Source organism: Phascolarctos cinereus, unplaced genomic scaffold (genome assembly GCF_003287225.1).
Source record: "Phascolarctos cinereus isolate Bilbo 61053 unplaced genomic scaffold, phaCin_HiC Scaffold_9;HRSCAF=440, whole genome shotgun sequence".
In the NCBI taxonomy this organism is placed as follows: domain Eukaryota; kingdom Metazoa; phylum Chordata; class Mammalia; order Diprotodontia; family Phascolarctidae; genus Phascolarctos; species Phascolarctos cinereus.
The window spans coordinates 181,233,650-181,377,828 of NW_027556402.1; the positions used below are offsets into that span (position 1 = coordinate 181,233,650).

The 144,179-nt window shown below is 36.6% G+C and overlaps 1 protein-coding gene and 1 pseudogene across 1 annotated transcript; one reads left to right on the plus strand and one right to left on the minus strand.

Annotated features, from left to right (window-relative positions):
* Positions 1-17,335: 17,335 nt before the first annotated feature.
* On the plus strand, positions 17,336-107,824 carry TAPT1 (transmembrane anterior posterior transformation 1). Its single transcript, XM_020992882.2, has 15 exons — positions 17,336-17,641; positions 17,830-18,106; positions 33,713-33,843; positions 58,324-58,442; positions 77,916-78,078; positions 79,878-80,013; positions 81,809-81,906; positions 82,139-82,208; positions 86,718-86,798; positions 90,479-90,588; positions 92,301-92,360; positions 93,036-93,104; positions 95,948-96,024; positions 103,368-103,528; positions 107,020-107,824. The coding sequence occupies exons 1-15, from the start codon at positions 17,537-17,539 to the stop codon at positions 107,247-107,249; spliced, it is 1,887 nt and encodes a 628-aa protein (XP_020848541.2). The 5' UTR covers positions 17,336-17,536; the 3' UTR covers positions 107,250-107,824.
* A 13,418-nt stretch (positions 107,825-121,242) lies between these two features.
* LOC110213314 (pyruvate kinase PKM pseudogene) lies at positions 121,243-122,864 on the minus strand (annotated as a pseudogene).
* Between the last annotated feature and the right edge of the window lie 21,315 nt (positions 122,865-144,179).

Genomic DNA, 144,179 nt, shown 5'->3' on the forward strand with positions numbered 1-144,179 from the left:
TAAAAATATTTTCACTAAAACCTACAGATTCAAAAACCTAGCTCAAAATTAGTATAAAGGGTTGCTCTAGACCAGAAATGTCAAACATGCTGTCCAAAGGCCATATGTGGCTTACAACAGTGCCAAGTGCAGCAAGAACCAGATTAAAATGTGATTGGGAAATAGTTCACTAAAAAATACAGAAATAAATAATATTACATTTTAAAACTAACTCAAGATGTGGCTCACAAGGATCTTTATGTGTGGATCAGTGGCCCCTATTTCTATTTGAGTTTCACACCAGTGCTTTGAACTAGGCAGTATATTTTAGTTACTTGTAGATCATCAATAGTAGATACTCCAAGATTTAAATTCTGCTCTTACTTTATTCCTTAAAGTTTTAATGGCAATGGAATTAGTTTTTGGACTAGGTTCTCATACTCAGATTTGGCATTTCTGTTACATACTAAGAAACAGAGAATCATAGAGCTGGAAAATACTTTAGATATCCAATCTTCTCTCTTCCTGTTTAACTGAAATTTCTGAGTAGAAAATGTTATTTTAATTTTAAATTCAAGTTTTATTTATGGATTTTTCCCCATCATAGTTACTTCCAGATATGTTCCCACCCACCTATTCATAATGAGCCTGCCTTTATAACACAGAAAAAAATGGAATAATTAACAGATTTATGTGTAATTTCCTTGTACAAAGCCATGCTAATCTTTTTACTTTATTCTCATTTTGGTATATGTGTTGCTAGTGAATGCTGAATATAAATTTAAGGATAAGGAACATAAAATATGATTTAAAAAATCATAATTAAACTATACTCTACCCTATGGCTAGATATATAGACTTTGAAAATCATATGAAGGTACTTAATAGTCTCTGAATATTTCACGGAGATATGAAATAGTTAATATGTTTCCTAAAACACTGTTCTCTCACATGGAGGCATGGAAGTGTTTGAAGAATAAATCATAAGAAAAATACATACAAAACTTCCATATGGCCTTATGATATGTTACTACTAAAGTCATGTGCTTGAATTGCTAGCAGGTATTTTTAGGACAAATAAAAAGTAATTCCATTTAATTAAATAATTTCTATTTTTATAAAACATGACACTGTTGGTGGCTATAGTTATTTTTAACTGAAAAGACCAATAATATGCAAAGGTACTGAGAAGGAATTTTTTAAAAAGATTTATCTCAAGAAGTAATGTTCAATATTCAGTTTGGATTCAGTCAAAGAGCCACACTTGAGAACTTAGAGGGCCACCTGTGGCCTCGAGACCACAGGTTCCCCACTCCTGATAAAGGTCATTTAGTTCAAATCCTTCATTATATGAATAAAGAAATGAAGTCCAGGAAGGATAAGCAACATGCTCAAGGTCATATGGATATCATGTAGTAGCACATTGGAGACTACAACACAGATCTTGGGATTTCTAGTTTGTTATACTTAATTTTTCAATATCCAACATCACCATATTTAAATCTGACATGAATACTAGAGTCATGCTAAGAGGTACACAACTCCACAGTTGAAAACTGATAAGTACATATTGTAAGGATAAAGTAAAATATGAAGCTATAGGAATATGAAGCTTTATTGTATGTGTTTTTTTTTACAAGACCTGTAATTTTTGTCAGTATAGCCATCTTCCAGTGAAAGGCTATGCCTGCTTCCTCTATCAGTGCAGACAGGTACCTTTTCTATGACTTACTGTTTTAGAAAATTTTCTGGTGCACTGGGGTTATGACTCGCCCAGGGTCACACAACCAGGGTCTTGAACTTGAGTCTTCCTCACTCCAAGGCCAGCTTTCTATTGCTGCAAAATATTATAACACTACAATTCCTGTAAACATGTGCGTATACAATTACTACTAAGAAAAATGCATATTCATGAACCAGGAGGACTATTTAACTTTATCTTGAAGTTGTTTCATTTGATGCTGCATTTCAATGATTTTGTTTACATTAGAATATAAGCTCCTTGAGGGTAGGGACTATTTTCATTTTTTTCTTTACATGTTCAGTGCTAGTCCAGTGCCTGGTATATAGCAAGGGTTTAATAAAATACTTCTTGATTACGTTCAATTTATGTGATAGAGAAATCTAATGGTTTCCTTGACATCCTATTTTCCAGTGTTTTATTTTGCTTTATATTGTATATATTTATATTATATATATACTCACATATGTGTATATAGATAAATAGTTATATGTCTATATATATGCATGGGGGTAGGAGTTGCTTGATTATAATGTCACAATTTATTAAAGCTTTCCATTATTAAAACATGAAAATGTACAATTTACGGGGGAAATCTATTTTGGTACAAATATAATTTTTTTAAATTATGCTTTAAAAATACAATAGAGTGGTAGATTTTAAAATGTTTATAGATATAAGGAAAAAATACTAATGTAGACATAATTATACTTAGTTCTATTAACCTTCTTGATTATAGCTGATATATAATCATAACTGTTAACATGTAATATAGTTACTGTTTTAACATTGGATTACTTCATTTGTTAGTAAGTAATTTCTCTGTTCAAAAATTTCTGTTCTGTATTGTACCTCCAAAATATTTCTCAACTTAAGATGAACCTAACATTCATTCTTTTATATATTGTTCAGTTTATTTTCCACTGGTGGAGTGTCTTTTTATCATTTGTACCTAGGACAGATTCTTGCACATAGTAGGCATTCAATAAATATTTGTTGAAGGAACGTTGAATTTGTTTTCCATAATCTTCTAATGGAATTTGTTATCAATGCTCATTAGCATATAAATTGAATTTGTGCCTTGTAATATAATTCCATAAACATACCATCCAAAATGTTACATGATGCCTCTTTAGTAGATGGAATTCTCTTACTTTTTGAAAGGTTCTCATTCTTCAAAAATAGTGACAAATCAAAAGGTTGGAAAGCTTTCCTCTTTATAAGTGTTTTACAGGACATTGAAATATTTTAGCTAATATTTAAACTTTATTTTTCAGTTGGAGATAGGTAACTGGCAACAGTATTTCCACATACAACAAATCTTTTAAATCTTTACTGTTTAAATTAGCAAAGCAGATGTTAGCTCAAACACTCAAATAGATTTATATCACCAATTTGAGAGGAAATGCTCCCCCCCAATCTGCACAGCCTGTCCATGTCTACTTACTCCATGTGACACTTGTTTATGTCCTTCCATAAGTTTGCCAAAGGGAGATCACCCAACATCCTGGAAACTTTCCTCCCTTTTCCTGGCAACTCAAGGACACCAGTGGAACACTTAGGCTATCCACCTATCTCCTCTTATTCTCAAAAAATTACCAGATTATCTTTTTCTGTCATAGATTTTCATGATGACATCCTTAACTCCTGTTTTTCAAAGTTGCTTATTTGTTATATGTATCAGTCTTTTCAAACATACAGTGCCCCTCTCCACTGCCACTTGTATGAAATTAATTTTTTTTAATTCTTTGGAAATTATTGTATTTTCCATGTTTCATAGCCATATAGAGATACCAGAGAATATTGGCAGCAGAATGCTGGGGCCAGCTCAAACCAGCTCACAAGAGCTCATTGTTAAATTTTCAATGTAAACATTTATATCTCAAAATGTATGCTATGAATCTGAGCATGATTTATTGTTTTGTTGGTCATCTAGACTTAAGAAAGTGATAGAGAAAATGGTAACAATGGAGAGCTTTACCATCATATCACTGACACTAGTATCAAAAAGATAGGATAGGCCTTTGTTTCTGGGAGAAGTTTGGATTATTAAAGGAACTTTTCAGTTTCCTAAAGGCAATCTTGTCTTGTTCCCTATTAATATGCCCTTAGTTCATATATAGATAACTCATAAAGATTTTGTACAGAGGAGAGAACTGATATATAGTTCCTATGTTATCTCAATCACATTTTTTGATATTAACTAGATCTGCTGATATTTCCATGCTTTTGGTAGCTTCTTCAAACATCTTGCAGTGCCCTCTCAATTGTATTACCTTTGGCATGGATCTCCTTTATATATGAGATCTAATCAATCTAACCACTTCTCCTTTGTTCTCTTTGGTACCATTTCTATTCCTTCTATAAATACCTCATTACTATAATGTTAGGGGCAGAAGGTGGTGGTTCCACTATCCTAGATAAAGAAAACAGTTTGTTAGAAGGTTTTTTTTTCAAATCTTTCTTCTGTCTGAGAAGCCTTTGCTTAGCTGTGTATCTTTCTTTAAACTATTTTTATATCTTCCACTACTTTTCCATCCCTACTTTATGAAATGAATGGCTGTTCTTTGGGTTCAGCTAGTTCTGCATCCATGTAAATGTACTATTTCTTACCTTTCCCAAAAGCTTCCATCTTTTCTTTAAGAATAGTATGAGAGAATTTACAAAATCATAAATCTAAAACTTTCTTAAATGATTTACTAAAACCTAGGTAAATTATTTATAACGCACTCTCCTCGGATCTATCAATCTAGTAACTTAGTCCCCCCAAAAAAATTATAACTGAGAATCACAGAATATTAGAGCTGGAAGGTACCTAAAAGATTGGGCAACTGAGGCTCAGGGAAGTGACTTGCCATACATAATAATATAAGTTTAAAGAAACCAAATTTCTTACATAGTAAATTCTTTTTTAACCCCATGAGGCAGAGTCAAAAGCAGCAGGTATAATAGCAAGAACAATGAGTCAGGAGATTTGGATCATAGGACCAAAGTATTTAAAGTTAGAAGGGACCTTTTCATTCATTCATTATACAAACATTTATTAAGCAACTACTATGTGATTATTCAATGAAATATAGGCTCAGAAAAATTAAGTGACTTACTCAAGTCACACACGCATATATAAATCCAAGTCTTCTGACTTCCACATCCATTTTTCTTTCCAGTTGTCCTACTTAGCTTCGGTAAATTCTTTAATCTGTGTGAATATCAGCATCCCCATTTCTACAATGCCCATCTCACAAAATTGGGAGAATTTACTAACATAAAGGATATGCAAGGTACTCATTATGTGAGGATCCTAATTGAGTAAGTTTAATCATAAATGCCATATTGTAAGAAAAGCCTGGAAGCTGCCTTTAGTTTAGACACAAACCCTCTGCATTGTTCATAGTATCATAGATTTAGAGTTGGAAGAGAGCTTGGATGCCATTGAGGCCACATCCTTCATTTTACACTTCAGAAACTGTGGAATTCAGTCTTGCTTATTAGGTAACTTGCCCAGGGTCACAGTAAGTAGAACTAGAAAGAATAATTGATATGGAAGTCAGATTCAAAGAGATTCAAAACATTTTGGGTCTTCCTAACGTTTTAACCACTTGTGACACTTAATTGCTCTAGACTATAGTGTTTTGTCTTTAGCAGAACTAAAACAAAAGTAGTATTAACAGAAATTCAGTCTATTAGATAATCCTCTTGTTCCTGGTATATTGAAACAATTCCATTGATGGTCCCATCAGACTGTGAGATCTTTGAGGGCAGAGACTATTGTTGCTTTTCTCTGTATCCCTAGGGCTTAGCACAATACTTTGCACATAGTAGGCTTTTAAGAAATGCTTACTGGTTTGATGATCATTAAGTTCACAATAAAAAAAAAGTTAAGGACTGTAATATAACTTTGGAAATATTTTAAATATCACAACTTTTAAAATAATGCTCTTTTGATTACTAATTCTAACATTTTAACTTATATTTGAATTCCAAAATGTAAATTATATTTTAAGCCTGAAGTAAGCAATTAATACTATTTTAATTTTGAAAACATTACATAACTGGATTCAGAAAATATAAAAATTATGCATGTTGTAACTTTAAACTATCTTAATTTCATTGTTTGTGATATTTGGTTCTCATCAGTGCTCACTGTCTTCCAAATTTCTTCTTAAAGAAAATCTTTATGATATACAGGTGTCAAGTTTCTGAGTCACTTGGACTTGTGAATTCTTAATTTTAAACCATAATTTTTGCTACTCTCTTTTGTGCCCCTACTTGCATTGAAGTTACTGGGTATCAACACCAATGTCAACTAAGGTTGGAGGATCTTTTCAACTTCTTCATAGGATTTCTATACCTTTTTACTCTCTTCAACTGATGTTGGCACTAAGAAGCAATTAGCTTTATGGTGATCTTTGCCCTGATGGCCAAATATCCCATAAAGTAATGTTTCTTATTCCAGCTGGCTGCATAATATAACTACCTCTGCCAACTCCTTTTTTTTCCTCTCCAAGGAGTTGTGAGCCATCTTTTCATTTAGCTGCAACTTCTTTTATGATTTCTGATTTCATTTGTAGTGAGAAAATAATAAAATCAAAGACCTAGAGCTGAAAGGGATCTCAGCAAATATCTTACCCCCTCATTTTACAGATGAAAAATCTGAAACTTATGGGTATTAAATGACATAGCCAAATCACACAGAAAGCATTAGAAGTAAGATTTGAACCCAGATCCTCTGACACCAGCATCACTGCTCTTTTCTCTGACATATGAGATCCTCATAAGTAGGGATTGTTTCATTCTTTGTATTTGTGTTCCTAGTGCTTAGCATATAAGAGGTACTTTTAAAATCTCGTTGGTGATTTTGTTGGTAACATGTTGCAATATTAATATGATTCAGTTCCTTTAGAAACATATAAACTTGTTCATTGACCAAATATCTCAAATTCTATCAACAGTTAAATTCATGTGTATAAATAGTTTAAAAACTGTGTCTTATCCCTGTCTATTCTCCTTTCCAACACTCTGCCACCATTACCAAAGACGTAAAAGGAGATTGCATGGAATCAAGAACCATTTTGTATTGTTTTTTCATGTGAAAAAGTTCATCACCTATTGGTCACCCTAAATATGTTTACAAGAAGATTGTATACATAGAGCTGGATGAGAGCTTAGCAAAATAGACCACTTAATCTTTCTGAGTATTTTACAGATGAAAAAGGCTCAGAAAACTGAAATGATTTGTCCAAGATCACACATGTAGTATAAGGCAGAATTTGAATTTTAACCTAGGTCCCCTGATTCTGTATCCATTACTCCTCAGTTTGGGGAACCTGGAGAGGTATTTTAATAGAAAATTAAAACACAACTAAAGAATTTTTAAAATTGAATCTTATATTAATTCCCAAAGGTAAAAAATAAAACATATGCTCTACTTATTAACTAAACTAGGTAGAAATGTTAATGTATGACTCTTACATTAATATTAAGTATATTCATAAAGAAACAGCATTTATTTAGATTGCTCTGTGGGTATGGTATTAATATTGAAACATTTTGACTGATTAAAGTTATACTACTGATAATACAATATTTTGTACTCATATACTTATCACCTGCATACTCTATACTATGATGCCCTTTACTCTATTATAAATTCCTGAAGGGATTAGCACATTTCCTGGAATATAGTAGGTACTTAATAAATGTTTACTGACTGACTAGCTGCCTGAATGGTCTCATCATTTATTCTCTGATATAGGCATTCTAAACTACCATATTTCCCAACAATATTTAAAAATTTCTTTTATCTTCCTTTTTATCCTCCCTTGATCTACTCTCAAAGGATCAAAAATATAGAGAAACTTTCCTCCTTGCCAGTGTTATCTTCTTTTTCTTTTTTATCTTAACCTATTTCCTCCATGATTTTGCTTCATTAATCTCAATTTTAACTTCATTCTCATCTTCAATGATGATCTTCTTTGCTGGCTCCTTTTCTGCCTACAAATATGCACAGGTCTCCCCTCTCATAAAAATATTTGTTCCCTTGATTCTGTTGGTATCTCAGTCTCTAATCTTATCTCTACCCTCTCCTGACTGCCTTCACTTTACCAGTCACTTCACTTCTCCATCTTCCCTAATCTGGCTTTCCTCCTCATAACCCAATTAAAATGACCCTTTCCAAATTTACCAGTAACCTCCCAATTGTCAAATCAAATGACCTCTTTCTTAATGCTTCTGTCATACTCTTCTTTCCAGTTCTTCTTTTACCTAAATTCTCTTTCTTAGTCTCTCATTCTTGATCTTCTTTTCCCTTCCACCCCTAAGTGCACATATCCCACAAGGCTCCATTTCACAGTGTACACTTCCTTGGAAATCTCATCCACTTTCACAGCTTAAATTATCAGCTCTATGCACATGATTCATAAATTTCTATCTCCAGGATGACCTCTCCCAAGTTCTAGCTTTACATTTGTCAGTAGGACATCTCCATCTAAATGTACATCTCCAACTCAAACTCAATATGTTTAAAATATATCATCACTTACCCTCCAAAGCATGCCCTTCCTCTTAACTTCCCTATTTCCTTGACGGCACCATCATCCTCCAGTCACCTAAGCTCAAAACTTTAGTCATCTTTACTTCTTCCTTCTTTCATCCTCGACATTCAGTCAGTTGTCATTTCTAATGAATTCTGCCTTGATAGTATCTCCTGTATCTGTTCACTCCCCTGTAGTGTCACTGTCACCACCCTAGTTCAGGTTCTCATTATCTCCAGTCACACTGGCTGTCTGGCTGTTCCACGAGTAAGACACTCCATAGACCTTAAAGTGCTAAATAGTATTATTATTGATGATGATGACTATTTAAAAATCTTAAAGTACTAAATAAATGCAAATTATGTCTTTTTTTCAACAACTCTGATGCCACCTCTTACATAGCATCTTCTTTGATCTCCCCCTCCCTCCTGAAAATGATCTTTCTTTCCTCAAAGAAGAAAATCATTTAATACTGTTGCACTGAATTGAGCCAGGCATCAATCATATAAATGGAGCACATTTATAAGTACCTTGATGTGTAAAATACTTTGTTAGTTTAAAAAAATCTGAGGCAGAGAAGCAAACCAAAACATCTGGAAAATGATGTTTACAGAAAAGCCTTCCATAACTACTCCATGCCACTTTGATTTTTGACTTCTACAGATATCTATAGAATTTGTAAATTTATAATATAATTTAGCAATTGCACATAAACTGTTTTGTATTCTGACATTCTAATGTTGGCCTATTCTTCCTGGTGTTTGTCCTCAGTTCTTTCTACTCCAGACTGTAAATTCCTTGGGGGAACAAATCACGTATTTTAAAAACTCTTTTTTTTTCCTTTTGCTGAACAACCAATCAAAAAGCACTTATTAGGTGCCTACCATGTGCTAGGCATTACTTGGGGATAGAAAGACAAAAACCAGAATGCTTATAATGTGTTATCCCACATCTAAGAGACAGTAGGATGCATCATCAAATTACTGATTTTATGTACCTATTCAGGAAATTTGTCATTTTGGAAGGGACAGGGGTTGAATGAGGCCAGGAGTCAGACCAGTGGTTTCACAGATGTAGGAAATTCCCAATGAAGAAACTTCTATTAGATTTGCAACTATTCTTCTGCCTGTAGTCTTTAAAGAGTTTCCTAGACCACTGAAAGGCCAAATGATTTGCTCAGGGTCCCACAGTCAGTAAATGCCAGAAGCTGGACTTGAACCTAATTCTTCTCCACTCTGAAGACAGCTTTCTATCCACCATACCATATTGCCTCTTTTTAGGTTATCATGACCCATTAATCCAATGTTTTGAATCTGATCTCATCAATATGGGTATTCAATCGGCCAATGCAAATCTCAAGCCATTGATGCCTACCATGTGAAACTCTTGTTCATGTTCTCCTATGAGTCAAAATGCTAAGGACTTCCTCTAGCTCTCTGAACATCATGTATCTGCATGTGGACGGTCTAACAGTTATCCTTTGCTTTTTCTATATCATCATCTTTTCTGGGGCATTATGGTGACATTATGATACTTGTTTCACATTATTCATTGGTAACATTCGTAACAAAGCAAAAAACTGCTACTGGCTCCCTTGTCTTGAGCACTCATTCTCTCCCCCTCTACTGGTGGGTCTCTCTCAGCTCTGGACTTACGGACAAAGACCAAATTAATTGGGGGATGGGCGGGTGAGCAGGAGAGTAGTGTCCCTGGTCCCCTAGAGAGAGACATCAGGCTCTCTTTCTCTCACATCCTAACTCTTTGAGCTCTCTACCCTGGAACTTGAGGAAAACATCACTTAAAGCTTAGGTTTTGCTAATGTTGCCAAACTGGGTGGTAGTTGGTAGTGGAGGTAGAGAGTAGAAAAGTATCCAATGCAGAATGTAAATCAGATATAGGACATCTATTCATATCTAACATACAAAAGAAATGCATACAAAAAATTCACAAGTGTGTATTAACAAAGACTTAAGCAGTAGTAATAAGTTATTGTTATACCCCTGAAGATTGAGACAGAAAATACTAAACTATTTTCACCTCTGTTTTGCACTGCAAATTCCTCCAGATCCACATCTTCTAGGAAGCTGAGCCAAGAGTTGCTCTCATCCCCTGCTGGTGGTCATCCTCTCTAACACAGAAACTCTTCCAGCTATAAATCAATTCTGAATGAGTGACCCAATAATTGAAAACAACACATGATTTCCCAAGGGCACTCTGGTCAAGGACACTTTGGGGTCCAGCTCATTGTCCATAGAAAATTCTATGGGTCATCCATCCAAATGCAAATCACATTACCATAGCTTTGAAAGAAGAAGGAATCTTAATGGCTACCTAGTTAAACCCCCTCATTTTACAGATGAGGAAACTGAGGCAAAAGGGTGCCAAGTGACATGCCTAGAGTAAGCTAATTAGTGTTTGAGGCAAGATGTGGTGTCTTCCTGACTCCAGGTCCAGTAAACAACCATGCTCTTTCTCACATAGTATAGATAATGAATATTCTCCATTTATTTAGATTTTTCCCATGTGAATTATTAAGTAAAACTATTTTGAATAATTTGAGTCTCATTTAGGAGTCTTCAAACTGTAGGGTTTGATGCAATCCAAATGATGTCAAATAGGAATATCTAAAGGAGGCAGTATGGTATGGTAGGAATAGTACTGGCTCTAGTTAGAAGATCTGGGTTCAAATCCTATCTCTGATGCTTGGTTTGACTTTGGGCAAATACATTTCCCTGAGTCTGTTTCCTCATGTGAAAAATGAGGGGGCTGACCCCTGAAACCTCTTCAAACTCTAGTGGTGTAATCGTATTAGGATCTCACTAATTATAGGGAATCTTCTTTCCCAGACATCCTCAACAACAGGAACAAACATATTTGGTGAGCTGTGTCTCTCTGTTAGTTTGTCTCCTGATATTAGTCAGAGTTATCATTTATTTTTAATCTACAGTGGCTCCTCTTTGCCTTATTTTAAGAAATAAATTTGGTTCATATTTTGTTTTTATATCACCTACACTTCCCAATCTTTTTCATCTTCCTCTCTTCTTAGAAACTCATCTCTTACAACAAATAATAAAGGGGAGGGGCAGTTCTTTAAAACCAACATGTAGAAAAAATATACCACTAAACATAACACTCCATATACCCAACCCCTAGAAAGAAGGTGGTGAAGTACCTTCTCATATTTCTTCTTGGGGGACAAGTTGAGTCATTATAATTTCACAGCATTCATTTTCAATCATTTTGTTGTTCTTTCCATTTATATTTAGTTATTGAATATGTTGTTTTTTCAGGCTCTGCTTATTTCACTTGGCATTAGTTTGTCTTCCCATGCTTCTCTGTAATCAAAATTTCTTCAAAATGTATTCCCTTACATTCACATAAAAAAATTGTTTTTGCCATTCCCCAAACTATGGGCATCTACTTTGTTTCCAATTCTTTGCTATCCCATATTTTGGTATAGAGAAGTCTTTCTTTTTATCATTATCCTCCTTGGTGTATATGCCTAAGCAGTAAGATTTTTGGATCAAAGGGTATGGGCATTTTATTCACTTTCTTTAATTCAAAAATAGCATTCCAGAATGATTGAACCAATTCACAGTTCCACGAACAATCCATTACATCAGTGTTCCTGTCTTTCCACACATCGTACAATAGTGACTCCCATCTTTTGTTAATTTCATCAATTTGCTGAGTAATAAGTGAAATCTCAGAGTTGTTTTGATTTGCATTTCTCTTATCGGTATTTCATACAGTTGTTAATTCCTAGCAATTCTTCTTTTGATAACTATTTGTTCACATACATTTTCCACTTACATCTATGTGGAAATAGATTTTGGTTTTATATGTGTTAGTTGCCTGGATATCTTGGATATCTTTTCAGAAATATGACAGATTAATTCCCAAATGACCAATTCCATTTTTATTCCGTTGTTGCTCAGTTATTTTTTTTTCAGTTGTGTCTGACTCTTCATGACCCCATTTGGGTTTTCTTGGCAAAGATAGTGGTTTGCCATTTCCTCCTCCAGCTTGTTTTACAGATGAGGAAACTGAGGCAAACAGGGTAAAGTGACTTGCTTAGGGTCACACAGCTAGGAGGTGTCTGAGGCTAGACTTAAAATTCAGAAAGATGACTTCCCAGCTCTAAGCCTGGTGTCCTATCCACTGTGCCTCCTAGCTGCCCTATTCTTATCCTAATTGCAGTAATTTGTTTGTGTAAAGCTTTTCTATTTTATGTAATCAAGATTATGAATGAATGAAAAAGTATTTTAATAAGCCAGGAACTTGGCTAATTCTTGCAGATAAATATATAAAAAGTTAAACAACCTCTGTCTTCTAGGAGCTTACATTTTAAAGAGGAAGAAAACACAGATGAATAGGTCTTTTGGTCTGGGCCGTCACAAGGATGGTCAATGAAGGTTTGAACAAGTGACTGACATTTCTTTGAATGCAAAAGCAGAGTTGGTTTCTGTTCCCAGAGAAAGACACAGAATATTTGTGTCAGGGAAGGATACATGTGTAGCAGCATGACAGACAGTGGGAGTACAGGATGGTATGTCTGGGAGGTAAAGAGATTCCAGGGAAGTTATTTTGAATGAATGAAGAATTTATTAAGCACTTACTATTATTATCAAATTTAGTTTTGTGATTACCTCAGTTAACTTGTTTTGTTAATCCTCAAGCCATAACTGTGAAAAGTATCTAATCTGGGTCTCTTCTAATTTTTTTATAATATGATGTTTAATACCCAGGTAACATGTCCATTTGGAATCTACTATATTTTACGGTATAAGTTGTCGTAAACCTAATTTTCACCAGATAGCTTTCCAATTTTCTAAGTAATTCTTGTCAAATAGGGAGTTCTCCAGGTAATTTGTTTTCAGGTTTATGGAACACTGAGATCAACTGTTTCTGATTCTTTGTTGCCTAACGTATTTTTAAAAACTTACTTCTGTTGTTTCATCTTTCAAGGAACTTTTATGGCTTTGGCATGTGCCTGGGAGGAAGAACCTTTAATCAAGGTAATATGTCACATCTCTTTGTAGAGGCGCTAAAAATAAGCTGCTTTTGCCTCTCTAAAACATGGCATAATTGTGATAAACACTGGATTTGAAGTTAGAAGACCTGATGACAAATCCTTGTTCTATTTACTGGATTATGACCTCGAGCAAGTCACAACTTCTAGGGAGTAGCCATATCTACAAGTGATCGATTAGCTTTGAATCTGTGTTCCTATCATCCTAAAATGGAGTTCACTTGTGGTTCTCTCAGTCTCCTGTGCAGTGTGAAAGCGTAATCTTATTCTGGGTACCAAAAGGATAGACGTTTTAGGGCCTTTAAGGACCAGCAACTTTTAATAGCTAGCATTTATACAGTGCTTTCAAGTTTGCAAAGCACTATGTATACATTCATGAATTTGACCCTCACAACAATCCTGTGAGGTAGGTGCTACTGCCTCATTTTACAGATGAGAAAACTGAGACATACAGAAGGTAAGTGACTTATCTAGGGCCACAGCAAATATATGTTTGAGGTAGAATTGTAACTCAGGTTTTCTCGGCTCCAAGTTCCACATTATCCATCCACATCATCCTAGCTGCCTGTATACAAATGGAAAGAGCTGACTAGAAAGAAGACAACCTCACCAATTATTTCAGTTCTATACTTAGCCCTGTGATCTACAGGAAATCTCTTCACCTCTTAACCAATTTCACAACATTTCAGAATTGGAAGGTGCTGAGTAGTCCTACAGGCCAAATCATGAAACTACAACAAGTAGTTATTCAGCCTATCTGAAAAACTCCAAGGAGGAGGAATCCACTACCTCCAGGAAAAGCAATTCCACTTTTGGACAGCTCTGAGTGTTAGGAAGCATCAAGACTTAATTGTTCTCTTTTTTATTCCATCTATTGCTCCTGCTTCTCTAGGGCCAAACAAAACTAGCCTTTCCTTCCACCACATGATGGTCCTTCAAATACCTGAATACAGCTACCATGTCCCTCAGTCTTTTTTTCAAGCTGCCCAGTTATTTCAACCAATCCTTATGTCATAAACTCAAGGTCTTTTACCTTACTCCCAAACTCACACTTCTTCAGTACCCCGGCCCCTGGGACCTCTCTCTCCCTCCCACTGGAGAAGATGGATAGGTACAGGAGAGCTCCTCCCACATCTTCCACCACTTAAGGAGGGCACCTAGGGAATCCACTTCGTCATTTCCCATTCAGTTGTTTCCTGAGCTTCATGACCTCCAGAAATTCAACATTCTACAAGATGGAATCAGTTCAGAAACTTTCACCTCCTCAGATGTTTCCCATCCCAGGTGAAGGCCTTCTTCATGCCCTGGAGCTGAGTAATCTCCCTCTACATCCCCCCCATCTTCTTTTTTGTATTGTCTTCATGGATTAAACTATGATCTCCTAGAAAGCAGGAACTATTATATGCCTTTCTCTGTATCCCCAGCACTTAGTAGGCACTTAATGTTCATTGATTGATTGCCCTCTTCTGGACACTATCAAGCTTATCAATATTCCTACTAAACCATAGCACTCAGAACTAAAAATATTCCAGATGACATCTGACAAGGGCAGAATACAATGCAATTATCACCTCTCTGTTCCTGGAAGTGAAGCTCCAAGATCACAATTTTTTTTGGCTGCCATATTACACTGCTGACTCACTTCAGCTTGCAGTCCACTTAAACCCCCAGATGCCTTTCAGAATTGTTCTCCATGCTTCCATCTTATGTTTATGGAGCTGATTTTTTTTTGTATTCAAGTGTGTCTTCCATTTATCCCTTTAAAGTTGATTTTATTAGATGTGACTCAATGCTCTAACATGTTCAGTGTTTTCCTATGTAAAATAAAGGAATTGCTCTGGATGACCTCTAATTTCCCTACAAGCTCTAAATAAACTATCTAATTCTAAAAATACGCAAGAAGCTAGTCATTGAAGGTACTGTGTAGTCTTAAAAAAAATTCTTCCCATTATTCTGAATATAAAAATGTAGTACATTTAGAATGATTGGAGACCAAGAAATTCTTAAGTTTTCTGAATAGGTAAGGACTTACCCTACCCTTCCAAAATAACCTTTTTTTTTCTTTTTAACCATTTTGGATGGAAATTGCTCTAAACCACTGCATACTTTCCTACTTAAAGACTATAATGGGCATTATTTATCTCTTACTGAACTTATCATTTCAAGTATGTTTCTATGTTTTGCTGTATGTGCAGCGAGGCCTAATAAGGTATGTAAGGCTTTTTGCCCCTGCTACAAATGGCTCCAGAATACTATACCTTTTTATTTGCTTCCTTTCTAGGCTAACTAACATTCTTCAATTTTACTTATGAGGTACATAATCTTTAATATCTACAACTTCAGGCTATCCTTCATATTTGCTTGTACCCTTATAGTTCTTTATGTGTTGGTTAAAACACAACTTATTGTTGATGTATTGGCAAGTACGGAACTTCCAAAGACTGTGACTTAAGAAATACTTCCAATCCCTATCCTATACTGGTAGACGGTGTCATTTCTGGATAAAGTTGCTGGGTAATTCTAAGAAGGTGAGGTCGTGACTGTGCTTTGTCAACCCACTCCTCAAAAAGTTAGATAGTACAGGTAACCTACAGTGAGACTTCCTGACAGCTTGTGCACTTTACCATGACTTGTCCTTGGATGAGGGAACTGAACTACAGCAAATAATCCACCAGCACCCTAATCGTGATACAGTGTAAAGTGCTTTAGCCTTGAATTAGAAAACTTCAGACTGAGACCTCAGCTTTGTCACTATAACCTTGAACAAGTTCCTTCTCTTGTCTAGGCGTGTTTCCTCATATAAAATGAAAAGGCTTGTGATTACAGCTATAGTATTGTGATACAAAAGCCTAAACCCATTCCTGACCTCAAGAAGCTGACTTTTTTATATAGATCAGACACATAGATGCGTAACTAAATGCAATGTAGATACCCCGGCAGATCTAAAGTGATCTGAGTTAAGATTCCAGTCTTTTCTGTGATATGGGGTTGGGTCTTGCTATGTTTTCAAAGGGCAGTGTGCTGTAGCATAATAGCTAAAATATATATAGTGCTTCCTGTGTGCCAAGCACTGTAAGTGCTTTACAATTATAATCTCATTTTAATCAACCCTGGTGGGTGGGTACTTTGCAATTGAAAAAACTGAGGCAAACAGAAGTTAAGTGACTTAAGTGGTTAAAGTCACACAGCTAGGAAGTCTAGGCTGGATTTAAAGTCTATCTACTTCAGCTAGCTGTCTCTAAGAAATCAAAGGGTTTCAAGTCTTGGCTAAAATAATAGCTAACATTTATATAGTGCCTACTAATGGCCAGCTACCTTGCAAAGTGCTTTATAAATATTATCTCAGTTGATCTTCACAATCGTTGAAAGATAGGTCTATCACTATCCCCATTTTACAGACGAGGAAACTAAGGCAGAGGTTAAATGACTTGCCCAAGGTCACACAGCTAGTGTCTGGAGGTCATATTTGAACTCGGGTCTTCCTAAGGCCAGCCCCACTACTCTATCCACCAAGCTGCCTAGGCAGCAGTGCTGTGCAGTTGGGAGTTGAAAGGGTAGAAACATCAAAACTTAACAATATTTCTAAGAAATCAAGAAAATCCTAAATTTAATTTAAAGATATCTCCAAGAACGCTCCTGGTCATTCTAGTGTTTAAAAGACCAAACTTAAATCCAGTATCTGTTACTTTCTACGTGGTTGGCCTTTAGATAAAGTCACTTCACCTCTTGGGAAACCTCTTTCCTTATCTGTAAAGTAAATAGGCTCCTGTAAGGCAGGGGCTGTTTTATGTTTGTATCCTAGCGCGCCTAGCCGAGCCAGTCACTTAGCCTATGTAATGTGTTTGTTGACTGACTGACAGATTGATGATGTCCAAGATCCCTTTCCAACTCTAAACGGACCTGCATCATCAGGCAAGGTGGCACCTGCAGCAGGGAGCCGGGGCTCTGGGGGCGGGGACCTCGATGGAGGTCTGACAGAGGCACGAGCCACCCTCGAGAGCTGACCAGGCGCTCAGCCGGGCGTGGGATCTGTCAGGTTCGGATCTGTCGGGACGAGGCTCCTCGCCTGCCCCGGGGTCGCGCTTTGCTCACGTCCCCCTCAGGGGCCAACGACCCAAAGCCTGAGCTCCTCCCTCGACTCCATTTCCACAAACTTCAGATCTTCTTTCTAATCCTCTAGGGAGGCTTTCGAAAGAAGAGAAGCCCGGCCGCAAGACAGCTCTACGGAACACGCGACGCTCCCGGAACAAAATGGCGGCGGCGGCGACCAAGGCTTCCTACGCGCAGGCGTTGGGTCGCGCGGCAGTTGACGCCAAAGGCTCGCGCCCGCGGCGCCCGAAGGGGAAGGCTCCTCGGGTGAGGGCGGGGGGACTCGGGCAGGAGTGAAGGGCGGGGGGAGGAGGAGGAGGGGAGAAGAGGGAGGGGGAGGAGAAGAGGGAGGGGAAGGAGGAGAAGGAGGGAGAGAGAGGAAGAGGAGAGGAGAGGAGAGGGAGGAGGAGGAGGAGGAGGAGGAGGAGGTGTCGGGGACAGTTTGTTGTGTTCAGGCGGCGAACATGGCGGGTGTCGGCGACACGGCCGCCGGCGCCGCAGCCATCCCGGGCGGCGGCAGGGACAGCAAGGACCGGGACAATCGCGGCGAGGTGGAGCAGCTGCCGGCCGGAGGCGGCCCCGGCCCCGGCGGCGGCAGCAGCCTCCGCTTTTCCTCGGGGCCCGGCGGCGGCGGCAGCGGCGGCGTCAACGGGCCCCCGCCGCCCCAGCTTACCGAGACCCTGGGCTTCTACGAGAGTGACCGGCACCGGCAGAAGCGCAGGAGCCGCTCAGGTGAGAGGCGACAGCCGCGGGCCTCGCGAGGCAGGGCGGGCGGGCGGCCGGGACTGGGCCGGGGACTGGGGCAGAGGTCACGCACGGCCCGGGGCTGGAACCCGGGAGAGTGGGGAGACTGGCGAGACTGGCGGGCCGAGTAGCTCCGGGCGCTCCCAAAGCTCCGCAGGGCATCGCTGCTGTTACTGTTGTTATTGTTATGATTGCAACTGTTACATTTAAGTGACCTCGGAGCCCCTTTCCGGGGTATCGCCCTTTGAGTGGCTACTATGTTGCAGCTGCAGGTTCTTTTCCTTTCCGTGCCCTGCACTTGACGGTTGACAGCTACTTTGTTAGAAGTAACTAACCCCGAGGAGTTAGTTCACATCTGTGATACGCATAACGGCTAAAACCAGAAGAATTTTGGTGGATTTTGTAAGCTGTTGTTAGCTATTTTAAAGAAGTATTTAAATTCTAGAAGTTGTCATCTAGGTTAGCATTGGGCAAGTCGTGAGTGCCTCAGCCAGACAGATATTGGTCATTTCGAGGGTAAACGAGAACATATGTGATCGTTATTATGATCTTGATGGCAGTGACAATCTTTTAAGCCTTAAAGTTCTGTGAAATTGAGAATTATCATTGTAATCCAACAATTAGACTAGCTAATTTTGGAGAGGGTCATCACCAGACGTTTAGTCATCAACTAATGACTTTAAAACCACCACAACTCAGGGAGAACATCCACTACACTGTGGATCCATTGGTAAAAGGTAGAGGGAGATTTGGAGTGAACTCATATTTTTGAATTATTGAAGTGATATGATTTTGTTATTTTGATATTTGGGAAAATCGGGAAGGGGCTAATAGAGGAACAGAAAGGTATTGGCAGAGAATTGGGGAAAAGCAATAGAGCTTAGTTTTTCTCCACGTTCTCAGAAATGTTAATGTAGAATTTAGTCTTCCTCAGATTTTCACTAGACCGTAACTTAAGCTTCTTGGGGGGTGGGGAGGCAGTATAAGGAAATGGACATGTACCATTTGGTTTACCATTTAGTATTGTTTTCATGTAGTCTTATAATAATCTCTTGTTTATGTGGATTTTGTTTATCTTTGTAAAGGGTTTTATATGTATTACCTCATTTCGTCCTCATGATAACCCCATTAGAGAGACAGTACAAATATTATATCCATTTTACAACTAACTAAAAAGAGGCTTACAGAGGTTAAGTTGCTTGCCCAGAGTCATCCAGCTAGTAAGTAGCAGGGAGAATTCGAACCAAGGTCTATTGAATTCCAGTCCAGTGTTTGTATATATTATATATATTTAAATTAAACTAAGCTGCTGCCCTTAAAACAATTCTTTTAAGTTATGGAATTTCAGAATCATAAAACTTTAGATTTGGAAGGCGTGTTAGTTGTAGGATTTCAGCTTTTTCCTTTTCCATCTTCAGCAAGTTTAAGTGACTTATTCAAAGTTGTTCTGCCAGTAAGTGACTGAACTAGAACCACTACCCAGGTTTCTAGAATCTTAGACCAGTGCTTTTAATACACTGGCTGCCATTTGTGTATTCTAAATCTGATTTAATTGTTGCCTCCAGAGAGTGGGACTGGATCTGAATGTGCGATTTCATTCAAAGAATAAATAAACCTTAATAAAAGGATTTGTTCTGTGAAGTATGGACTCTGTCAAAGGGCCACACTTCAGGACCTAGAAGGCCACAGGTTACCCACCCCTGGAAGGACCAACCCCATATACCAATACCAATCAGCACTTTCTGCACATTACATGTAGTAGAGAGGTATTAAGAGACTTGCCTAGCACCTACTATATGTCAGAGGCCAGACTTGAACCCAAGTTCTCTTTCCACTACCCTCACTTCCCCCAGAGTAAGTGGGATGAAATACTGTTATTCTATATGTCATCTGAGAGAACTGAAATTGTTAGTCTGCTATTTCACTGACTATGACTAACTGAACCATTTTTTTATTCTTGCACATCAGTTCATCCAAAGGCACACAAGTTCTTTTTTCCCTTATTGTTGAAAAGTTGCTTAACAGTCCAGTCACCTTTAAATCTGCTGCATTATTATTAATTCATGAAATAATTCATAAAAGTGACCATAATTTAGCATTGAAATTGAACTAGTATTTGAATTACCATGACTTTAATAATTTGAGAGCCAGATATAATAGAGAATGGTATGTAGTATATAATAATAGATATGTTAAGTCCTAGGGAAATCTACAGCCTTAGCATTTTTGCTTTGAGTGTGCAGGAAGTTGAAAATTTTAAATTGTTCATTTTTTTCCCCTGAACTTTTTTATGTTCTTATTTTGTTGTCAGATTCCTGCTTGAAAGGAGTATTTACTCTCTGAATTGGCAGGAGCTAAGTAAGACAAAGGTATTAAATGTTCCTTTTGGCTGACTGTTTTGTTTGCCTGGACTTAAAGATTAAAAGCACTCAGACTGAGATGCTGCCAATCTTCACTCTAATTTCTTTAAAATTATATATGAATTTTAGGAAATTTGACATTTCAAAAGTTGCTACTGTGCCTGTACCACTTGTCAAGACAAATAATGTAAGTCTTTAGAACTTTAAATATAATATGCCACTATCTTTACTTAGTGAGCACTGTTCTTAGGTACCCCACATTTCTCCATAGTTCTATCTTTGTCTCCCCAAATCAAGATGCTTTGTTTACCACAGCCTTAAACACACATACCATATTCAACTTTATCAGCATCATTAAGCCATTGAACTATGAAGTTTAACATTTGGTCTTGTATTTTAAAGTACAGTTAATAGAAAAAATGTCAAAGCAGTTACCTTTTGGGGAGGAAAGGAGAATATTTGCCTCTTATATTAGGGTGTGTGTGTGTGTGACTAGTAGTGACAGTCAAAGAAATGGTGTTAAAGCAAAGATTGTTATTTTAGCCAGTACAATTTTTTGTTTTGCATTTTTGGATTATACCCTTGTTCATCTATACAACAACATTTCATTCCAGTGTATGAGGCTATGGAGGAAGGGAAGAGGATATAGGGCAGTAATTCTTAAACTTTAAAAAAAAAAAGAAAATATGACTGAAGAGGTAATCTTCCTTTTTAAGTTTTTTTTATGGTTTTTTTTTAATACAAAAGCTATTCATTTTTGATCTTCTGTGAATCTTTCCAGAGGTACTTGTGACTTTGGAAATGGATACAACACTAGTTCTCTTGTGGTATCTGTGTTTCTTGCTTTTATTATCTTGCAGATAGTCCTCATTGATCATATCAAAAGCCTTGTAGCTTTTTTCTCTGCTTAAGTGGCCAGGAACTTAGGGGCACAGTGTCAAAGGCAGGCCTCGTAATAGGTAGGGGCTTGTAACTCAGAAGAGTTGATCAACAGGTTACTTGAACTATTATCTTTAGGTCTTGTAATTCTTCTCTTTCCCACTCTTATGCCAATAACTACCAGTCTTTTCATTTCTCTTTGCTAAAACAGAATAAGTGTAAGAGGATAGTAAACGTAAGAGGATAATAATACAGTTCCCGATCTGATGATTGCATCCCACTTACTCTCATCTCCCTGCATATAGTAGCATTTAATTAATATTTCATTGAATTTGGCAACTTACCTTCTCATCTTTGTTCGGTTACTAGAACTTGATTTAAAAAATCCTTACATTGCTTGCTCAATATTTCTGTCCCACTTTTGAGGCTCAGAACATAAAATACAATGGAAAACAAACAATTATCTATAAATAGAAAATGTCTAAGGGAGAATTTTTAAGGATGAATAGATAAGAATTAATTTGTAAGGAGCTTAGAGTAAGGTTTGATTGTCATATTTGCTAAGAGTGCTATGGGTATTTGGACTCAATGAAAATTTTAATGACTATTCATATCATAACAATATTCTAGATATGCATTTTTTGAATCATTTGTCAGTCTTTCTATTTTCCTTCAGACTGACCATTTAATTTAGTTATTATTGGGAGGGTGGGGAAGGAGATGAGCAGTGAGAGTTGAAAAAAGTCAAATAAGTTAATTGCTACTTGTCAGCAAAAGATTTAGTAGAAATGACTGAAACTAATAACTAAACAGAAAGTTTGGGATATTTTGTGGATTTTGATTGCTCATATATCCTGTTAAATATTATGTAAGCAAAAGATGAATATAGCACTAGATTTGAACTTAGTTCAATCAAACCTGGGAGTTTGAATCTTGCCTCTGAATATTACCTAGCTGTGTGAACATGGGCACAAAATATAAACTTACTGATTCAGTTTCCTTGACTGTAAAATAGGGATAGTACTTGTAGTACCTATCTGTTGCATTGTTGTTGAGAGACTTAAATAAAATCATTTATGTAAAATGCTTCACAAGCTTAACAGTACTATCTAAATGCCAGTTATGATTCTTTATGCAAGTTTATTTTTAACAACTGTACATTGTTTCAATTTTCACTTTGGTAGTAAAATTTAAATAATTTTCTTTCAAAAGAAAGAGACATAAAGAAGAGACCGAGAGGAGAGGAGAAGGAGCATTCATTGTTGAGGAATGGGTTAGAGTACTATTAGACTTAGAGTTCAGGAAGACCTGTCCTTTCCAGATGCTTAGCAGTGTGTCATGTGCTTTTGGAGCATCCGATTCCTTATATGTAAAATGAGCATAATATTTGTCAATAACATAATTGTTAAGAGGCAGTGTGGTATAGTGACTAGAGAGGGTACCTCATAGTCAGGAATTCCAGGGTTCAAGTACTTGTCCCTTGACACATACTGGACATGTGACCATGTGATCACGTCTGTAAGACTGATCTGCATTGGTAAAGGAAGTTTTCTCCATGAGAGTTCCCTGAACCAATAAAACCATAGGTCTGGTCATGCATACATAGGTATGTACATACGTACACATACATACAACATAGATTGTTAGATATATGACTTTAAACTTCTCCTGAACTCATGAATTGCTGAAGGCTAACCTTGATTCTGAAACAAAGATCTAACTTCTGACGTTTACTACTTGTGAAATCTTGGACAAGTCACTTAACCTTTCAACAATTCCCTTTCTTAATCTGTAAAATGATGAGATTTGATTAGATGGTTTGTGAGGTTTTGTGCAGCTCTAGATCTGTGATCCCAGAGCTTGTTAGTGAAGTAGCCCTTGGACTACTTTGTAGATCATTTGCAAAGGAAGGTGAGCCCATTCATAACACTGGCTAATAAATCCAGTATCTTTTTACCTAATAGCCTGGAGTAACCACAAGTCTTATCTAGACAAATGAAATGGGTTACTACTACATTGATAAGCTAATCTACATTTTAAATTCTCAGATTCTTTAGTCAACAAGTAAATTTAAACTGATGTTGCAAATGTAAAATATTATTCAGATGTTTTTGACATGACATAGCATTTAAATCTCAACCAGTTGAGAATATTTGATTTTTAAGAATATTTTTATACAAGCTCCCTCTTTTTATGTTTAGCCCCTCTTCCCCACTTCAGTACTGCCAGTGACATACTTGCCCTGAGCTATGCCATAAAGCCTAAAATGGTCAAGAAGAGAGCCCAAAAGTTCATCTAACAGCAATCAGATTAATATAGCAAAATCAAGAGAAATTGTTGTAAACCACAAGGCATTGGCAAAAGGCATTGTGCAAAGAACATCCCAGTGATAGATCTTGATGTCAATATTGTTTGTAGAAGTGATAAGAAAACAGAATTATGTGCTACTTAATAGATTCCAGAAATTCATGGTACGCAGCATCAGAGCTAGAAGTGGTCCTGATGTGCAACAAATCTTACTATATAGAGATTGCTAACAATGTTTCTTTTTTTTTAAATCATAAAGTGGAGACCGTAGTTCATCAGGCCACCAACATTTTATCTCCCAAGTATTTAACATCTATTCCTTCCCACTACCACCACCTAATATAGGTTTAGCCACCCATTTAGACCATTACAGTGACCTCCTAGCAGGTCTTCCCACCTCTGTTGTCTGCTAGTTCATTTTCTAGCCCACTGTCAGTCTCCTCTTTGTCATACATAGATCTGGTCAAATCACTTTTCTACTAAAAAAAAATCTTGGATGACTTTTTTTCCCCCTTTTTGTTTACTGAGGAAATTTCAGATTCCTTTTCCTGGAACTCAAGGAATACTATGGTCTGATGCTATTTTATTTTTCCGTGCTCATCTTTTACTCCTGCCCTCCACATTGTCTTTATTATCCCCAGGATACACATTCTGCATTTTCCATCCAAGTTGATAAGACATAAACTAGTTTAAGATGCAAAAGAACTACATTAGCTTTTATAGTTAATGTGACTGTATCTTGGGTAAAATTATCAAACTTAGGAAGCCATGCTGTTTACAAAATATGGAAGAATGTTCTAGTAATTAAAAATGAAAAAGACATCGTAATTGGTAGTATCTTTAGTTCTTGGTGAGAAATATATCAATTATATATTTTATTAACTTAAAGTGAAAACAGTAAAAGTATACTAAGTAATACACAGTCTAAATAATAAAAAGATAAGGATGCAACTGACAAGAAAAATTATTGAAATAAATTTTTCCCTCTTGTAAAGAAAGTTGAGCAAAAACAAATTATTAGCTGGGTTACTCTGTCCAAAAATATAGGACAAAATCACTTTAGAGAATTTAGATATATGTATAAGAATATTTACAGTAATACTATGTAAAACAAAATTAAGCACATATACTTAGGAGGGAATCAATTTAACATTTATTTAGCACTTAGCATGTGCCTCAGGCACTTGAGACACAAAGATAAAAATTAAACAACCTTTACCCACAAATAGCTTCTAAGTTCCGTAGGAAACACCATGTACACATATAAGTAGATACAAAATACATGCAAGGTAATTTCAAGTGGAAGCACTGGCCTTTGGACGAGGAAGGAGTGGACTAGGTCTCCTTTGGAAATGATCTTTAAGTGTCAGAGAAAACTTGGGATTCTAAGAGGTAGGTATGTGGAGTGAGTATATTTCAGACAGGGGACAGCTTGTACAAAGGCATGAATGATGGGTGAGAAATAGTGTGTCATGGCTGAATCACAGTGTAACTGGATTTAAGAGTACCTGAAGGGGGCTAAAGCATAATAAGGCTGGAAAGGTATATTGCAGCCAGGCTCTGAAGGGCTTTAAAATACCTAATTAAATTTTATATTTGATCTTAGACATAATAGGGAACCACTGGATTTTACTAAGCAGGAAAATGAAATGATCAAACCGATGTATAGTTTAGAAATAGTACTTCCAAAGCAAGGGCAGAAATTTAAGTTAGGAAGAACAATTACAACCTAAGGTTAGAAGGCATGATCTGAAGGAGGATAAAGGAGATTGAGAAGGAAGGGTCAGATAGGTAGGAGGAAAACCAGGAGAAAATGGTGTCCTGAAAACCTAGAGAGAAGAGAGAATCAAGGAGTATTTTCTTAACAACCTCTCCCTATGCCCACTTGTTTACTTGATGAGTTTGATGTATTTCTACCCCAAACTGTACATGTGTGTTCAACACTTCTTTGATCGTTTCAGATAAGTTCATCTTATGCTACTCCCTCTATCCCTTCCTTGTATGTTTGTATTGTATATTATACTCATCATGCCCAACAATTATAAAAAATAGCAAGTTCAAGCCCTTTCTTATTTTTTTCCTACATTAATATATTTTCTTACCCTCCCTCTCTTTTTTCTTTCTCTTTCCTCCTCTCTTTCTCCTTCCCCTCTTAAAACTCTTAAAACAGCATTAGTCTACCCTTATAGCCTTTGTTTTTCTTATTTAACTCCACCTGCAGTATGCTTTGAGGACATTAAGGTTCTGCAGAAGTACTTGTTTCTTCTCCCCTTATTAAAATTTTAGCACTACATCATCTTACAGATCGTTCCAGTTAAATTTACCTTTCTAGATTTCTTTGGACTCTTATGTTTGTATTTAAAAGCTCCTGCTCAGCTCTAGCTTTTTCATCGGAAATGCTTGAAAGGCTTCTATACCATTAAAGGTCCATTTTTTCCTCTGCCATAGAATGATATTCAGCTTTGCAAGCTATTCTTGCTTGTAAGCTTTTGTCTTTTGGACTGTAGTATTCCAGGATCTCTTTTCATTTTGGTAAGAGTTGCTAGGTTTTGAATTATCCTGACTCTAGTTCCTTGGTACTTGAACTGCTTCGTTCTGGTTGCTTGCAGTATTTGGGGGTGGGGCAATGTGGGTGTTCTGGATTTTGGCTCTGATATTCCTGGAACTTTTCCTTTTAGAGCTTCTTCCAGGTGGTGGTTAATGGAGTCTTTTTTAGCTTTACTTTGCCCTCTGGTTCTAATAGATCTAAACATTTCCCTTTTTTTTTTTAAACTAAATCATGGGGGGCAGTTAGGTGGCGCAGTGGATAGAGGAGCGGCCCTGAAGTCAGGAGGACCTGAGTTCAAATCCGGCCTCAGACCAAACATTTGACACTTATTAGCTGTGTGACCCTGAGCAAATCACTTAACCCCAATTGCCTAAAAGCAAAAAAAATAAAAATAAACTAAATCATGGTTTTCAGAGAGGCTAATGATTTTTAAATTTTCTCTCCTTGACCTCTTTTCCTGGTCATTGTTTATGTTACAGTTACACTTTATCCTGTTTTCTTCAAACTTATGATTTTGTTCTAATATCTCTTGTTCTCTCAGGTACTCTGATTTCTTTTTGGTCTATGCTAGTTTTTAGAGTTTACATTTCTTGGGTAGAGTTTGTCATCTTCTCTTTTGAACTACTTATTCTCTTCATACTTTCCTCTAGAGTTTTTATTTCATTTTTTATCTCTTCATTTTTTAAAAAGATTCTCTCTGCAGTCATTATGGAGTTACTTGTTCCTTCTTTTGGGAATCCCTAGATCTATAATAATTTTTATACTTTTCATGATTTTTATTTACTCACCGCTACAGCATTATTTCTTAAATTGGGTCTTTGTTCCACAGCCAGGCTCTGCCCCCTGGTACCACTCTTGCTCTTCCTGCATTAACCGTCTCCTAGTTTTAGGCTTTCTGCATCTTTGAGGACCTGAGTGCTGGATCTTCAGGGCCCTCTCTGGCATGTCAGGAAAGAGTTTCCTAGCTCTTACAGCCTCTAGTCTTGGAATGTCTTTTTGTCTGAGTTCTTCAATACCCTCTCCACTGAGCACTGCCCACTTATGTTCCAATGACTTCCAAGTTCCCTACCCTGGAGCTTTCTGACCTCTCTGAGACCTTCTCAAGGGAGCTCTTTGTTCTTGCTACCTCTAGACACAGAGCCTTGTAGACTACATATTTCCATTGCTAGTTTCTGGTCTTTCTACAAGGTTACCCAGTGTTAGAACTGGTAGACTCTTTTTCCTGTTGCCCTCAGGATTCTACCTGACCTCTTGTTCAATTCTGGGTTGGAGCAAGGCACTTATTGTAGTTTCTCATGGGTAAGTTTAGAAGAACTGCGTTTAGAGTAAAAGATAATGAGATCATGTTTTGAAATGTTGATTTTGAGGTATCTATGGGACATCCAGTTGGAAATGTTTAGTAAGCAGTTGGTGATTGGGACTGGAACACAGGAGAAAGATCAAATCTAGATATATAGATGTGAAAGTCATCTCCATAGAGATGCTAGTTGAACCCAAGAGAGCTGATGAGATTACCAAGTAGGAGTGTGCCGGCAAATGTTTAATAACTGATTCTCTAGGAAAACAACAAAAAAAAGAGGGAATTGTACTATGACCGTTAACTTTAATCTGCATTATTAACCTTTTCTGCAGTCAGTCAGTAAACATTTATCAAGTGTCTGCTATGTTCCAGGCACTTAGCTAATCCCTGGGGATACAAAGAAAGGCAAGAGATAGTTCTCCCCAAGGAGCTCACAATCTAATGGGGGATGCAACATACAAACAACCATGTACAGACAAGCAATATATAGGATAACTAGGAACTAATCAACGTAGGGAAGATACCAGGATTAAAAAGAATTTTGACAGGTTTTTTCAGAAAGGATTTTAGCTGGGACTTGAGGAAAGCCAGGAAAGCACGGAGGTGCTGATGTGGAGGGAGAACATTGCGTGCATGAAGGACAGCCAGTGAAACTTCCCAGAGTCCAGAGGTGGGGATGGAGTTATCTTGTTCAAAGAATAGCAAAGAGTCCTACAAGGAGGCCCATGTTACTGGATATGATTAAGTGATGGAGTGTAAGGTGTAAACAGACTGAAAAGGTAAGGGGATCTGTGCAGGTAGGTTTTGAGGGGTTTTGAAGTTTGAACCAAACAGAGGAATTTACATTTGATCCTGTAGGTGACAAGGAGTCATGGGAATTTATTGAGTAGGAGGGTGACTGGTTGGACCTTTATTCCTAACATATAGACAAGTTAAGCCCTAATTTGTAGTATTTTCCAATTTCTGAGCTTACACTGAAAATTAATAGTCAACTCTCTCAAGCCTGTTCAAACTAGCTCCAGCCACACCCTTGTGACCAAGCGAGAGAATGTAGAGAAAGAAGAGGGCTCAAGCTAGGACCTTGAGATACACAATTGAGACATGACACAATCCAGCAAAGAAGACTGAGAAAGAGCATTTAGACAGGTAGGAGAAGATCCAGGAGAGAACAGTGTCACAAAAAAATCTAGAGAGGAGAGAGCATACAGAAGGAAGAAGAGAGTCAACTGTGTTAAATGCTGTAGGACAGTAAAGAAGGGTGAGGATTAACAAAAAGCCATCAGATCTGATGAGATCATTGGTAAATTGGGAAAGAGCAGTTTCAGTTGAATGATAGAGTTGGAAGCCTGATTACAGGAGGTTTAGAAGAGAGTAGAGGGAGGGTTGGAGACAACCAGTGTAAACAGCTTTTTCAAGGAGTTTGTATAAGAAAGGAAGAAACAGATATAATAGCTAGAGGGGATAGAAGGATCTAGTAAGTTTTTGTCTTCTTTTTAGGATGAGGGAAATGGATTTGTAGGTGTCAGAGAAGCAACTAATAGATAAGAGACTGAAGATTAGAGAGACCTAAGAAATGATAGTAGAAACCAGAGGGCCTTCTCTTCTTCAGACTAAATAAAGGAGGGGCTAAAGGGTAGAGTTGTGAAGTGGTTATCAGTGAGAATAAGAGGAAGTTCACAGTTAATGACCTCAATTTTCTTGGTAAAATGTGCTGTATGATCCTTAACTGGAAGACTTTGGAGAGAAGAGTGCTTTGAGAGTTTTGAGGAGATGTGAGAAGGTTTGGAACTGCCAGTATGGTGAATGAGATAATGAATCAATTATGGAGGAGTAAAATTATTGTGTCACTGCAGGGAGGATAAAGTTGAGATTAAAAAATTTGAATTTCTAGGAGACCTAGACCACATAGTTGAGTGAATTTCTTTAGCTATTTCAATAACACTTAGGATTGGAGGGACATAGTAATAATTCACTCTATAGGAGATTATTAACCTGCCTACATAGATATTGACAAGGAAAGGTCATAAGCAAATAAAGTAGAAACAAGGATCCAGTGGGGAAAAAGGAGAAAGGAAACCAGATTTACTCTGATCCCTGTAGTAAAGAAAACATTAATTGGAATTTTAACCTTAGGTTCCAAGACAAATAAAGGAAATAACTTTGCATTCCTCTCTTTTCTCAGGATGGGTCAGAGGGGATGTCTACTATGATACTACAAGGACCTGGCCTTGGATTATTGGATTGATTTTGGAATAGGTGCAGAGATTTAAGTTTATGCCAGGGCAGATTTGGGGATTTTACCTAAAGCAAATTCAGATTTGTTCTTGACTGCCAAGCTGACCCAAGAGATAATCAGATAGCCAGGATGTGCTGGTAAATGTTTTACAAGGGGCTGTCTGAAAAGCATCTCAATTATTAGCATTTTCTTTGTAACTTTCTTAAGTCTAGACAGTCAACAAAACTATTAATCAAGCTAAGATGTTAATGCTCACACTGAAAAGTTAACAGTCTATTAGGTTACAAGCTGGCTCCACCGTACTCCCAATATTGGGTCACAGAATCTTTGGATTGGAAAGACCTTCAGTAGCCTTCTAGTGAACTATACCAGAACAAGACTCCACTCTTTAGCATGCTCAACAAATGATCATTCAGCCTTTGATTCTGAGTGATAAGCTTTATGAATATATTTGCTCCATTATTTTTCCTAACCTTCAGGGTTTAGTCTGTTTTAGGTGTGGGTAGTAATGAGATGAAATATATGCTTTTATTTGAAACATATTTTAAGTCCTGAAGTTGGCAACTCAATACAATTTTATTATTTTATTATACAAATTTAATCTGTCATTTTGGCAGTGAATTGATGAAGTTTGTTATGAATGAGTATGCCCATCTTTCTGTCTTTAGAGAACTGAAGTGACATAATAAGTCTACAGATAGTCCTCAAAACAAACATTAGGCAATACCGTAGAGCTCTGTTATGGTGTACCTTGTTATAATAGTCATCAATTCAGAAACTTTAGTGTACGGTTTTTATGGTAAAGCTTTAAATGTTAACTGGTTGTTATTTGTAGAGAAAAGCTTCTAAAATAAAATTGCTTCCTTGCCTTCTCAAAGTATTGAGGTGCAAGTGGTTGTTTACCACTTACTTACCCTCTCTTTTTGTTGCCAAATCTATTCTCTACTATCAGACTAACTACTGCTTACTACTCTAATGTGATAATAATTTACTTCTAGAACACTTGATATTTAACTAAGGATTTTATTTACACCAATCCTATGACATAGGTAATGCAAATAATATTATTCCCATTTTTTAAACATCAGATTGAAGCTGAGGTAAAATGACTTTCAAGCAAGGAACAATTAGTAATTGTTAAAATCTGGATTTGAACCCAAGTCTTATGATTCTAGGCCTACAAATTTCAGCAGCTTTCTCATTCATTGCTCCCTTCTCTCTTCTCTCTCTACATTTCTGTTTGTTATAACCACCTGTCAGAGTACTTATGTTCTTTTGGTTCATTCCAGTAGAACTGAAGCTCCTTAAGGGCAGGACCTGTGGCATTTTTGTCTTTATTTCCTCTTTATCTTTCACAGTATGTTGGACGTAAGAGTAGGCCTTTAAAAAGGTTTGAATGGAATTGAAATCTCTTATCTAACTGAAAGGTCTAAATGTATCAGATACAGTCTTAGACTCAAAAACTGTCAGCGGTGGGAGAGACTTTAGAGATTAAGGTGGTCAGCCCTCTCCTTTTAGAAATGAGGAAACTGAAATCCAGAGCCGTTGCAGACACTTGGACATGGTTCTATGACCTCATCTGTGTGGTGGGAGATGGGAATTTAACTTTAGACTTCCTGATGTCTGTGTTCTAAAGGCATCCTACTGTGATTAATATTTGGTACTTTAATCATTCAGAAGTAGCATGGCAGAGTGTGGAAAGCTACCTTAAAATCAGGAAGACCTGGGTTCAAGGTCCTCACAAGCTGTGAGTCCTTGGGCAAGTCACCTCATCTCTTTATCTGTAAAAATAAGGAAGTTGAGCTCTAAAACCTCCAGCTCTAGATTACTGCTCTAAAGCTGTAATCCTGTGATAAGAATTGTTTTTTGTTTTTTGCTTACACCTTTAGAAGAGACATATGATATCTAGTAAAATGTCCCCAAAGCCAGCAGCACAAAGGAAAGCAATGGCATGTGGATAGTTTTTTATAGCTGGTCTGTCTAGAACTCAGGGAGTAGAATTGGGATTTCCTGATTGTTGAAAGGAAGAAGGTGAGTTAGGTTCAATGAATTCTGAGGAGCAACTGAAACTTTTTTAGTAATATTTTATCTTGCAGAAAGTCTAATCTTTTTATTTTAAAGTCTTGAAGGTGAGGGTATATTACAAGAAAATTGGGTTTTCTTTCCAATTTTGTGTCTTGATTATGTGACCTTGAACAAGTCAGTTCCCTTCTTTGGGTTTTAGTTTCCTCATCTGTAAAATGAGGATGTTGACTGGAGGATGTCTTCCATTTCTAAAATTCTATTTATAACATGAGTGAATTTTCTTAGGAGAAACAGAAGAGACAAGAAAGGAAGTAGAATAATGCAAAGGAGGGGAGGGGAGGTGTTATGTAGAACTTGATAAAAGAATTTGGTTCTGCTCCTGAAGGCAAAGGAAGAATCCTTATAAGTGTACAAGTGAAGCCTTATGATAAGGCAAGCAGTCTATGAAGCATTTTATCAGCAACTTTGTGGACCACCTGGAAAAGAATTTGTAAAACGTCAGGTGAGAATTGCTCAAGACCTGGATTTAAAAATAGTTAAGTGAAATTCTCTCTCTTTAGATTTAGCATACTTCCTTGATGTTTTAAATTATATACGTTCTTTCCCTCTCCATGTTTCTGTCATCAAAGTCTTGCCCTGCCTTGGAGGTTAAGCTAATTTCACTTTTTTCACAAAGCCTTTTCTGACTTCCCTAGCCCATGGTGTTTATATGCTAAATAATCTTCTGCCATATAATAATGCCCTAACCCTAACCATGGTTTTCCCTCATGGTTCTGTCTTGGGTCCTCTTCATCAACTTCCATGGCTTCAATTACTGTCTCTTTCTAGATGACTCCCAAATCTATATATCTAGCCCTGATCTCTCTCCTAAGCTCTAGACCTTCACTACCAACAGCTTGACTGATATTTCTACCTGGAACCTTCATGGGCATGTCAGATTCTACATGTCTAAAATATACCTCATTATCTTGCTCCTGAAATATGTCCCTCCTCCAGACTTCACTATTTCTGTTGTGGCCATAGTTGCCCAGATTCTCAGCCCTGGAGTCATCTTTGATTCTTCATTCTTTCCCATATCTACTCAATTACTTTATAGCATTTCTCACAATTGCCCCCTATCACTGCTTTTATCACCAACATCCTAATTCAGATTTTCAACCCTTCTTGTTTGGACTATTTCAGTAATTTGCTAATTGGTCTGTCTACTTCTAGTCCCTCCCCTTTCCAATCTATCATTGACATGTCTGCCAAAGTAATCTTTCTAAAGCTTGAGTATTACCGTATTTTAATTCTGTTCAGAATGTTTCTGGGACTCTCTCTTGCCTCCAGATAAAATGCAAGCATTTTACATTGACATTTAAAACCCTTCACAATTAGACTCTAGTCTACCTTTCCAAAATTATTCACCTTACTCCCATTCACACATTCTGCTCAAGGTCTGGCCTCCTCACTGACCCTAGAACTGGACATGCCATTTTCCATTTGCTTTTGTACAGGCCACCCCCATCCCTGAAATGCATTTACCTCACCTCTGCCTCTTAGAGCCCTTAACTGCTTTCAAGGCATGACTCAGATGCTAACTCCTGGGGAAATCTCTGATCTCCAAGTTATTAGTGCTGCCTCCTTCCTCAAATTAAATTATTTGTACTTTATCTGTTTACATGTTGTATTCACCCAGTACCTAGCACACTGTGCCTTGCACATAATAGGTGCTTTCATAAATGTCTGTTAAATTGAATCTAGCACTTCATTCACCATGTATCTAGAAACATTCAACTATGTGCATAATAATACTGTGCTAAGTGCTCAGTCATATATTGCCTTATATTGTTCTCTAGTTGCTTCATGGGTGTACTACGTGTCTTCTAATTAAAGTGTTAGTTACTCTGTAAGAGCTTGTTGACTGTTCTTTCTGTTTTGTCACTTTATTTTTCTATAGAGCTTTCATTGTTGAGGTTCCTCAGTGCTGAACTAACAAGAGGGTACTTCCTTGAACATAATGAGGCAAAATATACAGAAAGAAGAGAGAGAGTATACACATGTATGCGAATACCAAGAGAACTGGAAAAGGTATCGTATTGTTTTTTCATTAAAAACAGACTTATTTTTGAAATGTTAGTCATGTCAAAGTGTTAGTCATATAAAAGTTCTTCAGAACAAACTTGACGTGTGTAAAAGATACTAGACATAATGTTATCTCAAAAGTCAAAGGAGCATGAATTCTAGAATAAAGAGAAAATATTGAAGTTATATTTTTAGTATAATCAGAGTTCTAGTGATAGAATACTGATAGATTTAATCAAAGATTGTTCTCAAATTAAAAAAAAAATTATCCCATTTGACCTTACCTCCCATTAAGTTTTTCAAAGGTATTCATCCCTTTTTGTGTTTTCTTTTTAGCTCTCCATTTTGGTTTGCTAAAGGAGACATTTTATTAAGTAGCTCAGTTTTCCACCATTCAGAATTTGTAACTTGTAGTCTATAAGGAAGTAATTATAGAACATGAATTATCTATTTCAAAATTGTCAATACACATTTATTAAGCACTTAATGTGTCCCAGATACTGTGTTGTGCTGTGCTGGGCTAAGTGCTGAGGATACAAAGCAAAGCAAAAGACAGTCCCTGCCCTCAAAGGAGCTTACAGTCTATTGAGATATCCAGCATACAAAAAGAAGCTGAAAATTAGGTGGGGGAGGGGGGAGATGAAGAGAGGAAAAGTAACTGGCCCAGGGGCTGATGAAGTTTTGTAACTAGGTGGGAAATATTGGGATGTTTGCCCTGGGCTGTCTCCTAAAATAGACAGTCTAGGTAAAAATCTCTGATATCTGCCCTCTACCTTCTCTTGTGCAAGGTAAGGAAATATTTGAAATATTTTATTTACAGCCCCCACCTATCAAGAAACCTGTATATTGAAAAAAAAATTTCTATCTGTTCATCTGGGGTAATGGAGTCTAATAGAAAAAGAATGGATTTTGGCTGGCCTTCTTAAGAGAAAACACCAACCTCAAATCTGGAGGGAAATCCTATCATCTATCCTTTGCTTCCTCTATCTCCAGCAGGCTTAGCATCCTTTAATACTTTATTCCTTTTCACATATTTTATTCTCCTGATCACTTTTTTGTTGTAACCTAATGGAACCAAATCAGATCTGGTAGGAAAGCAGTTGTCATTTCTGTAGTTACTAGCTAAGGTAATAGGTGCTAAGCTATAGGTACCTTATAAATCCCTGCAGCTAGGCCTCATCTTCTTAGATTCCTTGTTAGAGTGAAGAGATAAAGAAGTAACAAATTTGATTTCTGATTTGAAGTTAGTGGATTTGAAAACTTCCAATTAAAAATTGCTAGATTGAAAAGTTACCCTTCAATATTTTTGTTTTGATGGTGAACTTCAAAATGTTTAACTTTTTACTTTAGTTATTTAAAATATAAAAATATTGTCTTAATAGACTAGGAATCACAAAGCAATTTTATTTTACTTTCTGGAAGTTTTATAGTGAAAAAGCCATGATTCATAAGGATACATTGCCTTATTCCTATCCGTATACTTTAACTGGGCTAATGATCCTATACTTCTGAGAGAAAGTAGTTTTGGGAAAATGAAGACCAAAACTTACTGTTGTTTTGTATTATGTTTGTAGTGACAGTCTTTTTGAAGGATTGCTCAGAAATATGCTTACAAATGGACTGAAGAAGGGGCTATCAGAGAATAGAGCATTTCAGATAATACTGAAGGGCATGAAGACATTTTCATTTGAATGAGATTTTTAAATTTTTTTAGGAGCTAGCAAATAAGCAAGGCAGTTAGATGGTTCAGGGGATAAAGTGCTGCGCCTGGAATCAGGAAGACCTGCAGATACTCGTCAAGCTGTGTGACCCTGAGCAAGTAACTTAACCTCAGTTTGCCTTAATACACTGGAGAAGGAAATGGCAAACCACTCCAGTATCTTTGCCAAGCATAGCCCATTTGGGATCATGAAGAGTCTGAAACTACTGAACTGCAATCAGACACAACTGAAACAACTGAACTATAATCAAAAGCAAATAAGCAAGTAGTTGAGTGAAGAGTAATATGAAAGAATATGTGATCTAACAAGATTTTTATCAACGTCATAGAGAGCTAACTCAATCACTATTGATAAGCCTCATAGGCTATTGTGTCAACTGCTTAAAAGACAGATACATACTACAAATCATATTTGTTTAAGATACATAAAAAGAGTTCTTTCTTTTAAACTACAATACAACATTTCCTTTGGAGTTTCATTTAAAAAAATTTTAATCTTGTACTCCAAGAAAAGCAGAAGCTCAGGATCTTATGGCACAGCATTGTGGATTTAGTTAAAGCTTTTGTTTCACAGTGGTGTGGTTTTAGTTTCAGAAACTTTTGATACAATGACCTGGAAATCAATATTGCATATATTGTTTTAGGATTTTTTTTCTTCACCGTACCATATTTAAATTTGCAATTTTAATATAGTAATAGTTTTTTTGCATGTGACAAAATGCTAACCTTGATCTTTTTAAAGAAAATAAGACTTTATGTGAAAACTTAAAAGGAAAAACTTTGCTGTTGCAGATCTCTCACTCTACATCACTAGCATGTTTGTAACACTGTACAAACCATAAGAAAAGGGCAGTTGAGTGACTTACCAATCCAGTTTATTAATTGTCACATTTTTAGAGCTTTCTTCCAGTGTAATAATTGGATAATACCTAATGCCAACATAAACATTTAGCAAAATCAACTGAAAATAGTATTTTTAATATTGTACTTATTTTTATTTCAATCTCCATAGCACTTTGCTCTAATATTTTAATTTCCTTTTTTTTTGTTGTGAAAAACTAACTCTATTTCTCTTAATCCTATCCTGCCTCTCATTTATTCTATTCTCTCTTTTGACCCTGTCCCTCCATAGAAATGTTTGCTTCTGACTACCCGCTCCCCCAATCTGCCCTCCACTGTATCATCCTCCTCCTCTCTTGTCCTCTTCACCTCCCCAATTCCATGCCCAATTGAGTGTGTGTGTTATTCTGTCCTTAAGCCAAATCCTATGAGAGTAAGATTCACTCATTCCTTCTCACCTTCCTCCATTTCCCCTACACTGTAAAAGCCTTTTCTTGTCTGTTTTATGTGAGCTAAATTACCCCATTCTATCTCTCCCTTTCTCCTTCTCTCCATATAATCTTCTCTCATCCCTTAATTTTATTCTCCAGATATCACACCCCTTCATCTTCAGCTCACCCTGTGCCCTCTATTTATCTATCTATCTATCTATCTATCTATCTATCTATCTATCTATCTACATATAATTTTTCTCTCCAATTACTCTAATACTGACAAAGCACTCATGAGTTACAAATATCATCTTTCCATGCAGAATGTAAACAGTTCAGCCTTAATAGTTCTCTTATGATTTCTCTTTCCTGTTTACCTCTTCATGTTTCTCTTGAGTCTTGTATCTGAAAATCAAATTTTCTATTCAGCTCTGGTCTTTTCATCAAGAATGCTTGAAAGTCCTCTATTTCACTGAATTACCATTTTTTTTCCCCTGAAGGATTATACTTCAGTTTTGCTGGGTATTCTAGGTTGTAATCCTATCTCCTTTGCCCTTAGGAATATTATATTCCAAGCCCTGAAGTCCCTTAATGTAGAAGCTGCTAAATCTTGTGTTATCCTGATTGTGTTTCCACAATACTTGAATTATTTCTTTCTGGCTGCTTGCAATATTTTCTCCTTGACCTGAGAACTCTGGAATTTGGCTACAATATTCCTAGGAGTTTTCCTTTGGGGATCTCTTTCAGGAGGTGATCAGTGGATTCTTTCCATTTCTATTTTACTCTCTGGTTCTAGAATATCAGGGCAGTTTTCCTTGATGATTTCTTGAAAGATGATGTCTAGGCTCTTTTTTTGATCATGGCTTTCAGATAGTCCAATAATTTTTAAATTCTCTCTCCTGGATCTATATTCCAGGTCAGTTGTTTTTCCAATGAGCTATTTTACATTGTTTTCTATTTTTTCATTCTTTTGAATTTGTTTTACAGTGTCTTGATTTCTTATAAAGTCATTAGCTTCCAATTGCTCCATTCTAATTTTTAAGGAAGTATTTTCTTCAGTAATCTTTTGGGCTTCTTTTTCCATTTGGCCAGTTTTTCTTTTTAAGGCATTCTTCTCCTCATTGGCTTTTTGGACCTCTTTTGCCATTTGGGTTAGGCTATTTTTTTAAGGTGTTATTTTCTTTAGTATTTTTTGGGGTCTCCTAATAATATTTTAATTTTCCATACTAATTTGATGATAGTTCCCCCTTTCCCCCCCACTAAAATCAGTGAGGCAAGGGGGAAAGTGTCTGGGATCAACGTTCTGGAGACCTGCTTTCTAGTTTTGGTCCTACCATTGAGTAGTTGTATGACCTAAGGATTTCTTCATTTGTGAAAATGAGTGAATTGGATTTTATGATCTCCAAGGTTTCTTTTAGCTATTGCTCAGTTGTTTTTCAGTCATGTCAAATTCTTCATGATCTCATTTGGGGTTTTCTTTGTAAAGATACTGGAGTGGTTTGCCATTTCCTTCTCCAGCTCATTTTACAGATGAGGAAACTGGGGCAAACAAGGGTAAGTGATTTGCCCAGCGTCACACAGCTTGGCAGTATCCGAGGCCAGATTTGAATTCAGGAGATGAGTCTTCCTGATTCCAGGACTGATACTGTATCCACTGCACCACCATAATCCTCTACTGGCAGTTCAAGGAGAGAATAGTTGCTCTATAAGGAGTTGTATATTTTTAAATGCTGGGATTTGAGACATATTTCACAACTACTCCATGTTCTTCACCTGTATGTTTTGGACATGTCTCTCCTTCTGAAAGTTATGGAGATGAAGCAAAGAAAAAAAAAGGAATAGAAGGTGCAGATAAAGATTTAATACCTTCTAACCTGAAGTAACTAAAATACTTTGTTTTTGTTGATTCTTAAGAAAGTTTTGCACAAAACTTATACTTGATTTTTTTCATTTGTAACCTAAGGGCTGGCCTGGGTCAGCTCTGTGTATTTATTCCTATATGTATTTACCTCAATAGCTGGTCCTTTCTTTCCTTAGTAAACTTGGCCCTCTCTTCTTTGACATCCCTTTCCCCAAAATATCTTATTGCCCAAGTGGCACATTTGCCCTGACTTTCAACATGTGGTACTCATTCTACTTTCTGTACTATTTTGTCTGTCCCCAATCTCTTATGCCTGCTGTTTTAGGCTTCAATCTTTGCCCACTGATTCAATCTAAATCTTAAGACCAATTTCTCCTTCTCATCACACCAGATATCACAGTGCCAACTCTGTGTCCTCCAATTAGTCCTATTCCCTATGGGCCTGAAGCAGCATTCTTGAGACCACTAGACATTTCATCTGCCCTGCAGCTGAATGCTACTGTATGTGGTATTTCTCCAAATTAGAATGTGAGCTTCTTTGAGCACTGGGACTGTCTCCCTCTTCAGTTTGTATTCATAGCACAGTGATTGGCACATAATAAGCACTTAATAAATGTTTCTTTTGTTCATTCATTCACTCACTTATTCATTCATGGACAACCTTTCCCTTGTATCTGTTGACTGGGTGCCCTTCTTAAATGGAGGCTCTGGGAAGAGAGGTTCCTGCCCTCCAGAGAGGGGGAAGGAGGGTAATCAAGGTCAAAGAATACTGACAAAATGTGAGTTTGAAGGCTAATGTGATCTTGAAGGATGAAGACCATGGTGGAAAAGTCCAAAGGGTGACAGGCAGCTGGGAAATGACCAGTAAAGGGACACCCACCCTGTGCTTGAATGCCTCTAGTGAAGAGAAACCCATTATCTCGAGGTAGTGCATTGCAATTTTATTAGCTATAAATATTAGGAATGTTTCTTCTTATATTGATCTGAAATCTGCCACTTTATGATTTTTTTTCCTCTCTGGGGCTTGGCAGAAAAAGTCTGGTTTATCTTCCATATGACAGTCCTTCAGATACTTGAAGAGAGATGCCATATCCCCCCCTAAGTTTTCTCTTCACCACTTCCTTTGCCTGATTCTCATATAACATGTTCTCAGAGCCTTTTGCCATCTTGGTCACTTTCATGCTTTTCAGCTTGTTTGTGCCATTCCTAAAATGTAGTACCTAGAATTGGAAACTGCATTCCAGATATAGTTTGTCAAGGACAGACCATAGCAGGAACTCTCACCTTTCTCATTCAGGAAACTATGCCTCTTAATAAGATTAAGAGTACATTCATTCTTTTAGTTGCCACATTACAAACCCCCATCAAAAAAAATCTTACCACCCCTGTCTTGTACCTATAAAGTTGACATTTTGAATGGATTTCACATTCATGCCTATTAAGTTTAATCTTAAAACATTTGGTGAAATGCTCATAACATAGTATTTTCTTGTTGTAAGGTTGTGTTGAACAATTAACATTTAAGTTGGCAACAGTACAGGAGAGTTTAAAGACTCATATATAGCTTTCTTTGAGTAAGAGCAGCTCTTTTGTGGAGTCCTTTGCAAGTTCAGTGTCTACTATATTTTGAGATTAATATAGATGGGATAGGATAGGACAGGACTAAGTGCTTAGTGCATGCCAGGCACTGCTAAATTCTGGGGATGCAGATACAAGCAACAAGACAGTCTCTGCTCTAGATGAGCTTGTGTCCTAATGGAAGAGGGCAACACATAATAAGTAAGAGAGAATAAAGGAGGTAATGCAGGCTCCTGCTGGGAAGTGGTGAGGATGGATTCCAGGCAAGATGAGAGGAGCACTGACCTTTCAGAGCCCAAGATTCTGATGGGCACTGAAGAGAATAGTGACTGCAGCCTGTTGGAAGTCAGTTAGGAAGTTACTGTAATAGGTAAGTTTTGCTTATTTCATGAATACTATGCTACATATACTGGGTAAGTAAAATGTATATTAAAATTATTTATACTTTTAACTGTAATAACATCCAGAATTTACTGGCACACATAATGAAACTTGGGGCACACCGTTTGAGAACCACTGTTGTAGCCTGTCAAGAAGATCTTTTTGGATCCTGACAATTCAGTGTATTACTTATCCCTCCCAGCTGTGTCATCTGCAAATTTAATAATCCTCATTTATGGAAATTCACACCTGTGGGGAGTCTTTCACCTTCAAAAAGTATTCCTTTAACTGGTAACTTTGCTTTATGGATGATATTTAAAGGAGTTTCTTCGGTATGGATTTCCTTATATGCATTGAAGATTTGCTCTGCCTAAGAGTTTTCTGTATTCATTACATTTCTGTACTTTTCTAATATGAATTCTTTGATGTTCGTTAGTGATTATCCTCTGGTTGAAAACTTGGTGTTCATTGCACAGACAGGGTTTCCCTAGGGGTATAGATTACCTGATATTCAGTAAAGTATCTTTTTTAGGCTGAAAGTTTTCCCCCTCCTCTTGTTGTTTCACTCCTCTCCAGTTCATACCCCACAGAGCTACCAAAATCATCTTCCTAAAGCACAGATCTGATCGTGTCTCTCTCCTACTCAATCCTCTCTGGCTCTATAGATAAAATACTAACTCCACACCTTGACATTTAAAGCCCTTCACAAACTGACTCCAGCCTTCCTTTCCTTTGTTTTTTCTTTTTTTAAAATTAATGAATTTATGTTTAGTTTGCAACGTTCACTTCCATAAGATTCTGAGTTCTAAATTTTCTCCCCCTTTTTCTCCTCCCCCCCTCCTCAAGTATATCAGATATACTATCTGATATAAGCTCTACCTATACATTCATATTAAACATTTTCACATTAGTCATGTTGTAAAGAAGAATTAGAACCAATGGGAGGAACCATGAGAAAGAAGAAACAAGAGAGAGAAGAGAGAGAGAGAGAGAGAGAGAGAGAGAGAGAGAGAGAAAATAGTATGCTTCGATCTGCATTTAGACTCCATAATTCTTTTTCTGGATGTCGATATCATTTTCCATTATGAGTCTTTTGGAGTTATCTTAAATTCCTGCATTGCTAAGAAGAGCTAAGTCTATCAAAGTTAGTCATTGCACAATGTTGCTTTTAATGTGTACAATGTTCTCCTGGTTCTGCTCAGTTTACTCAGTATCAGTTCATGTAAGTCCAGATTTTTCTAGAGTCCGCCTGCTCATCATTTCTTATAGCACAATAGTATTCCATTACATTCATATACCACAACTTGTTCAGTCATTCCTCAGTTGATGAGCATCCCCTCAATTTCCTATCTTGGTCACCACAAAAAGAGCTGCTATAAGTATTTTTATACATGTGGGTCCTTTTCCCATTTGTATGATCTCTTTGGGATATAGACCTAGAAGTGGTATTGCTGGGTCAAAGGGTTTGCACAGTTTTATAGCCCTCTGGGCATAGTTTGAAATTGTTCTTCAGTTGGTTGGATCAGTTTACAACTCCACCAACAATGCATTAGTGTTCCAATTTTCCCATCTCTAACATTTCCCAGTTTTGTCATGTTAGCCAGTCTGATAGGGGTGATGTGGTACATGAAAGTTGTTTTGATTTGGGGCAGCTAGGTGGCCTTGTGGATAGAGCACCGGCCCTGAAGTCAGGAGGACCTGAGTTCAAATGTGGCCTCAGGGCAAACACTTGACACTTACTAGCTGTGTGACCCTGGGCAAGTCACTTAACCTCAATTGCCTAAAAAAACAAACAAACAAAAGACCCAAAACTATAATCCTAAAAAAAAGTTGTTTTGATTTATATTTCTCTAATCAATAGTGATTTAGAGCATTTTTTCATATGACTGTAGATAGCTTTAATTTCTTCATCTATTCATATCCTTTGACCATTTATCAATTGGGAAATGACTTATATTCTTATAAATTTGACTCAGTTGTCTATATATTTGAGAAATGACAGCCTACCTTTCCAGACTTATTTCACATTATCTTTCTGCGTATTTTATATTTCAGGCAAAATGGCCTACTTACTATTCCCAGAATTATTATTCCATTCCGTACCTTGGTTACTTTACTCAATCAAGGTTGTTCCTTGGGCCTTGCAGGTACTTCTGTCTCAGGTTTGTGCTCTTTAGAATCTTTAGTTTCTTCCAGGCCTTAGATCAGGTGCCACCCTCAAAAGGAAGCTTTTTTCTCCTCACATTTTTCTTAATGTTGTCTCTGTCCTTGAGTTTTTGGTACTTGGTGTAGGGTCTTCCCATTCTTTTGCCCCTTGAGGACAGGGAATGTTTTCCCTTTTGTCTTGGGGTTTGGCTAGGGGTATGGGAGAGCTAAAGCATGATGCTTTGAGGACTGAGTTTCTCTCATGTTTATCTCATTTAGAGCATTTATTTCTGGTATCACTTTTTAAAATATTTCCCCTCTGGCTGAAAGGTTTGCCTTGTTCGTTATGCTAGAACTAGAATTTCTCTATAACGTATTTTCTTATGTTTGTTAAGGCTTCCACTCTCTCCAAAAGTCTCCCCACATTCAGCTTGTTCATAGAACTTCTCTCCACACTAAGAATTATGTGTTTTTAAATAAAGGATGGTTTGAAGTCCTTATCCATTTTGATAGTTGGTAACTTCAGTACAAAGGTAAGCAGAAGGGAGGATGATAAAAAGTATGTTAAAAATATAAGTCAGGTTTGTGAAATGAAAGGCTAAAGGCTCATAACTATTCAGAAGCCTCACATCTATATTTCTCTAATGCTTTCCTTTTTTAAGAAATAGTTTATTGATGCCTTTTATCTTTACATCACAGTCATGCTACCCTACCTCTCCTCCCCCAGATTGAACCCTCCCTTGTGGCAAAGAAAAAGTTAAACCAAAACATCTGATCAAAGCCTGACAATATGTGTAATACTTTGTCCAATAAGTCTTCTGCGCTGTCTTCCATATAGGAAGCAGAATCTTTCTTTATGGTGTTTCCAATATCTTTACCAGTCTTTTCATTATTCAGAGTTTAACTTCTTTTTAGTGATCAGTTTATTTACATTGTTGTCATCATATATCTTGTTCTCTCTCCCTCTCTCTTTCTCTTTTTTCTATTTCTTTTTTGTGTTTGCGCTACTTGAATGCTTTCTTTGAAAAGAAAGTTGAAAGTGCTGACATCCATCAAATAACAGTATTTTTAAAAAATGAAACTAACTATATCTTAACAGTCCTAGAATAACTGTTTACTGATTTAAGAGCCATATCAGAATATGTTCAGTCAGACGAACATCTGATTAGAGCAAAGGTCAAAATCAATATCGAATAGGGATAAAGAATAAAGATGGGGGCAGCTAGGTGGCACAGTGGATGGAGCACTGGTCCTGGATTCAGGAGGACCTGAGTTCAAATGTGACCTCAGACATGTAACACTTACTAACTGTGTGACCATGGGCAAGTCACTTAACCCCACTGCCTATCCAAAAAAAAAAAAAGAATAAAGATGAAAAAAATGACACTGCATACTATAGCCACTTTAACCTAACCTATTCAAATGAGTCTAATGAGTTTTTGATGTAGAAAAATGGCAACTAGAAAAGGACAAAGATACTGACCTTAATTGCATTGATTTCTGCAAAATTTTATTTAATAAAAATTAATTGCCACAATAGCCCATAAACTCCCTTGGCTAGCAAGAGAGACTTTGCAGCCAGGGGCAAAATTAGCTTGGAATACATATCATTTGTAAAATGCTACTGACAAGGATGGCAGAAAAATTAGAGCTTCATTTAAAAAAAGTGAAAAACAGTAGAAGTGAAGTCTACAGAAAGCTTGGATGAGACCCAAATGAACCACATCATCCCAAGAGCACTCTGAAGAAACTGTCAAGAAGACAAGTAAACAGAAAATAAGAATGGGTTTGTTAACGTTTCTTTAACTATTTGTTCACTTCAGTGACCTTGGAATGAGTACGTTTAGATACTTGGCACCTAAGCGCCCACTGTGTTATGTGAGGAAATAGAAATGGGACATAAGATGAAATCTGGTAGAATGACTGAACTTGAACTGATGTATGGAAGAAAAAGATCTATGCTGGAGCAACACAGTCCTAAAACTCTTCAGGAATTTATTTTCAAGATATCTCAAAGAGAAGATTGAAAAAGAAGAGTGGCTTTGTCAGGTCACTTCCTGACTAGAGATGGCCAACTAGAATTGTGCCACATGGACTTTATTGTGTTTCTTTGGTGCAAGCTATTGGGGAAGGCACTTGAAAGGATAATGCTTGATTTTCCCCCTCAGCCTTGAGACATTTCTGGTATTGGGGATATGTACAAATGTGCCAACTGCACTCCACTTGTTTTGCTGAGTACTGGCAAAGGGGTGCTGCATCAATCGAAAAAGTTTCCTTTTCAACCCTGACAGAAAGGCTATTGCTTGCACATCTACTGGCCTAGAAGAATCTCTGGCTTTGTTGCTTTTTCTTTTTTTCTTTATTTTTTCCCACTTTGTATCTTTTCCTGAACATAACTGGGTGGTTCTGACCTGAAAACATTCCTAGTTTTAGTGACAGTCTTATGAGTCAAAATGTCAGTAGTTCCAGTTTCCTGAATTACAGAGGATTTCCACTACCAGAAAGGAGAATCTAAGTCTTGCCATGATCAGCAAGAATCCTTTGGAGTCACTTATTTCCTGCCCTCATCAGCTGTAATGGGACAGTCAGGTACAGTGACATTGAGGCCTGCAGCACCAAGTTTCTGCATAGAAGGGCAAAATCAGGCCCCAACAGTGACATTATAATAGCTACTGCCCTAGTACTATGAAGAGATAGCAGTTAACTGGTGAGAGCACACAGTGAACAGAGCTGCCAGGCACCATTGGTTCAGGCAGATTTTTAGTTTATATTGTTCTTCATAAAGGCAGTTGGGGATCTGTGCTGTTTATCCTGACCCCATAACCTTCCCTTGTCTAAGCACAATTTTTATTCAAGTCATGGAGAATAGACGAGTGCTAGCCCATATGATTTGCATAAATATTAAGGAAATTCATGTGGCAGATAAGGTAGCACGAATGTTTTCCAGAATTCCATGAGAGACTTAAAGGTTCCATTTACTGTTTGCTAAGTAAGTACTTTTTAAAATTATCTACTATGTAAAAGTAAGACTATGGTAGATCAAAAAATTTAGTAGTCCCTGCACACATGGAATTTATAGTGTAATAGAGAATAGAAACATGCTCTTATTGATGTGCAACATTAAGGTCCGCAAAGTGCTTTCCTACCAACAACCTTGTGAAGTAGGTAGTTTTTATTATTGTTGTTGTTATTATTATTATATCCCTATTTTAGAGAAAATGAAATGGACACCCAATGAAGGGAAGGAACTTGCCAATGGTGACATAGCTGTTAAGTGTCAGATCTGAGAATGTGGTCTAGGTCTTCTGATGTCAAAATCATGCCTCTGGCCATTATATAAGGCTCCAGTCCTTTGTTATTTTTAAGTCATTTTTCAGTTGTGTCCCCATTTGGGCTTTTCTTGGCAAAGAATCTCCAGATCATTTTACAGATGAGGAAACTGAGGCAAACAGGGTTAAGGGCCCAGAGTCACATAGCTAGTAAGTGTCTGAGGCTAGATTTGAACTTAGAAAGATGTGTCTTCCTAAATCCAGGCCTCACATTCTATCCACTGCACCACCTAGCTGCCTAGTCCTTTACTCTAGACTAGATGATCTATCAGGACTTTTAAGTTTTGATAGCAAGCTTCCTTACAAAAATAAAATTTCAGTTTCTATTTTTGTTATCCACTTTAGACATAGAACTGTAGGACTATTTTCAATAACCTTTTAGTTTAAATGTACACTCAGGTTATGACTAATATACAATTGAACAAAAGCAGTTATTTTGCTATTGGTGGTGACATTTTACCATGCAGGTAAAAGTGAACTATGTGTGTTGTTCTAAGTACTATCCAACAATTCTGTGACTTTTGGTGAAACTTTTCAACAAACTCAGTTCAATGAACTTGTTGTTCTGTGTTTATCTGCTGTGTACAAATAGCAAGCTGGGATAGAAAAATAAAACAATCCTTGCCCTTGAAAAAATAGATATATTCTTTTGTTAAGATACTTAGTATAACAAGATAATTTGTGCAGAGAGTGAGCAGAGCATGTTAGTAAGTAAGGAGATCAGGGGAGGCTTCATGGTGGTTAAACTTTAAAGGAAAGGCAGAGGTGACAAGAAGTACATCCATGCCTGTAATAATGCCAGGACATGGGATTATGGTATGTCAAGGTAGAAGCACCTAGTAGTCCTGTTTGGCTGCAATACAGAGTACATGAAAAGGAGTAATATAAGACTAAAAGTTAAATAGGAGCAAAATTAGGGACAGTCGCTGGAGGTTTTGATGTGTTTATAATATTTGGCAATGTTTTGGAGTCAAGAGAGGGGTGGGGAGAAAGGGAGGGAGGGAGAGAGATAGAGAGAGATGAGACTAGATGCAGGAAGACAAATTAGGAGGCTGAGTGAAATAGGTGCGAGGCAATGAGTCCTGAAAAAATATGGTGTTCATGTAAATGAAGAGATGGGATATCTGAAAGATACTGTGCAAGTAGAATTAATGACTTAGCAGATGACTAATTAGATTAGATGACTTGAAGGTTAGGAACCTTGGTGACTGGAAAGATGGTAGTGGTAACTTCTGCAGAAAAAAAAAGGAAGTTTGGAGGAGGTTGAGTTGGGAAGATGATAGAATCATAGATCTAGAGCTGGAAGAGGGCCAAAGAGACCATTTAAGTCCTGCCCTCTCATTTTTTAGGCCCATGGAGATCAAATGACTTGCCCAGGGGCACAATAGTACAGGAGGCTGAATCTGCACTTCCTTGAACTCCAGAGCCAGTGTTCTTTACATTGTACCTCCTTGCTGGCCAGTGAACTCTGTTTAAGACATGTTAAGTTTAAGAGGTCAATTAAACACCCAGATGTCCAACAGAAAGTTGGAGTCATAGTTCCGGAGAGAAAGTGAGGCTAGGTATATAACTCTGAGAGTCATTTTTGTGGAGATAATAATTAGATCCTTGGAAACAGAGGAGATCACTGAAAAGGAGACTATAAAGAAGAGAGCCAAGGATGGAGTTTGAAATAATAGTTTGGAAGATGATATTACTAGCTATTTAGTTAACCTTTAGTTGAAAATAAAATTTAGTTTAATTGTTATAGGGAAAGAAAATACTACATAAACCTTAAAAAAAATCAGTGGTTACCATTGATTGACCTTTCTAATATTTTGGGGAAAATTCCTAATAGCACATAATAAATTTGAGGGTAAATCTATATGTTTATATGTTTTTAGTGTACCTAATAAAAACACAGCATATTTTATTGTTTATTAATAGTGATTTATTGTGGTATCTATTAGCAATAGAAAATTAAATGTGTTTAGACAATATAATAGTCACATTTCCATCTGACAAAAATGCTCTATTGTTTTCCTCCTTAAATTGAAATTAGAATTGTTCAAATCTATCTGTTCTTTGCAATATAATTCTTTTTAAATTTTTATTTATTTTTGATATTCATTTAAAAAATTTTTGAATTCCAAATTCTCTCCCGCCTTCCCCCTTGTCATTTTTTATAGCACAATAGTATTGTATCACAAACATATACCACAACTTATTCAGCCATTCCCCAATTGATGGGCATCTCCTCGATTTCCAGTGCCACAAAAATGTGTTATATTTTTGTATGCATAGGTTCTTTTCCCTTTGCTTTGGTCTCTTTGGCATACAGACCTATTAGTGGTATTGCTGGGTCAAAGGATATACACAGTTTCATAGCCCTTTGGACATAGCTTCAAATTGTTCTCCAGAAAGGTTGGAGTAGTTCACAATTGTGCCAACAATGCATTAGTGTTCTGATTTCCCCACATCCCCTCCAGCATTTGTCATTTTCCTTTTCTGTGATATTAACCAGTCTGACAGGTGTTAGATTGGCACCTCAGAGTTATTTAAATTTTTATTTCGCTAACCAATAGTGATTTAGAGCTTTTTTATTTCTTCTTCTAAAAACTGCATGTTCATATCTTCTGACCATTTATCAGTTGGGGAAAGGCTCAGCTCCACGTATATTTGAGAAAAGAGTCCTTTATTGCTTTAAAAATATATTTTTCCTCCCAATGCTTTCCTTCTAATTTTGGCTGCATTGGTATTGTTTGTGCAAAACCCTTTTAATTTCATGTAATTAAAATTATCCATTTTACCTCCTGTGATGCTCTCTAGCTCTTGTTTAGTCATAAACTTTTCCTATATCCATATATCTGCAGGTAAAATTTTCCATGATTCTCTAGTCTGCTGATTGAGATCACCCTTTATGTCTAAATTATGTACATATTTTTACCTTATCTTGGTATACAGTGTAAGGTCTATGCCTAGTTTCTTGCAAACTGCTTTCCAGTTTTCCCAGCAGTTTTTGTCAAATGAATGTCACAGCTTGGATCTTTTGGTTTATAAAACACTAGATTACTATGGTCATTTACTACTGTGTATTGTGTACCTTATCTATTCCACTGATCTACCTCTCTATTTCTTAACCTGTACCAGATTGTTTTGATGCTTACTGCTTTGTATTACAGTTTGAGATCTGGTACTGCTAGGCTACCTTCCTTCACATTTTTTAAATTGATTCTCTTGATATTCTTGACTTTTTATTCTTCCACATGAATTTTGTTTTGTTTTTTTTTTGCTCTATAAGATAATTCTTTGGTAGCTTGATTGGCATGGTACTGAATAAGTAAATTAACTTATGTAAAATTGTCGTTTTATTATATTGACTCAGCTTACCTATGAACAATGAATATTTTCCCAATTGTCTGTCTTTATCTATGTGAAAAATGTTTTGTAGTTGTATTCCTATAATCCCTGGTTTGTATTGGCAGGTAGATTCCCAAGTATTTTATAATGTTTGCAGTTATTTTTAATGGAATTTTTCTCTCTATATCTTCCTGTTGAGTTTTGTTGGTAATATATAGAAATGCTGATGATTTATGTGAGTTTATTTTATATCCTGAAACTTTGCTAAAGTGGTTAATTATTTCAGCTAGTTTTTTAGTTGATTCTCTAGTCTCTTAAGTATACCATCATATCATCTAACAAGAGTGATAGTTTTATTTCCTCATTGCCTATTTTTATTCCTTCAATTTCTTTTTCTTGTCTTATTGCCATAGTTAACATTTCTAATACAATATTGAATAATAGTAGTGCTAATAGACATCTTTGCTTTACCCTTGATTTTACTGGGAAGGCTTCTTGCCTGTCCTCATTACAGATAATGCTTACTCTTGGTTTTAGATAATACTTATCATTTTAAGAAAGCTCTATTTATTCCCATTCCTGAAACTGAAATAAAAGTTGTTCATATCCATATGTTCTTTGCAGTATGATTTCTTTTTCATCCAACATTCCTTCAAATTTTATGAATATATGGAGAAGCAGTCAGCCTCATGTGTTATACTCGTAACGTATTTATTGCTTTGTGTGAACTTTTTTTTAACCCCATTTTGTTTTTGTTTTTCTCATTTTTAAGTATTCCATGAATGACATACAAGAAAGCTTTGTGGTGAAAGAGGCGGGCAGAAAATTCTAGGCCTAGAAGTACTGAGAGATAAGCAGTTGTTCCCCATGTCTCTCTGTTAGGATAGAGTCCTCAACCTGGAGTCAGGAACACAGCCTCAGATACTTCCTAGTTATGTGATGCTGGTTGAATCACTTAACTGCTACCTGCCTCAGTTTTCTCATTTGTAGAATGGGAATTATAATAGGACTTACTTCAGTGTTGTTGTGAGGATAAAGTGAGATATTTGTACAGCATTTAGCACAGGGCCTAGCACACTACAGGTTCTTAAAGATGGCTTCTTTCTGTCTCTCTCCTCAGTGTGGCAGTTTTAGCAGTTTGCTGCAAGCTTGGTACTCTGTTATGATTCCTTTTTTCTTAATTTTATTAGAGGTGGGAGCCATTTTGGAAGCGTAGCAACAATAGCCAAGGCCATAGTGGAGAGATTTTGGGAGAGAAAGAACAAAATCATTGGATGAGTCATTGTTTAGTCTTTTGCTCCCTGGAATTGGGAAAAGTTATACATTTCTAGAACCAGCAAGATTGTACTGCAGCAAGCAGAAAGGGAGGACTTATGGAGCCATTATACCACTGTCTATCGCTCTCAGGTAGTTATGGATAGTAGCATGAGGGGGAATCACTTTTTTTTTACTGAATTTTCTTAAAGCAATATAATAGTATAAAATTATGTGGGGAAATAACTACTAGAAGTTATTTTTAAAATATATGATATTTTGCATATGTAAGTATTCAGAGTTGGTAGGATCATGTATCAGGCTCTGTGGGTTATCCCTTCATCAATGCAGATCACCTTATCACATGATTTCTATCTACCTTTTTCCATGTATCTGTGTAAGTCACTGGAGACCTTCCTCTAGGTGGTTGTTGTTTTTGTTATTTGTTTGTTTGTTTTTCGGGGTGGGGAGGGGGGCAGACATGGAATTGGGGCTAAGTGACTTGCCCAGGGTCACACAGCTGGTAAGTGTCTGAGGCTGGATTTGAACTCGAGTCCTCCTGACTCCAGGGCCAGTAATTTATCCACTGTGCCACCTAGCTGATCCTCTCTAGTTTATTTCTCTCTCTCTGTCTGTCTCTCTCTCTCTCTCTCTCTCTCTCTCTCTCTCTCTCCTCTCTCTCTCTCTCTCTCTATATATATATATATATATATATATATATATATATTTAAATAAGTATCATTGCAACGCTCAGGCTATTCCTCTCTCATTTCTTATTCTCATTTCATGATTGGCTTCCTCATTTGCTAGTCATGTGTTTGCCCTTGATGATGTATTTTACACCACTTCCATCATTCAAGTGTTACCTGTGACCCAGGAGACACTCCCCTTGCCTTCCAACTTCCCTTCCCACAGGGATTTTTTTCCCTATACTTATGCAAAGCCTGAATTTATTCTACAGTCAGCCTGACCCCAATAAGGGGAGTCAAGTTCTTCTCAAAATATCTGATACATTATATCCTTTTCCTGGAGTTGCATGTAAACTCTCTACAACAAAGCTTAGGTATGGCTGGTGTCTAGCATTTTCCCAAAAGGGACTTACAGTCTCTTCTAGAAGAGTTACTCATTGTACAAAGTAGTTATACTTTGATATACGGCAGCTATTTATTGCCTCTCCCTCAAAAGCAGTGCTTGAATCAGAAGATTCATAAGCATGTATCATCCTCTGTTGAGCTCTACATTCTCTAGAACTTCCCTCACCAAGATTTTGCTGAGGATTTCCTTTTTCATGAGGTTGCCAAGAGTTTTTGGCTTGTTTGCTTGTATTCATACTTGCTTCAGTGTCGGGACTCTGTTTCCAGTGCCTGTAGCTTCTGTCTGTGTTTTTATTGTTGTTATTACTATTGTTACAGCCTTAGCTTATTAAAGTTTCTTTTTGGATTTTGGGGCCATTATTCAGTTTGGTTCTGTTTTTAGATCTTTGCTGGAGTAAAACTGGGAGAGTTGGGTTTCACCTTCTGTCTAACCCAATGCAGGGCCATTTAAACTGGAAGTCGCCTTGGCTCCCATGTCACACTGTTGATTCATTGACACTGAAGTCCACAAAAAGTTTTTTTTTTCACGTGAGCTATTATTGTTTCCTCCCATCTAGTGCTAGTAAAATTGATTTTTTTTGCCCCAATTATGAATTTATATTTATCTTTATTCAATTTTGCCTTATTACATTTCACTTAATATTTTAACTAGCTGGGATCTTTTAATCTGTCACTTATGTTAGTTATCCCATACATAATTGTGGCATTCCCTTTTAATAATCAAGTTATCATTGTCTTCATCTAGGTTTTTAATAAAAATGTTGGAAGGTCAAGGACAGATTGCTAAGGTGGATCAGTGGAGCTCTACCTCAAAGTTGATATGGGCCCATAAATGCCTGCTCTCTGTCCAACCTAGTCATTCAAACAGTTCTGAAGCCACATAACTATACTACCATGTAGCTTGCTACTCCATATTGTCCACAATAGAAGTATTGGAAATTTTGCCAGTTTCTTGGCTAAAATTTAGATAAGCTACATGTACAGCTTTCCCCGTGTCTAACACTGTAAGAGTTAGAAGGGATGCCATCTAGTCCAGTGCCCTCATTTTAGAGTTAAGGAAACTGAGTCTCAGAGGATTTAATTACCTTGCCCAGTGTCTCACCAGTTGTACATATTATCATTGAAAATTCATCATAGATCCTCTAATTCCAGAGCTATTGCTCTTTCTACTGTACTGTTTCAACCACGTCATGAAGGAAATTAAATTAGTTTGCGTGACATCTTATTAATGAAGGCATACTGGTTCTTTGTGATTTCCTATTCTAGATGTTCACTTGCCTTCTCTTTAGTAACATGTTATTTTAAAAAAAATTATTTAGTAATCAAAGTTGAACTCATCACTCTTACTTTTCAGTCTCCACACTCTTTCTTTTAAAAAAATTCCAGACATTTTTACCTTCTCTAGTCTGGCTACACTGCTCCCATTTAGGTATTATCCAGTACTTTTCAGAATTCAATGAAAGTGATTCTGCAATCATATCCACAAATTATTATATTTAGATGTAGTATTATCAAGCTAGTTCATATGGAGCTAGTGAGCTGACCTCAACAAAGGAAGCAAAATGGTCTCTCTTCTTGTATACCTTGGATTTCAACTCCTTATTAGCCATTTTCTTCTGTTTTTTTTTATTTTGTTCTACCTTACTAACCGTGTCTTAGCTGTTTATCACCATATGTATGTGAAGGAGAAATATAGTGGGCATAGTTGGAACTTGATTTTTAAAAATTCTTGTATCTTATTCCTATGTCAGCTTCTTTTGTCTTTATGATTTACTGTAGAAGAAAAATTAGTAATTACCTACTTACCCAGAATCCCACTGGAGATTATACTGTGTATACATGTATCAAACTATTGGTCATGCTCTTCAGTGACAAATATTACATGAATCTGAATACATGAGAGTTTATGTATTTCATAAAAATTCCCCTTTGATTAGATTATGAGCCCTTCAAAGACAGAAACCTTTTTTGTATCCCCAGTGCTTAGTACAGTGCTTTACACGTAGTACGTGCTTAATGTTTATTGTTTGACTGTTAAATTTCTACTGTTTCCCTATCCTAAGCCCCAAATACCAAATCATCTAGCAAAATCATGTGATAAACACAGATTATTTGTCTTAGATTTCATGCTTAAAAGAAAATAACTTGCTCACTTTAAAAAATAAACACGTTTTAAGGAGAGGCATTCTCAACTATTTCTCTTAACAGAATCCTGTAAGACCTTGTGTATACATTTTATTTTATCCTTAATTTTCTTCTATTATTCCTATTTGTAAAGTATTCAAAAATATTTTTGGAATTTGTTGTATAGTATGTATACAACAGCGAATCCAGCATTTGAATTATGTTTCAGGATTCACAAATCCTCAGTCATTGAACATTTCTTAAGTGCCTAATATGTTTTAGGTACTTTGCTAAATGCTGGGGATACAAAAACAGAAAAAGACAGTGTCTGTTCTTAAAGAGTTGACAGTCTAGTGGAGGAAGACAATACATGAGAGGAAGCTGAAAAGTTGGAGAAGAGATGGAAGAAATGGAAGTTACTCAATGCAGGAGGCATGATGGAGTCCAGTCCAAACAAATGCGGCTGGTAGGAAATGAAGAGATGGCTGACCTTGGAAACCTTCTTAAAATGGAGGCTTTGGGAGAAGTTCTTTGCTCTACCTTTCAACCCTCTAATCAGAGAAGCACAGGCTACTGAGGGTACCAGTGAGGTGTGAGTATCAAGGTAAACTCACAGGATGATGAATTTCCTCATGATGACATTCCCTGGGACCATGATGGAATCTAATCCAAATGAGTACAGCTGGTAGGAAAAATAGTGGAAAAACTCTGATATATGGGTTGTTGTTCTTGGTTGTTGTTTTTGTTTTTGCACAGTTTGTAGGTCTGCATACTTAAGTTTCAGAAATGCTGAATTTCTTAATTTTGTTTATTCATTGAAGTTTTTTTTAATCAGGCTAAAGAATACTCCATATATACATCAATTTATAGTGTTGACAAGATTCTCATGTCTTGATTTATGCAACTGTTTATATATGTGTGTGTGTGTGTGTGTGTGTGTTATGTATATATAGATATACACACACACACACAGGTCTATATGTAGTTGAAAGACTATTAGTTTTGTCAAGTCAGAAAGCATTTATTAATGCTTATTTTCTATCAGGCACTATGCTAAGCACTAGAAATACAAATAGAAGCAAAAAGAAAGACAGTTGGGGGCAGAGCCAAGATTGTAGACAAGAAGGAAGCAATGCAGCTGAGCTCCCATCCACAACTTCTCCAGAGATCTACAAAATTCATGACCAAATCTTATGGAGAAATCCAAAAAAGATACAGTGAGTTGGTTGTCTGGTCCATGTCACCATAGGGAGACAGACATAGAGGTCTATAGACACTGAGGACAGCGTTGGGGCAGGAGCATGCAGCTAGTGGAGCATTCTATCACCCAGGGAGAGGCTGCACACCAGCAGAAAATCAGGTCCCAGCCCTGGGACATCCCAGACCCACACCAAGGTTGCTTTGGGTATAGGTCCTAGCTAGCAGCTTTATTAATCCTGGGTCACAGATGCAGGGTAGAGTGAGAAGGGATCTGTGCTACAGAGGTAGCATTGTCTTTCCTAGGTAGGGAGTCCCTGGACAGTATACTGAGAAAGGAGGAAATTTAGAGCCAGGAGCAGTAGCAGTATGACTCAAATCCCAAGCTCAGAGCAAGGTCTCACTTCTGGAATCTAGCCCAGCCAGCAGAGGAATATTCAAGACAGGAAACCCAGACCAAAGGTGAGCTTACAATTCTTTCACTTTGAACCAATAGAGGTTTCCAGCTACATGATAGGGGCTAAGGCCAGCAGCAGTCTACTCTTGTATAGCACCAGACCCAGGTCAGGTGATTTTCATAGCTCAGACCAAGAGGTTCAGCAAAGCAGACCTTGCCTTGAGTCAGACTCTTTTGGGAGTACTGAAAGCTTGTAGGTACCCAGCCTGTTGCTGAGATTCTGGAATAACACAACATTCAGTATTCCCCAAAAAGCAACAATAGGAACAGAGCAGACCTTCCTTTCAGAAGTGTGGCAGAACCCAGACCTAATCTCAAGTTTGAAGTCCGAAAGTAGGCTGGAAAAATGAGCAAATAAAATTTTAAAAAAGAGCACCATAGTGAGCTATCATGCTAAGCAGAGATGCTCAAGACACAAACTCAGAAGAAGAGAATGACTCCAAAACAACTACAAAGAATACATCAAATCAAACTAGGCACAAACTCAACCAGAATTCCTTCAAGAGATGAAGCAAGAGCTTAAAAAAAAAGTTTTTATCAATGGAATGAGAGTGCTTAAGAAAAAAATTAGAAAATAAATGAGAACTATGGGAAAAGTATTCAAAAAGGGGTAATTTCTTATTTATCCTGCATATTTTGCCTTGTATATATTCATTTGCATATTGTCTCTCCCATTAGATCATAAACTCCTTGAGGCTGGGGCTGTCTTTTGCCTCTCTTTATATCCTTAACACTTAGCACAGTGTCTGGCAAAAATGTTCATTGATTGATCTGTCATAGATTCATAGATTTAAAATGGGAATGTTAGAAATAAAGTAAATTCCTTTTAATTCAATAAAAATAGGTATTTCATTTTCAGAAATAGGTTTTTATAATGACTTACTACATAGAGAGACAAGACTTTGTAGGGCACTTTGTAATTTTTTCTGTCCTTTCAGCTTTGCTGGGTAGGCACTATAGATATTTATTAACTCCATTTTATAGATAATCAATTTATAAAATTAGGCGCAGAGAGATTATGACTTGCCCATAGTCACATAGCTACTAAGTGTCATGGGTTGTCATTCAGCCTCATGTCTGATCTTACTTAAGTTCAGTGCTTTTGCTAGTCCATCTTAGATCCAACAAAAGACGTAAAGACTGAAAGTTCTTGAAAGATATTCAGAAACAGTATAATAAAAATTTAACGATGAACTCTAGAGTGAGTAGTTCTATCCAAGTTTGATGAAGTCTTGGAATATGTCAGAAATGTAAACTTGTCAGTGTATGAGGAGTCAGGGATTCCAGCCCTTGGGGAAGTTTCTTAACTTCACTGGGCTCCCAGTTCCTACCACATAAAAGAACTTGGATTCAGTGACCCCCTGAAATACCTTATAAGTCTAAAATCCTGATACTTAAGTGTTCCCAGCTCATCAAGAGCTTTGAGGAAATGGTTTCCATTTCACTGAATAAAGTAGATATGGAGTGACAGACTTTAGCTAATAAACTTAACCATTTAGCAACTTGATCGAGGAGAAGAAAACAGAAAAATTTGTGAATAATAGATATGATAATAAAGCTCATCCTGCTCTAGAGCCAGTTTTATATCCTCACTTATGCAATTGTGTATACATTGTGATGACAGATTAGAAATATGGAAAATATGAAGTAGAAATATGTGATGGCTCATTGCAGAAGGAGGAGATGGAACTATTAAAAAGTACGCACAAGAATGACATAGGCCATATAATGTAGGAGCAAAAGCACAGTGTGGTTCAATATAGCCCTTGTGTTAAAGCACAGTTTAATAATAATAGCAATTACTCTAAATCATCAAAAGAAGTTAACTTTTTTCTATTCTATTTAAGCATATGTTACTACTAAATTGCCTACATTTGAGAATATGTAACTTAGTTTGTGACAAGGTTTAACCTCCAAAAGATGACCCTGCCTGAGTTTATGAAATGTGGTGCTACATTTGTTTGATATGAATTTATGTTGAGGTTAAAAATTATCTGTACAAAAAAGAGAGAAGTATTCCTATCTTAAATTAAGAAAATTATCTTCTGAATAGAGTAAATTTACTTGACTATATTTTAGAGATATTGTAAAATTAGTGAGCAGAAAAATTTGTGAATTTTCTTTTAACATTAAGAATCATTTCACAAATTATGTCATGTTTTATCCAAATAGTAGGACTTTTTATTTTTGGCCCAGACCTGTGATTTCATTGGTACAGAAACTCCCTTTACTGATACAGATGGGTAAATTATGTGACTTAAAAGCCTAGAGAGTTATCTGGAGGCACTAAGAGGTTAAATGATTTGTCCCGTGGTTACACAGCCTGTAAATGTCAGAGACAGGACTTGAAGGGAGTATCTTGACTCCAGGGCTGAACCTCAATCCAGTTCACCTTTCTGCCTTCCTCACCCTGAAAAAGAAACAGAGTCAAATTTAGTGGTAGATCTTTATAAGGTTTTTTTTTAAACCATTTAAAGAATGAGTAAGGGCTTAGTAAATTGTATTCAATATTTCATCCATCCTTCTGTTCAAAGGCTACTCTTCTGAGTGATTGTTTAAAGTGGATGACATGTTGTGGGAAAAATTGTAGATGATCCTTTGGAACAAAATCTCTATAAAGTAATTAGTGAGGAGAAATAAAATGCCTGATATTCTTAAACTTACTTTGTTAAAAATTTGGTTTCCTAGATTACTTAAAAAATAATGTACTCTTTTCTTTCTCTTAAAAAAATCTAGCTTATGATTTTTGGAATCTTTCTGTGCCTGGATGCATTTCTCTATGTGTTCACCTTACTTCCTTTGAGAGTTTTTCTGGCATTATTCCGATTCTTCACTTTGCCTTGTTATGGCTTAAGGTAGGTTTTTTAAATATCATTGCTTACTTTAAAAATATTTATATTATTTCATTGTTTGTCAGAACTGATTGTTTTTACTGAATAATTTTATTCTAAATAGACCTTGCAAATACATTTAAGGGTCAAATTAACATAAGATAAAATTCACATTTATTTCCTTGTGATCCAACCCTCAGTGCAGGTAGTAATGATTAAATGTTCATCCTCCAGGTTTTGGATTCCAAACATTCTTTTTCACTAATAAAATCAAATGAATAATTTAATAGGCAGGAAGTTGGCATATTGCAAAGGTCACTAGACTGTGAGTTGGGAAGCCCTTGTTCTAGTCTTAATTCTCCCAGTAACTAGCTTTGTGACTTTGCACAAATCACTTAACATTGAGCTCAGTTTCCACATCTGTAAAATGAGGGTGTTGGGATAGCTGATCTGTAAAATCCCTTCCAGGTCTAAGAATCCATGATCCTATATTCCCTAGTATATTTTTTCTTTCCTCAGAAAGATGAGACTAGCAAATATGGATTAACACAACTTTAATAATTTCTGTTAGCTCATAGGAAGCTGTTTTACTCTTTTTATAGCTACTAGCATGTCTTGCTCTTAAGTGCTCAAAAATATTTATTTGATTAAATGCTTTTTCACCAAATACCTTGACTTTCACGTGGGGAAGATGTTATATCTGTTTAAATACAAAGTGGTAATTTAATACTGCATGCTTTTTATAAATTATCAAGAGAAGTATAAATTCATAACATCATAATAACATTTATGTAATGTTTTTAAGGGTAATAGCAATATATAAATATATATATTATATATATGTTTTCTTATTTGATGTTTGCAGCAACCCTTTGAAATAGATGAATTGAGTATTATTTCCTTTTTACAAATGAGGGAATTGAAACTTAGGAAGGCGGGGCTTGTCCATATTACACAGCTAGTAAATGGTAGATCTAGAGCTCAAATTCAGATCTTATGTCTCTTAAGTTAAATGTTATTTTTTTACCCCATGTTGTATAAAGTCTCTATTCACTTGAATAATAATAATAATAATACATGAAATTTATATAGTTATAAGATTTACTAGGTCCTTAACAACCATCATTTAATCCTTGTAACAACTTTGTGAGGTAAGTAATATGGGTGTTATCTCCATTTTATATGTGAAAAAAGTGAGGTTCGAAGGTTTTACTTGCCCAAACTCATATAGCCCATGGGAGATAGAGGACTTAAACACAGATATGCTGACCATAGTGCAGTGAGTATTCTTTCCCTTGTGCTATGTTATATAAAGTGACTATGCATTTGAATTTGAATACTGTGTATAGTGTAGTTTATTTAATATTGCTTCATGTAGATATGGAGTAGTGTTGTCCTTATAACATATTCAGGACTTGGAAACTGATTGTCAAATAAAGCAAAACTGAGATAAAACATTGTAGCCTCACAATATGTAGAGGAACAATATTATAGTAAAGAGTGACCAGTCCTGAAGTCCTGCCTTAGAGTTCTGCCTGTGACCTCCTTCAGGTTACCTAGCCTCTAGTGCCTCCCCGGGTCACTCATTAAGACCTTAAATGTATCCCAGATGACTCGGACTCTGCTTTGAAGGAGGGGATTTCCACACTGTGAGTAGTTCCTCCACCTGATATAGTCACAAGTCTCACCTGCCTCCCCCCCATATTTAAATCTCCCTATAGGACCTGACCCTGCAGTTTCATCCGCATGGCATATTCCTGGGCAACGAGATGCCCTCACCAATGAAGGTTGATACCTGCTCTGAAAGTCAGACTTTGAGTTATGCAAGCCATTGAGCACTGATCACATATTCAACAAACACATGCATTTGTATCTCTTACTGAAATTCCACTGCAGTAAATGACTTTATAGAACTCAAGTCAAACTTAAATTCATTTTTCCAAAATTATAAAAATGAAATAGTAATTTCTAAAATTGTTCCAGTATTATAACATTTATGATATCACTCAGAATGTGGGCAGATGCTTTCCACTAAACGTATGTCAGTAAATAAATGTTTATTAAGCACTTAATATGTGCTAAGCTCTGGGGATACAAAGAAAGGCAAAAGACATTCCCTGCCATCAAAGAGCTTGCAAGGAGGAAGGTACCTCCTGTGGGGATGTGATAGAGAAGTAGAGCTGGGCGGAAATGAAGAGCTAGGTGGCCTGGGCACCCTCCTTCAAGAGAGGTTCTGGAAGGAGCTATGTACTAGTAAAACTCAAAGATAACCTATTACCTGAACATTAGTATTTTATTTCTTTTCAAAATAGAGCCTTACCCTTCATCATAACTTTATTTTATTTTTTTATTATTTTTTTTTTTAGTGAGGCAGTTGGGGTTAAGTGATTTGCCCAGAGTCACACAGCTGGTAAGTGTTAGGTATATGAGGTCACATTTGAACTCAGGCCCTCCTGACTCCAGGGCTGGTGCTCTGTTCACTGCGCCACCTAGCTTCCCTCATCATAATTTTTCCATTCTAATAGTGTCTGCATTGCCTTTCTTCTTAATATTCTCTTTCATACTTAACTGGAAAGTTTGTCATAGATATGTCTGAATTCACCAAATTAGTTACTCTAAATGGAGAATAACTTGCCAGACTCTGTGGTCCTTGAACTATAAAATTGGTAAATATCCTATAATAACATAAAATAGAAATGTTCATACATAACGAATGTAAATAATGAACAAGAATGCCATGCCAGATTGGCCCATTGCAAAATTACTATGCATTCAGTATGTAGAATATAATTCCATTTAATAAAAAAAAATACTAGTCACACAGCATCTTCACATTTAAAAAAATTAAAATGTGATAATATGCCAATTCAAAGACCTGTATATTTTCCCATTTAAAATTATTATTTTTGATGAGGAAGAAACCCATTTGCTATTCCTGCTGTAAAATGTTAGAAATTATTAAATTTTGATCTTAAATTTTGATACGGATAATAACTCAGCCTTACAATACAATAGCATACAGTCCTATGAAGAATCATCTCTTCATTATGGTTAATACTTTTGTTTCATAGAGTCTTACACATCCACCAGAATATGAGAAAATTAAGTCCATGATAAGAATTAATTGGAAAATTCATTTTAGGATTCTTTAGCTTCATGATGAATAGTGCGAATTTTTCATACTTGAATAAAGAAAAATTTCTTGCTTTCCCACATTATTAGCATATAGATTTTGTTTTAACAAGGTTTTACATAAGGGATGGCAGTGTAACTTAGTGGATAGAAGGCTAGTCTTGAAGTCAGGGAGACCTAGGTTCATGTCCTACTTCTGTTACAGACCAGCTGTGTGACCATGGGTGAGTCACTTAACTTCTCAGTGATTATAGTTGGAAGATTCTAAGTTACAGATGAATTTGTGATCTATATCAGTGAAAGACTTCTCCCTTCTCCATGGGGAGTTTGTTATAATAATCAAATCACACATCTAGGAAAAAAAAGCATAGTGGGTAGGTAGATAGATTGATGAAAAAATGAATTGCCTTTATGTTTTTTAAAAATTACTATAGAATATATATATATAGTCACTATGTAGAGATATGGTTTTATCTACATCTTTCTATATATTCACACACAGAGACAATAAGATTCATTTATTCATTACATTGTGGCTGCCTTACAAGATTAAATCATTTCCAGTATCTTCACAGGGAATCAGGATAAAATACAAGTTCCAAAGTGGGCACATAAACTTAACCAGTGAGCTGTGTTTGATAGAGCTCTCCCCTATTCTCTCCCTGCTTCCAGAGAAAAAGAGAGAAAGGAAAATTATTATAACCTTTGATTTGTACAAAGAAGATATATTGAAGCTCGAGAAGAACCTAAGACCCAATTTATTGAAAGTAACAAGATTACTAGGATTTATATTCATTTATCAACTATGAAGTGAGATAGTGCTCAAGAGACTATCACGTGACTGTCTATGGTAGTTTCCATAGTAATGGGTAAAAAATTAAATGCACACAGAGCTCAAATACCCTTTAATTTCTGGAGGTGATATTACTACACTAAGAAGCATTTTTTTTAAACCAAGACATTTAGTGTGAATAATAATGCTGTTGTACCTATGCCCCTAGATACTTTTTTTTTAATCATCTCAGTTATTTGAGATACCATTTCATCTCTGTATAGACATCTATCACAGCCCTAGGTGCATTTTATCTGATCTCTATCTCTTCAGGTTATGTATAACTTAAGTTGTGACTGAAAGCAGAGTGGTTGGGTAAAATACAGATCCTTAAAGGTTAAGAGAATCACAGATTTCCCTGATATGCCAAGGGAAAGCCACTACTACCTGTTTCTTTCATTTCTCTTACTGGTCCAAAGCTACCAAAGTTTTGAATTTATTTGTAGCCCATTGGTAGTCTTCTTAATTTATCTTTTTTTAAAAATGCTTTGCTTTGTAACTTAATTGAATTAATGAAGATTTACAGTCAAGTTTTACTTTTCTTCTGCCTCTTCCCTTTTTTCAAGGTCTTATAGCCAATTATTGACACTAGAGGGCACCTGTCACATTACCTTTCAGAATATATGAAAAATTTATCATGAAAATGATTTTCTTTCTCTCCAACTTGCTCAAAGCAAGCTTAATTATCAAATTCATGCATTGTATATGATAAGAAACAGTGGTTTTTTTGTTTGTTTTTAATTTGTTGTTCTGTTAGGATGAATATTCACTTTGAATAGAACTTAAATATTTATTGTGGAATGTCTGCTAGGCACAATTTTAATTATGATGACCAAAGTGTTTTATTCACTATAATTTCTCAGTGGCTTAATTATGATAAATACTGTGGTAAATAAATAATTTGTTTGTGGTCTGTTCTGTAACTTGTTTTCATTGAGCCATTTTATAATTTTGATACTTTGAACACCATTAAAAACTATCATATTCTAGAAACAATAATTTTTAATCTCTACATTGATTTTTTTAAAAAAATAGATTCTTAAGAAAATTGGCATATGTTGTTAAAAGGCATTAGATACAAGAAGTTTTACTTTTCCAGTTTCAAGTTTTAATATTCAAGAGATAACTGAACATTTCCTTCTTCCTTCCTGCAGCTTTCCTCCCAATGCTGTCTCCACTTTGGTCTGACTTGTCTTGCCTATAGCCATATCATAATATTTCATCTTTTGTGCTACATATCTTTCAGCAAATAAAAACTGCTGTTTCCATCTATCAGACTTTCCTTTTGTATTTTTAAGGGGAAAGGGGGCAAGAAGAACTTTTGAGATTAGTAAATAAGTTGAATAATATTTGTTCTACCTTGTTTTCCTTTGATTCTATTTTCTATAACTTGACCTTTTCCCTCCTCCCCCATAAGAGACTATTTTACCAGTTTTTTTATTCCTTTGAAAAATTTTAAAATAAAAGATTATTTTGTCAGATGACAGCTAGTTCACAGTACAATGAGCAAGATATAAATGCTAATAGTAACTTCACGTGGTCTTTTTACATGAGGGGAGGGAGGAGAAGAGAGAGAGAATGTTAGAGAATTTTAACTTAACACCACATCATTTAGAAATGGATATTTTTGGTTCTTGGAATTAGTTGACTATTTTCATTTACTTGGATGGTTTCTGATATTGAGCATTTCCAAAGCCTGACAATCTCTGGGTCAGCATCTGCTTTAGAATTCCATTTTTGAACCAGTTTCTCCATCCTCTATAAATTTGCCTTCCATTTATCCTGATATTAATCACCATATTTACAAGCATTCTTTATTTCAATGGCATGGAAATACATGTTTTGATTATGTAGCAACCTACTTTAGGTCCCATAAGTGAATACCACTTTCACCCTGATTGTTCAGAATTGCAGTACATTTTGTGAACATTATCAGAAATTTGGTTAATATTAACCATTTTGTAACCAAGTCCATAAGTATTAAGTGTCTACTCTGTGCCAGGGACTGTGCTAAACACTAGGGATGCAAAGAAAGATAAAAAGAGCTATCCTTGCTCTTTAGCAACTCACAGTCACTGTATCACTTGTGTCTGTCAAAAATTGCTCTTTCAAGTAGAAGCTTAATATTTGTAATCAACAGATGATTCTGATAGCTGAAATAAACTCTTGATTCAAAAATGTTTACAATAAAGTAGCAAATCTAGGGGAAAATTTGGTTTCCGTGTATTTCTTTATTGAATGATAACAAGTTACTTCTTAAACTTGGGTTCAAAAAGTCAACTTCAAAAGCATGAGATGGGTGAGATAAAAATCATAGAGAACAGTTTCAAAAAAAGACTTAGATTTTCAAATGAAAAACATGCTCAGTATGAGCCACTGGTGTAATATAATCACCACAGAAGCCAGTGTGATCTTGGGCTAAATTAAGAGAATCTTAACTTGCAAGGAATATAGAGGTGATAGTTTCTTTGTATTGGGTGCTGGTTAGACCATATTCAGAGTATCATATTTATTTCTGAGTGCCACAGTGTAAGCTTTGGTGAGCTGTAGTACATCCAGAGAAGAACAACCAGAAAGATTAAGGGCCATACCATATCTATATGTGTCGAAGGAACTGGGAGTGTTTAGCTTGGAGAAGAGAATGTGCTGGAGGAATCTGTATCTGAATGGCTTGCAAAAGCAGGATTAATCATTCTTTTGGTCCCTAGAAGGCATAACAGGGAGCAGTGAATGGAAGTTGCAAAGACACACATTTTAGGCTTGATGTAAGGAAAAACTTTTTAATCATTAGAATTGTCCAGAAATGTAGTGGCCTACCTCAGGAGGTGTAGTAGGCTTTCCCTTCTCAGACCTTCAAGCAGAGCCAAAATGATCACTTGCCTGGTAGCTTGTAGTGGTAGACCTCTTACTGATGTGGGTTGGATTAGCCAAGTATTCTTTCAGTTCTGAAATTCTATAATCCATTGTATTCTGTATTCTAGACTTTAAAAAAAGTTTCCATATTCATAAAAATATAGTCATTGCACAATTTATGCTTTTTCTTAGAGAGCTTCTAGAAGCTTGCATGTTTTTCACATTTTTTAAATTTTTATAAGTAGAATTGATCTGTAAGTCTTTGGAAAACTTGTTTGGGTTCAGTTGTTAACTATGAAAATCCTAGTTTTTTGAAAGGGAAAGTTACGGTTTTCAAAAGAAAATTTTCTAGTGCGAGGTGAAGAGGTTTGCCAAATCATTATTTTCTTATACATTCAGTCATAAATTAATAATTTCTGTATGGTTGCATTGATATTGTAGTTGATCTACTCTACCCTTAAAAGTTGTGTCTTTTGATTTGATATTATAATTGAATGAAAGAATCATAGGGCAAAATGTCACTGAATGTTAAAAAGTTTCTCCAGAAAATTTCTCTATACAGTGTTAAGTGATTGGATATTGGCTTCTCCTTCATTTAGTGTAAAGTATATTTTTCTTTTAAAATATAAAGCTAACAGGACAAATTGGTTTGTTTGTTTGTTTGGTTTTAGAAAAAAAGGTTGAGTTTTTTTGTTTGGTTGGTTTTTTCCTGGTGATTCATCCTAACTCTAGCATTTGTTTTTATTTTCCTGAGGCCTTTTGGGGAACAAAATAGGTTCTTATCAGACAGACTACTTCTGTAGAACAATTCTAGTTCATCTTCATATTCTGTAACTATAAATTCAAAGTATTTGAGAATCTCCATACTTACTGGATTTTCTTTCATGTTGTATATCCTTAAAGATTTTCTGTTGTCAACATATAGTTTCCTCTTTAAAAATTTTCTTTTTAAAATGCAATTTACTCTCCAGGTTTAGTGGGGTATTTCTGTGGTACACTTGTAGGCCCTACTGTTAGAGAAGCTAAGGCTGGTGTATTGCTTGATTTTCAAAGTTCTAAGCCTCAGTGAAGCTGAAGTTGATTGGGTTTCTATTCTAAGTCCACTATCAATATAATGAGCCCCTGGAAACAGAAGCCCACCAGGCTGCCTACAAAGACAAATTGGCCCAGATTAGGTCAGAAAAACAGAACAGGTTAAAGCTTCCATGGTGATCAGTATTGGTATCAGCCCATTACTAGCCACTGTTATTTCCAGCTTGGGCAAGATAGGAAGACCCAGACTCAAAATTTAAAAAAATAAAATAAAAGTAAAATAAAATTCAGTTGAGTTTTTTGCACATAAGCCTTATTTTTGGCATGTCCTATTATTGCTACCACTATAAGTCACATAGCTCTTTGTAATACTCAGTGAGGAAATCAACATATTTCCCTTTACTATGACATAGCCATCTTTCTTTCTTTTTTAGGTAGCTTATATAGTCAGGTACATATTTACTATTTTAGCCCTCATAACATCAGAATTTGTTGTCCACCTTTTCCTCACAATGACCCTCTTGCGTAGGGTAGCAACATTACAACCTTCTCTCTCTCTTTCTCTCTTGTAAATCAGACCCAAGGGAGGAGCACTTTCACTTCCTTTATAGGATGGAATGTGGTGTCACAGGGACTCCTTGTGGTGAGTAAACCCTGATTTTTCCTTCTATGCTCTTAGCCAAATTGGCATAAGTTAAAATTAGTATCTATCACAATGCAAAAATAAACAACTTAGGCAGAATTAATAATTTTGGGGCGGAAATATGCTTTTCATACATAAGAATACAGTTTAGTTCCCTTCAGTATTTTGCCTTACAATAATAGCTTATTTTTTGAAATGTATATGTTGCTTTATATACATCACTTCTCCTAATATTAAGAAAATAACTACAAAAAGTAATCTTTAACTATGCCTTTGGGCTAGCCTCAAGCATATTTTTTTTACCATCCATTAATGCTAAATATAGTCTGTATCATATAATCAAACAATGTCTACTTTATAATTATCAAAATATTTCACCCAAAGAAATTAGTTTTTAAAAATTCTCTTTCTAGAATAGCTTGAAATAAATTTTAATTCTAAGAAACACTTTAAGTTTTTAATTTAATGATAAAATATTAATTTGCAGTTAATACTTTATTTTATCTTAGAATTTAGCAAATCATTTCAGTCTTTGGATCCAAGAACATTTGAATATTTTCATCAACCTATGGAAACATGTCTTACAAATAAATCTTCTTTATACATGTGTGTATGTGCATATATATATATAATATATATATATATATATGAATCTTCCTATACAAATATGCATACATATACATATGTAAACACAAAAATAAAACTAAGCCCAAATTTTTAAAAATGTAATTCGTAGATACTTAAATGGTTAAACTTCTGATTTAAATCCTTAAATATCTTTAAATTCCTTCAGTGGTCTCACTGGTAGCCAAAAATCAGTCTATATCAAGAAAAAACTGAATTCAATAGAAGGGCCACAGTTTTATTACAAAATGAAACTTGCAGTAGTGGTATGTTGATATTTTAACTTCCACATTTATTTTATCATGTGTTTTGATAACTTTTGCCTCCATATTCCCAATTAAATATGAGAATTATTCCATTCTGTCTCTTCTGATGCTATCTTCTCTCTCCCCTGCTGTCTTAATTCTCTTTTTATTATTTTCCCAATCTTAGTTCATATGTATTCTTTTTTTTTCTTTTTTCTTTTTTTTTTTTAGGCAATTGGGGTTAAGTGACTTGCCCAGGGTCACACAGCTAGTCAGTGTCAAGTGTTTGGTCTGAGGCTGGATTTGAACTCAGGACCTCCTGACTTCAGGGCTGGTGCTCTATCAACTGCACCACCTAGCTGGCTCAGTACACAAGTGTTCTTTCTGTCTTAATTGTGGGTATGGCATGAGAGCACCAAAAAGGAAGAATAGGAAATCAAGTAGGAGGAAGAAGTAAAAGGAAATAAAGGCTAGCTTTTGATAGTTTTGTCTAAAGCTTTCCATTTTTCCCCCTTAGCTGGTGGGATACATATATAGATTGTTTTATTATTTGCACTTGTACCCCCAGCACCTGTTTAAGTGCCTGGCACATAGTAATTGACTGCTCGATTGATTAATGACTATAGAAGCCTTATAACCAACTATGGAAGATGTTATGCAAAAAGAAAGGAGAACTTTGTATAAGCCACAGTTTTAATTAATTTGGAAGATTGAATTTTTTCAGTCTGTGTTCCTTGCATAAATTTACTGAATTTATGAGAAATTATTTGGAATGTTAACATTCCTTCAGAATCTCTTTTTATATTATTTTGAGGCAAGAGGCAGCATAACTACATGGATAGAAAGCTGAAGTTGGAGACAGGAAGTAGGCTTCAGGTCCCACTCTAACATATTCTGTGTGTCCATTGGTTGTTCAACATCTGAATGCCCCCAAGGCAGCTCTCTAAACTAGAAGTTACAGAAGAGTCTGTGATCTGTGTACATCCTGCACTGATGAGATCTAAGGTCTAGATACCTCCTATATGTCTCACCTTGTCCTATCTTGTCCTCTCACCCGCTGGAAAAAAAAAAGTAAATATAATTGCAATAGTTCGTGTTCTGGGCTAAAAATCAGGTTGGTACATTTCTGCTTTGTTTTATAGCCTGACATTTTCCCTACATTTCTGTGTATATGTAATGCAATTGTTATCATCTTACATTGTGATTTATTTTATGTCATGTGTAACTAACATTTGTGAAGAAAAATTAATACCTGAAGTGGAGTGTTAGAAAAGTATTTCAAAATTATTCATCTTTTTTAAACATGAGAGCAGGAAATACTAGTTATTCTTATATAATTTCAAAGGCACAAAGAGAAATAATTATTACAGTTACAAAGAAGTCATATCATTGAACCAAGATGCTTGGTATGTACTGTATTTGTAACACTAGGTCTTTTTTAATTTTTAGAGGCTATGCCACTTTTAACATACCCACACAAAATTTCACAAAAGCCTAGCCTTTAAAAACAATTCTGGCTCTAAACCTAAACTTTCCTCTTCATTTTTCAAAGGTACTTATATGAAAACAAGACTTTTGTTTCTCAAGGGTCTACCTTCTTCTTCTAACTCTTCAATTGAAGCCATGATCCTTAATCTGAATACCGTAGTTATTTCCATGACAGCCAATTAAGAGAAGATTATAACTTTATCAGAGTGTGAATTTCTGTAATCAGATAAGCAATCCACCTGTCTGGAGATTTGCAATAAATTTGTTTGGGCTAGAAATTGGAGTGAAGTTGAAATTTTGAATTGGACGTTAAAATATGTGAGTGTAAAGATAGATAGATATGTATATGTTTACACACACATATATAATGTGTTCTTCCAAATGTATGCTAAATAAGGAGCTAAAAGAAAAAAACTGAATTAGAATATATTCTAAAAGAATTTTCTCATATTCTTATTGATTTAAAGTTGGGCGGGACCACAGACATTATCTAGTCCAGTCCCCCTGACTTTACAGATGAGGAAACTATAGCCCAGAAAAGTTAAGAGATTTACCCCAGGACATAGTCATACCCTACCTAATGCTGATAATTGGTTCTGCAAAAAGGTAATGGATAAAATAAAGTTACAAAAAGAGTTCCATAAAAATAGTACTGTAGTTGACAAAGTCTCACGGATATAGATGGAAAGATATAAGCTAGATTTCATGGAGCAGGAGCACAGATGTAGAGCTGAAAGTTCATCTCATCCAATTTTCCTCTTTCATTTTTCAGATAAGAAGAATGAGGTTCAGAGAGGTTAAATGACCAACCACTAATTCATAGGAAATGACAAAAGCAGTATTTGAACCTAGTTTCTCTATCTCCAAATGCAGCGCTCATTTTAGATGGTTTGGAACTATTGAATAACTGAGCCACAAGGGTAGCCATTACTGTCTCAGTAGCACTAGTTGAGTACACCCATGGGCCTGTCCTTGGTCCTATAATTTTGACATTTTTGTATGTGATTTGATAAATGCATAGATGGTTTAGATTATCAGATTTGCAGACAAAGTTGCAAATTTGACACAAAACTGAAGAGGGTCAGCTGACATAAGGTTTCAAAAATCTCCACAGTTTAGAACATTGGGCTAAATATAATATGTAAAATGTAAAGTGCAAATTGCATCAAACCCCAGAACTTCAGAAAGCCTCCTTAGTGAGAACCCTGCTTATATGAAAAGAATCAGGCTAACAGTTTCTAAAGGAAAAACCAAATGGATGAAAAATACCTTGTGTCAAGAGTATGAAATTCAGTGGGATGCTTGATACATTGAATTATGTATACATACATTAGTATACTGTATATATCTCAGACATTATTCTGTACCCAGAATGGAATAATAGAGGGGAAATGAGTCAAATTACCCATGAGAAATTGCACAGTGCTTTTAATGATCCCAAGCTGCTCCTCCCTAAAAAAATTTTTTTAAATCGTTTTAAAGACAAATTTCTCTTGATGAAGTACCCAGATCATTAAAGAATCCAAGTTAAGGGTGACTGAAAAGTCACCGAAGAGACACTTGATGAATTTAAGTCTTAAGTCGACTATAGCTTATATCCATTGATGACTTATTCACAAGAAGTGGTGTAAAGCTGAGGTGTCAAACTGGAGGCCTGCAAAACTTCCAAGTACTGACTGAAACATTCAGATACCATCGGGAAATGTTTAACAAAATAAATAAAAATTCAGTACAATGTAGATAATGTTAATTTGTGGTTTTCTAATTACTATTTGAATTTGACATCCCTAGTATAAGAAGTATCATATGGGAAATGTATGATTGGAAAAGGAAGTGGGTTGGTTAATAACATGGCTTGTAAGGGATAACTGATGGATGGTCAAGTACTTCTATATTAATAAAATGTCAAAATATTTGAGGAAGGTCCATAACATACTAATAGCTAGCTATCTGTAGAGTCTTTGGGAGCACATATATAAGAATCACATAGGGTGAGATGGCATTGAAAGGTTGCAATCTGGACTGGTGTTAAGTAGTATTCATATTAATGAGCTTATGAATCATTGAGGTAAAGTTAAAGTGTTATTTTGGAATATAAAATATTAACTTCATGAGTATAAGATGGGAGAGGTATAACTAAACACCTCTTGTGAAAAAGATCTGGTATTTGAATAGACTTGATAACTTCATGTGAATTCATGGTGTTTTGTGGCAGTTAAAAAGCTAGTAATATCTTAGGCAACACTGAGTAGTGTGGGGTCTAGAGAAGAGGTGTCAAACTCATGTCCAAAACTCAAATTGGTTAGTGTTTAACAAAATAAATAAAAATATAGCATGGGTAATGTTAATTTGTGGTTTTCTAAGTCAATATGTGGCCTTTGATTATTTCTATTTCAGTTTAACACTGCTAATCTAGAACAGGGTAGGTGATAATCTTATTCTCTGCCCTAGTCAGACTTCCCAGGGGTGGGGAGCCTGCAGCCTCAAGGCCACATGTAGCCTTCTGGGTCCTCAAGTGTGGCCTTTTGACTGAGTCCAACTTTTACAGAACAAACAAAGGAATTTGTTCTGTTAAACTTTGTTTGTTCTGTAAAAGTTGGACTCAGTCAAAAGGCCACACTTGAGGACCCAGAGGGCCACATGTGGCCTTAGGCTGCGGGTTCCCTATCACTGAAACTATCATATTCAGTATTGGATGTCCCATAGCAAAGGCTAGCATATAAAAAATAGAATTCCTCTTTTACCCAAAACCCACTCCTCTTCTGAGCATCTGTGTCTGTTGAGGGTATCATCATCTTCCAGGCACCCCTACTGATAATCTTGGAATCGTTCTCAGCTCCTTATTCTCCTTCAACCCATATATTCAGTCAGTTGCCAAGTCTTATTAGTTTTATATCTACAGCCACTTCTTACATCTGTCTTCGTCTCTGTACTCATACAGACAACACCTTGGTTCATGTGCCCTTGACCTGTTGTCTGAAGTGTTACAATTGCCTTCTAATTGGTTTCCCTATGTCAAATGTCTCCCTTCTTCAATACATCTTCTACATTGCTATTAAAGTGAGTTTTCTAAAGAACAAGTGTGACAAGGTAACTTCTTTCTCAATCAACTTTAATGGCTCCCTCTTACCCAAGGATCAAATGCAAACTCTTCTATTTAACATTTAAATTCTTCACAACCTGGTTCCAACTCACCTTTTCAGTCTTATTACCCTTTACAAACTCTTTGGTCAACCCCAAAATGACCTTCTTACTCTTCTTCCTGCTTGTGCTCACCACTCTTATTTCTGCTCTCAGTGCCTTTGTACAAGTTGTCTCCCATACCTAGAATGCATTCACTCCTTAAATCTTTCTCTTAGCACTGATTTCCTTCAGTGCTCTCCTTCATTACAGCAATGTTTTATAGTTATGATAGGTTTGAGTTATTATGTTGAAATGAAGACTAGTATGGGTTTATCAAGCCCTTGCCAAGAGCTAAGGGACAAAAATTAAGGGCATGAGATAAGAGGAACCTTCTTGTTTTGAACACTCTATCATCTTGGAACGAGTGTCATCTGAAGAAAACTACTAGTATCAGAAGTAAACTAACATTTTCAAGGTAAATCACAAAGTTGATGGAAATTCAAAAGCATTATTTGTGGGTTTTAAATGTATATGTATCTGGTGGGATTAGATTAGTTTTCTTTTTATGATATTTCCCCCCACAATAATAGACCACTTTGCATCTGGCAACATGGCATCTCAAAGTAAAAATATGAAATATTGGGAAGGGATTTACGCAAATGGCTACATGTTATTGGTGTACCTCATTTGACTGTCTAAATATGAAGACATTTTCCCCAATTCACATTATTTTGTATTGTATTTGTATTGCTTTGTTTTGTTTTTGTTTTTCTTTTTGGAGACTGAGTCTCCTTACCTCATCCAGGCTGGAAGGGCAGCCCTTTCATGGGCCTGGTGGTGTCTCTCTACAGACCAGGGTCATCATGTTGGTGCAAGACTTAGTTCTGACACCCAGTTAGCTTTGTCCATAGGTCAGCCCTGTAGCTAGAATTCCTGAGTTCAGGCAATCCACCAGGAGCATCAATAATGAATGTGCAACCACATCTAGCCAATTCACACTATTTTGTATACCAACAAATCAAACTCTTTTGATGATCTGTTATTTGTACAGGCTAAGTTACTGGTACATCTAGAAATATGCATTACCAAGCATAGTTGGCAATAGAATATCAGTCATAGGCCTTTTTTTCTTCTGTACTACTGCAATATAGCATAAATATGGTCAAAATGAAGAAAATATATGTGTATTATATATATGTATATATTGCCTATATGTGTATATGTGTATATATATATATATATGTATATTTATATTATATATGTGTGTGTATAGATAGATAGATAGATAAATAGATAGATAGATAGATATGAATCAGATTGGGGAAATTAATGTTTCTATTTTGAAAAACAATGTCGTTTGGTTCAAAATTTTAATGTGTTTTATGATGGTTTTAAATTAGTGATTTAATGTCTGTCATTTTGCATAAATGTCAATGTAATTTAATAAAATGGTCACAAGGGATATACCATTTTGTCACAAAACTAAGTAATATGTAGCTTATTGCAATTTATTTTCCATTCTTTAACATCACATTATATTTTCTTGTGTCATGTGTCCCCCAAGTATAATAACCATTTTAATTTGTTTTAAGAACCAGCAGAGATTTTTGTGTTTTAAAAGTATCAATTATGTTACCTTTTTTTCTATGACATCAAGGATGATGTTTCCTATTTTAGTGGTTATTAATTATAAGAATGATAGGAATTTGTTCTAAAAAATTAAATGCATTTTCATTTATAATAGGAAGACTATTTTTTTATTGGAAAAACTCAACAGGACAGTTTCTCATCAGGCATCTTTAGACATTTTTTCATTAATTCAGTATAGATGCATGTTGGGAGGGGATATGATACAATTCAAAAATCATTAGATTTGAAGTCAGAAGATTTAGTTTCTAGTGATTTATATGTTATTAACTACCTGTTCAATCTTGAAAGTCATTTAACCTCACACTTTTCTTATCTGTTACATGAGGATATTGGACTAAATGATCTTTAAGGTCTCTTTCTGCTCTAAAATTGTATGAATCTATAATGATGTGATAAAACAATTAGAAACTTTTAGGTGCCTTTATAAAATATATTTAAAGAGAAAAGAATAGCAACTGGATTCCTTTAAGTCAAACCTTAATTTACTTTATTTTTTGGTAATTAAATTACATTCAGTTCACTTCATAAATTTTTTTCAGCAAATTTAAACCTTAAAACTTAGAAATGAATATGTATTGTACATTTACCAAACACTTCTGTTATGCTACTACAATTATTTCTTTCCCTGAATCTTACTTAAGTATACATTAGAACACAAAAGAATAGGTTATAGAACCTTAGAGTATTTCATAATGTTTCAGCTTACATCAAGATTCACAGTATTCTTTTTCAATTTAGTCCAGAAGGTTTGGTCCACAGACTCTTGGTACTGGAATTTGAATTGATATGACTATCTATACCTCCCTGGATTTAATCATTATTGACTCAAAATTTATCTCAGACATGTGACAGCCATAGTGAGCTTTTAAAAGACAGGGTAGGATTCTATGATTTCCTGTTTTTTATTTATTCCAATCTAATAATTCAGCTGACATTTATTAAGCATCTACTACTTGTAAGGCATTGTACTAGGTACAGGATTGAAGAGGCACATTCATGAATAGCCCTTTTAGTTTGTGGAATTGAGGAAAGCTGCTTCTTGGGGAAGTGAAATTTGGGTCTTGAAAAATAGAATAACAAATAAAACGAATATTAACCACTTCCAATGTGTAGAGCATTCTGGTAGGAGTGGAAAAGACCTAACCTTAAGGTGAGATGGGGTCCCAGTAATGAAAGAGCCTGGTAGGGGGATAACACAAGTCATTTCAATCTAACACACACACACACACACACACACATACACACACACACACACACACACACGAAGTGTCTACATAATGAGTAGTTTGTATGGTACTTTAAGGTTTTCAATTTTGCATCTTCTCTAATCCTAACCACACTACTTTGACATGTCACTATCGTCACTATAGGTAAAGAAACTGACACTCAGAGTTGTTAAATGATTTATAAAAATATTTTGTTGAGGTTCTAGTCTTTAAAAAAAATCTACCTTTTCCCTCTGGCACTGCACTCCCTTCTTCCAATGGAACCTACTTTTGTAAAGTTAAGTTAAATAAATCATTACTTTGACTATGCCTGAAAACATATGTTTCATTCCCTCCTTTTTTGCTGATAGCTAGGATAGTTGCTTCACTGTCAAGTCTTCCAACATCTCAGTTAGCCACTATAGCATTAATCAGAGTCCTTAAGTCTTTCAATATTAATTTCTTTACATTTTTGTAGTTACCATCTAAATTGCTCTGTTCGTTCAAATGAATATTTTCCACATTTTTCCAAATGCTTCATATTCATCATTTTTGGCTCAATGCCTGATTACATTCACGTACTATGATTTGTACAGCTATTATAATTGATGAGCACTCACTTTCCCTTAGACTTTTGCTATTATAAAAAGTGCTGCTATAAATATTTCTGTACATGGTACTTTGCCTTCTATTTTGAACCTCATTCTCATATCTACTTAACAGTGGTATTGTTATGTCTTTGAGTATGTACAATTTAATGACTAAGTGCCTTAGTGTATGGTCACGACTAACAAGTTTCAGAAGTAGGATTTGAAACCAGACGAATAACATTCATCACCAGAAGGTTGGTCACTGATTGATGAATTGTTTTTTTGTTCAAGTAGTTCACAAAGATTATCTACTGTAGCATGAGTAATTAGAGCTGCTTGGTATGGTGCTCTCTCTACTCTCCTGCACAGCCATTCTGATGTGGCTAGTTTAAGATATTGTGCTCAGCCCTGAGGATGCTAAAGTACATGACAGGTCTATGATTTTGTCAACATAGAGTACTCTCAGTGTGAGAATTCCACCTCTAAGGTGGATCACAACTTCTTTATGAACCACAGAGAGATTAAGTGACTCCTCTTAAGGGGAGCTAGCCATTAAGTTGGATTTGAACCCTGGCATTCTTGAATCCAAGATGTCCACCATTCTGTATTTTATATACATCCTTGCTGAGTGCTGAGGATATAAAGGAATAGTAATGAACCTGGGATTTCATTGGTATCGGGAGCTCCCTCTACCAATTCCTTCTTTGCAACTTAGAATTTTTATGAGTTGCCTAAAACCCTGAGAAGTTAAGTAACTTGCCCAAGGTCCCATAGCCAGTATCTATGAGAACTAGAACTTGAACCTAGGTCTTTCTGACTTTGAGGCTGTCTCTCTCTCTGTCCACTATGCTGCCCTGCTTCTCAGGTACTGAGGCTATTAAGGTAAAAAATGAAAGCCCTTCTACATCAGTCCCTGTTGCCAAGAAGCTCGCATCCTCAAGGCGGGGAGGTGGGGGTGAGAAATACACCACATACACAGGTAAATAGGAAGGAATTTTGGTAGGGAAAGAACACTAACAACAGAGAGAATCCATACCAAGGCCTCAGAAGTAACTAGGGATGTTTTCACCTGAGGCATTAGGAGGGGTGTGTGTGTGTGTGTGTGTGTGTGTGTGTGTGTGTATTGGTGGGCAGGGATGGGGGGGCGTATGACTATAGCCCAAAAGACAGTCCAGCCACAGGTGTAGTTGCAGTGGGAAAGGAGACATTTCATACCCAGACAGTTTATGGTAGAGAACTGTTAGAGACAAGGCACAAGAATGGCAACGCCAAAGCTTTATCCCCGTGTCCATGTTTGTACCTGGAACAAGTCTCCGTTTACCTGCACTAATTGTGCTCTAAGCAACACCAATAGCTATAGTATACAGTATTACGTGGTAAAGGCAGCAGTGAGGTCTGAAGGTATGGAGATCATTATTGACTGGATGATGACTGCACAGTGATTCCAAGAGAAATGCTTTACAGCTCCTATGAGACCTGGTTGGTCTTTTGGCTGCCTCAGAGTGAATTGCAGATTTTGATAATCAAATGGTAGACATAGTAGTACATCTGGGAATCCATTGATATAAATCCACTTCCCATGACATCATAGTGATAGTAACAGTGAGTTGTGTGAGTTTGTCAAGACTTACTGTCTAATATATAATACTTATTTTAGTGTTTACCATCTTTATTCTGGAGAAGCAGCATGGCATGATGGTAAGAGTCAGGAGACCTGGGTTCTCATTTACTCTCTGTTTGACCTTGGAGGAATCACTTGACCTCTGTGACTGTATCTTTCCTGATCTGTCAGATGGGGTTACTAATACTCTGCCTCAGGAGTGTTGTGAAGAAATGGATTTGTCAAAATTTAAATGCTATCAAAATGTGAATTATTCATATTACAGATTGGTTTAAAAAAAAACAATACCTTCATAGTAGCACCAAGTGATTCAGTTTGACTTTTCTTGTATTTTAGATTTGTATGCATTTAAAAAAAATGTAATTATTCCATGTGTTCCATTTTAAGTCCAATTGGGGCTTTTTCTTTTGAAACCACATGAAACAGAACTAATGTGTTTGTTACATTTATATGTTTCAGGGACAGACGCTTGCTTCAGCCTGCTCAGATATGTGATATTTTGAAGGGTGTCATCTTGGTAATTTGCTTCTTCATGATGCACTATGTTGATTACTCTATGATGTATCACCTGATAAGAGGACAGTCTGTCATTAAACTTTATATCATCTACAATATGCTTGAGGTAAGGAAATAGTTGCCAAGACAATGTTGAGTTCATCTGTTTGGGTCAGTTATCATATCTTGCACATGGATAATTTAAGTTTAATGTGTATAATATAAAAGAACATGTAGTAAGCATCATAGGGAGAATGAAGATTTTTTTTTAGTTCTCAGATCAACTAGTAATCAAATTTCAACTTCAATTCCCATAATTTATATAATGAAAATAACTGTTTCTTAGTCATATTAAGTGCTTCTTGAAAATGTTACTAAGTGTTTTTAGTGAAAAACACTCTTTAAATATATGTTGGAAACTTTTTTGCAACCTTTGCTGGAAATTCACAATTTAAAAATTGCTGAAGAAAAGAGTAAATATGAATAACAAATGTTTTGCCTTCATTGTAATGAATTTTTAGATTTTTAAAAAAGTTTTTATAACCTAGCCTGATTAAATCTGTATTTGATAAAATTTCCCCAAACACAATGATCTAATGACACTGGCCTACTGTCTAGTTCTTGGAAAGGACCCTACATTTCCTATCTCCATGCCTTTGTATTAGCTGTGCCCCAAGACTGGACTGTTCTATACTCATATTTCTTAGTTTCCCTGATTATCTTTAAGATTCAGCTCAACAGAACTACGGGAGCATTGCACACAGTAACAGCAACATTGTGTGATGACCAATTTTGATAGACTTAGCTCTTCTCAGCAATGCAGTGATCTAAGACAATTCTAAAAAACTCATGATGAAAAATGCTATCCACATCCAGAGAAAGAATTATGGAGTCTGAATGCAGATCAAAGCATACCCTTTTCTCTTTTTTTTTTGTGGTTTTCCCTTTTTGTTCTGATTCTTCTTTCACAAACATGACTAATGTGGAAATGTGTTTAATGTGATTATACATATGTGGCCTATATCAGATTGCATGCCATTTTGGGGAAGAGGGGAGAGTGCGGCCCTCTGACCAAATGTAATTCACACGTGAAGGGAGAGACCTGAAAATATCTAGTAATTATTTGAGTATATGAGGTAGTCAGCCGTATGCAAATAATGACTCTGTGTTTAAATACTGGTTGGTGAGAGTGCAAATTGCCACTGCCTCAGCTTAGCACAAGCTGTCTCCCATACTTGGAATGTCCTCTATCCTCACTTGTGTCTTTCAGTATCCTTAGCTGCCTTCAAAGCTCAGCTCAGGTGATACCTCCTATTGGAAGCCTTTCTTTATTTTCCCAGTTGTTTTAATACTATCTCCTTTCTCAAAATATTTTGCCTTTATTTATGTATTATGCCTCCCAGTAGAATATATGTTTCTCACTGGCAGGGATTGTTTTTTGTATTTTTTGGCTAGAATTGTCTTTGAATCTTACAAGGATGAGATCCTTAATATCTCCTTATTAAAATATCTCCTTAAAAAAAGGATTTGTTCTGTGAAGTTTGGATTCAGTCAGAGGGCCGCACTTGAGGACCTAGAGGGCTACACGTGGCCTTTAGGCTGCAGGTTCCCCACCCCTGTAATGCTTTGCACATAATTGCTTAATAAATGTATTTTGAAATGGATTAAATTGATCATTTGCCCTCATCTGAAGGATTTATTTTTGAATCATTTAAATTGCTGAAATGTGTTTTGGTTTTTCCCCTGTACTTGGATATATTCTCACTAATTAATAGATACTGGTGATGGAATGATCTCTAAGATGAAAAATTGTTTCTGAAGTTTGACTTAGGCCATTTTTGCAGTATACTTTAGCAGGGTTTTGATACATCAATCTCAATGATGACTACTAAGTGAAGCATTTTTTTTTCTTATATCACTCCTCAGGTTGCCGATCGCCTCTTTTCGTCATTTGGCCAAGATATTTTAGATGCTCTTTATTGGACAGCAACAGAACCTAAAGAAAGAAAAAGAGCCCATATTGGTTTGATTCCTCATTTTTTCATGGCTGTGCTTTATGTCTGTATCCTTTTAAAACTCTGGAAAATCCAACTGATTGACAAATTCATTCACTTAGAATATGCAGTTGTAAATAATTACAAACATTAACTAGTAGCCTTATTTATATACAACTAAAGACTATTATTTCCTTGTCAGGAACTAGATGTTTTAGAATTTTAAAAGAATAATTTTTAATCAATATAACAAACATTATATTCACAATTCTTTAAAATACTTTGTAAGAATTACTTGGAATACATAATAAAACAAGAGATTTCATTATGAAAATGCAGTGAACAGAATCAAACTCCAGGACTGAATACAGCCACTATAATTTTTTTGTAATTGAAATAAGCTTTAAACTTTAGTATGAGAAACAATATATTAATGGGATTGAAGCTATATTCATGTTTTGTGGGGGGGGGGATTGGGGGGAGAGTTGTTTCATTTTGTTTTTCAAAGAAAGATATATGAGAATATGAAAAGAAAACAATGCCACTTCTGAGCAAGTTATTTTGAATATACTTGCCTCAGCGTTATAATTAACCCTATTTTCATTCACCTGTTTACCTCTTTTTTTTTCTTCTAGGTTAAAATGCCTGAGATAAGTCTGAGTTTGAAATATGAGGGATGTAGGGAGAAATTTTTGAGAATTTCTCAAGCTTCAGTATAGTCTTGTTGGGGTTTTTTGTTCTAAACTTTAGTTCTATCAGTATGGGGAAACTCCCAGTATGAAAACTCTTTTCCCTGATTCAGATCTACAGCTTATCCACAAACCTAGAATTAGAGATAGCCAGTATTTCAGAGATGGGACTTGAACTCAACTCTTCCTACCTCCATAACTAACCCTTTGTCTTCTATGTCATGTTGTATCTTATATTGGAGTTTTGGTGATTTTTTTTTCTTTCTATTCCTGAACTGTTCTTGTTTTTGGTGAAAGTTCATATTGGTGGAGGTCAATTCAGAACAAACATTTAAAATTAAATGTAATGCTTTCACATCCAGTCCCATATGGGAAGTAGGATTATCAGAATGCTTTGGAATACTATAGATATAATACAAATAGTAACACAGTTTTATACCTCTGATTTCTAGAAGGGTCATCTTTAAGAGTGAAATTTTGTTTTTTTCACTCCGTGAATTCATAGTTTTAGAGACAGAAAAGTTAAATATTAAATACTTAACTGATGATAGAAAAAAATTATCCAAAGCTAATTGCTATGCCAGCATTAACACATGAGTAGGGACCGTATCAGTCTAAATGAAGCAAGTATTCTATAAATATTCTGTAAAAAAAAGTAAATATTTGTGCAGTCTTTGACATTTGTACTTCTGAAAAAGAACATAGGAAAGGATACCAACTGAATTTATAGAGTTGGTTTTTTTTAAATCAATTATCCTACCTTCACAAAAGACTATGGAAAATCAAATAGTATTTGGGAAAAACACAATGATATCTGGATTAACTTTTTCTCATTCCTTTTAGTAAGAAAAAATATGAATTAGGAGTATTAATATATGATTTAATATTGAACTTCCAAGCTTCTATTTGCACAGTAATTAGAATTTTCATTCAAGCACAATTAAATGACAAACATTAAAGTTTGTTGGGTTTTTTTAAATCCAAATTTCACAAGTGTTGCTGTTTATCAACTATCCAGTACGGAAATTATAAAGAAAAGTAAATTAAATCTGTTTAGGAGTTAGAGAATAGATCAGTTCTTTTTTCCTCATTGAATGTCTTGAAAATATTTTGTACTATGTCCTTATTAAGAAGATATGGAAAAAATGTTTTTCCTTAACATCAGTATTGGCAGTTCTACATGCAATTCTCATTATGGTTCAAGCAACAACTCTCAATGTAGCTTTTAATTCACACAACAAATCACTGCTTACTATCATGATGTCTAATAATGTAAGTGGAAGGAAAATTTCTTATAACCTCAAGCAGTATCAAGATATATGATAAATTAAAATTCTAAATTTTATTGCTCTAATTCTAAATGGAGTTAAATTGATTTAATAAGAGATTCATTATTTCAAAAATACTGTATGTTAAAATCATGGCTTAAGGACACCTGTATTTAAAATTTCAGTTAAAATTGTTGATATGATTGTAAAAACAGTCATTTTGTTTGAAATTACAGTTTGTTGAAATTAAAGGAAGTGTTTTCAAGAAGTTTGAGAAGAACAATCTCTTTCAAATGTCCAATAGTGGTATGTATGATGCCTGGGTCCCAGTGGCTATCTTAAGTTCCATTTATATTATCTTGCACATTTTTTAATGAATTTGTTGTTCAGTCATTTTCAGTTTTGTCTGACTCTTCATGACCCCATTTGAGGTTTTCTTGGCAGAGATACTGGAGTGCTTTGCCATTTTCATCTCCAGCTCATTTTACAGATTAAGAAACAGGGTTAAGTGACTTATCCAGGGTCACACAGCTAGTAAGTGCCTGAGGCCAGATTTGAACTCAGGAAGATGCATCTTCCTGACTCCAGGCCTAACACTCTATGCACTGAGCCACCTACCTGCCTTTTTCATGAATACTGAAAATCTAATCTAATATGTTAGAGAAGGGATTTTTGTTCAGGTATAACTGTAGCTATATGGGCTGTGAGGTCCCTTCTAACTCTAAGAATCTTTGACTTTTCTGTGAACTAATAGTCTTTGTCTTTTTCCTTAGACTTTCCCAACCATCTAATCCAGGCTTTCTAGCTAACCATATTTCAAGGAGCTGGAAGAGACCTCAGAGGCCTTCTAGAATAGGCTATGCCCAAATACTAATCTTCTTTACGAAATCCCCTCAAAATGGCCATCCAGACCCTGCTAAAAGATCTCCAGTGATGGGTAACCTCCTACCACTGGAGGCAACCTATTCTGCTTTTGATTAACCCCATAAATTTTAAGAGATTTTTCATTATATCAAGACGAATCTGCCTTTCTGCCTCTTCCATCATTGTTCCTAGCATTGCACTCTGTGGCCAAACAGAACTAATCTTTCTTGCACGAGATAACTTGCTTGAAGATAGTCATGAATTTGTGCACCCACATACACTTTATTTCCTAAAATGACCACCCCCAGCTTCTGCACCTAATTTTAAGTTGGCAATTCTCCCACAATCCTTGGTTGCCTTCCTCTAAATGTCTAAGGCCTGGTTTTGCTGTTTGGTACCTGATACTGAGCAGATTACTGCATCTCAGTTTCTTTGTCAGTAAAATGGAGGTGTGACTCGATCCCCAAGAGCCCTTTCAGCTCTGCATACTATGATTCTATAGGTGTCACATTGGAAAGCAAGAAGGACTTGTACTTGCATTCATATCTCTCTTTCAATGCTCTACTTCTAGTGTCCTTTTTTAGTTTTTTTTTCTTTTTTTTTTACTAGCTTTGCTTTAGCTGAATAAGAAAGAACAATATAGTTTAAAAGCTATTATGAGTGAATGTCTATTGATCCATAGTTGAATGGTTAATTTTGCCCATTGAGTCATGAGGCAAAAATGCATCATTAAACTCTGCATTATTACAGATAAGTGTAGGAATGCATTATGTGCAAGACTGACCATACAAGATAATTTTATTCCCTTTCATGTTTCAGCAATTAAGTATGATGTTTTTCGAGTATACAGAATTAAATCAAAGAGATCTTCAGTGTATGGAAATTTTGGCATTTAGAAATATCCACAAAATTGTATTGTCTCCTATGTAAAATAATTTGTATTGCTATATCACCTGTCATCACCTGTTCAGGAACATTGAAGAGAAAATTACTGCGTTATATGGAAGGTTGGTCTAGTTGACCACTAAGGTCCCTTTTAATGCTAAAATTCTGTGATATGTACATAAGTATATCTGGTACATGGTGGCATTTTGTTAGAGTGACCATTTGGAGTTGTCCCTTCATCCCTCCAAAATCCACTAAAAAAGCCAATATTGTCCCCATCCTAGCCTTTCCTTTTATATAACACGTATAATACCTGTTTTCCTGCAGAAATCTTTCACTTAAAATTAATAATATTATGGATTAATAGTAATTTTCTCATTCTTTAAAAGACAAAAACATTAAAACTGTAGCTGTCCTTTACAAAAGCATTTAAGTGTGTTGTGAAAAGGCTCAGCTTTAACATTTAAGCAAAGATGCCATCTGTTTTAATGAAGATTCATTTATATGTATATATATATGTATATATGTGTGTGTGTGTGTGTATGTATGTATGCATAGATATACACATGTATATACACACATATATGTGCATGTGTATGTACATATATATTATACACACGTGTTTAATTCAATTCCTTCTATATTAGTGATATAAAAATGCATATTAGTAATATAGATTGAACTGAACTAAATACCTCTCTTCAATCTGAGTTAGAAGTCTTCATACAGCTCTACGTGTCATAACCTATGAAAAAATTGAAGAATGAAAATTTCCTTCCCAGAATCTGAGTTGGAAGGGACAAAGCAGGTAATCTAGTCCAAGAATCCCCTCAAGAGCATACTAGTGGTTCTCTAGCCTTTGCACAAAAGACCTCTAATGAGGTAAAACTATCTTTTGAAGCAGCCTTTTCCACTTTTGAGTAGCTCTACTTATTAGAAAGTCTTACAAGTTATAAATGCGTTAAGTGGGAACTTCCCCCATTTTGTAGTAGGGGTCTACAAATGGGGATTTTGGAGGGGCTATATAGGCTGATGCTTGTGTTCTTCACATGAAAGGGAAGGAATAAAGGGTCCTGTGTGGCCTCTGAGAAGTTTGAGATAGGTTATAAGTGAAAATCTTTCCCTACTCCCATGACTAAACCAAGTCACATGCACTCATAAAAATTAGGAACATAGAAATTGTCATATCTCACTATGTAGTATTCCTGTATCCACTGATATGCTAGCATTTATAGGAATTTCAAATCAGAAGATAAAGGTAAACATCATCTAGTTCTCTAGTCATTCCCTTTACATGAGTTTAGTTTTGGACATGTGCAGTTTAAGATGTCTATGGGACATCCATTTTAACGTGTCTAATGGACAGTTGGAGATGGCAGACTGAAGGTTAGAAAAGTAGTTAGGGATAGATAAATAGATCTTAGAATCATTATCATAGAGATATGGGAGCTGATAAGATACCAGGCAAAATATGCCTTGTATTCTTGAGTCTTTCATCTATTTTCAATGCCATCTACTCTGGAATGTATGAGTTGAAGTATAAGAATCTTGTTCTTATAGATCACAAAGTATGTTTATATGTATAGCTTTTTTTTTCTTTTATAGTATACTTTGTGTATTTTTATAGTGCTTCTGTATTCCACAAGAGGCAGTGTTGTATAATAGATAGAGAGCCATCCTCAAAGCCAGGAAAACCTGTGGCACATACAAGCTGGTGTGGTCATAGGAAAGCCTCTTAAGTTTCTTAATGCTTTTTGGTAGCTCTAGGTTCATAAATTGTACAGAGGTTGCTGACTTATTGGTAGAGGAACTTCCTCACCTGTAAGTAGACAAAGGGGAAGGTAAACTACAAAATGGAAATCTCTATAAAGCAATTTCTTTTTTATGGCAATAGCAATGTCTGATGCCTGGCACAGTTGTTAAACCTGAAATATTTGTTAAATGAATGGATGAACTCAGGAAAATTGTGAACAAAGGCTTATCGATTATAAAAGGGAAATAGATCTGATAGTGTTAAGAAAGATGGGAATGAGAGAATGGGAGATGGGGATTAGGGATTGTTTTGTTTTCTCCTATGTGGCTAGAAGCTGATTAATATAAGGGTTAGAATGGAAACAAGTGGAGGGAAATTGTTAGCTATGAGGGTAATAGTAGGGGCAGTTGAAAAATAAAGCTCCTATTTTCCAATGAGTATTTTTGGACAAGGGCCAAAGAAATAGTGCCATACTCACTCTTGCGTGATGGAGGAGTGGAGGTGTCAGTGCTTTTGCTGCAGCTGTTCAGGAAGAGGATTCTGGGTGTTTAGTCAGCTCCAGCCTGCTGCTGTTCCTATTATTCTTCTAGAGTGACTGGAAATGGCAAACCACTCCACTAAACCCCAAATAGGGTCATGAAAAGTCAGATATGACTGAAATGACTGAACTTCAACAACAATAAGAGGGACGGGGAAGGAGGGAGTGGATGCATCACTTAAATCAGGGATAGTGTTGGTACAGCTGAATCCCTAGTTGGCAGAGGACACAGGAATGACTAGGGAAAGGGGAAGGAAGAAAGCACTCTTAAATCTCATGATTCCTATAAGGATTTGCCTACCAATAAATTGCCAACCTGATTTTTACATAATCCAACTAAAACTTCCATTTCCATACATTGTTAATTGTCTATACTTAATAAAGTAATGAAGAAAATATTAATAATGCAAATTAAACTTTAAAATATAGCTTGTACACATTTTTTCAGAACCCCAGTTCTTAAGCATTTATCAGTATACCCCTGATTGTAGTAGATATACCATTTGGTTGTAAGCTATAGAGGATAGAGTGAGAAGGTATCCTACACATTGTCTAGTAAACCCTTTATTTTTATAGGTGAGAAAACTTAGGTCCAATAGGGTTAATTCATCCAATGTCATTTGTATTTTATACTATTTTCAATTAACTGTCTAACTCACAATGTCAGACCAATGCCCTTGTAACACCTTGCACATTACTTTATGTGTAGTGTATATTTAATAAATATTTATTGAAACAAATTTTAAATATATTCTTTATATTTCTCATTTTTTAGATATTAAGGAACGGTTCACAAATTATGTGCTCTTGCTAATAGTATGTCTAAGAAATATGGAACAATTTTCTTGGAATCCAGGTAATTAAACATTTGCCAACTGTGAGGAAGCTTAATTTTGCTTTTGAATTAAAGCTCTTAAAATTGGAATAAAATAATTACTGAAGTTTTTAAGAAATACATTTTCAGCTTTATCTAATTTATGTACATGTAAAAGAAAATTGAGACTTAACCCAATTCAAGGATTGTAGGTGTTTTCCCAGCCATTTTAAATGTGCCTTGTTGACTTAGTCTTTTCCCAGTCTCTGAAATAATGAGTTTGGGATTATGAAGATGTGATAGGTGCTCATCATGATATCCTTCTATCCCCTACCCTAGTTCTCACATCTCCTTTTTGCTGTTCTCAGTCCTCAGCTCCTGGCACTGTCACTTCAGGTGACTTGCTCCTGGGAAGCTCCACCTAAAGCCACCAGGGGCTGCCATTGCTATTACATAATGTCAGCCAAGGGCAGATAGCCCTGGAAATCTTGAGAGGCTTCATTACCAAATGGAATAGACTTTCAGGATGATGAAACAGGGAAAATCATTTGTCAAGGATCCTAAGTTTAGATCCAGAGGTCATCTAGTTGAAACCTCCCCTACCCCTTGTTTTTTACAGATGAGGAATCGGAGGCCCCATAGTCAGTAAGTGACAGAGCCAAGATTAAACTGGAGCCCCTCTGCCTCTATAACTAGCACTCTTTTCCCTCTACCATGCTATAGCAGAGGACCTGGCTATCCTTGGAATTGGGTCAACAAAACAAATCCTCACATGGCAGGGTGATGTCTTAAAAGTTGGACTTCTCTTTAATAGAACAATGGAAAAAATTGCATTTGGAGCTAAACATTTACTCTAAAAGGCAACACCTAGAAGAGTGGCTCTTCAATTTCAATTTTATTAAACCGAATTCCACAAACACCTGGCAGTCTTGGGTAAGATTCATGGCCAGAGTCCTTGATACCAGCAAACGTCTTAATTGGAAATCTTATCTTAAAAGCCAAGCTCCTGGGTGACTCCTCCTTATCCAAAGTGAGTTTTTTTTTTCTGCTTGAGAGAAAGATACATGTTTGCATTTCCAAGATTTGGAGTTTTTTAAATGGAGCAGGCTGCTTTACACTCCTCTTTGGGGTACCACTGTCTCTAAATACTTTAATGGCAAACATTCTTTATAGTCATCAGGAAACCAGTACTGTGCAAACAGATACATGATAGTTTCCTACCTGGCAAACAGCCTTCACTGACCAGTACAAACTCCTCAGTTCCAGAACACTAAAGGAATGAAACAGAAACCCCCTTCCAGATGTAAATACAGGTGGACAAACACTAGCCAAGAACCTTGGTGTAGATATCATCCTCTCTGCTTTCCTCCCCTCGTCCTGTTGTCATCTTTCAGTTCTTACTTTCTCCCCTGATTTTAGATGTTCATGTACGATTTCCATGTTAGTTTTTATCATTTTTCATTTTGTAAGGCTGCATACATTTATAAATTAGGCTGACATGACTATTTAAAAGCAATTTATGAATTAAAATACTCCAATCAGAAAAGATAGGGGGAGAAGCTAAAGGACTTGAAACCACTATGATTATTAAGGAACCACAAGCGAGGATGGTCCCTAAGGCTCTGTCCTCAACACTCTTCTCTTTCAACACACACTGTCTCTTGAAAATATTATCTACTCCAGTGACTTTAGTTGATGGTTCAATGTAAATGTCTCCAAAGTCTGTAATATCGAGTCCTAATATATTACCTAAGCTCCAGTCCTCTCTTTCCACTTCATTGATAGAAATCGTATGGCTGCCCCACAGGCCCTTCACATTCAAAATTTACTTTTGGATCTCTCATAGAATCATAGACAAAAGTGACCAGAGAGATGATTAAGTCTTCTCTCCTCATTTAGAAGACACAAAAACTGAGGCCCTCTGACTCTAAATCCAATATTCTTTCCAATTTACCACATTGCTTTCCTTGCCCCCCCCACATGCCTATCTTGTGTCATACTTATTTGTATACATGTCACACTGTTCCCCCCAATATCCCCCCTACCATTGACATTTGACTATAAGCTTCTTGAGGCTGTAAATGGAATTTATTTGGTTTTGTTCTTGTTTCTTTAGTACTTTTCATTCTCATGCAGTCCAAATAGTAGGCATTTAATAAGGTTTGTTGAATTAAATAGTCTGTTTTCCTTGTACCATGGCATTATCCTAAATTATCTGCAATAGTTTGAATTTTACAATTTACCATGAATCTTGTAACAAAATATGTTAACAAATGTCTCTTGAGATGGTGAATAAACGTATAAATTTGGGTTAGAACCTTAAGCACTACAAAGTCAAAGTTTACCTGGCCTGTCCATTCTTTATTTCCCCCTTCTTCTCCACCTTTGTAGGATAAGGAATTGTTTGCATGCTTACAAAAAATTTTATTTATTTAATATTTATTCAACACTTTGTTTTTCAAAATTGTAGCTTATCTAGGGCCATTGAAGCTTCCTTTTGGAGATTTGTCTTTTAGACTTTCGCTTCTGTTTAGCCACATAACTATGTATGATTTCTCACTATTGGTTAAAAGGAGGCTTTTAGAGAAAATGTGGATGTTAGAGCCTTGGACTTATTTGCCATAGATCTTTGGTAGTTGTATCTATAACAAAAAGTCTGCTCTATACTTGATAAGGTATTCATGAAGTCTTTGATTTAACCCCATTATAAACTACTTAAGGATAGAAATTCTATCTTATACTTTGTATTCCTCACATTGCTTTACGTTTGGAGTCATTACTTGTTAATTTGACTTGAAAATCTCCAGTTCTTGATTATAATGCTCCAGAAAGAGTTGCCTAGTCCTGTCTAAGTATATTAAGTGATGTTGGAAGCATATCGTTTTTTAACTGGCTATGTTGCCCATCTATAGGTAAAACCACAGAGTCAGTCAGTCAGCAAACATTTATTAAGTGCTATGTTCCAGACACTTTGCTAATAAGCATAGGTGAGTCAAAGAAAGGCAAAACTAGTCTGTGCCCTCGAGGAGTTCACAATCTAATCAAAGAGACAACATTAAGTAACCAGGGACATACAAGATACATACAGAATTGATGGAAGGTAATATGAGAGGAGAAGGCACCAGTAGCTGGAGGGACCAGGAAAAGGCTCCTGCAGTAGGTGGGGCTTGAATTAACTGAGTCTTCAAGGAAGCCAGAGAAACTGAGAAGAAGAAGTAAGAGGGGAGAGTATTGGAGGCATAGGGGGCAATCACTGCACTGAACTGGAGACTGGAGATGGAGAGTCTTGTGTGATGAATTACAAGTAGATCAATGTAGAAGGGCCCAAGAGCTCACAGAGGGGATTAAATATAAGAACAGGAAAGGCAGAAATGGGCCAGGTTAATGCCAAAATAGGAACCCGGAGGTAATAGGGAGTCACTGCAGCTCATTAAGCAGGTGGGGTCAGGCCTGGGCTTTAGACAAATCACCTTGGAAGTTGAATGGAGGGTGGATTGCAGCAGCAAAGGATTTACAGAGTAGCCTACAGGTTGTAATTGTTCCTTTAATTTGGGCTAAAATATAACTGTTTTATCAATGGGAAGATGTTTACAAGGATAATTCCATAAAAGCCAAACTTAATTTTATTAATTTAAAATGCAAGAGGTTTTCCCCTTGAAGATTTTAAACTTGTAGAAGCACATGGTGATTATCTGACTTTGGTTTTCTTCTTAATTTTGTAGATCACCTTTGGGTATTGTTTCCAGATGTCTGCATGGTGATTGCCTCAGAAATTGCTGTGGATATTGTAAAGCATGCCTTCATCACCAAATTCAATGACATTACTGCAGATGTATGTTTGTCATAATGATCTGAGAGTTTGAGCTTGACTTGTGTTTTAATATTTTCTGTTTTTCTTTCATGTAACATTAAATTATAATATATATGAAGACTAATAGAAGAAAGGTGTTTTGTATCACTGAAGATTATTCATTTATTTTCTCTCAGAATTAGAAATGCCTTTTATTGTGTTTTTAAAATCTAAGATTTTGTTTCAGTGTAATATCACATAACATCTATTCTTCCAGTTTCTATATGCATGCAGAATTTGGTTTTCCTCTCAAAAGGATTTGATTACATTTGGGGAAGTTTATTTTATGATTGTAACCTTTCTAGAATTGAGCATTTTGACGTGGCTATGTTAAAGGCATTGTAGAAAAGGAATTCTTTTTGTTCATATAGGTTTTCCTTATCTCCCTCTTACAATGGGGTCAAATATAGAAATGCTATCCGTTTTAGTGATTTTATGAATATTACACTGTGATGCATTTAATAAGCAGGACACAGGGATTTACATTTGTCCTGCTTTTACATAAGAATGTAGAAATAAAAAATAATGAGATTAATTTCAACTGTGAAGTTCTGTAGTTTGCTGTTTGAGTTATTGTATATTTGAAGCTTTATTTTGTATATTTTTGTTAGAATATGTAACTAGAATAGTAAGTTAGAATAGTAATTTTCAGACACTGATAAAAAGAATCGCTTTCCCTTTTTACCCTTTTGTTGCCTTAAGGAGAACAGCAAAAAATTTCCATTAATAAAATCATTTTCTCTATATCAAAGTAAAATTCACAGAGTAGATTTCAAGGATTTAGTATCTGCTGTTCAAATTGGCAAATATATGCATATCTTCAAAATATATTCCCTAAGAAGCTCAAGGCAGTTAAGCATTAGTATTTTTATATATGACATTAGATTCTCAACAGTTCATCTTTGTCTAAATTACCTTAGAATATAGTGCCTGAAATCCCCAGCTTCTTGACATTTCTGGATTATGAGTATATGTGCATATTGTGTATATTTGCATAGTACTCTTATCTGCAACAAATACTTTTCGATCCAGGAAATACATTTTTGCAATGATTTGGTAACATTTTATATAATAAAAAATAGGAGTATCATGTTTATATACAAATAGAAGTAAGTAAATTTGGAAAATGTGACAAATTAGATTAAATTTAATGAGAGCCATGGTTAATATTGCTCCTGCCCTCGCTTTTTTTTTTTTTTTGCATACGTTCAACTCTAATAACTTTAATTATGTCATCTGAAAAACAAATTAGTTATGTGGGCATCTTTGCTCTTAATATTTTGTCTTCAGGTTCAGTGCTACTCTCTGGTAATGCTACACACAAAAACACATTTTGAGAATTAGCCCTTTTCTGGCACATAGCATTTTATCCTCAAAATCAGCAAAAATTAAGGGTGATGTTTTGTTTTAAATTTCAAGTGGCAGCCCAACCATTGTAATCTGCCACATTTGTGTTGGCAACAAGATTATTGTACTTTGGGCAAAGCCAAGCATTTTATGAAATATCAAGTCATAACCAAACTTAGACATTGGCCAGATCAGTGAATTTTGTAATATTCTAAATGTTCTGTCTGTTACTATGTCAGATGTAATTTAAAGATATTAGGTATAATTTATACTTCACAGATAAACACTGATGTTCCCACATGTGCCATAAAGAGTTATATTTCTTGTTTCCAAATTTTTTTTTTTAGGTCTACAGTGAATACAGAGCTAGCCTTGCTTTTGACCTTGTTAGCAGCCGCCAGAAAAATGTAAGTATTAAATCAAAAATATCTTCTGATATAAATTAATGGTCTATTAAATTCAGTTTGGACATATTACTTAAAGGATCCATGATTTTATGGAGATGAGGATTCTCCCAATTATATCAAAACTGTTCTCTGCCTTAGGAGACAATCTTGCGACTTACTTGACCAAAAATTTTTCATCAACCAATTGCAAACTTTCTGGTGATCAGTGTCACTGAACTAGGCTGGTCCTCAGATGACAGTTAGAGATTTCATTGCCATGTCCATCTCCAAAACCTGTTAGCTGCTTACACTGCACTGAGAACTCAGAGTCATCTCTACACCATGACAAGGCATTGGAATATACCACCTTTGGAATTTTTAAATGTCAGCTAAGAAAAATTGCAACATTTAAATTTCCTTATAACTTATAAGCTGAAGAACAAAAGAACAATGTTAGGATCGATACTCATTTGTTTACTGTCTTTAATCATGTTATCTTCTAAATACCTTTGTTATTTAAAATGTATTTTAAGCTTTCTTGTTTCACTAGTTGTAGTGAAAACCATTAAAGTTTCTTGTCCGCTTACTTTGTTTTACCTGTCTGATATTTACTAACAAGTATCAGCAGTTGCAAAATAAAATGTTTTAAAGTAGTTTATTGAAAATTTGAAATTGGCTTAATCTTTCTGTCTCTAGGCATACACTGATTATAGTGATTCTGTCGCACGGAGAATGGGCTTTATTCCTCTCCCACTGGCTGTTTTAGTAAGTATCTTGTACATTTCCCTTTTTTTCCTTTAGTAGAAATTGTATCTTAGTACTTCAAATGCTCCAGTGATCAATAATTTCACCAGAGTAACTACAGCTTAGTAAACTTCATTTGTGATTTGCTCTTCCTCTATTTCTCCAGCTAAATAATGACCATACTAATTATTTTTAAAGTTCTAAAGTATTAATAAGTATGTCACAATAAGATTGTTTCAAAAAGTCTAACATTACTTGGAAAGTCATACATAAAAATATTATCATGGCTTAGAGGAAAAATCTGAGTTTCAATTATTGATATTCTTTTGGTTGTTGGGTCCTTTGGAGGAGCTTCATTTGAGAGTTACATTTGTTCATACAACTAGGAACATTCTAATTAAGTGACAGTATAGACATGCAAATAGTTTTCAGATGCTATTATCCTTGCCCAATTTAGATCAAGCCATGATAGTTGTTTTTGTTTGTATCCACATCTGTCAATGTCCTTTTTTTCTACTTAATCTCATGTTTTTAAGGGAAGATAATATAAGCATCTTTTTATAGAAAGTATAGCTAGTGTTCCCCTGTAAACACAGAATCTAAAGAAAACCAAATGAAGAATGACATAAAAGAAGTGGTAGATTGCATTTAATTTATTTTAGACTTACTACCAGTTTTCTTTTTGGTTATGAACATTTGACTGGCTTATTGATATTTTTATTTCCATGAAACCCAGATTGTAATACCTTGACAAATTTTGTTTTAAGATTGTACAAATAGTTTATATTGTATGATTTTCTTTGCTTTGAAAGAGAGGGGAGGTTAGGTGCTAATCTTGTAATACAAGAAAATTTAATGTTGAAGAACATCTTAACCCTTTAAAAAAGTTTATGAACAAACAAGAAAAAAGAGTTTATGAGCTAATAGAATCATAAAGAGGTACAAGTTCATGTTTTGCAACTGGAAATACCTATTTTTCCATTCCAAATACCCAACCTGAAGTAATAGGAATGAAATTGAATAGACATTAACTGAAACATCTTCATGTGCTAAATCTGAGGATAAACATAAATTGCCTGAGGGCTAAAGAGTTCTTGGAAGTGATTGCTTTCCTAAAAGATGAACTTGCCCTGCCAGTTAAACCTTTACCCATTTTGGTCAGTATCACAAATGTTAGTTAGTTAGAAGAACAGACTTCCCAGTAATCTATTCATTTATTTTGTGTCAGTTATCACCCAGATTTTAAAATTTAGCCATTTATAAACTTCTCTAAAATTGTAACAGTGTTCTTTTGCATGATCTTCTAAAACTGTTCTGCCAAAAGACTTAAATGTGATTAGTAGTAATGTTAGAGGAAAAAAAATTTGGTCGGGCTTGTGCAGTATTAACTTGACTTTCCAATGAAATTACTAAATATAAGTTTATTAGTTCTTCCAAAAGAAAGAAAATTTAAGAATTTTGAACCATAAAGTTTATGCTTATCCTACAGGATTTCTCTACTGGTATATATACTTAATGTATTAAATGAATAAATTATTTTATTTTATTTTCGCATGAAGTAACTGCATATGTTAGGTTTCAGTGATCCTTTTAAAATACATCTTTAGTGATTAGCAATAACATGAGCAGACCTTAAAACAATTGTAAAGGAAATTAGATTTTCTCTAAAATGTAATATCTTGGTTTACCTATAAATTGCCCTCTCTTCAGCTTTGTCCTTTGCAGCATTGCAGAAGAGTAACTAGGGATGCCATAGTGTACAGAGCACTAGGCTTGGAGTCAGGAAGACCTGAGTTCAAATGCAGCCTCAGACACTTACTAGCTATATGAACCTGGGCAAGTCATTTAACCTTTGTTTGCCTCAGTTGATGCAACAGCCAAAACAAAAAACAAAAACAAAACTCCCAGGTTTATTGTGAGGATCAAATGATGTATTTGTTAAGCACTTAACACAGTTCCTGGCACATAATGGTTTTTAATAAAGGCTTGTCTTCTTCCCTCATATGTGAGTATCAACAATACAACTCTATCATTTATATTTGCTTACATCTTTTTTTTTTGAAGAGTACCAGCAAATGCATACACCAAATTAAAAACTCAGAGTTTAGTCATCTATCTGCCTATAGGAAAATAAACACATACTCAGCCTGTTTCTTGGCCCCAGATAAATAGGTTTCTGATGATAATTAGTTTTGTAGGAAGCAGGGCCATACTCTGGAATCATCCTATTCTTTAAGGTCTTGCTTAGTCAGAGGGGACAGAGTGGTAGTTAAAAAGAAAAAGGATATTATAGAAGACAAAAGCTGAGGCCAGATATGGGAGAACTTACTGAAGGAGAAAATGGAGAATGAGGATGATTGGGTGGGAGTGGCCCTAGTAGGAAGAACTTTAATAAGAAGAAATCACCTTAAATTCCCCAGTTGTGTCAAAATTTTAATATTAGACAAAATTTAAAGAACCTTATTAAGGTGCCATTGCATCAGTCCAAGTGGCTTCTGACTCTGTAGGGCTTGACACCTTCTAATAAGAAATATGGAAGAAAAAGCATTTGAATGTAAGAGACGAAAAATATGGGGACACTGCTGTACTACTGAAAGATCTCTATGTTTTAGTCAAATTCAAAAGCTTATTATTCCTAGGTTTGCCTGGTCAGTCAAAAACTGCTCCCTACAAGAAATTGTCACAAATTGGACAGCTCTAGATGTATAGGAGGCCCATCTACTTGGGTAGCTATTGGTCAGAACCACAAGAGTATTCCCATCAGTACAGGAAAATCTTAAAGAGCCAATAAGAGGCAGGTGGGTTGGTGTGTAAATAAAGTATTAATGATGATTGATTTGTTTCTCTTTGCATTTTTTTGTTAGCTCATCAGAGTTGTAACAAGCTCAATTAAAGTGCAAGGAATCCTGTCTTATGCCTGTGTCATTCTCTTCTATTTTGGGTAAGAGTAACCATTCTTGAGTTTATTTGTCATTTAGCAAGCTGATGACATAAGACATAAACAAACTGAGGTTAGTCCGAGTGATACTGCCATTCAGTATATTATGCAGCTAGGGAAAATGCCTGCTATAAGGAATTTTCTTTCATAGTGTGTATCTTCTTTAAAAGATGTTATACATACATACATACATACATACATACATACATACATACATACATGTATGTGTATACATATATACATGCATATACATATATATTTATTTATTTATATATATTTATATATGCAATAACATATATATTTATTTATTTGAAACTGTTCATAGCAATTGGTTAAAGTGCTTTGATTATAGCTTCAAAACCAAAAAGCTACCTGTTCACAAAAATCTCAATCACAGCATAAGAATTGATATACTTACTTAGTGAGTTTAAGGTTTCAAAATGACTTTCTTCCCCATGTGTAAGATGAGTATGACAAGTATCATCTACCTTTCCCAGATGAGGAAACTCAGATTAGAGAAGTGAGGTGATTTGGCCAAAGTCCTAATTAATAACTGAGGGAGCCAGGATTCAAACCCAGTACCCTTCTGAATCCAGGTTCAGCACCTTTCCCAGTCTGCCACGTTGTCTCTAAGATAGGAGATGTTTAGAAAGGCCTGGCTTTGCTGCTTATTGCCTGATTGAGCTTGGGCAGGTACCACCTCACTCTGCTGTAGTTTCTTCATCTGTAAAGTTCATTCATTCAGTTAACATTTATTAAGTGCCTGCTATGTGCCAGACACTGTGCTAAGTGCTGGGGACACAAAAAAGAGGAAAAAGACAATTCTTGCCCTTAAGGAGTTTGTAATCTAATCTAGAGACTAAGCTCAGTTAAATCTCTAAGGTCTTTTCTGGATCTCAAAACCTATGATCCTAAGAAAAACATATTTAAAAATGTTAAATTTCTAGAACAAATTGTACACTAAGGCAAGTGCACAATCAATAAGGACTTTTAAAGCACATACCATGTGCTTAACTGTACTTGGATTCTATCAAGGACCTACAATAATAGAACAATTGAACTTTTAAAAAGCCAAAAAACCTTGGCTGGCTTCGGAGAGATAGTAGGACCTTGGAGGTTTTATTCCTGCTATGCTTCACCTTGATCAGACCACATCAGAGGGGTCGTGTTCTGCTGTTAATAACACATTTTAAAAAGGACAATGATAAGATAGAAAACATTCAGAGTAGGCTAGACATGGCAAAGAGCATTTATTAAGCACTAACTATGTGCTTAGTGCTGGGGATACAAGCACCTTACTCTCAAGGAGTTTATATTCTAATTGGGAAGGACAACACACAAAAGACCCAAAAGGTTGCTGCAGGGGAGTCAGGGAGAAGAGAAGACAAGGATCCCATAGCATTGGAGTCCAGGAAATGAGAAGCATAGCCAGAAGGCTAACTAAAATTGTCCGGCATGGCAGAGAGATGGTCCAACAGAGAAGTCACAGGGGTAGATGGATGGAGGCCCCAGGTGCTGAGAGAAATTCCAGGGTGAGTCATGCAACTGAGTCATGGTATTTAAGTCTGGAAAGTCGAAAATACAGCCAAGAGGGGAATAAAAGTTGGAAGCCAGAAATCCTGAAAGCTGATTGAATGAGCTGGGGGTGTTGGATAGGAGAAGAGAAGCTTTACTAAGAACATGGTGGCTGTCTTCAGCTATTTGAAGGGCTGTTGTGTAGAAGAGGAATTAGATGGGAGCAATAGAAATACTGGGTTGGAAGTTGCAGAGAAGCAGTTTTTGGCTTGATGTCAGGGACCCTGTTCCAATGGAATGGCTTACCTCCTTCTGGACACATTCAAGCAAAAGGAGGAATTTGTTTTGTTCAGTTCCAGGCTGAACTGGATGGCTTGTAAAGAGCCTTCCAACTTTAGGGCTCAGTGCAGAATGTGAGCAGAAGGAGGGAAGGATCTTTGGGGGCTGCAGTCTGATCAAGGCAGACTTGATGGATGGAGTTTGTAAGGAGTGTGAGTATAGAGAGAGAACATGGAAGCTGAATGACTAGGGAGCTGTTACAATACAAGCATGAGGTGATCAGGGAAGTGGAAATAAAGTGAATAGGAAGAATTCAATATTAATAACAATGGAAAAAAATTAGAAGAACTTGGTCATGAATTAAAAGATGAGTTTAATGGAAAAAAGTTTAACTTGACTCCAGGATTGTGATCTGAGAAGATACAGCATGGTGAAGTAGAAGAAACACTGAAGTAAGAATTAGAGTTCTATTCTAAGCTATCAGTAAATTTACTGTTTCATTGGGCAAACCACATTGCGTCGGTTTCCCCACCTGTAAAGTAACCATATTGTAATAGATTGTTCTCTTAGTCCCTTCCAGGTTTGAAAGTCTATGATTCTGTGACAGATGGCAAAATTGAGGAGAAGGGGAAATTGTCAAAAGGATTTCCATTTGTTGGAGGCAACATGCTTTATACTTGTTAAAATTGGTGCATAATCTCAGTGGAAAAAACTGGTGATGTGAGACTATAATCACTGGGACACAGGTGGCAGATAAAACTATCTGAGTGTGTTAGATCCTAGGATTCAGCTTTGGAGAATGAATATCTGTGATTAGTAATAACTTAGATCTATACAAAGATTTTTTCTCACTCTGGTGATGTTCTATAGTAAGAAAATCTTGTCCAAATCCTACCCTCCCCCATATTGTGACCCTATGGAAGCTACTTAGCTTTTCTCAGCTTCCATTTTCTCACATATAAAATGGAGGATATCTAAAGTAAGTATCATGTAAATGTCAGTGATATCCCCATTTTAAAGATAAGCACAGAAAGGTTAAGTCAATTGCCTAGGGTCACATTACTAGTAGATATTCTAGATCTTCTGTCTCCTGAGTCATTTTTTTCTACTATTTCTTTTAACTGATGATCAAAAGAAAAATGAGAAATCATTGAAAAGGAAAGGAAGAAGACAAGAGAGTAGTTAGAAAAATAAAAGGAAGATAATCAACTTAGTAAGACTTAGTAAACCCTGAGCAGTAACAGTGATCCAAATCCACAGTTCCAGAGGACTCATGATGAAAAATGCTATCCACCTTCCAAAAAAGAAGCTATAGGCCCAGAGTGTAGACTGAAATATATTGTTTCTCTTTGTTTTTTCTTTTTTCGGTACATGGCTAATGTGAAAGTATGTTTTACATGACATGACTTCATATGTATAGTGAGTATTGTATGTCTTGCCTTCTCAATGGGTGATGGAGAAGTTGAGAGAGGAAGAGAGTTTGAAACTGAAAATAAAATAAAATTTAAAAAAATAAAAGGAAAAGGAAAATAAGTAAATCATTTCTTTAAAACTGAAAAATGAAGAAGTTAGGTTCCTGCCCTATCCTACCCCCCCAAAAAAAGGGGAAATTGATAAATCATTTAAACCTAAATGTAAGAGTGTAAATAAATTAGTTATAGAATTGAGAGCTGGAAAGGACCTTGGAAGTCATCTAACTAATCCCCTCATTTTATATGTGAGAAAGCACATCCAAAGAGGTAAGGAACTTACCCCAAGTCACATACCTAGTAAGTAGACAAGTTGAGATTCCAACCCAAGACCTTTGCCACTAGGACAACGTACTTCCACTACACAGTGCAACCTCTCAAGTAGGAAAAGGACAAAAATCTTGCTTGGATATGGCCAAGAGGAGGTCAGTAGGGAGTTTCACTAAGTTTTGATAAATAACTGTTAACTGCTTTTCCTTCCCTGTTCCTTTTCCTCCTAGACCATATTTTAATTCTTATTGAAGCCATTAATTTTGACACCCATTTTTGCTCAGAATTTGAGGCTCTACCATCATGCCTACTTTAGGGTATCAGTTATTTTGCTGCTCTTAAATAGATTACCAATGATTTAGTTGCAAAATCCAATGACCTTCTAATAATTTTCTCATTCTTGTTGAACCTTCTAGCTTTTAGCACTATTAATCACACACTCCTACTTTTCTCCCTTTGCTTCAGAGTTGTCATAGTCCGGTGGTTTTCACCCTACCTCTATCTCCTTCACTGGATCCTCATTCTCTTCCCAACTCCATAATCTGGATGTCCCAAGAGTGTCTATCCTTTACCTTTTTTTCACCATTATTATCACCCTTAGCAATCTCATTCATGCCTCTCTGGTTTCAATTACCATCTCTATGTAAATAACTCCAAAGTGTCTATCTCCAATCTTGGTCTCTCTTTTAAGCACCAGACTCATATGTCTATAATTGCCTACAAGACATTTCCATCCACTTGGATATCCCACTAACACTGCAAACTTAGCATCTCTGAAACCAAGCTTTCCCCTCAATTTTACTTCTTTTTACTTCACTGCTCTCTGTCTCTGGCACCACCATTAACTCTTCCTCCTGTGTTTGTTACAGTTCTATTATCTTTAATTCTTTTCTCCCTAACCTCTCATATTTAATCAGTCTTAAAATTCTGCGAGTGCATATTGGTAGAGGTGTAAACTAGTTCAGCCTTTCAGAACAATTTGGAAATATGCCCAAAGGGCTATAAAACTGTGCATGCCCTTTGACCCAGCAAAATTTCTGCTAGGTTATACCCCAAGGAGATCAAAGGAAAAGGTCCCAATGTACAAAAATATTTATAGCAGCTCTTTTGTGGTACGAAAGAGTTGGAACATCTTGTATGGGGGATAGCCAGGAGGCCAGTATCATTGAATCATAGGGTATGTAAAGTGGCAATGAGGTGGAAGAAGACAAGAAAGGTAGAGAGAAGCTAGGTTGTGGAGGGATTTAAAGACTAATCAGAAGATCTTGATATTTGATTCTGGAGGTAAGAGGGAGCCACTGGAGTTTATTAAGTAGGAGGGCGTACTTTAACAAAATCTGTACTTTAAGATCACTTTGTCAACTGAGTAGAGAATGGGCTAGAATGGAGGCAAGGAGACCACCCAGGAAGCTATTGCAGTAGTGAGGTGGTGAAGGTAGCTATGTCAGAAGATACAAGAGATACAATGAAGATAGAAACATCAGGCCTTCCCACCAGTTTCCTTGTAATTCTCAAATGATGTTATGATTTTATCAGATTTTATCAACATTAAAGAGAGACATTCCTATCTGCTTTACCATTACATCCTAAGGACCACGAGACTCCTGTCTGTGTTATCTCCCGAATTAGAATATGAGCTCCTTGAGAGCAAGGGCTGTCTCTACTTTCTCTCTGTTTCCCCGGTGTTTTGCATAGTGATCTTTATAGTAAACACTTAAAAATGCTTTTTTGCTCACTCATTTATTTATTCTTTTTCAGAGGTGAAATTAAATTGGTTTCATTCCATGCTGCAGATTGAAAGATAGCTATCTATAGCTAGCAGTTATATATCACTTTTAAGGTTTGGAAAGTGCTTTATAAATATTATTTCATTTTCTCCTCATAACAGTCTAGGGAGTTAGGTGCAGTTATCCCCATTTAAAAGTGATGAAACTGGGGCAGAGAGTTCAAGTGACATGCATAGTATCACACAGCTACTAAGTGTCTGAGGTTGTATTTGTCCCCAGGTCTTCCTGACTCCAGGGCCTGCATTCTATCCACGGTGCCATCTAGCTGCCTTTCATTGTCATAAAGAGAATGCATAAAAGTGCTGTACTGAGAGAAAGACAAATAAGAAAATGAAAGCATTACTATATTGATATGACCACAAAATTATTTTAATTTACTAAAATGTTGAGTTACCTGTGAAAATAGTATTTATTTAGCAAATATTCTGTATTTTATAGTATTTACTTATTTCATTTTTTCAACAAGGTGCACAGCACTGTATACTTTTATGATCTATATACTTGGAAAATCAAGGCCCATTAGAAGAATAGGAGATAATACATATTACTTCAATGCTAGTGAAAATGATATGCTGTGATATGCTGCTTTTTAGCTAGTAATTAGCTTGAAAGTTAAAAGTTTTTGTTTCATTCTAATCAAAGAAACAGAAGACTTTCAAAAAGCCTTCAGACATTATTTTCAGATTACTCACATGAATTACTTTCTTTGAAATGAAATAAATTTTGGAAGAAGAGGAAAAAAGTTGTCTGGTTTTTTGTTTTGTTTTTTAAAGTGAAGGAATAAAAACGGAGGGATATGTGTGGTATTTTATAGTATAATCATATTGGTTGAATTATACTACCCTGGATAATAAGGTTTGTTTTAGTTGGATTCTGTTTGTGGCCAATTACTGTCAACCCTGCTGTCTAATTGTTTTTTTTAATTATTCACAAGAAATTTTAAATCACAGATCAGTTTTCCTATGTCATGTAGCAGCCCTACTACACTTAACTGAAGTTTTCTTAAGGAAGCTAAACTAATTTTGACATTAATTTAAATAAAACATATTTATGCATAAATTTATTATCATGATTATTTAATATTAGATTATATGTACCCTTTTCTATTATGGACTCCTTTCTCATTTTTCCATGAATATTTGAATTAACTATATCTCGAGCACATCAACTTCTTTTAGTTACTAGTTAAGAAAACTGTTGCATAAGACCCTCTTTTCTGCCACAAATTTTCAAACCTCCCACAGTAATTTTTCCTAGTTTGTCCCCTGTTCTTTTTATGCTATTTTGTTATAATAATTTTCATACTTGAATGACTAGCTAACTACTGTGGTATTTTCTTTGGGCCTAAATGTATCAGTGAGGCCAAAATGCACATGCTATATCAGAAAGTCTCATTTAAAAAAGAAATCTTGGTATAGCCACATCAGTAGCATGTTCCTCTAATCACTATTCTAACAGGAATTTTCAATGTTTTTTTTTTTAGCATAGTTCATAAAGCAGTTGTGTTTTAGTAAGGAACCATATGTCCTTTGTTTCCAGTCAAAACCATCTTAAATCTAAAGGGAGATGATCCTAAGAGATGCACAATGATTTCTTAATACTTAGAATAAGAGAAAATTAAGTTGTAAGCTAGTTTGGATCTAAACTTAAAGAATTGACTTCAGGATCTCAGTACCTGTATCTGTAATAGGAGAAGATTTAAACTGGTCCCTAACCATGCCAGCACTAACACCATATGATTCTATAGCTTTCATTTCTTTTATGTCTCCTTTCAATGCCAAGTGATCTGTGCACATTGCACAGAGTAATGTCTCAAGCTAGTTGTTTCATCGATGTCTGATTCCTTTAGTGTCTTCTGCCCTGCTTTTCTTAACCTCTTAAGAAAAATTATGTCATTGTACAAACATGGCATGTAGAGATTGTGGAATTTAATGGATATCATAAATTGTCACATACTGTAGCTTTCTACTATATTAAGTATTTTAAGAATTGTTAAGGAATTAAAACAATTTATTTCTGGTTTTAGGTTGATATCACTCAAAATCCTTAATAGTATTGTGCTATTGGGAAAGTCATGCCAGTATGTCAAGGAAGCCAAAATGGAAGAAAAGTTGTTTAATCCTCCTCCAACCAGCACACCAGGCAAAACATCTAGTAAATCACAAAACAAATATAAATCTTCCCAAGGTATGTTTGCTTTTTTTTTGCTATATCTGCTATTTTCTTTTGTAATATAAATCATGTTACAACATAATCATCTGGCCCTTAACAATTAATAAATTTTCCTTAGTTATACATAAAATATGCAATTAAACTCCAGTTCCATCTGTGAAGGATTTTCTCTGCTCTTAATTATATTTGTTTTTACAGGTTTAAAATATTATCACAACTCCATAGTAACATGTACCATGGGGCACATACACAAGGAATTCAAATAACTTTATAAAGGAGTTTTCAAATTAAAACATGTGCCTTACACAAAATATCAAGTAAATATTTATTGATTTGATATTGGTTAAAAAGGCTGAAGTTGAGAATTTAATTGGAAATAGCATTGCATGGAACATATATCCATAATATCAATTATAGGGATGGATGTGAAGCACTATGTAAATTCTATTTAGCAGAAATTGTGCAAGGTACTGTGCTTTCAAAGTTAAAAACATGACAGTGCTTGAATCTAGTACAAGAGGAATGAAATAGGTTCACAAATAACAATAATGCGTTAGACTGTGATAAGGAATTCATAATAGTCCGCATTTATCAAGTGCCAACTATGTGCCAGTCACTGTGGTGAGTCCTAGCATAATAAAGGTCAGACAGAATGTTTAGAGAGAGGATCACTCAAGGAGGGGATAGAGGGGTTGAGAGAAGGCTTCATGGAGGAGAAAGATCCTAGTAGAAAGAAGGAGGGAGTCATAGTCTAAGTATGAGGGACAGAATGCATAAATGCAGTGAAATACAAAAGGTCAGGACAAGATCAGGATGGTAGATGTGGTTGGCAGCAGCATAGAGCATACTTTGATGAGTGCCTTGAAGAAAGGCTAGAAATGGGTGATCACCCATTGATTGCCAGACTAAGGCATTTGTATTTTATTCAGTATGCAATGATGAGCCACTAAAGAGTTTTGAGGGGCAGCTAGGTGGCACAGTGGATAGAGCACCGGCCCTGGATTTAGGAAGACCTGAGTTAAAATCCAGCCTCAGACACATAACACTAGCTGTGTGACCCTGGGCAAGTCACTTAACCCCATTACCTAGCCAAAAAAAAAAGATATTTGAACAGGGTAATTATATGACTAGAGCTGCCCATTAGGAAGACAACTTTGGCAATGTTGTGATTTGTTGGAGAGAGAAAAGCATCAGAGATATGGAGAATAGGAAGAAGGCTGTTGCAGCAGTCCACTGCAAGAGATAAATGAGGGCCTGATCAGAGTGGTGTCAGTGATGCTAGTATGGAAAGAAGAGTACAGATGCTAGAGATTTTATCAGATTTCTAGTTGACGGAACTTCACAAAAGAATATATGTCAGGATAAGGCAGGAAGAAGAGAAAAAGATAGTATTAAAGTTTTAAGCCTCATGAAGCATAATAGTGCAGCAAAAGAATAGAAGAAGGAACCAGTTTTAGAGGGAAGATAGTATCAGATAGATCTGGGGCATGTTGAGATGGATACATTCCATAGGCAGTTGGAAATGTGGTACCAGAGCTCATAGGTCAGGGTTAGTGCTACTGGAGAGATTTAGGAGTCGTCTGTATAAGAGGTAATAATGATGATATGAGCTTTCAAAAGAAAGAGTATAAGAGGCTTTAAAACAACATAGGATTGAATGGTGGGAGATGCCTGCCCTTTTACTGTGTTAGAGGAAATGTAAGAGGAATCCGTAAAAGAGATCAAGAAGCACTAGCCGGGTAAGAGAATAGGGAAAGAGAAATACAGAAGCCGAGGCAGGAACGAATAGTAGGATGGAGTAGTCAGCACTTTAATGTGCTACAAAAAGATCAATAAGAATCAGGACTGATATACTCATATTGGATTTGGCAATTAGATAGAGCATTGTTGACCTTGGAGAAAACAGTTTCTCTATATTGGGTTTAATAAAAACTAGATTGCAGAAAATTGAAGTGTAAACAAGTGGTAAGGAAGGGGAGGCATTGAGTATAAAGTATTGTTTGTAGAACTTTAGCAGTAAATGAGGAAGAGAAAAATAAGTTGATAGTTTAAGACAGATAAAAGGAGCAAAGGATGATTTATTTGGGATTGAGGTAATGTGAGAGCAAGAGGAAGGAACCAATAGTGAGGTCCCAGAGAAGATAACAGGTGCTGGGATCAAGGGCATCAGTAGACTAGAGACCATTAGCAAAAAAGACCACACCGTCTTCAGATACTATAGGAAAGGAGAGGAAAAAATGAGACAGATTTTGAAAAATGGAGATGAGAAGAACTCAAATAAGATGGCCTCAGGAAAAGAGGATGTGTGGTTTTTAAGTATTGAGAAATTGTTTAAGTCATGTGAACACCCTTTAAATTAGAAGAGTGTGAGAAATCCTTTGCCACGGAGAGGACCCCACACTTGTCATGTCTTCAGGGCATGGACTAGCCAGTGAGGAAGCTCTCTCTACCAAGATAGTGTGGCAACTGCAGCTTAGAGTCCTAGTCTCTCAAAGGCACTGAGAGGTCGGGTGGCTTGTCCATGATCAATCAGCTAACCTTGCTCTTCTTGACTTCTCTGTCCCACTGTGCTATATTTTGTCTCTCAATAAATCATCATTTATTAATAAACTTAATTTCTAAAATCTTTAGTAATGGGATCTTGTCTACAAAGTCTTTAATATTTCTAGGTGTACTTTTTTGTGAAAAGTGTGTTCAGATGCAAAATCTGCATTAATCCTATGCATTTTTACCTTGCCTTCCTTCACATTTGTTTCTGTTTCTTTCTGCCCTTTCTAGAATGCTACCATTATGCTTACCTACAGTAAACACATTTCTTACAAACTTAGATATAAATGAAAAGGAAATTTAAGAGACTAGAAAGAAGAGATAGCATGTTGTTTAACCCCACTTCCTGTTTCTTCAAAGACCTGTATTTAGGAGTTAGTGTTTATTTTCATGACTAATGAAAGGAAATTCATTTTGAAATGTTGTTAGAGAAGTTAACTTGTTCCAACTCTGAGATCAGGAAGTTAGACTCTATATAATAATGATGAGTGTGTACTGTGCTTTGCACAGAATAGACACTTAAGTTTACTGGGTTATTTTTTGTTTGTTTATTTGTTTTTTGCTCCATGCCTGTGAGTTCATGGTCATTGAAATCTACTTTCATTTTTGTAACTCAGCAACATGCCTGTAAGTTATGCTCTAAGAGAGCTGCATGGAACATTGAGCTTAAGTGACTTGCCCATAGTATACAATGTAATGATATGTGTCAGAGGCAGAATTTGAACCCAGGTCTTCCTCACTCAAAAATTGGGCTCATACCTACTGTGACATTACTGGAATGAATGTGGAAATGATTTCATTTTGAAAGTCTCTAGTTTAATCAGCTTAAGACATATTATCATTTGCTTAGTCTGAGTCAAGTTTCAGTGATAGATTTCATCAGCACTAGTATACTAAATGAATAATAAACTGAATGAGTGTTTTCTTTTGAATTAAATTTGTTTCTGCTTTTTCAATAGGGCTTTCTACAGAAGAGACCTTATCAGCTTCCATCATTAGCCAACCCGTACATCAAAAGGAAAATACGCCACCATCCCTTATTACCAGTAATTCTGATCAGTTTCTGACAACGCCAGATGGTGATGAGAAAGACATTACTCAAGAAAATTCTGAATTAAAACACAGATCCTCAAAGAAAGATTTGCTGGAAATTGACAGGTTTACAATTTGTGGAAACAGAATTGACTAAATTCTCTGACTTTGTGTGCTTAGGATACTGAGCTTTGGGGCAGCAGATGCTACGCTACCAGAATGGACAAATGCCAGACATGGCACCTAAATATTTATTTAAAAACTTAAATTATTCATGGCAAACATATTAGTATCTTCCTACAGACAACTTGGTTTGGTTGCTGATCAGATCAAGTAACAACAGAGATCTCTAACTTGCTATGTGGAAAATGTGATGGATTATGAAACCTCTCCCTGCTTGGCAGAGTGACAGTTTGTTTTTTTTCCAATAGACTGAAACAAAAGCAGAATCCCTTTGGCTTTGTCAAACTGTGCTTCCAGAACATAAAATGTTGCCTCACAGCTTCTTCAGTAGAAAAATATACCTGGAAAGCTGTGAAATCCTTAACGTGAAGCTACCTTCCCAATGTCCTGTTTCATAAGCAGTTTTGAAACTTTTACTTCATCTGCCAAAGCATTAAAGAGAAATGAACGTTGATAAAATAAAAAGCTAAAATAACTGTTATCACCACTCAGAATAATCCTTGAAGATGTATCTGAACTAATCAGAATAAAAGACTATCTTAAATGAGACATGATGCATAGTAGCATTTTATCTAAAAACTAAAATTAGTGACAGTTTATAAAACAAGCAAATTAGAGAAGGGTTTACATCACTGGGCAAATCAGTTTTTATCCTTTTTCAGTTTACTCTCCTGTGAAGAAAAACACAAGACAGTGTGAGTTGTTTTGTTGCAAAGGGACAAATACAAATTTTGTTACAAAATGGCACTTTTTATACTACAAAAGCAGGGCAGTGTTAACTTTAAGGTACAATACCTGGTTTCACTTTATTAAAGTGCTACAAGAATCGTTATGGCGGGAAAGCATTTAATGTTGGGTTGGCTGGGGGATAAATGTCTTATAGAGTTGTATAAAATTCAGAAATGTCCCATTTATTGGTAGGTTTTTTTAAATGGTAATTTTAAAATAAATCGTCCCAAGCTAGTTTGAACACCATTGTCATGAAGTGCTTGGGTTTTTAAAATATGATGCAGACTTTATGTGTTCATATGTGTGGTATGGGAAGAGGAGCCAAAAGGTCCTTTGAGTGGAGCTTGAGATCAAGATTCCATGTTGGCATAGTTATTGGACTGCAGGCTGCATCATGAGACAAGTTAGTTCCCATCCTATTTTATCCAGAGAATGCTTCACGCATTTTTATAAAAAGGGTACAACCTCTATTTTCTGAACTATCAAAAAGCTTTCATTAATGTTAACTATGTTATTTCCTTTAAATTTGGATTTCAAACACCAAGTGGATAGTTCAGGTTTATTAAATGCATAAGGCATATTTTTGGTTAAAGACTAGTCTCTTGCTGAATGGAAGAAAAGCCAGCTTTAAGCCTTAGGTTTATGCATTTGAAATGTGAAAGTTAATTCTGATTTGTACTGATTAAAGAAATTGAAAGACTTGTTCATAGAAAAGAGAAGATTGTATGGACATGTTTTTGTGAAACCAAAAGGAATTTGTAATTAAAATGGAAAGAGAGTTTTGACTGATTTTTATGAGAAGGTGCCACTTTAGCATTATTCGTTCCTCCATCCTCTCCATTAACAGAAACAGCAAGAATCGTATATAAGGTGAATGCGAATAATTTCGGGGACATAATGGGTGGGATTTGAAAACCATGACCCTAATTAAAAAACAGTATTTGTTTTGAATACATTTTGTGTTCATGCAGAGAATGATACTTAAAAATTCAGTTTGAATTATTGAATAAATGTGATGTCATATTTTTTAATTTTTTCAGTTACTTTGCAGTTTCTATAGGGATTTTGGGATAATATTAATTTCTTCTGTTAAAATGACATTCAGTACCAATTTTATAAGTGCATCTTGTGTGAAACTCAATAAATTCAATTTTGTAATCTTTTTAAACAAGGTGATTGAATTTATTTTTATAATGCTAAAAACATTTAGTTGCCTAATATATATTTATGTTTTTGATGGTAAAAATGCTGTCAATTTTTAAAAATAAAAGCTAACTTCATTTTTTTCTTTATTGTTACTGGTAATAAGCAGATTGACTTTTATCTCCTAAGAGAGTTTATACCTGTTTTATTTAAGGCTACTATCAGTATTACTAAAGTATGACAGAAGTCTTTGGATCTCAAAGGAGTAAACTGTTTACCTAATAGGCTGTTATTGGTTATAAAGAACTTAATGACTTCTCAAGATATTAGATGCTGTACTTTTTACTTAACCTACCTGTCATTTATCCCTGTGAATGGAGTGGGGACAAAGACATGGCTAACATACCACAGCATATTATACATTTTATTGACTTTGAGAGACATTTCACTTTTACTTTTGGTGTGAATGTTTCTATCATTCTGGAAAATTATACTTTACTCCTTCACTTTCATTGATGTGTAGATATTCTTGAAATAGGTTTTTACTTGTTTCCAGGTATGGATTGTTCTAGATCAGGGATGGGGAACCTGCAGCCTTGAGGCCACATGTAGCCCTCTAGGTCTTCAAGTGCAGCCCTTTGCCTGAATCAAACTTCACAGAACAAATCCCCTTAATAAAAGGATTTTTTTCTGTAAAACTTGGACTCAGTCAAAAGGCAAAGGACCTAGAAGACCACATGTGACCTTGAGGCCGCAGGTTCTCCATCCCTGTTCTAGATAGTCTGAGATCCCTTCCAAATCTGAAATTCTGTGATCTTCCATAGAAGATCATATTGGAGGCCTTCCTCTAGGTCTTTTCTTTTAACATTTTGTTGGTGTCAATGCATCAATTGGTTATTAATCTATTATCCCCGATTCTCAGTCCATGACCAACCCAATTCCTTTTCTAATCATATGTTTCATGGTTGCCTTCTGTGACCCTGGGCAAGCCACTTAACTTTTGAGGCTAAGTTTCTCATCTATAAAGTGGGGATAATAATACAACAAACTTCACAGAGTTGTGAGAATTAAATTTTATGATATATATGTAAAGTGCTTTGTAAACTTTAAAGCGTTACATAAATGTTGAGAGGAAACAGAAAAAAGATGTTGAAGTCTACATAAGCCCACCAACATGTCACTCCACTGCCTTTTGAGTTACCAGCAATTTGCATTCTTTGTGGTGTTCTATGATTCACAACCACATAGCATCACTAAGATAATATTGGTATTAAAAAGTTGGAATTTTATGTCTTAGGATTATGAAAACACTGTATGGTTACCCAAATGCAATCCAACCTGCTTGCTTCTTGTTCAATTCTGGGCCTAGTTTATTGTCTGTCTGAGGCACCTGTGCAGTAAGATAAGTAGATGAAATAACTCAGTAATAGGCTGCCCATTCATGTTGCATGTTATATAGTTCAGGCACTTCTCAGCCGTTTAGTTTGATTCTATGTGAAGTGAAAGGTTGATCACCTCAGTAAATCGTGTCAGAATATGCTGGTACAGTCAAAATCCTAACATGCCTAGTCATGCATCTGGAAGACCTTGCTGTCCAAAGAAGATTCATCTTCCATTTGAACTTTCTTCTTGGCATACTCCATTACATGTGCAAAATATTTGTACAAAATGCACTTATCTTTATGAAGGTATGTTTGTTTATCTTTCAACATGAACACAGAAAGTCCAGGGGAAGCAGTGTCCTAGGAAATGATTCTGATTGCCTTTGGAAACCCATCCAACTAACTTCTTTGTGAGCTTGTCCAGGTAAACCCTTCTTCCATTTAGATGCATCTGTCTTATACTTTCAGTTCATTAAGAATGTCAGTATTGGTGTGGTTCAGTTTCTCCAGTAAAACGTAAACTCGCTGGTCATTAGACCAAACAAGATTATTTTCTATTTTTCTTTGTTTCATTGGTTGCAATGTGCCAAAAAAAAAAATTTAAAATCGTGGCCATCCTATTGGTGATGAATATGTCCTAGAATCATCCGTAGAATGTAGAAACAATGCCATTGAGACTATATTCAAAGCCTTTCTAGCTTAGCAGAATATGTCAGAATCGTGTTTTGTTAGCTCAGCCTTCGAGAATTTAGGAATATCTCCACACCTTAATGAAGCAGTGAAGTGGGCCTGTTGTAGAAGAATTCTGGAAATGTATGCCACCCTAAAATGTGCTATGCTTAAGATGAGAAATGCTTAGCAATGCCTAGAAAGCTTTCCGGCTTTCTAACCTCACTCAGCTTCTTCCTTTTGCCTCTAATGGCAACATTACGTCTCAGGTTTACCAAGACACCAACATTTAGACATATTCTGATTTCTAAAGGGAAGAAAAACAGTTAATAAGTTCATGACAGAAGCCTTTGGATCTCAAAGGCATAAACTGTTTATGGTTATAGGCTGTTAATGGTTATAAAGAACTTGATATCTTCTCAAATTAATATTTTTTGGTTTGTGAGAATGTTTTACATTTTGCATCAGGGAGTTAGGCTCAAGTAACAATTTAGTATGAAGACACCTCTTGGGGCAGCTAGGTGGCCCAGATGATGGAGTACTGCCCTGGAGTCAGGAGGACCTGAGTTCAAATCCGGTTTCAGACCAGACACTTGACACTTACTAGCTGTGTGACCCTGGACAAGTCACTTAACCCCAATTGCCTCACCAAAAAAAAAAAACCAACAAAATACACCTCTCCTTAAAGCATAAAACATGACTAACTTTTAACCTTTGCAATTAAAGTATAAATATCAAATATTCATAAACTTTTTTTCTTTCAAAATGTGGGCATGTGCCAGCACATGGCAATTAATTTTACTGTGTGCATATACACACAGTGAAAACATTTGACTTACTTTGATCCTCAAGTAATCAGCAATCATGTCAGCCAAGGAACTAGTCAACAGAGAGGTGATAACATGTATAAAATTGAGACAGAATTTCCTATGAGATTCCTATGTACATTGCTATTTCAGTGACCTTAGATACTTTTATTTAGTATTTATTTGATGTAGGGAAAATGGTTGCTGCCTAGTGGGCCCCGTTTATCCCAAGATCAAACTTATATCAAGTTCATCTGTCTGGAACATAGCTGCAAACCCACAAAAAGGCTTTTACATACTGCAAGCTGTCATGAAATTTAGAAGAGAGGTCAAAGTTTTAGAGTTGGAAGAAAACTCCAACCTCATCTAGTTCAATCCATGCTGGACCAAAATATTCCATCTATAACCCTCCTAACAAATGGTCATCCTTCACTTGCAGAATTCCAGTGAAGCAGAACTCACTGCCTTCCAAAGCAGACCATTCTACTTGTGGATACCTAACAGGAAGTTTCCCCTTACATTTGGCATCTCTCTTCCTATGTACAACTTGAATCTTTTACTGCTAGTTTGCCTGGAGCTGAGCAGAACAAGTTTCATCCCCCTTCCATGACAGCTTTTCAGATGCTTGCCAATAGTGATCATGTTCCTCCTAAATCTTCTTTGGACTAATTGTCCCTAGTTCCTTCAGCTCATATTTGTATGGCATTATCTTGTGGCCCTTCACCATCTTCTCCTATTACCCTCTCTGGACACTTTCCAGCCTGTTGAGATCATCTGTAAAATGTGACACCCAGGCCTGAAAAAACTAGATGAGTTAATGAAGGCAGAGGTCAATGGCACTATCAACTCCCATATTCTGGACCCTCCAGTCCTCTTAATGCAACTTAACTGCATTCTTGAGCTTTTATTTTGGATCATATCACAATGCTGACATTATTAATAATAATAGCATTTATATAGTGCTTTAAGGTTTGCAAAGCACTTTACAAATGTCTCATTTTATCCCTACAATAGCCCCTGGAGAGGTAGATGCTACTATTATCCTCACTTCATAGATGAGGAAATTGAGACAGAGGTTAAATGACTTGCCCAGTGCCCAGTTAGTAAGTGTCTGAGCCAGAATTTGAATTCAAGTCTTCCTGATTCCAGGCCTAGTACTCTATCTACTGCTTTCAACTTGCCGTCCTCTAAAAGCCATGGATCATCTTCATAAACCTACCCTATTGCCACATCTCTCTCAACCAGGCAATATGGTGTAATGGAAGGACCACAGGATTTAGAGTGTGGGGACTTGGTTCAAATTCCAGCTCTACTGCTTATTATCTGCACTGCTTTGGGCAAGTCACTGGACCTCTCTTGGCTTCTGTGTCCCCATCTATAAAATAAAGAAATTGGACTCACCTGCCAAAGCCATCTACAAAAAAAAAAAAAAGACAGAAAAACCATTAGCTGGAGAATGACCATGCCAAATACCAGGTCCAAAGAATCCCTCCTTCTGTCATGCTGGCATCTTACTTGAGCATGACTGAAACTAACATGATGAAAGTTATTCATCCAAATTAGAACCATCCAAGGTAGAGTTTTGTTTTGTTTTGTTTTTAAACAAAAGAAAGTTCACACAATCCTAACAGCAAAGGGATATTTTCAGCAAGGATCCAGCATTGATTCAGCTGAGAAGCTTTCCAGTATTGGTCATGCTGCTGGAATGCTAGCCTGAAGCCTTAGGAAGGAGCCCCTGACTCTTTATATGCTAGCTTTTTTTTCTTTTTCTTTGCACAAGTGACTGGGAAAGTATGGCAATAGCTTGTACCATTAGTCAATACCTTTTCAAATTTTAATTTTTTTTTCAATTAGAAAGCATTTAATCTCTCGAATCTCCTGCTCTACCCCCTGGAAAACTAAAGTAAAACAAAATTCTTGAAACAGATATGAACAGTCATACAAAACAAATTCCCACATCACCCTTGTCCAAAAATGTCTCATTCTGCATCCTGAGTCCATTACCTCTCTGTCAGTATGTGAGTAGTAGCATGCATCATTATTACTCCCCATTAGACCAATTACAGTTCGTCATTGCATTGATCACAGTTTTTAAGTGTTTCAAAGTTGTTTGTTTTTACAATGTTGTTGTTATTGTAAAACTTTCTTTCCTGGTTCTCTTCACTCTATATCAATCATATAAGTCTTCCCAGTATTCTCTGAATCCATCCCTTTTTGTCATTTTTTACAGTGTAATAATATTCCATTACATCCATTTACTTAGCCATTCCCGAGTGATGGACACCCCTCTTCCCCTTTAGTTTCAGCTTCTTTGCCGCTACTAAAAGGGCTATATGTGAATCACTTTTTCTTTGTCTTTGTTACTTTTGAAGTATAAGTCTAGTTGTGGTATCACTAGGCCAAAGGATATGCACAATTTATTAATTTTTGGAATATGGCTCAAAATTACTTTCCAGCATGACTAGACTAATTCATAAGTTCTATCAACAGAGCATTAACATGCCTGTTTTTTTTCCTAAGTCCATCTAACATTTATCATTGTTCTTTTTTGTTAGCTTTGCCAATCCAGTGAAAGTGGGACAAAACCTTGGTGTTCCTCTAACTTGTGTCCAGCTATTATTAGGGATTTGGAGCATTTTTCTTATATTTATTGATAGCTTGTATTTCTTTCTTTGAAAATGTCTTGTTCTTTTCTTTTGACCATTTATCTATTGGAAAATAGCTTTTGGTCCTATAAATTTGAATCAGTTCCTTATATCTTGGATACGTATCAGAGAAACTTCCTGCAAAGATTTTTTTCTCCAATTACATGCATTTTATCTTCTGTAATCTTTATTTAGTCATGAATTCCTCCCTATCCATAGATCTCAGAGGTAATTTCTTCCTTTTTTTAATTGTTTATGATGTTGCCTTTTACATCTAAGTCATTTATCCATTTGAAGTTTATCTTGGCTTATGGTGTGAGGTATATATCTGTCCCTAATTCCTACCAGACTGATATCCAGTCTACCCAACAATTGTTTTTTTATTTTGTTTTGTTTTGTTTTGTTTTACAAATAGCCTACCCCAATAACTGTAGTTTTTGTGTTTATTGAACACTGTGCTACTATCTATGGTCCTTTATTTCTGTATATTGTGTACCAAGTCTGTTCCACCAATTGACCCCCCCCCCTTTAACCAGAACCAAATAATTTTAATGATTACTGCTTTGTAGTATAGTTTAAGATTTAGTACTAGTGGCCCCCCTTCCTTCTTTTCCTATTTTATTTCATTATTTCCCTTTAGGTTCCTGACCTGGTATGCCTCCTTATGAATTTTATTATTCTCTTTTCTGTCTCTTTAAAATAATCCTTGGGAGGTTTGATTGGTACAGCTCTGAATAAATTGGATTATATAGATAGTGTAGGTAGTTTTATTATATTGACTCAACCTACTCATGGCAACATTTCTCCAATTATTTAAGTTTGTCTTTATTTCCACAGTGTTTTCTTTTTGGACTCATATAGTTCTTGTATGTGCCTCAGTGTATAAATTCCCAAATATGTCATGCATGCTGTTATTTTGAGTAGAATTTCTCTGATTTATGTGCGTTTATTTTATTTTTATTTTTTTCAGGCAATTAGGGTTAAATGACTTGCCCAGAGTCACACAGCTAATAAGTGTCAAGTGTTTGGTCTGAGAGCAGATTTGAACTCAGGTTCTCCTGACTTCAGGGCCACTTCTCTATCCACTGCGCCACCTAGCTGCCTCTTATGTGCATTTATTTTATATCTTGCAACTTTGCTGAATTGTTTCAATTAATTTTGGTCGACTCTTTGGGATTTTCTAAGTAAATCATATCATCTACAAAAAGCAATAATTTTGTTTTCTCCTTCCTTATTCTCACTCCCTCAATCTGTTTTGTTTTATTGTTCTACCTAGCATTCCTAACATTTATGTTCAAGAGTAGTATTTACAATGGACATCTTTGCTTCATCCAGGCTTTTATTGGAAAAGTCTCTAATTTTCCTCCATTATATATAATGTTTGTTCTTGGTTTTGGATAGATTTTTTTATTATATTAAAGAAAGATCCATTTATTCTTGTGCTTTCTAGCATTTCTAATGGAAACAGGTATTAGACTTTGTCAAAAAGCCTTTTCAGCATCTATTGACATGATCATGTTTACTATACCTTTTAGAGCTTTACACCAGTCCTGGGTCCCCTCTCCTGCCAAGTCTCAGTCATATCTATGAGGTCAAATTTCCTCCCTCACTTAGAATCTAGTTCATCTTGCTTGTTACTCATACTTTTGGGATTTGTTTGTTTTTAAGTTTAGGTGTCTAAAGTTTTAGGTATCTAGAAGAGCTAGAAACAGTTTTAATTATGTAGAATACCTCATTCCCTTCCAAATGCCAGTTTAATGAGGTGCTGTTATGTTAAATTTCAACTGGTAGAGATAATAAGGAAATATTATTACCTTTAATGAAAGGAATATTCTGTACAGTGCTTGTTAACATATTTTTTAAGTTTTCAACTATATTTAACCTGATGAAGAACCCCTCAGATACACCTCCTTCATCTCTAATATCATCTGATTTGCAAGATTCCTTCCAAATTTGACATTCTCTGAATCTCAGAAGTAACCTGAGATCGTGTATTGGACTTTGCTTTCTACATATATTTTTAGTTGGATTGCATTTGGGAGTTTCAATAGTTTCTATTCCCTTTTAATTGGATTCATTCAGAGATTGCATAATGGGTCAGATCTTGCCAGGTGAATAATTAAAACCATGGAAAGTAGTTACTTTAGAAACTTAACAAGTTAACACCAAAGCCTATTTCAATGTTTCATCATGGCATAGAAGTAATCCTGGATTCTTGAAAACTATGCCAATGGAGTATAAATTCTAGCAGGTTCTTCCAAGCTGAAAAAAAAAATTTAGTACCTTTCCAGTTACAGACTTTCTACTGTCCAAAGTTCAGTCTAACAAATTATAGAGATGTACCTGTACTATATTTTGGGATGGTGACTGGTGTATTCTTTATCCATGGAAATCCATAAAATTATATAATTAAGGGTGGCCCTCAATCCTATGAGACCCTCTTCTAATTCTGCTCTCACAGTGATAGAAAAGGGTGCAGAAAATGTTAAGAACTGTTCAGTAGTTATACTGGCTCTCAAAATATGTGCTTTTCATTCAATGATCAATGAATCGATGTTATTAAAAGAAGTTAATCCATATCAATATTGACATTCTTTTATTGTTTTTTGCTTCACCTTGTGTTTATGGACTGATGTACTCTACAGCCAAATACAGTACAATAGGAATATCGATTTGTTCCAGATCGAAAACAGAAGAGAGAGTGTCAGAGGAGAGAAGAGTATGCATAGGAGTGATGTTATAAAGGAAAAACTGATAGGACTTGCAAACAAATGGGATATGGGAGAAGGTAAGAGACAGTGAGGAGCTGAGGTTGATAGGTTGAAAGCCTAGATGATTAGTAGGCTTTTAATTTCTTTGAAAACTATAGGAGGGGGCAGAGCCAAGATGGTGGAGTAAAAGCAGTGACTTGTTTGAGCTCTCCCCCAAACCCTTCCAAATACCTATAAAAAAAAAGCTCTAAACAAATTCTAGAGTAGCAGAACCCACAAAAAAAGACAGAGTGAAACAAATTTCTAGCCCAAGACAACCTGGATGGTTGATTGGAAAGGTCTATTGAACAGGGCTGGGAGAGGAGCACAGTTCAGCATGGGCATGCAGGCAAAGACCAGACCTCAGAAAACCTAGAGCAGGCCTCAGGGAACTGAACCACAGGCAGCTGTGGCAGTTTCCAGACTTCTCAACCAACAAACGCCAAAGACAACTTAGAAGATCAGTAGGAAAAGTCAGTGACCACAATGAGAAAGAAACTCAGTCCCAGCCCCAGTCCCAGCATAGCCCTGGGGCATTGGCTGCTTCCTGAGCTCTGGGCCCACAAACTGAGGGGGAATCAAATGGCTGATCAGAGGGGGATTGCAGGGATCTCTTTGCTGGTGCTGAGGCAAGATTCTCTTGCTATGCCCATGCTTAGATCTGGGTGACAGTTCTGGATGGCGGTCCTGGGGCTAGGAGGAGTCCTGGTGTGGTGGAGCTTGTAGTGGCAGTGAAGAGGGAATCATCCTCATAGTTCCAAGGCAGAAAACAGTGCTTGTGGTCACTCATAGACCAGAGCACAGGCCCAGGAAAGGAGTAAACACCTTGCTTTTGATTGTACCTTGGAAGAAGTGAAAACTTACAGGTGCCTAGAAGTATCTCTGAAAACAGCTGTACAGAACCCCTAAAGCTTAGGGCAGTACATTCTCCACATTGGAAGCAGACCCCTACCTTAACAAAGACTTTAAAACTCAAGTAATTGACTGACATCATGAGCAAACTGCACAAAAAAGGCAGACCATAGAATCTTTCTTTGGTGACAAAGAAGATCAAAACATACAATCAGAAGAAGACAACAAAGTCAAAGCTCCTACATCCAAAGCCTCCAAGAAATATATGAATCAGTCCCAGGCCATGGAAGAGCTCAAAAAGGATTTTGAGAAGCAAGTAAGAGAAGTAGAGAAAAGACTGGGAAGAAAAATGAGAGTGATGCAAGAAAATCATGAAAAACAAGTCAACAGCTTGCTAAAGGAGACCTCAAAAAATACTGAAGAAAATAATACCTTAAAAAATAGCCAAACTCAAATGGCAAAAGAGGTCCAAAAAGCCAATGAGGAGAAGAATGCCCTAAAAAGCAAAATTGGCCAAATGGAAAAGGAAGTCCAAAAACTTACTGAAGAAAATACTTCCTTAAAAATTAGAATGGAACAATTGGAAGCTGATGACTTTATGAGAAATCAAGACATTGTAAAACAAAACCAAAAGAATGAAAAAATAGAAGACAATATGAAATATCTCATTGGAAAAACAACTGACCTGGAAAATAGATCCAGGAGAGATAATTTAAAAATTATTGTACTATCTGAAAGCCATGATCAAGAAAAAGAGCCTAGACATCATCTTTCAAGAAATTATCAAGGAAAACTGCTCTGATATTCTAGAACCAGGGGGTAAAATAGAAATTGAAGGAATCCATCGATCACCTCCTGAAAGAGATCCCCAAAGGAAAACTCCTAAGAATATTGTAGCCAAATTCCAGAGTTGCCAGATCAAGAAAATATTGCAAGCAGCCAGAAAGAAACTGTTCAAGTATTGTGGAAACACAATCAGGATGGCACAAGATTTAGCAACTTCTACATTACGGGACTGGAGGGCTAGAATATAATATTCCAGAGGTCAAAGGGGACAGGATTACATTCAAGAATCACCTACCCAGCAAAACTAAGTATAACCTTTTAGGGGGGGAAATTGAAATTCAGTGAAATAGAGGACTTTCAAACATTCTTAATGAAAACACCAGAGCTGATTAGAAAATTCGACTTTCAAAAAAAGACTCAGGAGAAGCAAGAAGAGGGGAAAAGGAAAGAGAAATTATAAGGGACTTATTAAAGTTGAACTGTTTACATTCCTACATGGTAAAATGATATTTGTAACTCATGAGACCTTTTTCATTATTAGGGTAGTTTGAGGGGAAAAAAATTGGATAGATGGATGGATAGATAGACAGACAGACAGATAGATGGATAGATAGATAGATAGATGGCACAGGGTGAGTTGAAGATGAAGGGGTGTTACCTGGAGAATAAAATTAAGAGGTGAGAGAGGATTATATTGGGAGAGGGGGAAAGGGAGAAGTAGAGTGGGGTAAATTATCTCACATAAACAAGAAAAGGCTTTTGCAGTGCAGGGGAAGTGAGGGAAGGTGAGAGGGAATGAGTGAATCTTATTCTCATCAGATTTGGCTTAAGGAGAGAACAACATACACACTCAATTGGGTATGGAAATCTGTCTTACCCTACAGGAAAATAGGGGGGAAGGGGATAAGAGAGTGGGGGGATGTTAAAGGGGATAGCAGCTTTGAGGAGGGGGTAATCTGAAGCAAACACTTCTGAGGAGGGTCAGGGTTAAAAGAGAGAATAGAATAAATGGGGAGCAGGATAGGATGAAAGGAAATACAGTTAGTTTTACACAACATGACTACTATGGAAAGTGTTTTGCATGACTACACGTGTATAACCTGTTTCGAGTTGCTTGCCTTCTCAATGAGGGTGGATGGGGAAGGAGGAAGGGAGAAAATTTGGAACCCAAAGTTTTAAAAACAAATGTTAAAAATTGTTTTCACATGCAACTGGAAAATAAGATATACAGGCAATGGGATGTAGAAATCTATCTTGCTCTATGGAAAATGGAAGGGAAAGGGGAAAAGAGAAGGAGGGGAGGTAGAAGGGTGGGTAGATTGGGAGAAGGGATATTCAAAATGCATGCCATCGTGGGGTGGGGGAGGGATAAGATGGGGAGAAAATTTGGAACTCAAAATCTTGTGGAAGTGAATGTTGAAAACAAAAAAAATAAATTAACACAAAAAATTAAAAAATGAAAACAGAAGAGAAATATTGGAAGAACACAGACACAATATGAGAGGGCTGAGGGTTGGGTAGTGGGCAAGGAGTGTAGTAGGGCCTGCTGCTTGGGATAGTGGGGACTATTCTGGGAAGAATTTCCTTTCCATGCTAGGCTCCCTCCTTTAAATGGAAGGGAAAAAAGTGGCTTATGACTAGAAGTTTCTTCCTCCCCCCAAGGCAGAAGTGCCTTACCAAAGGACACCATTGCTAAATATCATGTTATTCACCAAAATGTATTGAGTTTTAGCAGCTGGAGTCAGTTTCTATTTAATTTTTACCTTAAGTGTATGAAACTTTCATTTACATGATGGAGGTAGAAAAAGGTTATTTCTCTGGTCGGAAAAAATGTAGAGGCCCATATACACTGAGGGACTGTGGCTAGTGCCTATTTGTGTGTGCATGAAGAATGTCTAGATCAATTTAAGACACCATACTGATACGTGTTTTTTTAATCCCCTATGTCAAAGATGACAGGCAGTACCCCAAGCTAAGCCATAGCTGCTCTATCTTTACACACTGCCAAGAGTGTGCTAAACTGATACTGATGTTTCTAGGTAGGGAAGAAAGTAGAGCTAATACAAAGTTTCTTTAAGAAGAGACTTTAATCTTTTTTTGAGAGGAAGGAGGTTTTTGTTTGTTTGTTTGTTTTAGCAGTCTAAAGCCTGTAATAGCTAGGAATGGACAACACTAATAATAGAGGCAGATCTAATGGATGCAGGCAGGGGTAGGGAAGGGAGGGTGCTGAAGTCTCCCACCAGAAGGTCTTCAAATGCCCTTTTATGGAACTGGCAGCACCCGCATAGTGTGAGTGAAACCTGGACCTGGATGCCAACCATTCAGTACAATGACCACATCATGTTTCTTGAAAAAGTCACAAGCTATGCCAACTTTCACGGCAAAGGTAACCCTGAGGTCCACATCTTCAGCCCAAGAACTCATGAACAGGTTCCCTGCACAGCACAGGAAAGACGCCTTGGTAGAGATCAGTCTGGCGTAGAGCCTGAGGACTACAAGTAACAGCTATCATGGGGACCCAAGGATGGTACCTGGCTATCTGATGAGCAGATCTGCCACTCTCTGTCATAACTATCAAAGCTTGAGGATAACACTTATAAGAAGCCTCTATGGCACCCACTGCTGTGTCTTCTGCAGTATCTGTGCACGTTGAACATTGGAAAAGTGCTTCAAAACATACCACTGCATGTGGCTGCCTCAGCTTCCTGAGTATCAAGCATTGCATCCACACAGCTTCTACTGGATAGTCCCCTTTGGCAGTCTCCTCAGACAGCATGATATAATCAGCTCCATCCAGGACGGCATTGGCTACATCACTGCCTTCAGCCCATGTGGGACGTGGCTTCTTAATCATACTCTTAAGTATTTGTGTGGCATAAATAACAGGTTTCCCAACTCCATTACACCTTCCAATCATCATCTTCTGAGCAAGGAAGACTTTCTGCAGGGATGTCAATACCTAGGTTTCCCCCACCCGCACCCCTTGAGCAACCACGATGCCATCACTGGCTTCTCGGATCTTATCAAATCTTTGGACTCCTTCATGGTTTTCAGTCTTGCTGATGATCTTGATGTTTCTTCCTCTCTCTTCCAGGACCTTTTCTGACTGCATGGACATCATCTGCCTTTTGGATGAAAGATGCGAATACCATATCCACCTCTCACTCTAAGCCAAAGTGCAGGTCTTGGTTAGCCTTCTGAGATACAGCAGGCAAGTCTACAGCTGCCCCAGGAAGATTCACACCCTTCTTGCTGCCCAGTATGCTGACATTCTCCATCTCAGTCATAAGGAAATCCAGATCTTTCTCCTTCACAAGAAGAGAAATGAGCCCATCATCCACAAAGATTTTGCCACCAACATCCACTACCTTGCAAATGCTTTTGTAGTCCACCTCCAGGACATATTCATCACATTTCTCCATACAGGCATCATCCAATGTAACTTTGAGTGTTGCCTTTCTAAATTTAGCTCCATTTCAGCTGTGCCACTGTCCTTGATGAGTCCAGTTTGGCTCTCTTGTCCTTTGGGGTCCAAGGCTATATCAGGCTGGTAATTGATAGGATCAGAAGCATAGCTCTCTGTAGCTGCTCGCACGTTTTTGATAGTCCTGCATGATACCCATGACTTCCAGGAAGAATTTTAGATGAGCTACATTTATTCCAGCTTCAATCATCTCCTTTAACTTGTCCATAGATTGGGAGGCTGGGCTGATGGTGCAGATGACACTAATATCAACATTCTTGTAATAAATCAAACTATAGGACAAAAAGGAAGATAGGGCAAATGAAAAGACAACTGCAGGTTCTCCTTGAAGATGGAAAGGAATTCATCGACTTGTTGATGACGAGTTAGAAGAGTCTTTAGAGGTTCTCTAGAAGGGAGAATATTCTAGGCCTGGAGGGATAGCAAGTGAAAAAGCATAGATAGAATCAGGAGATAGAGTTTCCTGTGTGAGGAACAAGAAGTAGGCAAGTGTAGCTGAAATGTAGTGTAAGAAGTTTGGCAATGCAGGAAGAAATCAGATTGTGAAAGGCTTTAAATGCCAAACAGAGGATTTTGTTTTGCTTTGTTTTTGTTGTTGTTATTGTTGTTTTTTCAAACAGAAGATTTTTTTTATATGATGCTGGAAGTAATAGGGAGCCACGGATTTTCTTGAGAAGGAGCATGGCATGATCAGACCTGTGCTTTTGACAAATCAGTTTGACAACTGAGTGGTCCAATGACAACTCTGTTGCTGTTTTGATCTTTATTAGTGGAAAATCTTTCACAGAATCATAGGATTTTAAAGGTGAAAGGGACCTCTGTAAATATTTAGTACAACCCATGGCTAAAAAATAATTCCCACTGTGACTCATCCAATCAAGTGGAGGATGGACTGGAGTGGGGAGACCAATAAGAAACCACAGTTAGCAATTGTCCAAATGATTTAATGAAGTCCTGAATTAGGATGGTCACTATGTAAGTGGAGAGAAGGGGACACGTACGAGAGATGTTGTGAAGGCAATGAATTAGATATATGGTATAAACGAGAGTGAGGAGTCAATGATGAAACTGAGGTTGCAGGCCTGCATAATTGGGAAAATGGTGGTGCCCTCAACAATAGGGAAGTTTGGAAAAATGGATAGTTGAAGGGTAAAGAGAATGAGTTCTGTATTGTGTTTTTTTGCATCTCTCTCTCTTATTTCCCCTGATAGAATGTAAACTCTTTAGGAGTAAGGACTATTTCTTATTCACATTTAGACAAGCACTCAGTGAATTATTTCATTTAAGTTCTTTGATGCTCATTTCTCTGGTATTCTTATCTCTATCGTGAGAAAAAAACACATTAACTCCTAGAATTCTAGAGTTTAGTAGTATCATCTATCACACCTCCCTTTTATCCCCTAAACTTTACATATGAGGAAACTGAGGTTCATAGTAGGGAAATTACTTTCCCAATGTCACATAACTAGTTAGGTTGTTTGGGGGAGTCTATATAGATTTAGACTAGCCCAATGAAACTAGCCCAGTGAAACTCATACTTGATAATTACATTCCACCAAGAGGCAGTATGGTAGAGTGGATAGTGAGCCTGACTCTGGATGAAGTCAACCTGGGTTCAAGTCCTGACTATGGCAGGTTAGGTTGACTATTGGTTGTCATGCCATTTCCCAAGACTATAAATTGAAGCACAGTTGCCAATCTGCTTTGTTAGAAGGGGTCTCCTCCCAGGTAATTCTCTACAACAAGAAATCATAAGATTTCCCCTGTGAAAAGACAAAAAGAAAATCATAGGGAAATTTCCCCCATGAAAGGGGAAAGTTCTCTCTCCCCTCTACCTCCAAAATAAAGATCCCTTCCACCACCTAGTGCTAGTGAAGTATGCTTGAAAGAGTATGTCCTACCATTTAAACAGAAACATAGGTGTGTGTTCAAGGTGTGCCTAGGCATACCCTAATTTCTCCCCAAAAAATGGTATTTTGTGTCTCGTTTTAAATTTTTTATTTTTGAATAAAGTTTAGTTGCTGATGTTGATAGATTAAGTATAGCTACATTTTAGTTCCTTTGGTTTCATGAATAAAAATAACATTGTTTAATATTGAGCATTCAAAATTAGTTCCCCTTTAAAAATGAAATTCTGCAAGGACACACTTGAAATGTGCCACCCATGATCATACTTATCTTCAGAAAGCTTTTCTACAGACAAAATGATAGTATTTTCCCAGACTTTGATGCTCTTTTATGTTATTTAGATCTTTACTTCATCCTACAATGTTGGGACTTATAATTGCAAAGGAAGGAAGGAAGGAAGGAAGGAAGGAAGGAAGGAAGGAAGGAAGGAAGGAAGGAAGGAAGGAAGGAAGGAAGGAAGGAAGGAAGGAAGAAGAAGGAAGGTAGGAAGGGATGGAGGGAGGAAGAAGAAGGAAGGTATGAAGGGATGGAGGGAGGGAAGAAAAGGAAGGAAGGAGAGAAGGAAGGAAGCAAGGAAGAGAGGAGGGAGGCAGACAGAGGGGGAGAGAAGAAAAAAAAGAAACAAACATTTAAGTGCATACTATGTGCCATACACATGGTATGTGCTAATCACTTTACAACTATATTGATGGTTAACACAGTGGAATTATTCATATCACACAATTCTAACTTGCCTGTGCCATCTCTACCTTCTTCCCCAGCACCTTTTCTGTAAGCATATCTCCTGGTAACTGAAAGTTAGAGATATAAATAGGAAGAGGCTGTCAGTACTATGTAAAATTAAGCCCTTCAAAAAATTTCACATTTTGATCCTTTTTTTTATTGGAAAACTCAGCGCAGGATAAGGTGTTCTATCAGTACCACAAATATACATATGTGCTACATTTCCCTTTAACTCTTTCAGAGAAAATAGGTTTAAAGAATTCTTACTAAAACTCTCAATCAAAAAGCATTTATTAAGGGCTTACTGTATCTGAGGCACAGTGATAAGAACTGAAGATACAAAGAAAGGCCAAAAACAACAACAAAAACAGTTTCTTCTCTAAAGTAGATTATATTCTAATAGGGGAGACAAGTAGTAAATAATTGCATACATTAGATTGTGAGCTCCCTGAATGCAGGGACTTTTTTTGCCTTTCCTTGTATCCCTGGGGCTTAGGACAGTGCCTGACACATGCTAGGTGCTTAACAAATTCTGGCTGACTTGTCATAGACACAAGAGAAAGAGAGAGTAGAAAGGAGGTAATCTCAGAGGGAAGGCACTAGCAGCTGGAGACACCAGAGACCTGCCTCCTGCAGGTGTGATTTGAGCTGAGTCTTAAAGAAGCCAAGGCAACTAAGAGGTAAGGGTGAGGGAGGTAGAGCATACTGGGCATGAAGGGCTGCCAGTACAAAGTCATGGAGATAGGACATGTAGCATCCTGCGCAAGGAATAAATGGTGAGTAAGACATTGGAGCTAAATTATAGACAGTGTGGAGGGCAGTAATCCATGTTAAGCAGGGATGCCAGCAGGTACCCTTTTAGATCAGGTTTGACAAAGCTTCACTTTGTAGCCAGAATGCGCCCACTCTCTATCTTTAGAGGGAATGGGGGGGAAACCGAAGCTCATCTCAGGGATGAAGTCAAACAACAAACTCAGTATTTTTGTTGTACTTTAAGTTAATAGGAATGTTAAGTTTATAGGAATGGAAGTTAAGTTAATGGGACTTCGTTCTAGTGGACTTAGTTTTCTGAGGATAGTCCAATGAAAAAATCCTTTTATTGTGTCAACCCTTGTTGGTGAGAAATCTCTCATAGAATCATGGAATTTCAGGGTTCAGAGGGGCCTCTGCACCCATCCAGTCCAACCCATGTCTGAAAAACAATCCCACCTATCAATCAACCATCAAGCATTTATTTATTAAGTACCTGCTGTATGAATGTATTTCATGTGCCAGGAACTGTGTTAAACATTGGATATACAAAGACACAAGTGAAAAGATCAATGAATAGACATTTATTAAGCACCTTCTATGCACTAGGCACTACGCTAAGCTCTGGGTCCCTGCCCTCAATGAGCATATACTCTAATGAGAGAGATAACATGCATATACATAGGTATATATAAGACCCATATAATGCAGATACAAGGTAATTTTGATGGTAAAATTACCAAAAGCTGAAGGGACCATGAGAAGTTTGATAACAGAAAGTGGAACATGAGGTTGACTCATGAAGGAAACTGGAGATTCCAAGAGGCAGAGGTAAAGAGGGAGATCATTGCAGAAATGGAAAGCCCCAACTGGGAGAGGGCCATTTAGAGGAAATGATAATGAGTTTTGATGTGAACTTTAAGAAACCTACAAATCATCCTGTTGGAAATCTCTAAAAAGCAGTTAATACTATGGAGACTGGATCTCAAGACAAAAACTTAGGCTGGATATATAGATCTGTTGAATCACCAGATCATTTGTCAAGTTGTGGCTACAGTAATGTCCTAGCCTCTCCACCCACACAGGTTGGGCTGTTTTTTTTTTGCTGAAAGGCTATAAGACTTTGTAGCCAGGACTTTATGGATTGGCCCAGGAGACTAAGGCTCAAATTTGCCTCGACACAGCTTCCTGGTAGGCTCTGTCATATGATTTGGCCTCCTGGTCACCTAAGGGCATAAAAGTGTTGGCTGAGCTAAGTGCTAGAATATCCTTGTTGAATGAATATCCTTTCAAAGCCATGGCTAAGTAAACTTTTTGTTAACTGTTGAATGACCAAGTACCTGATGTCAAACCTGATCTAAAAGGGTACCTGCTGGCATCAGGCCTGACACAAACAGCTCATGTGATCTCAGGGTTAAAAGCTGAAAGTAAACAAAGATCATCATCTAGGCCAGTGGTCAAACTCAGATAGAAATGGGGGCCAGTAAACTTTACATATGGATCCTGGCAGAGCACAGATTGACTCGGTTTTTAAATATAATATTACTTATGTTTTATTGAATTTTTATTTATTTTGTTAAATATTTCCCAGTTACTCTTTAATTAGGTTCAGGCTACACCCCATAGGCTATGTTTGATACCTCTGATCTAAGCCAACCTTCCTTATTTTACAGATGGAAAAACTGAGGCCTAGAGGGGAGTGACTTGCCTAAATTCTCATAGGTAGAAAAGTCAGAATTTTATATACATTTATGCTGACTCCAAATCCAGGATTCTTTCCACATCACCCTCCTACCTTAGGGTGGCAAATGCAACAATGTTTCTTTGATGACTGGATCACCTTCATGAATGTAAATGATGCCTTTCCAGGAAATGTAATAGAAATGGAGAAAATGCTCAATGCCTACTGCCTATAGCCCATTATGCTGCCCTCCGTTTCTTTAAAACTAATATACAAGCAAAAAAAAGTTACATGTTTAATAAATTAAATTACAAAAGGATTTGCGAAGTATCTATAAAGATCAGGATGCAATGGCAGTGGGGTGGGGGGAGACTTTTTTGGGTGGGGAGAGACTAGTCATTTATTATGTGCAAGTCACCATGGAAATAAGACAGTCATTGTGTTCCATTCAAGAGCACAGATATGGAAGTCAATAGACAAGCTCTAGTCTCAATTCTCCTATTAACTAACTGTATGACCTTGGGCAAGTCACTGTTCCTGTTTGTGACATGGTACCTCAAGTTTGGAATAATACAGTTGGATTAGGTCACTGTCTCCCAAACAGTTTGGGAGCGCTTCCTCCCTCTTGGATTACTTTGTAATCTCTTTTGCCTAGTTTATATCCCCTCCATAGGATGTAAGCTCCTTGAGAGCTCCTTTCATGTCTGCAGCAGCTAGTATGACTTGCACATGATAGGCACTTAAAAAAGATATGTTGCATTCAGGTGAATTGCTGTGACCATGGAATGCCTTGGGATGAAAATATATTGACAGAACCCACAAGACATGGAGAATGGGAAGAATCTGTGGATATTTAAGAAATAGGGTTATACAATGCCCTGGATTTGAAGTTAGAAGATCTGGATCCTAATTGTGGTTCTGCCGCTACCTTTGCCTGTAAAACCCTGGTCACTTTACAGATCTCAGTTTTCTCATATGTAAATGAGAAGATTGGATTAAGATAACCCTTTTCCCCTTCCAACTTTCTAAATCTACAATCATTACGGTACCCCTAGGTAAAAAGGATGCTGAGGAAATTTTATAATAAAATGGAAGAAAATCTGTTTTCATGCTGAAAAAAAAATCACATAGAATAAGCATTTTTGATGCATGTGTAACTTTATGTTTAATGTTTTAGAGGGTAAAATGAAGCTAGCATCAACATTTTCTCACAGAATCCCTTTCACATTGCATGAAGCCCTAGAATTCATTGAAACAACATTTGGAGACCCCTGAACTTAATCTCTAAGGTCTTTATAATTCTATGAAGTATCCACCTGGGAACAATAGAGGGTAAATGGTTTCCCTACCATGACAAGGATCTAGGTCACTAGCTGAGTGTAATCACAGCTCTCATTTTGGACTGCAAGCAAATAAACCACAGTGTCACTCACAAGTTCAACCCTGCCCTGCCTTTTGCCAGGTGTACAGGGACTGCAGCTGTTGCTTGTATTTCCCCTTTCCTCATGATGTGTAAATTATGCTGAAATAATTTCAAAGCTTGAATAACCACAAGGGTCACGCCAAGGTGCTGTCTCTGTTATCCCATGGATAATTCCCCAAATTGTGCTTGGGGAAAAAAATTCTTCTGCCATGGTCAGAGCACTAGTAGTTTTAGTTGGGCCTATGAATATGCGAGAGAGATGGCATATGGAATGGCCATTGTTCTGGAGCAGGAACCCATGACTTATGTCCTTTACTTTGCTGTATGCCCTCAAATATGCCAGGAACAAATAAATTGGGAGTGAAATTATCTTAGCTGGGGATAAGCCAGAGACAATATTTCAGAAAAGAAGAGCATTACTCAAAGTCTTCATTGTGTGGGGAGAGAAAGGATCTTTGTATACACAAACAGGCTATTTCTTTTTCCTGAGTCTGCACTGTAACATATTGCTAGAGCTGGATTCCCATATTGAATTTAGAAAAATTTTGTCCCTTCTTACTGCTGTCTGGGAGTGGCCCATCATGGCAATGATCACTGATGAAGGACAGAAAAAGAATAAGACCTGCCTCAATTATTCTGTTGATTTCTTTATATTTGGATATGTTTGTAAGCAAGAGGTTTGGATAATAAAGTGGTTTTTTTTTAATAAAGTATTTGACTGTGCCAAAAGAATATAAATTTGAGGTAGTGGAAAAATTACATACTTAGTAAAATTGAATTGAAATCTAATTCAAACACACATAAACACCACTTCCCACCCCCAACAACAAAAATGAGTAAAAAGATTACTTAGAAAAATGTTAATTGCTGGGAAACTAGATACCCTCTGAAGTGTGAACCAATAGGAATCACAGAATCTCAGCATTAGAAAAGACTTCACAGGCCATCTAACCCAACTGCTACCCAGAGGCTGAATCTGCTCTATAGAACTCTCAACTGTCTTTAAGCAACTGTTATCCAGTCTCTCCTGGGAGAACTAAAGTGCCTGGGAACTCACTACCTTATAAGGCTGCCCAATCCATTTCTGAACACTTCTACTTGTTAGGAAGTAATTTCTTATTTTGGTTTAAAAATCTCTCGACAGACCTTGAATTTGTGAAGCACTTTATGCTTTGCAAAGCTTCTTTTGTTATATTCTTTTGACTTAGAATTACCTTGTGAAGACTAGGCAGATCATAGTTTTGTGGAATTAGAGGGCCACTTAAGAGGTAATCAAGTCCAACCCTCTCCATTTTTTTTTATTTTTGCTAGGCAATGGGGTTAAGTGACTTGCCCAGGGTCACACAGCTAGTAAGTGTTATGTGTCTGAGGCCGCATTTGAACTCAGGTTCTCCTGAATCCAGGGCCGGTGCTCTATCCACTGCTCCACCTAGCTGCCCCCCCTCTCCATTTTTTCAGTGAGGAAAGTAAGGCCCAGAGAAATTAGATGACTTGCCCAAAGGCCCATAGGAGCAGCAGGATTCAAAGTCCTGTTCTCTGATTTGAAATCCAGTATTCTTTCCACTATAGCAGAAGTAATAAGTTTTGAGGGGTCAGGTCTACTTTCTTTCTGTTCAGTGTCTAAATACAGATTATTTCCTCAATATATAAAACACATTAAAAATAAAAAAGGAATAGAAGATAGACTCTCCAGCCTAGTAGAAGATTTGTATGAGAACCTTTCAAGTTAGAAATAAAATCTAAGACAAACTCAGGTAGCATCTTAGTGACATCAGTATCGTCTTCACTGTTCTATCTTTCAACTTGTAAAGCAGCATTCATTTATAATTTAAGCAATAAAAACATTTACAGTATTATTTGGAAATACTGTAATAGGTGGTGAAGATAATTATCTGATTTCCCTAGAAAACCTTGACTGTAATGCTTTACACTGTAGACTCCATAGCCTAAAGGTAATATTAACCCACCATGTCAAAGCAGGGACTTTCTTTTACCTTTCTTTGTATTCCTAGCCCAGAGTAGGCACTTAATAATGTTTGTTGACTGATTGCCTGACTAATTAGTGACTGTCTTTCCTGGAGCCCATTTTCAGAATGCCCCCTCTCCCAACATACTTTTGACTCTTTGACCACCCTGTCTTATTCTCAAGACTGTATGTACCCTTTACTTTTCCCTTTCCCTGTCCTCACTCCCAGTTCTAGAACCATGAACCATGACCAAATCAAGTCTGTCTTCCTTAAATAGGATGTTTGATCTACCTCCTCCCTACTATGGCTCCATTCCTTAGCCCGATAACTTTCCAAACCAACACGTCCCTCCCTGAACCACTACCCTTTGTGTGTTGCTTTTGTATTTGTATTTTATCCCCAGGGCTTAGCATAGTGCTTGACATATAGTAAACAGTTAATAAATGTTCTTTCTTTTTTTCCCCTTTATTTCTTCCTTTTTCCTTCTCTTCCTTTTTCCTTCCTTTCCTCCCTTCCTTTCCTTCTTACCTCCCTCCTTATTTCCCTCCCTCCCTCTCTCCCTTCCTTCATCCATCCTTCCATCCATCTTTCCTTCCTTTCTTCCTCCCTTCCTCACTCTCTCCTTCCCTCCCTTCTTCATTCTCTTCCTCATTCTCTCCTTCTCTCCTTTCTTCCTCTTCCTCCTTCATTCCATCCCTTCCTTTCTTTCTTCCATTCATTCATGTCTTCTCTTCCTATAAGACTGTGAGCTCCTTCAGAGAAGGAGCTATGTTGCTTTTCACTTTTTTATCCCCAGTGCCTACTACACTAATTTCTCCTCCACGCCCTACTACCCTGTAGACCCTTAATACAAGTTTGTCAAATTTAATTGAAGTGGAAAAACCATAGAAGAAGCTATTGAAATAGCTTAAATGATATATAGTCCTGAAATATGGTGGTGAACATAAGAATGGAAAGGTAAGGGAGATTGCATGGAGTGCTATCCCAGGAAGAAGCTCAAAGGTGCAGACAATTGGTGATTCTGTGGAGTAGAGTGGTAAGAACATTGGAGCAGAGGCCATAAGCGTGAGTAGAATACCTGCTACTTGCTATCGGGGTGAATAGGAACTAGAGATGTCCTGGATGTCCTCAAGCTTGGAACGTTATGATCCTATCTGCCAGGCCTGCCCAGACTGAAGCTGTGGAAACAGCCAGAGCACTATTTCTCAAAATGACACCCATTTCCCCCTTCTAATCAGTTAAATCCAGCTAATTACATCCAAGAAATACTCATTAAAATGATGTTAATTAGGTCCAGTAGTCCTACTATAAACTGCTGGCACCAATATAAGTCTTCAGCAGAGAAGCATTTGCAAAATCCTTTTTAATTTCAAACTCTTTAACTAGGCCACAGGTAATACCCACTAATAGACAACTGGCCCTGTTTTAAAAGTCAGTCATATATCTCAGCACAAAAGCTCTGCCCCCACTAAGAATGAAAAGGCTAACTCTTCTACCCATCTAGCCATGACTCAATCATGTTCTAGAGCAGAGGTGTCAAATTGGCTGCCCAAAAAAACCTGTTGAATGTGGCCCAAATCAGATTAATATATAATTGGGAAATATTTAGTAAAAATACATTAAAATACTACATAGATAATATTAATTAGTGGTTTTATAAGTCAATATGCAGCCCTTCAGAATCCTTCTGTTTGAGTTTGACACCACTGTTCTAGGACTTCCACTCAGGGATTCCATCTCGAAGGAGGCCAGTTAGGTTTCCTCTGTTTCAGGATCCTTGATCACCTGTCCACGACTGTGTACCCTGGTTACAAAGAGTGGTGTACCAGGGATCATGGACAGCCAAGCTGCACAAACCTATCACCACTACTAGAGTGCTTGGTAATATGATGGGCAGGGAGGAGTATGAAAGAGAGCACAGGAGCTAAAGTCAATCAATCAGTCAATCAACATTTATTAAACACCTACTATGTGTCAGGCACTGTGTTAAGCACTAGGGATACAAAAGAGGTGAAAGACAGTCCCTTCCTCAAGAAACTTACAATGTAGGAAACTTGGATATAAGTCTTTTCTTTGCCACTTGGCTGTGTGACATTGGACAAGTCACATGGAGACTTTAAGCTCTCTGAGCATCGGTTTCCTTATGGGTAAAATAAGGGTATTGATAATGTCACTGCCTACCTCATGGGACTATTATGAGGATTTTGAACCCTATAAAACATTGTATAAATGTAAGAGTTTTATTACAAATCAATAGTCATCTCCACATGTCACAAAATATTAAGGTTGTAAGAAAACTTTGAGATCATTGAATCTAAGCACCTTATTTTACAGAGGAGAACAGATTCAGAGAAAGGAAGTGACTTATCCAATATTATACACCTAGTAGGTGGCAGAGCTTAGACTCCAAGCATGGGATATTTGGCCCTACCTGAGACAAGACCTGCACCTTTCAGCAATTAGGAAAATCCTTGAAGGTGGGAGGGAGGGGAGAGGAGAAGTAAAGTAATCCTCTCCTGAATCAAAGTATTGTATTGAGTACAAAGGTGACGGAGGGAAGAAGAGCAGATGGCATAGGTAGACCAGGCTTGGGCTGCTGCCAAGCACCAATATCCGCTAATTGAGAGAAGCTAGTGAATTGATGTTGTTATTGAGTCATTTTAGTTATGTCCAATTCTTTGTGACCCCATCTGAGGTTTCTTGGCAGAGATAATGTAGTGGTTTGCTATTTCTCACTCCAGTTAATTTTACATACGGGAAACTGAGGCAAACAGAGTTGAAGTGACTTGCCTAGGGTCACACAGCTAGCAAGTGTCTGAGGCTGGAATTGAACTCAGCTGTCCCTGACTCTAGGCCTGACACTCTATCCATTGTACCATCTAGCGATCCAATGAATTGATATCATCAGAGATTTCAAAGCTCAAGAATTCTGCTGAAATTTAGGGAATCAAAATATAGGGAGTTGATATTTCATCCAAATTAAAACTGTTTCTTGGAAATTTTTGGTTATTGTTTTGGTTTTTTGTTTTTTAACTTGTGATTTCAACATTGTGGGGGAGCTCCCAGGGTAGGGATTTCCTCCCAATGCAGATGAGCAATGCTTCTGTAACTTCGTCTCAGAGAGCTGTGTGGGGCACTGAGAGGTTGTCCCTTGTCCAGTCACATAGCAAGTCTATATCAGAGACAGGACTCAAATCCAAGACTGGTCCTCCATCCACCATATTGTGCCAACTTTTTCCTGGGAGGGTTAGGTATTTTTATTCTGGAGGCTAATATGCTCTGTCCTCGTGTGTCCTGCCCCTGACACTCTTGCGGTCCCAGAAGAGAAATGTCCATTATAACTGCATCTTGTGTTCATTTAGCCAACCCCAATATGACTCAGATCTCTACACTGTGATCTTTAGGGATCACACTCTATGGTCTGACCATTGGTCTTATTGCCCAAAGGTCAACAATGTGGTGTAATCTGAAAACCTTTTCGGCACTAAAATACCTCCCTTTCACCACTGGCCTGCCACAGCTCCTAAAATGCCCACTGGAATATAGTAAGGGCTTAATAAGTGCTTTGTCATTCACCATCATTCATTAAGGTCTTAAGTGTGATAAAGCAATGATCCCAGGCTCTCAAGGGTTGTACCAACAGAATGTGAGCTCTGTCAGGAGCTATGTAACTGGAACAGCTTTGAGGACTGGCCTCTTGACAAACTGTGAGTATCCACCACACCCACTCTTAAATATCTTAAATATCATTTACTAATCTGGTTTGGTGAAGAGAATACTCATGCTATTGAAACTGCTAATTCTTGAAATATTGAAGGAAGAGTGTCTGAAGAACTTGATCAAAACATGCTTCTCAGGCATTATTATCTAAGAGATGACTCATCATCATTAGTTATTTCATCTGATTTAAAGTTATCACTCTTCAAAGGACACACTCATTTGGGTGTTAACAGGTTGCATTAAAGAACTTCCAAGAAGAGCAGTAATTTAAATGCTATTTATGGAAATATATGGTAGGAAAAGATGGTCTGGTCACTTGTCAAGACTGACAGCCTGTGTTCTACTAGTACCCTCCTAATGTCAGGAGAAAGGAAGAAAGGTCCCTATAGCATCAGTTAGGCCCCCTGTAATGAACTCAGAGGAAGAAAGGAATAAGAACGGAACAGGGCAGGCACAGATGCGTTTGGATCTGTATTATTGGAGGCAGCAACCAAGTTGATGAGCTAACTCACAAAGCCTGGGAAGATATCAGAGCCCAGTTACATCAAACCACTCTCGTTACCAACAGGGTGACAAAGGCATACTGGGTCTTCAGGAATCAGCTCTGAGAGGAAAGGAGCAATCAGTTTCAGGCATGGTCTCCCCAGGGAGCCCCAGGATTCAAAGGATTAACAGGTGTAACAGGACTCCACCTTGGGAGCTTGTAGCAGCTGTGTTCAGGACCCTGCTGTGACTGAGTCCTTCTACCTGTGTGGCCCTGAAGAGCAGCTGGTTGTTTACCAGGCACGGTTACCAGGAAGGCAACAAGCAGAACCAGGGAGGCAAGCTGTTCTTGGGGAAGTTCCAACTGTGAGGAAGGAAATGCAGATCTTTTAAAACCCACGAAGCTGAAGTCAGCTAGCTACAAGGAGATGGGGTTCATTCCTAACCTGCTCTTCTGAATTCCTCAGCATTCAAATGGACCTCCTACGGGTTGCATGTGACCTCCCATGCCTGGTCTTGGTGTCTTTGCAAAGAATGTCCCCCTTACCTAGAAGGAGTTCCCTTCTCACTTTCACCTTCTAAAGTCTCTAGCTTCCCTCCAGGTGCAGCTAAGACACCATGGCCTACAAGAGGCCTTTTATGATCTCCTCTTTAGACTACCTATCTCTTAAAATAACTTTTTAACACTTTGTGTATTCTTTGTATTTCTTTGCTGTGTAGATGAATTACCACCTGTAGAATATAATCTTTTTGAGGGAGAGGATAGTGTTGATTTCACATCCGGAGGGTTTAGAACAGTGTCTTGCTTATAGGAAACACCTAATAAGTGTTTGTTGAATGGAATATGACTTTCCAGGGAACAATGTCTTAATGACTCTCCTCTTTCTAGTCGTCCTTTCCTAACTTTGTGCCCTCTTGTGCCTTAATTTGATTGGATCCACTTGTGGGAACCCAAGACTTGGTTGGGTGGGTTACACAGTGAACTTAGGAGACTGGTTCACACCATCTATTTCAGAGTATAGACCTACAGATCCCAAAGTAACAATTAGGTACCTCCTTGCCTGCATCCCATAGCACTCCCCCCTTCTTGAAGAATAGTACCCAGAGCTATTGTCTAGGTGTCTAAATGATTACTGTTCAATGGATCCTTTATTCAGAAAGAAAAGTCAAAAAACTTTGCATGCTGATTACAAAGGTTATCGAACTGTGCTCTGAAATATCACATATAAACCCAGGGACTACCCCTCTCTTACAAGGGGTTCTGGCTCTGGATTCAGGCAAGCTGGTTTTAGTCCTGGGGAGGGAGCCTGATTCCAAATAGAGGGGATCAGATTTTTCTCATATTCTCTGACTCATTATGCCCTCACCTGGAATTGTGCTAGGAAAACCCCCTTAAACAAAGTTTAATTTGGCTCGTGTCTAGGGTGCCTCTTAGCACTCCCTAGTAGAAAAGCTACTCAATGTACAAAGTACTATCAGGTATAGGACATGTATTTATTTACTTCCTCTACTACAAAAGAATTATAAGCATGCACTGACAAATCCAAAAACTGTGAAACGATGACCTGTCATTCTTATTCTACTCTCCTAGAAGGCAAAGACACCCAAGATACTAGTAGGACTATTGAATTCATTTCACTTTCATCACAATCTATACTGTCCAAGCAACAAGGTCCATATTTTCTGGCCAGCCAAGCACATACAGCTCATCTTCCTATCCATAGTTACTTTTTCTTCTGGGAAAGTGGTAGCTGTAGAGAGCAACTTCTTCTGGGTAACCAGCATCTGACTCAATTACTGCTGACCTCTCAAACTCATGAGGTTGTTGCTAACCCTAGAGACATCTATGTCAGAATTACTATTTCCTCCTAAGTCAAAAGGAAGATGGGAAGAAACATTTATATAGTGCCTACTATGTGTCAGGTACTATGCTAAATGCTTTTACATTTAAGTGACTTGCCCAGGGTCATACAACTTGTAAGTGTCTAGGGCAGAATTTAAATTCAGGTCTTCCAGACACCAGGCCCAGTGTCCACAACTGCCTTCATAGGAATGAATAAGAATACTTGTTCATTTCTGCAAAGACATAGCACATGCTCCACTGGCCTGTGCCATTATGAAAAAAAATGTTCAGTTACCATTCAAGACAGGTAGAATTCCTATCACTCAGTTTACCAGTACTTCATCCTAAGTCATTAAAGAAAAGTTCATGGGCCAAATGTTGATCTAATGACATGGAAATACACATGATTACACATAATTAGGCTAGTCCAATTAACACTGGACTTCTTGGTAACCTCTTGATGACTTCTAAGGAGTGGAATAGCATGCATTGGTTTGTGATTTGGAAGAGATGTGGAAAGTCCAAAACCATTAGACTTTCCATGCAACAGAAGCATTATGGACCTAGGGACAGGAGCTACATAAAGGACAGAAGGGCTTTCATCAGCTTCATAACTTTGCTCAAAGACAGCCTTGGTCACTGTCTATCTTGAAGCAATGTGTCCTTTCCTCATCCTTACATAAAGATCTTAAATGCGTAAGAACAATCAATCAACTCACATTTATTAAGTGACTATTTCATGAATACAAGGGCTCTTATTGTTGGAATCTATATATCCTAGTGTTGTTGGTGTACTGGAACTAGAGTGTGGTAACTTGAATCTCACCTGATTTTTCTGATGAGCTGGACTAACTTGGGGGTTATCTAGATCTGGGCCTGAATCTGGCCTTGGCCCATTATCCCCTGGCTGCATTTCCTGGAATGCATCCTTAGAATGAGGAAGCCAGATAAACCCCAAGGAGGTCAAAGACAGAAAGGTTCCACATATACAGCAAAGTATTTATAGCAACACTTTTTGTGGTAGCAGAGAACAGAAAACAAAGTCGATATCCATCTATTAGGGGATGTTAAAATGAGTTGTAATAATTAGCATTTATTTGTTTTCATTTTTATTTTTATGCTTGTGCTAAACCTTTACAGGTGTGGTTTAATTTTTTTCTTTTGCCAATCCCATATTCTCAGGATGTGGGGAGGAGAAATTTCCTACTTTATATTATATGACAACTATTGGAAAACGTGCAGCATGAGTGACCTTCCTCAGAAATAAAATTTCACTCTCTGAGAGAAAAAGAAATCTAAAAAAAAATTAATAATAATAATTAGCATTTATATGTTGTTTTAAGGACATTTGATCTTACAACAATCTGTGAAGCACATGCTACCATTATCTACATTTTATAGATGAAGAACCTGGACCACAGAGAGCTTATGTGGCTTAGCTAGGGTTAGTCACCTAATAAATGTCAGAGGAAGGATTTGAACTCAAGTCTCTTTGACCCCAATTCAGTGCTCTATCTACTATGCCACACAGAGCAACACAATGGAATATTTCTACACTGCAAGAAATGATGAATGAGAAGGATTCAGAGAAGCATGAGATGACTTCAATGAATTGATTAAAAATGGTGGAAGTGAGCAAAAGCAGGGAAACAATATATATGATGACTATAACAATGTCAATGGCAAGAACAAAAGAGAGAAACTGAACCTTGCCTGATGATCATGACCAGAGAAGAAGTGAGAAAATGTACTTCCCTCTACTCTTTGTAGAAGAGAGAGACTACGTGTATGGGTTTTGCTGAACTTTTTTTTTTCTCTTTCAATTTTATTCTTTGTTACAAGGGATGGCTCACTGGGTAGGGAAAAAGGAAGAATACATTTGGAAATGAAGGTGATGTAAAAATAAAACATCACTTAGAATATGAAAAAGAAAGAACAAAGAAGCCAGGATTGGCTGAATGGACTAAAGGAATATTCACTGAGTATGCAGGACACCAGAGAGTGAGCCTTGGTAGCACAGCCCTCTACCTTTACTGTATGCCTCTTTCTCTAATCTTATGGAACCAACTTTTTCAGGAGGCACAGGGAGAGGACTGAATGGTCAGTCTTATCTCAGGAGTTGTCCACAATCAGGGCAGCACCTCATGTTGCAGACCTTTCACTACTTCCATACCACCAACTTAATACGTGGTCTGTTCAATTCCCTTGGGGCCTGTTGCATCCCATGTTTAGGAGAAGTTAAATGCATAAGAAAAATCAATCAGCACACATTTATTAAGTGCCTACTATTGTATTTAATAATGTTGCATTGTGTGCAGGGGAAAATATAAAATTTAAGTGAGACACATTCCCTGACCTGAGTAAACTTACATTCTAGTAGACAAATAAGAAATCTTAAGTTGAGCTCAAATTGAAATGAGATTCAACAGATGAAGAGAAGTAGAGAGGAGGTTCTAAGTGTAGGAATAACTTAAGGAAAGACTTGGAAGTGGAAAGGCAGTGTGTATTTAGAAGCCAAATAGTGACTGGAGTATAAAAGATTGCAAAACTTTTTAGATAGATAGAGAGAGAGAGAGAGAGAGAGAGAGAGAGAGAGAGAGAGCTGCCACTGTCCACGATTTGACCACTAATTAGACTAACTGTAAAATCTTTAGAAATTCTTTGATGTCTGGTTCTCTTCCCCAAGGTGTCTCTAAGTGTTGAGTCATATTTCAATCCCCAAAGACAGGGCTGCAAACACCTGGGAATCCAACCTTACTATTAAGCCTCAGTAAGGAAATATTTGCTTTGAAGGAGACCCCTGGGCATGGCCCAATACCCCTTGGAGCCTCAAGTGACAGATGATAAACCACTCACTCCCCACCCTACAGAGGAAATTCCACTTCTCTCAATCTTAGAGAAAAGCTCTTAGATCAGGCTTATCTGACATGGAGTTTTGTTATATGTTTCCTGTACATAGCATTCTTGGTTTTGTGTTGGGTTCTCCATGGCTGACTGAATTCCAGATAGAAATACTATGGATGTCTCAATCTAGGTGAACCCTATTCTGAGAAAGCCCAGTATAGACACATCCTGAATAACATCATCCAATCAAGGTTTTACGGAGAAGTCATTAATACAATTCCCACCACAACGCTGGGAACTCACAAGCATATTGTTTGGCCAATGGCTTCTTTTTTGATCTTGGTCCCATGGATTGAAGCTCCCTCAGTAATTCAACAATTCAGTTTAACACATATTTATTAAGAACCTACAGTACTACTGTGTGCAGTGTTCTGTACTAGATATTCAGGAAGCAAAGACAAAAAATGAAACATCTTTGCACTCAAGGAGTTTATATTCTACAACAGCATTGTTTTGCCTGATATTTAAAAATTTATTCAAAGTATACCTACAGGGGCAGCTAGGTGGTGCAGTGGATAGAGTACCGGCCCTGAAGTCAGGAGTTCAAATCCGGCCTCAGACCAAACACTTGACACTTACTAGCTGCATGACCCTGGGCAAGTCACTTAACCCCAATTGCCTAAAAATAAAAAAAATAAAAATAAAACAAAGTATACCTACATAACTTTACTCAATATTCAAATGGATTTGCAATCTCATCGATTTAGATATTCCTATCAGTAATGCAAATTGCAAACCATCCATGTCTGCCCATGCTGTGACTCTTGTTAGGAAGCGCCAGAGCTAGCTCTAATACTGGAGTGGATTATTTAATTTTCATTGTGAATATTTACACCTCAGAAATTGGCAGTCACTACAAATCAGGCCTTGATTTATCATCTTGTTAATTGTCTACACTTAAGAAAGTGTTCATAATAACATAAAATGTTTTATTATATTGTAATATAATAAAAATTAATGTGTGTGCACATACATAAATACACACATGCACACACACATTAAATATATATTATATATACATATATACACACATACATTTTTTTTTCTGAACAACACTTAGTAGTACATCCTTGTTTTGCTCTATTCATGTTGCTTGAGTCCAACTGGAGTGAAGTAGAAGGCCCAAGGAATGAAACCATCACTAGACTGAAGGCCTAGTGACTTAAATTTATAATAATAATAATAATGATGATGATGATGATGAATAATTGGCATTTACATGGTTCTTGAAGGTTTGCAAAGTGCTTTGCATCTATTATCTTATTTAAGCCACACAACACCACTGACTTGTCCATGTTTTTCTATAAGTTTGTCACAGGGAGATCCTCCCAATACATCAAAAGTCTTCCTCCCTTTCCAGACATCTCAAGCATATCAAGGGAGCACTCCAACTGACCAACTATTATCCCTCATTTTTGCCACAAGCCCAATATATTTTTACTAGTTCTTTCTCAAGATTTCTTATTTGTTATATATTACAGCCAGCTTATGCCCACCATGTGGTTCTCTATTACTTTTTTGTGTGATAGTTATTTTTAATTTCTTGGAGATTATAGTGTTCCATGAAACACAGTGGAATACTGATTTTTTTTTTTAAAGATAGGATGTTGCGGCGAGAAGCTTGGGTCATTAAAGGAGTTTTGCAACTTCCTGAAGGTAATCCAGCTCACTGTCCTCCTATCATTTAATTCTGGACCCAATTTGTTGTTCATTTGTGTGTACATGTATGCACATGCAAATACATATATGTGTAGAGAAATAGAGAGAGAGAGAATCTCAGAGGCTTTTAAAACATAAAACTGCACTAAGATAAGGCCTTTTAAGATGCCACACACACACACAAACATATACATATAATTATGTGTGTGTGTATATATATGTATAGAAGCAGTTAAGTGGCTCTAGTACTGGAGTCAGGAAGACCTGGATTTCAAAACTGGCCTCACTTAGCCTATCTACCTCAGTTTCCTCATCTGTAAAATAAGGATAATAAAAGCACCTACCTCCCAGGGTTCTTGTGAGGATCAAATGAGATAGTATTTGTAAAGCACTTTGTAAACCTTAAAGTTTGCTAGTGATTATGTATGTATACATATATAAATGCATACATTTATATTGATGTGTATACATGTGTGTATACATATATGAGGGGCAACTAGTTGGCACAGTGGATAGAGTAACAGGCCTGGAGTCAAGAAGACTCATCTTCCTATGTTTAAATCTGTCCTCAGACACTTACTAGCTGTATGAACTTAGGCAAGTCAGTTAACCTTGTTTGCCTCCTACAAAATGAGCTGGAGAAGGAAATGGTGAACCATTTCAGTATCTTTGCCAAGAAAACCCTAAATGTGGTCATGAAGAGTCAGACACAACTGAATATGTCTGAACAACAATTGTGTGTGTGTGTGTGTGTGTGTGTGTGTGTGTGTACATATAATCTACCTGACTGCCTATCATAATTTAGGGACAATAGACATCCCTCATCCATCTAGTTTTTTTCTGTATTGATGATCAGGCCAAACCTTTTTGAGTGATTATAGATCTTTTTGAGGAGGCTCTGCAGTGTTTCAGAACTTGATGAAAATACCACAAACAGGAGTGTATGGAGGACCTGATTGTGGCAAATTTTTGTCTCCCTGTTTTATTCCTCACTTGATATTTGTGATCACAAAGTTGTCAAACAAAGTTGCATCTGTGGCTATAACTTTCAAACAATCTCAAATCTTTTTTAAAATTTTGTATATGGCAGACAGTTTGTTGGAAGAGAACCTTTAAAGTCTGTCTATCCTTAAACAACTGCTTTACTTATAATCAGCAAATAATAAGGACAGTAGAATCTTATATTCTCAACATCTTCCAGTTCATTGTTAGATGGTAAAGATGTAGGCTAGTGTGTATTGTCACTCATGAAAGCCTGCTTGACAGCTTACCGATACATTTATGAAAGAAGGGAGATGATTCTAATAAAATTTCATGTAGATAAGAAAGTAGGCACACAGGGTGGTAATTATTGATAGTTTCTCACTTGTCTTTTTTCAGTATAAATGGTGTGCAGGATTTTTTATATGTCTTTGGTATCTTCCTGTCCTTCAGATATCTTGCAAGTCAGTCCCTTCAATACCCTCACCTCTGGTGCAAATCTTTATGTACACTAAATCTAATCTAGTTGCTTTTCCTATATTTGTTTTCTTTGATGACATTTCTACTTCCTCTATAAGCATGTCTGGAGCTGTGATGTTATAGTACAAATATGGTGGCTCCTCTGTCCTTGATGATAAGAAAATTTTGCTATAAAAGCCTTTGCAGGTCTTCTCCATTTTATTCTGCCTATTTTCTCTTGTTTTTTTAATCCTTAAATATATTTGAAATATCTTTGCTTAGCTGGTCTCTTGCTAAGCTTTCTTTAAAGTGGTTTTACTCCTTCTCTGATGTGATGATAGAAATAGGGATACAGCCTAGATCTATGATTTTATTGTTCTAAGTAGCTTCTAGATGAGGAAACTTCCACTAACAATTCATATTGGTATCTTCTCTGAAATTTATACTCTTAGACAGTTGACCAGAACACAGAGATATTAAATAACTTGCCCAGGGTCACACAGCCAGTATGTGTCAGAGGCAAGACTGGAACCTAGGCCTTCCTGGCTTCAAGACCAGCTCTCTATTCACTATTCCACACCACCTTCAGTTCTGTGATACTATTCAAAATCTTACAATATTTTTTCCATAAAATTTTAGACACAAATTTATATCCTAAACTAACATTGCCCTTGGCTTCCATCTCATTCCACTCAACAAGTGTATGTTGATTAACATGATTTCAAGGCTCTTTTGGTCTTCTCTATGAAAGAGATAAATTAAAGGTTAATGTATTTTAAAGAGACTTGGCATTTTTAGAATACTGTTACACTCCAGCTCATCCTCATATGCTCCCTGACCCCATCAGGACCTTGGACAAGGCTCTAATACAGCCAGAACCAGGTTTCCAAGAGACTTCCCAGCTACTCCCTCCACATTGTGCTGCCTCATGTACTAACCTCCTCCCACCCCATTTCTAGTTCTCTTTTACATATCATCTTCTCCTATTAGAATGTAAACTACATGAAAGCAAGGACTATCTTGCTTGTTTATGGTTGTATTCTCGCTGCTTAACCCAGTGCCTGTCACATGGTAAGTGCCTAAAAAATGCCCTATGTGAATGACCCAGTGAATGAACTGTTCTATACCTGCCTTAGGTTTTATTCAGGATATCTGCC

What these genes read in the sequence shown, in the direction of transcription:
- TAPT1 (XM_020992882.2), top strand. Translation starts at nt 17,537, where the DNA reads ATGGCGGCGGCGGCGACCAAGGCTTCCTACGCGCAGGCGTTGGGTCGC. An exon ending in CTTTCAAATGTCCAATAGTG is followed by an intron (nt 82,209 to 86,717) that starts GTATGTATGATG and finishes CTCATTTTTTAG; the next exon opens with ATATTAAGGAACGGTTCACA. An exon ending in GTCATTCTCTTCTATTTTGG is followed by an intron (nt 96,025 to 103,367) that starts GTAAGAGTAACC and finishes TTCTGGTTTTAG; the next exon opens with GTTGATATCACTCAAAATCC.